Source organism: Anolis sagrei, chromosome 5 (genome assembly GCF_037176765.1).
Source record: "Anolis sagrei isolate rAnoSag1 chromosome 5, rAnoSag1.mat, whole genome shotgun sequence".
Taxonomy (NCBI): Eukaryota; Metazoa; Chordata; class Lepidosauria; order Squamata; family Dactyloidae; genus Anolis; species Anolis sagrei.
In genome coordinates this window covers 171,327,153-171,442,011 of record NC_090025.1, presented here as the reverse complement: position 1 = coordinate 171,442,011, position 114,859 = coordinate 171,327,153, and the positions used below count along the sequence as shown (strand labels likewise).

General features: G+C 40.0%; 1 protein-coding gene across 7 annotated transcripts; it reads right to left on the bottom strand.

The window, feature by feature from the left end:
- Window positions 1-30,250: 30,250 nt before the first annotated feature.
- IGF1 (insulin like growth factor 1) lies at window positions 30,251-104,167 on the bottom strand. Of its 7 annotated transcripts, none has more exons than XM_060776887.2 (5): window positions 104,082-104,167; window positions 96,595-96,754; window positions 47,510-47,697; window positions 41,098-41,153; window positions 30,251-31,853 (listed from the first exon to the last, which is right to left on the bottom strand). In XM_060776887.2, exons 2-5 carry the CDS (start codon window positions 96,746-96,748, stop codon window positions 31,814-31,816), a joined length of 438 nt encoding a protein of 145 aa, XP_060632870.2. In that variant the 5' UTR covers window positions 96,749-96,754; window positions 104,082-104,167; the 3' UTR covers window positions 30,251-31,813. The 7 variants fall into 7 exon arrangements, with proteins under 7 accessions (XP_060632870.2, XP_060632868.2, XP_060632865.2 ...); XM_060776885.2 differs by lacking the exon at window positions 104,082-104,167 and adding an exon at window positions 103,800-104,075 and having other exon boundaries at window positions 30,251-37,175; XM_060776882.2 differs by lacking the exon at window positions 104,082-104,167 and adding an exon at window positions 103,800-104,075.
- Window positions 104,168-114,859: the final 10,692 nt, after the last annotated feature.

Genomic DNA, 114,859 nt, shown 5'->3' with positions numbered 1-114,859 from the left:
TCTATATCAGAAACTAGAGCTTATGTGGCCTATGCAATGCTGTTTTATGAATCAGCACCCCAAATAAGTACACTGAATCTAAAGTTGACCAAAAACTGATTTGTAACCCTTTTGGTACTAATGATGGAGAGTGGTCCCTGGTCAAAGTGGTCCCTGGTCAAAAAAAGATTGGGAACCACTGCTTTACATGATGCTGCATAATAATTCTTATGCTGTTTCCCATATCTAACAGAGGTCATTTGCTATCATTTTATGCTACAAAATTTAATGTGGAAGTGAAATAGAACTATGAAGTGGCTGTGAACAACTTAAAATATTAGTCCGCTCAAACCACCTGGCATGTTTGACTCAAAACCCAGTTACCTGGAAATAATTTCAGTTGACCTGAGGGGTAGGTCATGTTGATTTCATTTGCAGTTGCATAGAAGACATGTGTGGACCATTAATATGATGCCAGATTGCTTTTATACTATGAGTGTGTCACTAATTACATTGCACCCTGATTATTTGTGCTAATGTAGATAGGACCTAACTGCTGTAATCATATATGTGAATGGAAGAGGAAAACAGACAATGGAAAAACAGCCTCATTTCCTTCTGTAAACTTGAATCCTGAAAATTCTTAATATTTGGTAATGATTTATTAAGCGCCTATTTGGAATTGTTTATATATTTGAGGAAAATAACTCCCTGAGAAAAGTTGGACAGCTAATGAAAAATTGAAAATATTGTTATTTTTTGCTTCATAATTCACATACTTTTGTTATATATTGTTCTGTACTACTACAACTACTACTACTACTACTACTACTACTAATTATTATTATTATTATTATTATTAGGTTCTTGTGGGTTTTTTCGGGCTATAGAGCCATGTTCTAGAGGCATTTCTCCTGACGTTTCGCCTGCATCTATGGCAAGCATCCTCAGAGGTAGTGAGGTCTGTTGGAATTAGGACAATATATCTGTGGAATGGCTGGGGTGGGGCAAGGAGCTCTTCCCTGCTGCAGTTAGGTGTGAATGTTTCAGCTGATCACCTTCATTAGCATTTGAAGGCCTGCCTGAGCCTGGGAAAATCTCTTGCTGGGAGGTGTTAATATGTGCCTTTTTGTTTCCTCTCTGTTGTTTTGCTGTTGTAATTTTAGAGTTTTTTAATACTGGTAGCCAGATTTTGTTCATTTTCATAGTCTCTTCCTTTCTGTTGAAATTGTCCACATGCTTGTGGATTTCAATGGCTTATCTGTGTAGTCTGACATGGTGGTTGTTATAATTATTATAATAATTATTTTTATTTTTATTCTGCCACCATGTCCCAAAAGGGACTTGGGGCGGCTTACAAGGCACTACAAGTGTAGTATATAACATAAACAGTACATGAGTATAAAAACAATATCACATAAAAGTTATAAAAACAACTACTATCAACATTTAAAATAAAATAAAAATACAGTTTAAAACTCAAACCATCTGCAGCTAAAACTACTTGGTGATATTTGTTCAAAATAGCTTAAAACACAGTCATCTATCTCCTACCCCTCAACGTATAAACAGGAATGTTGGTCTTTGTTAAAGTTTTTTTTCATTCTAGTAGGAGTGGACCTAAAATTAGATGCATCAGGGATGTTTAGTGACAACCATTAATGAGGGTGCATATCTGTTCAGTCAAACTAGTGGGTCAAAATTAAGCAAAATGCATGCAGGCCCAACAACTGGAGCTCCATCCAAGATGGGAGGGAAAGAGGGTCACTATAGGGTTGTTAACTGCCATCAAATGAACTTAGACCTATGGCAAACCTATGAATGAGAGACCTCCAAGTCACCCTATCCTCAACAGCTTTGCTCGAGACTCACAGACTCAAGACCATGGCTTCTTTGATTCTGTCTATTCACCTATAATGTGATCTTCCTTCTGCCTTACCAAGCATTATTTTCTTCTCAAGTGAGTCATGCCTTTTCATGATATTGCCAGAGCATTACAGTGAGCTTAGTCATCTTGAAAGAAGGGATCAAGAAATATCAAGTTAGTCAACAGTTCCGTTATTGGGGACAGAGCCTATAGGTAAGAGCTCTGCATGTCTTGGCATGCCTAATTGGTAATTTAATTAACTATAGTAGACTGTAGTGATTATTCAAAACCAGCTCTAGGCTGACATTTTATTTGGACCGGGGAGCACTATTTAGACATGTCCAAAACAGCTGAGTTTAAACTATCATTAAGTAGAGGAAAGAAAATTTTGGAGGGTTTTTTGGTCATGTAACATGGAAAAACACACATTAAGAAATTAGTTTTATAACATCACAGTGCAAGGAATTTTTTTTATAAACTAATAGTATTTGCAGATGCAGCATTCTTCATATGTGGTTGTATTGCCAAGCATATTGAAAGGCATGTAGTCGGAAGAGGGGAAAGAATGAAATATCATTTTAATACAGTAAAGTTGGAAGGAGATTTAATTGTATTCAAATTTTGAATCTTCCCCACAGCAGCCAATAATCAAAGTGAGGGGGCGGAAACAGAATTAATAAACTATCTAATGGAAGGAAGAAATATTTGTATTTATTCGTGCATTTCTGTAGCTCTACAATTTTTTGTAAAAAGTGCAGTATCTCAGTTAATTTCAGTTAAATTATTCATAACTCAATACCTGCCGTTAAATCCGAGTGTTCAGGCTTAAACTTTCCATGGAAGTGTTGGCAGTCTGTCATCTAAACTGCAAAAGACATCAATAACTGAAGAGTTGCTGCAGTCTAGAGTGTATCTACACTGTAGAATAAATGCAGTTTGACACCACTTGTAACTGCCACGGCTCAATGATATAAAATCCTGGGATTTGTAGTTTGATGAGGCGCCAGAACTCTTTGGTAGAGAAGGCTAATGACCTTGTAAAGCTATAACTTCCTTAATTCTATAGCACTGAGCCATGGCTATTAAAGTGGTGTCAAGCTGTATTCATTCTACAATGTAGACGTACCCTGTATCTATTCCATGGTGCAATTCCCTGAAGAAGAGGGATTGTATGTATGGTAATGTTAACTTATTTTGAAGATTCAACAGCGGTGGAAGGTCTTAATGGGGCCCCAGATGCAGGGCCATATGTATCATAAGGCAAAGCAAGGATGTGGTGGTACCTGGCTTATCCTCTGCCCACAGAATTAACCCATTTTAATTGGGTGCAACAGGAAATGCTGACTCATTGCCTACCCTGAAATAACATTGAACTGGCAGCCTGGTTAATAGAATTAAAAGAGTTGCTGCTACTTCCTTCTCAGCCACCAAAAATGCCTTGGAATGGATTTGCTCCAAAAACATGAGGAGGGAAGGCTTATCCATTTCAGAGTTCACTGTCACAGAGTAGTTTGGCAGAAAACATTAATTTCTGCTGACCCCTAAGTTAATGTTCCAAAGACTCTATGGGGAAAAGAGAATAGAGTTTACAGTTCCTGCAAGGTGTATAATAGCAGTACCTAGTATCTTCTGGTAAGTGCCAGGTCAAATTAAGCATTCTGTCAACAGGTGACTGTTTTGGAGCACTTGCTAGTTTAATTGGCTAACATCCCCATAAAGCAGCAATGCTGGGAGCACTGGGATTGAATTAAGGCAGAAAGTGACTTAGGTTGTCTGTGATACATCTTTGCAGCACTGTTACCAATGTTTGCAAAGTTGCAATGAATAGTGAATTTGTTTTATTCCAAGAAACGAAAAAAAAAGTGGACTATGTCTTACCTGGAATTCCAGGTTCCAAAATACTTCACATAAATGATTGTTGTGTTCCAGAGCTCTCCCGATACCAAGGACTAAATTTTATCAAACAAATACAAGATGAGCCAAGATCATATTTTTTTTTAATGCAGAGAGTCGGGAGCAAGCCAGGTCGGGAGCAAGAAGAAACAGTAGCCAAGTTTGCAGTCCAAAAGTCAGGTGCCAAGAGTTGACTTATTAGAGTTCCTAAAACAAGTCCAAAGGTACAAACCAAAACTCAAGTCCATAATAAAATTCAAATCCAAAATTAAAGTCTATATGCAGATGACAACCAACTCTATTAGTCCTTTCCACCTAATTGAGCCCCTGGTGGCACAGTGAGTTAAACCCTTGTGCCAGCAGGACTGCTGACCAACAAGTCAGTGGTTCGAATCCGGGAGAGCAAGTTGAGCTCCCTCTGTCAGCTCCAGCTCCCCATGCAAAGACATGAGAGAAGCCTCCCTCAAGGATGGCAAAACATCAAACTTGCTGGTGTCCCCTGGGCAACGTCCTTGCAGACAGCCAATTCTCTTACACCAGAAGCGACTTGCAGTTTCTCCAGACATGCTAGTCTAATTCTAAGGAAGCGGTTCCTGTGCTAAACCGGTGTCTGGCAGCTGTAATCGAATGGATGAGGGCAAATAAATTCAAGCTTAATCCAGACAAGACAGAGGTGCTCCTGGTCAGTTGAAAGACAGATCTGGAAATAGGGATTCAGCCTGTGTTAGATGGGGTTACACCCTGAAAATGTAGGTTTGCATTTTGGGGGTTCTCCTGGATTCAACTCTGAACCTAGAAGCCCGGGTATCAGCAGTACTTATGCACAGCTAAAGCTAATGTGCCAACTATGCCCGTTGCTGGAGAAGTCCGACCTGGCCTTGGTGGTACATGCCTTGGTTATATCCCGGTTGGATAACTGTAATGCACTCTACATGGGGCTGCCTTTGAAAAGTGCTCAGAAACTTCAGTTGGTCCAAGGAGCAGCAGCCAGATTGCTAACTGGGGCCGGCTACAGGGAGTGAACATCTCGGTTGCAGCAGCTCCATTGGCTGCCAGCACATATTTGTTTTGACCTACAAAGGCCTATATAGCTTTGTTGTAGGTTATCTGAAGGACCGTATCTCTTGCTATTAACCTAGTAGACATTTACGATTGACTTTCTCTCTGTTCCACCATGTACTCAAGCACATTTGGTGAGAAATATGGGAAAGGGCCTTTTTGGTAGTCCTTCTGGTCCAAAGCATTTTGGTTAAGAGATACTTAGCTGGTAAACAATAGTGTAACAAGAGCAATAAAATTTCACAAAGTCAATGAATGAAATATTATCTTGTTGAGATATTTTGATTCTTAAGGTCATATTTAATCAAAAACATGTCCATCTTGTTTGTTACTTTCCAGATTTCTGGTGATTTATTCCATCAAAATGGCTTCTGGTAGTGACATGCTTAAAAGATGCCACTTTTTCAAAGTGAAATTAAATCAAACAAGTAGTGTTTTCCTTTATGTGACATATATTAGTGTCAGGATTCCTGTTGCCTTTCAAATACAGTTTTGCACCTTAAAACACTTTAGAGCTGTCTCCAGTTAGTAAAGATAGACGAGAACACAATTTTTTGCTATCAGAAGAACATTACTGTAAAGAAGAAATCATTTTCGATACCTTGCAGGATACTTTTGTCGAGTTGAAAATGTCATGCCTGAGATAAGCTAGTTTTCTACATGACTTCTTACTCATGATTTTCGGGAATGTTTTTCCCCCCTTTGGCCACATAGATTAATGAATAAATGATATAGTTTAATATTGACAGCAATTATTTATAACTTAGGTTGGGCTTGCTTGGTTGCTTGTTGGCTTGCTTCCTCCTTTTCTCCCTCCCTGCTTTATTCCTTCCTTCCAATGTTTTTGCTGAACAGGCATTCAAAAATTACTGATGTTTTAAACTTGTTGAGACAATGTGTAGTCAAAGCACATATATTTTTTCACAGCTCATTTTCTCTCAGTGTGCACATCTCAAAATATATAATCTAAACCAGTGATTCCCAGCCTGTGGTCATAGACCACCAGTGGTCCGCAAGAACTAAAATATGGTTCGCGGCCTCACTGTTGCTACACCATTGAAATGAGAGCTACTAGTCTCGCAAAACCCTCTTATAGTGCCGAGGCTTATTAAATATGGTTTTCTGTGGGTGAGCATATGGTGTCTACTGGATGGCATATGTTCTGTATCAGAAAGTAGAGCTGATGTGATGTATCCAATGCAATTTTCTGAATATGCACCCCAAATAACCAAACTGAATCTAAAGTTGACCAAAAACAGATTTGTTACCCTTTTGATACTAATGTTGGAGAGTGGTCCCTGGTCAAAGTGGTTCCTTGTCAAAAAAAAAAGGTTGGGAACCACTGATCTAAATGATGATAAATTACAATAGTTTCTGGTTGACAGAGACCTGTGTTTAAGTCTTCTTAGTCTGTAAAAACTAATAAAATGACCGCTGGTCTCTGTAACAGTATTATTTTGTGACTTATAATATTATTCTGAGTCAGAAATACAGTAAGATTGTGGCCATATATCAAACCACAGCAGTTTTAACTGCAGCAGTATAGAATGGAATGAGTCTCTGGAGTATGTAAAGAATTAGGTTTGTAGACAACAGGAACTAGTAAATTATAGAATATCATCTTCGTGGGATCCATCCAACTGAATTTGTTCTGATCTTAACATGAATAGATTCTAAAGCTCACAGATAATATTGGTAAATGCTGAACATGGAATCTGTACAATATATTTTTATCAAATGTAGTTAATCACACTTCAGTTTGCATGCATCTTCAAGTCTCCTTCTGACCCATGAATTAAATAGGGGTTTCTTAATCAAAGAATACTCAGAGGTAGTTTTGTCAGTTCCATCCTTATTATTTATTTATTTAAAACTTTTATATCCCGATCTTCTCACCTCCGTAGAGGGACTCATACTGGCTTGAAAATATAACTTGAAGAACCTGCCATTTGATGGTAGTCGTCCATCCAAGCACTAACCAGGGTTGATTTTGTTAATTTCCAAACTAGGTGGGAGCTGGTGTTTAGGCTACCACAAATTTCTGATGTCAGGTAATGAAATGCTTGTGGATATGATTAAGTTCAGTTGTTACACTTTTTTTTACATCTCTTGTTGATTTTAATGGATTTGGTGCCTTTAGGATATTTATGCCCATTACTAATAAGTACTCAACTTACATAAATCATTATTAAACAAAGTATGTCTATAAAGAAATCAATTATTATAAAGCTTTGTGTTCTTGGAAGATACTTGCTCAACCTTTCCAACTCAAAAAAACTGTACTTTGCAATTCTCTCTCCTCTGACTTAATCGTGTATAGTCCTTATCTATTAAAAGGCAGTTAGTGGCTTCTGAGCAATAAAATATTTCCACTATAAGGCTGTTCTAGGAAATTATTCTGTATCTTTCAAAAGCCCCCATCAATGTGCTCACAGGTCAAAAATGTTTGTGTGTGGGGGGTGGGGGGGTGGGTTACTCCTAGTTTAAGAGTGGTGGCAGGGTGTGTGTGCCTTTAAAAATATAGGGATTATTTGAACCTGTGACATATAATGCTTGTTCCAGTTTCTCCTGTTCCAGGATGAAACAAAGCACCAAACAGAAATTATTTACAAGAACTGGATGTTCTGAATATGTAATAAAACATATGAGGACCAAACAACATTACATTAATTATATCACATGTACCTTTAAAATATTTTTAATAGTTGAGTGTGGTTCTCTTGATTTGTGTTAAGATCACAATATGCACAAATATGGAATTTACCTTCAGCTCTAGGGAATTAAAATGGCCTCTAGGCTCTGTTTAAAAACTTCTTAAGTCAACAACAGCACAGCAACAAAACCCAAACTGCAGCATGGTTTCATAACTTTATACAAGAGATGAACACTTTCCATTTGCTTTGAAAATTACTTTCTAAAATTAATGATATACTATGTTACAGAGCCCCTACAAAGTTAACTTGGTAGAACTAGAAATGCAGTTTTGAAGCTTGTCATGCTATTTGTTCCTTTTTTGAAATTAAGAAACACAAGGACTTCCTTTCTAAATGCCCCCATGGCATGTTTGCTCCTGAAAACAATGAAAAAAAATAACAAGTAAACATAAATTGTTATACTAATAATGTCAAACTAAAATGTTATACTACAAAATTCAGTCATGCTGTTTTGCAAACGGTCTGTTATGCCATTGCTATTCTGAAAGAGAAATGTTCAATTTTGAGAGAAACTTCCAGTGAACCTCAGTCTAGAGTGTTTATGGCATAGTTTTCACTTTGACATATAGGCAGGGACATGGAACCAATAGTCGCCAGATGGCTGGAGAAAGATCATTGTATGCCCCTGTCTGTGTATAAACACATGCTAGTGTTTTTACACCTAATGCTACTGTTTTTACACCTAATGAGATTCACCAACGAATGATTTGTATTGTAAAGTTCTTGGATAAAATGTCATCCGTAAATTCCCTCTTACAGCTTTCACTTTCCCAGTGGTTTCATACAGATACAAGTAGCTGGAAGCACATATCATCGTAGGTGATCACTTGTGGCTGACTATTTATTTATTTATTTACGACATTTATATGCCACCCTTCTCACCCTGAAGGGGACTCAGAACAGCTTACAAGATATATATAATACAATATGATTGTCTTCCAGAGGTAGAGTCACGGTGGTGGGTCCATAGAGGGCAGTGAAGACCTATTCTTGATCCACATAGTCCTTCACATTGAGGACATAAATTTCCAGATGGAAAGAGGTCATGACAAGGATTTGCTTGATGTGTTTTCCTCATGGCATGTTTCTTCCTTTTGCCCTTTATTGGTGGCTCTTCAAAATCGATAGCACCACTGGTAACAGCTGACCTCCAAAAACAATGTTCAAGTGCCAGGATTTCCCAGTTCTCTGTGTTTATACTACATTTTTTTAAAGTTAATTTTAAATTCATCTTTTTTTTTGTCCACCAACATTTCATTTTTTGTTCTTAAATTGAGAGCAGAGATGGAGATTGGATATGGAGATTGGACATTCGGTGTGGCTAGTATAGTGCATTTGATGACAGAGAATCATCACTTCAATGCTGGTGGTCTTTTTTCTTCCAGAATGCTGTCTTTTCAAGAGTTTTTCAGAGAAAATGTTGACTTCCAGAAGTTGAGAATGATGTTTTTAGGTGGTTCATGTTTTGTGAGTATAAAATTGAGTTGGAAGGACAATAGCTTTATAAACAAACATCTTGGTATCCCTATGAATGGGACATCCTCAAACACCCTATGCTTCATTTTGTACTTCAGAATCCTGCCTTCTGGTAGACTCTCAGAATCCCACAAAGAGATAATGAAGCTGGTAGCCTTCACCTGTTGCTGATCCCCATTCCAATGATTTGCCTAATAAATATAGAATATATCACTTCTTTTTAATATAATCATGACCTAAGCTCACAGTGCATATTAACAGCATAATCCTATTCATGTTGACTCAGAAGTCAGATCTACTGAATTCCATAAACTGAATTCTCAAGTACAAATGTATAATATTGTAGCCCAGCATTGTTCCATTTAGAAGCTACAAATCTACATTCTTGAATTGTGTTTAAAAATATGTTTATCTGAATGAAGATAGTAATTTGGTAGACAAACATATTATATTTTTTACAATACTCATTCATTTATGCAGTTCAGTTGGTAGACCACAAACTAAACTTGAGTCAATAGTATGATGTAGCAACTCAAAAAGCGAATCCTCACAGGAGGATACTGTCCTGATTGAAGAGTGTGTTAATGCACTTTATTCCACTTTGGTCAGATCTCATTTGGAAAATTGCTTCCTGTTCTGGGCACCACAGTTCAAGGTTATTGGTAAACTGGAACATATCCAGAGAAGGATAATAATAATAATAATAATAATAATAATAATAATAATAATAATAATAATAATTCTTACCCGCCTCGAGGCACAGAATAATGTTACAGAATAATTTAAACACATAAACATTGATAAACACCACAAACACATATTAAAATCTATTTCTATAAAAGATACATATTAAATGTATTTCTATAAAATACATATTAAGATACACAAAACAGAGATTAAACAAAGGACTTGAGTTTAAAACTCATGCTTAAAGAATGGCTGGGTAGGCCTGCTGGAAGAGATAGGTCTTTAGATGGTTTTTAAATGGCAATAGCTGATCTAGCTGTCAGAGCTCTTCTGGCAGGTCATTTCACAGTCTTGGGGCAGCCGATGAAAACGTCTTCAAGGTGGTGGTTGCCACTCAAGTTCTGGCAGAATGGAACAGATGCCCCACAGAGGACCTAAGTGTTCAAGGCGGATGATCAAAAGTCTGAAAACCAAGCTCCATGAGAAGGATCCTAGGGAACAGAGTATGTCTATCATGGAGAAAAGAAGACTGAGAGATGGCATGATAACTATCATGAGATATCTGACAGGATGCCAAGTAGAAGATGGAACAAGCTTATTTTCGGTTGCTTCAGAGATTACAATGAGAACCATTTGGTTGAAATAATAACAGATTTCACCTAAATGTTAAAAAGAACTTTTTTTTTACTGTAAGAGCTGTTTAATATTGGAATAGAATGCCTCAAAGGGTGGTGGACTCTTCTTTGGAGGTCCCCAACCAGATGTTGGATGAGCATCTTCCAGAAATGCTTTATTTGTGTATTTCTGCATGACAGGATTTGAACTATATAGCCCTTGTGAGCCCTTCGAACTTTCAGATTCTATTATTACCCAATCTGATTTATGGTAACTGGACAAGTCTGTGTTATATTGCTGTAGAGTTGTCCTGTCCTGTAGAATTTAATCTTAAAATGTCTTGTTATGAGGACACAGGGGCAGATCCCCTAATCGGTCTGGGGCAGATAGAACCAGTTTGCAGTTGAGGGGAATTGGACTGGTTTAAGGAGCTGAATCAAACATGAAAAATATTCTAACTTATCAGTAGGAAATTATTTATCAGTTTATTGGAGCAAAGGAGTTTCTCCTCCCAGTTCTTTCCCTGTCTCTTGGCAGCGGTTTTAGAAAGTACAAAATAGAGGCATATTCTTGTGAATAGATTCTTAGATATACCATGCAAAAATGTTTTATACAGTTTATCCAAAGCACATGAAAACTTCATTGTATGGTTCAGTATCTTAATATGATTTCAGTACCTTAAGATGATTTCAGAGACTTTGAAAGTGAAATGTTCAATGATTTCAGAGACTTTTTAGAATTAAAAGAGGAAGGCACACTTTAAAAGATTTTAGGAAAATATTCTCTCTGTGTAAGCAGTAATTTAGTATTATTTTTATGTCAAAAAAGAAGTAGTCGGGTAATGTTAATCTGGCTGCTAGTCAATGCTTGTCTATCAGCCAGAAAAAGACTTGGCAGGAATATTTCATTTCTGTACCAAAAACTAAAAGACTAGAGTTGATTTTTTGCAGATGAGTTGAAACTATGTTGTCCATTAAAAACAGCAAAGGGCAGCTGGGAATAGGTGAACAGACCAGCTTTCAAACACAACTTATCTGAAAAACGAACACTGGAATAATATAAAGAGAGAGCAATGTGGACTGAAGGTATGCCTATGTCTTTAATAGTGATTCTTAAGAAAAAAAATATAGGGAAGTGGCTAAATTTCTGTTAGGTAATTCATTCACAAACATAGAGTCTATTGCTAATTTACTACTGGAGATAATTTCCGCTCATAGCTTAACAATTTTCCACTCACCATATATTCTATCACAAGAAAGCCAATGTGGTGTAGTCATGTGACCATTAGACTATTATAGGCCTCATCACTTGGGGCTTTTGCCCCATTGTAGGACGCTTTCAACACGGAGGCAGTACAGAGTTTGTCAGAGCCCATCACATGACATAGGACCACTTCTGGCAGGGTTCTGTGCTGGCTCCACGTTGAAAGCATGCTGAGAGGAAGAATTCAAAACATGGGTGACAGCCCGTGTTCTCATTGAATAAGCCAGGACAGTTCAAGGGGAAACTGGGCAGCGACGGCTTTCCCCATGTGATGGGGAAGGTGATGTGGGGCATGGAGCAACTGTTTACTCTGCTGCCTTACAGATTTGAAACATTGCCCCACGGATTCCCCCGCTGTCACCCAGCTTCAGGACCTCAATGTGATGAAGACCCATGACTCTGCAGACCAGAGCTTGAATGCCTGCTCAACCATGAAAACCAATTGAGTGACTTTGGATAAGTCACATTTGATCTCCATTCCTTTTTCCTGTTTGTGTGGGCGCATCTGCTGATACCAGTATGGGGCACCTGTGATGATCTCACATAGTTTTGCTGCCATTTGGGAGTGGTGGTGCAGATGAATTGGGCCAGATCCATTCCGTTTTCCTGCACTCATCAATGAAGTACAAAAGGGAATTGCAGTGGTACACCATGTGGACAGCAGACTGAAACAAATCAGACAGAATTCTCCTGCCCACAATGTACTGAAGCTGCAGATTGATGAAGACTTTCAGGCAAACTACAGAGCATGGCAATTAAAGTAGTTTTAAACTGCATTAATTCTGCAGTATTCATGCACCCCCAGATACTAGAGGTAAAGTTCTTTGTTTCCAGGGAGTGATAGATGTGGCAGAACTAAAGATTCGCTTTAATTTTGCTCAGCATGGTAACTATTGAACAGAAAGCCCCCTCCCATCTGTGGGACTTCTTTTCTGTTTGCAGAGCAGAAACAAAATTGGACGGAACCCAGTATTAGCACACAAGTTGTTGTTAAATGCACGGTTTTGGGGCCAATTAAAAGATAGCACTAGCAACACTTGTTGACATCAACAATCAACAATTTAACAGAACACCTCTAAACTAGGACCCTGTCTATATTGGCAGGGCCAATATGGCAAAATGACTCCATTGCTTTTCCTGTTCGGTGAATACAAAAGATAGCACTGCCAAAGTTCTCAGTCAGCAGTTTTCTAGCAGCAGTGAATTCACACGAGAAGTAATAATGTCAATTTAAAAATGTCTCACCATATAAACCTCATAAAGGGACCTGGATTTTCTAATATTAAATTGCCTGAGTGAATCTTATCAGTAACCTATAAGATGGAGAATGAATGCAAACTGTTAATAACTTTCTGAAGACCTTGGGAAATTTTGTATTCCTATGCAGCATCATCATAAGCTATCCAAAACTAAAAGTTTCCAGAAGTTTCATAAACATCCTCAGGCAGGCATCCAAATGAACAGAAGCCAAAAGCTTGTTTCCTGCCTGAGGCTAGTGTTGTGGTGAAGACAGCTAATGTAATAATCAGAGAAAGGTGGTATTACAGTATATTTTATTAGTAATTTCTACTCAAATTGCAAACCCTTTTGTGAGATATCATTATTTTTATCGTAGAAGTCTTATATTTATTGGTATTTATATAATACAATGATAAAATATATAGATGTGCAAAATCCATTGACAAAGTTTGGATACTGATGTAAGATTGACTTCTTAAATCTGTCTTTTCTATTCTGTGCACAAATCTCTTTTTGCTTCTCCTTTTTGGAGGTAAATATGCTGCAGCATTACATTTGTAATTGTATTCTTGTAATCCTGGGTAGCTAAAACAATAGGTTGCCAGTTCAATTCTAACCAGTGCTTACTTAGCCGATTCCTCGTTGTCTGAGTATGATGGCCTTCCAAGTGCATTGTCTTGGCAGTGGATACATAGGTGACTGTGAAGCCCTATTCTTGACCCACATGTTCTTCCACAGTGAGGACATCGGTTTCCAGGTGGAAGGCGGTCCCCATCAGGGTTGGTTTGATGTGCCTTTCTCTTGGCACATTCCTCCCCTTTGCCCTCCATTTGAGCCTCTTCAAATTCCACAGCACTCTGGTCACAGCTGACCTCCAGTTACAGTGCTCAAGGGCCTGGACTTCCCAGTTCTCAGTGTCTATGCCAGAGCTTTAAGGTTGGCTTTAAGCCCATCTTTAAATGTCTTTTCCTGTCCACCAATATTCTTTGTTCTGTTCTTGAGCTGGGAGTATAGTAACTGCTTTGGGAAATGGTGATTGGGCATTCAGACAACGTGGTCAGTCCAGTGGAGTTGATGGCATAGGAGCATCGCTTCAGTGCTGGTGGTCTTTGCTTCATCCAGAACACTAATGTTTGTCTGCCTGTCTTCCCAAGAGATTTGCAGGATTTTTCAGAGGCAACGCTGATGGAATCGTTCCAGGAGTTGAGTGTGATGTCTGTAGATAGTCCATATTTCGCAGGTGTATAACAGAGTTGAGAAGACAATAGCTTTATAAACAAGCACCTTGGTATCCTTATGGATGTCCTGGTCCTCAAACACTCTCTGATTCGTTTGGAAAAAACCAGTGCAGGCGGGACAGAACACTATGCCCTCCCTGCATTTGTCTAAAAATCTGTCCAGGTTGTTCTACTGAATCAATAGGAAAAAAAATCCATCAAGTGTAACAATTTCTTAATAAAATAATTTACCATTTTAAAAGCCCCATGTTCAGATTGGATAGTTATTTATTCTCGGTCACTGCAATCTAGTCCATCCACCTTGGAGGATATTGTATACCATACAATAAGCACCTTTCATGGAACATAAATGACTTGCAAAATAATTGAGTGGGAGTACTACAACAAAACATAAGAATACTTTAGGTGGAAAAGTTCTCTAATACAAGCACATCAAGGCTCAAGAGTGATTCTCTCAGACACCATGAGGGACTCTTCGTAAGTTAAATTTTGGAAATAAAACCTAATTGTCACTACAGTATGGGCCCAAAATTGAAAAATCAACATTTTTGTATCAGACAAAATGGAAGAGGGAGTTGTCTCTCCCCTCCTTCTCCTTCTCCTTCTCCTTCTCCTTCTCCTTCTCCTTCTCCTTCTCCTTCTCCTTCTCCTTCTCCTTCTCCTTCTCCTTCTCCTTCTCCTTCTCCTTCTCCTCCTCCTCCTCCTCCTTCTTCTCCTTCTCCTTCTTCTCCTTCTTCTTCTCCTTCTTCTCCTTCTTCTTCTCCCTCCTCCTCCTCCTCTTCTTCTCCTTCTCCTTCTTCTATCTCCTCCTCCTCCTCCACACCACGCCTGCTTTAACAAGACAATAGTAAGTCTATTTGATGTTTCTCACAGTGATTTGGAACCTATCCAGAATCTAGAGATCAGTGGGTTATTATCAGGTAACGTGGCAGCAAACAATTATGGAGATGAAGCCAACAGTGATTATAGTGATGCAAAGAGCACATCAGTAAATTGTGGTTTTATGGAATAACTTGAACGGGAAAAAGTAGAAGATGGGAGAAGTGTGCACTGAAAAAAAAAGATTAAGAAAGTGAGGTTTCTGTTTAGAACAAGAAAAAAGGAGAGAACAAGAGAGGAAGGAAATTTTTACAAACTTGTGTGCATACCTTGGGGATTGCTGTCTGGTTCTTTTCTCTTTCAAAAAAATGAATATAAACAAATTGGAACATAACATTACTATTGAGATTTCCCCTATTCTCATTATCTCCTTTTAAAAGAAGTAGTGAGTGGACTTGGATGGGACCTAAAGGCAGGAAATAATAAAGAAGAAAATCTTTGTATCCGAAGGAATGTAAGTGAAGTCAGAGGTCAAGTCCTGCAAACAGCAGCACACATGGGACAAGGGGGAAATTGTTTGCTGACCTTTTCAGCAACATATGCCAAACCAAGATGTGGAAGAGTTTTGTGCCTGCTAAACACACATTTACCTAAAGTGGGAGTGGGGGGTTATTGTTTACACAAAAAGAAGGAAACTTGGAATGTTGGATTTGAGCAATCATTTAATAATAACAACATTAGAAACGGGAAAATTAGCTCAATTCAATTAAATTGTAAGCACTAGTGAGTTAAATTATATGAATAATTAATTTATCATTAACTAAGCATTTAAAACTCATTGGTGGGGACCACAGGATTTACAGAAAACGGCGTAGAGACTGTCACTGTTGACCTTGGTTTTGAACTCTCATTGACTTCCTCCAATGTACAATACCCCCATATTGATTACAAAACGTATAATAGCATTGTTGATGGGGATGTTGGGAATCCGGCACAGTTAGAGAACCCTGATCAAGATCAAGGTCAGCAATACATGAGTGACCACAGTGAGTAATCAATTAATTGAGAGTGGAGAATTCTTAATTTGAACATTTTTGAGATTATCTAAGTAGATGCACAACATATTTCTGAACAACTGAATCACTATATTCTTTCTGTCTTTCTACATCCAAGGAAAGTGTAATCTATGAACTTTTGATGCAGGAATTCAAAATCCCAAAAATATTTGCAATTTTAATGAGCAGATATATAAGAAATATACAGTATCCCTTATTCCTGGGTTTGGTATTCAGGTTCAACTTATTAAGCACCAAAAAAAAAAAAAAAACCCTTGGAAGTGTTTGTGGGTTCCCTAATCCTCCAGAGAGGAACCAGTGCTTCTTCTCAGTTCTCCCAGGAAGGACTCAGGACCTCATCACATTAAAGTGGGGGAAGCAGGGGGAAGCCAAGAGAACTGTCTTCTTTTGTGCCCTACTGTCAAGGTCCCTGGCTTTCTGTCTTCAGGGATGGGAGCCATCCCCCATCCTTTTCCCTCTTCTATCTTCTCTCCATTTGTCATTGAGAGTCGGGTAGCTCCCAACTCTTGAAAATACAGTCTTCCCTTCATTTCTCTGTACTACAACAGCAGAGTCCCATGGGCAACCACTGGAAGGGATCTCAGTGCAGGAAGAATTCACTCACCTTCTCAGCCATGTGGGAACTAGGGACAAAGGGTAATAAAAGATAGGTAACACAATTTCCACTTCAGTAGCAATAGAATAGTATCTTGAGATCCAGACTGCTTCTGCACCATATGAACCTGACTGCTACTTTCTTAGGCAGAGAACACCGACTATCTGAAGAAGACCCTGTCCCTGGTAAAAACAAAAGTGCTGTATAGTTAAGACTTGCTGATTATACTCTAGGTAAAGTTTATCTTGGTTGGAAGCTATTTTCCTATATTTTGTCACATGGCCAACCCTAGATACAGATCTGCAGAGAAATTTTGTTGTTTATTTGTTCAGTCGCTTCTGACTCTTCGTGACCGCATAGATCAGCCCATGCCAGAGCTCCCTGTTGGCCATCACCATCACCCGGCTCCTTCAAAGTCAAGCCAGTTAATTCAACGATATTATCCATCCATCTTGTCCTTGGTCACCCCCTCTTTCTTTTTCCGTCCATTTCCCCCAGCATCATTGTCTTCTTCAGGCTTTTCTGTCATCTTATTATGTGGCCAAAGTACTCCATCTTTGCCTCTAATATCCTTCCCTCCAATAAGCAGTCAGGCTTTATTTCCTGGAATATGGACTGGTTAGATCTTCTTGCAGTCCAAGGCACTCTCAGAATTTTCCTCCAACACCACAGTTCAAAAGCATTTATCTTCCTTTGCTCAGGCTTCCTTATGGTCCAGCTCTCACATCTATAGGTTACTACGAGGAATACCATTGCTTTAACTATGTAGATCTTCGTTGCCAGTGTGATATCTCTACTCTTCACTATTTTATCGATATTGGTGATTGCTTCTGATTTCCTGGCTGCAGTCTGCATCTGCAGTAATCTTTGCACCTAGAAATACAAAGTCTGTCACTGCCTTCATGTCCCCCCCCCTCTATTTGCCAGTTATCAATCAGTCTGGTTGCCATCATCTTGGGGTTTTTTTAAATGTTTAACTGCAACCCAGCTTTTGCACTTTCTTCTTTCACTTTGATTAGAAAGCTCCTCAGCTCCTCCTCGCTTTCAGCCATCAAAGTGGTGTCATCTGCATATCTTAGGTTGTTAATGTTTCTTCCAGCAATTTTAACTCCAACCTTGGAGAATCGCATGATGTGTTCTACATGCAAGTTGAATAGGTTGGGTGAAAGTCTACAACCCTGTAATATGCCTTTCCCAATCTTGAACCAGTCTGTTGTTCCATGACATATGAGTATGCCAACAAGTTAGCCAAGATTCAGAATATTTCTGAATTCACACCATTGTATTGTCTAGGAGTGCAGTGTAGAAAACAACCCTGCAAATCAGAATTTGGTATGGTATGATATACATTCATCTGCTAAGTGTGCTAGAATCAATCCAATTTCAATTTAATCATGATTCACTAATTATGTGTGGAAGCTCATCCCAGCTACTTAAGAGCTTCAATGCTTGTGACCATGATTATGCTGACAATAATGCTGTCAACTGCACAATTTAACCTGGAACTAACCCAGGTTGGATACAGTCACCGAAAGTAATATATAGTCCTCTGATGTATGAGAATGGTTTCTCAGAGCTTACAGCCAGGTCACTTTGACTTGGGCCACAGACCAGATTGTTAAAAGCATTCTTATTATAGGAACAGCCTATTCTAAACTTTATTCAAGTGAAAGAACTGGAGTGGAAAAAAACAGATTTTACAACAACGTTGCTGTTTATTTTTAAAAAGCCCCACTTACACGTGGAATAATTATTGTTACTAGGTCTATCAGTGCGAGCACAGTCTGATCAGAATAAACTAGGAACACATACTTCATGATTGGACAAAAAAGACCACATTTTGGCAGAGTATGAGGCACAAATCTAGAGGCTGGATAACCCGTGTCATCATACCCTCAAACATTTTACTGATGAAAACTGTGATATGTGTGGCCGAGCAGTATCAACATGTCAATATGACAAATGTTGATAAAGAAAAAAAATGCAAGTTAGGAAAGCCCTTGCTGCCACCTCCCTGCGAAGAACTTGCCTCAGATCTACCTTGTGCAAAGAGTTTGGTTTCTTCCGTGATAGCTTCCTTTCTTCTCCCCTTGCTGGATTTTAAAAAAAAATGCAATTATGAAATACCTTTAAAAATAAAAAGACAATTCAGCATAATGCAGTATTACATATGGCAATGATTTGATGCCATTAGACAACAGAAAGTTAAATACATTGAAGTTAAAATTTACAATTAGAGTTAAAATGCACATTAAAACATATACACCTTATAATCACTATTAAAATCACTCCATCCACAGTTGTAATCTAGGGCCGATCCAAGCATCACTGCACATATTTCATAGTTATTATTGTACTCTAGTTAATCTCCAAAGGCTTGACCCCAGAGCCAGGTTTTCACTTTCCTTCGGAAGGCCAGGAGGGAGGGAGCTGCTCTAATATCACCGGGGAGGGAGATCCCCAGCCAAGGGGCCACCATTGAGAGGGCGCCTGCAAAGGTGGTGGGATTGAGAGCTGGGCCTCCCCCAATGATCTTAATCTCCTAGGTGGTTCATAGGAGGAGATGCGTTTGGGCAGGTAAGCTGGGCCAGGATCTTTTAGGGCTTCATAGGCCAAAGCCAGCACTTTGCATTGTGCTCGGTAGCAAACTGGCAGCCAGTGGAGCTGGTGCAACAGGGGGTTGTATGCTCCCTGTATACTGCTCTGGTGATCAACCTGGCTGCTGTCCATTGGACTATTTGAAGCTTCCAAACAGTCTTCAAAGGCAACCCCACATAGAGTGCATTGCAGTAGTCTATTCAGGATGTAACCAGAGCATGTACCATGATTTCCCAAGATATGGACGGAACTGGTGCACAAGTTTTAATTGTTCGAATACTCCCCTGGCCACATGATATCTGAGGTTCCAGGCTCAGCGATGAGTCCAGGAGAACTCCCAAGCTGCAAACCTGAGTCTTCAGGGGGAACATAACCCATTCCAACTCAGGCTGTAACCCTATACCATGTTCAGCCTTGCAATTTACGAGGAGTACTTCTTTCTTGTCTGGATTCAATTTCAATTTGTTTGCTCCCATCCAGAAGAACACAGTAAATAGCCTCTATCCCACATCATAGGGAAGTTGTGGAATAGCAGCTTACACTCAGTAATATCCTAACACAGCTAGGAAGGGCAAAATTTAGTGCAAACTACTTTTGCACTTTGAATTCAATTTGTAGCAATTGAACTAAAATGACAAGTGAGAAAGTGGAAGAAAGGTAGAGAAACCGTCAAAGGCATTTTTAAAGCAGTTGAAAAAGTGGTGAGTGGTAACCATGGTTTTATTGGTAAGGGATCCATGTGGGAACACTGTGGGAACTCTACCAGGTTCAGTGCCGAGTCCAGGAGGACTCATTATTTGTGGTTTTTCACTGTCAAGGGAGTCCTGTGCTCATCACCTTAGCAAATGTGGAGGGAAACTGTATATTGTAACCAACAAAAACTTAAATAAAGGGATCTGAAAATGGCTCTGTAAGGATTTAATAGGTGAAAATGTTGACAAACAGGTGGGGAAGAACGCAATGAACAAACTCATAATTGAACAGGATAATAATAATAATAATAATAATAATAATAATAATCCTTTATTTATACCCATCTAACTTCTCCTGAAGGACTCAGTGCGGCTTACAAGATGCCAAGACCCAATACATCAGTAAAACAACAGCATAACAAATACAACAATAAATAAACTCATAAAACAAAGCAATAAACATTAAAAACAATAGCAATAAACATTAGACAATAACACCACGATGCATTAAAAAACTAAGGCCGGGCCAAATGTAATGATTAAAAATTTTAAAAATGCTGGACATGATCAGGTGAAATGGATAGGTTTTTGGAGATAGGTGCGGTATGCAGACAATCTTAAATCTCTAGTAAAGTGCATTTGGGACATGATGCTTGGAGTTTCCTATTCTGGGAAGGCACACTGGAACAACCACATCTTCAAGCTCTTCCTAAAGACTGCCAACGTTGGGGCTTGTCTGATGTCCTTGGGGAGAGTTTTCCAGAGTCGGGGGGCCACCACAGAGAAGGCCCTGTCCCTCGTCCCCACCAATCGTGCTTGCGACGCAGGTGGAATCGTGAGCAGGGCCTCTCCGGATGATCGAAGAGATTGTGTGGGTTCATTTATACAAGTGTGTTTGAGGTTGGCTAGCTACAAGAGAAAGGGGAATCGAGTTTATTGTCCTGAAAAGGTGCAAAGCTGGCCAGCATTCTGCATCACACTATTGTAGGCATTAGCAATGTATTTTATATTTCTGATGTTTCTGATTTATGTAGTGTAAAGGCATCATGCATAAATGGATGCATGTTTGCGGAAATACTAGGGAAATGAAAAAAAAAGTTTATGATAAAGATTTGAAATTGGTAGTGGACCACTTTAAATCAGATCAATGAATGCGTATCCATAACTCTACTGCACAAAGTTTTGGGTGATTGTTAAATGGTATATGCAAGAAATTGAAAACCTAAGGAAAGAATGGATTGGTTGGAATCTCAGCAGCAGCATTCCACGTGGCAATGTTTTGTTGCAGATCTCACTAATTTCTTCTACCAACATGCTGAAGCATTATGTCATCGTGCTGAGAGTATATTTGGTATCACTCTGTTGGTATAATTAGCTTGAGAAGAATTGGTGCCTTGTTAAGATATTAGCATTATTAACTGTCATGCTGGAACAGAGCAGGAAGACGGAGCACTTGGGCCTCCTACCAAATCATTGGGATCCTTAGCCTGAAAAGCTTTTGGCTTCCACATAGGCAGCAAAAGCTATAATTACAATCAGTACCAATTGTTTCTGATTTCTTTTGCATCTGTGGAATGACAGCTGGTTGTTTGTTTTCCTCCCTCTCCAAATCAGCATCAAAGTCACTTTGAGGACAACTCAGCTAAAAATTTTGACCAATGGAGTTCAGTTTGTCTGCAAAATGAAAATGTCAGACTAGAATGTCTAGAACCAGGTTCAAGTTAGACAGTGAGTCACTTTTAAGAAGTAAGCTTGTGAAAGAGGTCTAAATGGCACACCATTTCATACCTGGAACCTAGGGCTATATTTCTTTTGTTGTGAAAAAAAGGCAATGTGATACTTTCCCCCCAGTATTGTTTACCTGGTGTATTATTAAAGTACATAAACATCAACAATCAACATGAAATTTCTGTAGTCCCTGTGTCAGGATCTTGTAATCTTTGCGTGCTCACGTAACAGTAATGGCACAAAGGGGGGTATTGTCAATTTTACCAAAACATGCATTTTAGTAAACATGTAATAAAAATTTAATATGAGTATTTACCTCAGTTACATATTTTCTGCTAATCTGACTTCTTAAGCAATAGATTTTCCCATCTGTGTTCAAATGTATTTGATATAAGCTCTTATAGAAGTATACATATATCTGGAAATAAGAGTCTGATGCTTTTTGTTGTTATTAATCCTGGAAATCAAGTCTTACAGGCAATGACTGAGGGAGATAGATATATTTTGGCTGGTGTAGAGAAATCTAAGGGGTCAGAAGACAGCTACCTTTAAATATCTAAAGAGACATTGTTGAATGATTTCAGCTGACTGCTAAAGGTGGGTTTGAGATCTGGTGTGCTTTGCCACTCCAAAGGTCAGATGAAGACACAAACCAGGTTTAAAGGCAACGAACAGAAGTTTATTCTTTTTAACCAGAAGGGATGTCAGTACAGAGTCTGCACTCAAAAATAACCTACATAAAGCATACAGAGTACAGAGCGTTTTATTTTGACAGCCATTCAAAGTATCTGCTCCTTCCCCTGACTGGTGGAAAAGCTGATCCAGTTTGGATCTTGGTTTATGTTGGCTGGGGATTCCTCCTGATATCACTCACTGGAGGAGGCTACCCCCGTGGTGGGAAAAAAGAACAACCATGGTTGCTGAATTCAAATTTTACATATGTTTAGAGGTCCATCCCCATGAGGGGTGTGAGTTTTAAACATATGTTCAGGAATGTGTTGACATCAAATGAAAATAGTTCTAAGATTACCTCAATGTCCACTCTAGGTAAACACAAAGGGATAGTCCCGAAAACACAAAATGGCGATTGAGCTTACTTGATGAAACAATGGGCCGGTCTTGCCCACCACAAATTTTTTACTGCATATCAACTTATAGCTCCAATTGCATCAATGGGAACCAGAAGATTTCCCAACACACATAAGTGGGTGGATCAAAGGGGCATATCAATGGAAGGGAGTTGTGGTTTATAAGATATCTCATCAATGAGATTTGGGCACCTCCAGGCTTGAATACATTAGCCATTTTAACCCATTTTTTGCCCGAGCAAGAAATTAAGCTAGGCAATTTCATAGATTTGCAGTTCCAGTTGCCCTTTAAGGGTTTGATTTCACTTGATATAATTTATAAAATTTCATAAATGTGGATTCCATATACAAGAGGAGATATAGCTGGCCAGCTTTTTCTGGAGTTGAGGATTTTGACATTGTGAAATTGGTAAAAAGGAAAAATAAAATAAATTCATGTTTAATTCATCTCTGTCTGTTTGTGTTTAATTATGAGGGGGGGCAATTTCTGCTGTTACACAGACTAGAATGAGAAATAGTGGAATCCAGTTATAAGATTCTAAGGAAGATGGGTGAAGTAGGGTGGCCACAATTGTAATATATATAAATAGAACACCTACCAATCAGTTACATGCACATACAATTCCTCTCCAACAGACAATGTGTCAGAAAACTGAGGTACATGGCTCGATAGTTTCCAGAACACTGAATGCACAAGCAGTTAACAAACTGTGGTGTCCAGGAAGCACCAGACAAGTCTTGCCAGATAAGTCAGTTCATGGGTTAAGCCAAAACGGTCTGCCAGAGGTAAGGCAACCTCAATCTGCCCAAATTGCAGGTGTCCTCCTTCCAGCAACTGTGAAGTAGTCCTCCCAAATTAACTTGATGCCTCCTTTATTCTCATATACCCACCAGTTGTAACAGTGTGAGAAATCAGTATGATAGCAACAAAGCACTTCATATGAAGACCTCACATGAAATGGGGGGGGGGGGGGGGGAACGACTGCAGAGAAGGCAAACAAATAAACAAAAGCAAAACCCCATGCCACAATAACAATTCTGCTCACACTCAACAACTGTCTCCAATGTTACACTAAGTGATTTTCCAGGGAGGAGACCTGACTGGGGTTGGCTGAAGATTTTTTTTTGCCTGAGCAGAGAACAAGATGTTTCACACTTCCATTCCTTGTGTAAAAGTGATCTGCACAAAGCAATTTTATTTTGGAGGATGTTTTCTTCCTTCCAAATTATTTCCTGGGAGCTCCCAGCATTAGCAAAGACTTTCATTCTCATTCCTCAGGTCGGTTTAAATTAGTCTAGTATTTTATGAAAGTATATGTATCTGTACTTGCTTGCGTGTTCCTACAATCTCAGCAAACATTACTGCTGCCAATAAACATATTGTTTCTAGGACACATATTTACAGACATTAAGCATTGGAAAACAGAACTATCCAAATGCCTATCTAGTGAAATATTGATAAAGCACTATTGACTATAACTGCTTCTGAATAATAATAACATTGGAAATTGGTGAAAATTACATGATCAATAAGAGGAGGAAGAGAAGGGGAAGAAACCTGCAGTATTTCAATAGTCAGAATTCCAATCCATGATCATGCAGCTAGAAAAATAACACTGTCTAAGACACATTTTGATAGCTCAAATGTTAATTCTGTTTCTAGGCATATTTGACCTGCTTATTCCAAAAATGACACCAGCTTTTACCTATTGGCTCTAGTTTATGAGATACAGAACATATGCCATCTATCAGTTGCCATCTGCTCACTCATAGAAAATCAGAAAACCATATCTAAGAAACTAGAGCTGATGCAGTCTATTCAATGAAATTTGGGCTGTGTAATTGAAAGGTCTCAATACTTTCTGAGTATTGGTTGTTTCTAACCAACATTAAAGAACGGAGGCTATCATATGCCAATCGTCCAAATTTCTCCTGCCAAATTTGGTCAGCAAGTTCAACAGCTCAGTGGTTTAACCCACTGTGCCACCATGATTACATTAAAAATGTACAAAAGATATAGTGAGCGGTGAGATGCAGGAGTTGGTAACTGAATCATTTCTGCAGATGAAAAAAAATATGTAAATTATGCCTTTAGATTGCAAATACAGCAATGGCTACCTTCATGTCAACAGTTACCTTCATGAGGTTAGTTAGAGTGAATGATAAAAATGTGGCCTAAAGGAGCAGTGGAATAAAACCCTTTCTGAACACCAATATTTTGATACTTGTTTCTGCAGCTATTATTGCATTTATATCTGAATTTGTCGTTGATTTGGCAAAAAAAAATAAGTCTGCTAGTGCTAGGTCAAAATTTCATTTGATTTATTATTTGATAATAAATTACAAATTTCTTCAAAAATTCAGCAGATAAAACTTGAAAAAATACAATATGGGAAAAAAGGGAAAAAGTTAAACTAGCAGAGCCATAGAGTAGAGTTGTGCGCAGAATTCATTTCTCCCATTTCCTTCATTTCTTCGGGAGCATGGAACAGGAAAGCCCCTCCTGTTACGGAAATCAGCTCAACACAAAAGCAAGCAGGAGGAAGTCCTGGCTCCTGGTCTGCTTTTTGGCATCACAGAGTAAGAGCATGAGGTGCTTGCCTCCTTGGAAAGAGAGTGTGTGTGTGGCATGCAGGTGCACCCATGCCTGCCAGGGCCTGCAGCCGAGAGCCTCTTGCTCTACAGTAAGAGGAAATCAGCTGCAGGCATTGACAAGGATGGCTGCTGTGGGCCTGCATGTCACACACACACACACACACACACACACACTCTTTTCAAGGAAAGTGCATGGGAGGTGTGCAGGTATGCCTGCACCTGCCAAGGCCTGCTTTGCATCTGAGCGTCTCTTACTCTAGAGTAAGAGGCTCTTGGCTGCAGGCCCTGGCAGGCATGAGTGCTCTGGCCCTCCATACCACACACGGACACACACAGACTTTCCAAAGAGAGTGCATGTGTGGCATACAGGAGTGCCCGCGCTTGCCAGGGCCTGCAGCTGAGCACCTCCTCTACAGTAGAAACAGCAGGTAAGAAAAAGCCTCCTTAAAGCACAAGCTAGGAAGGGGAGCCTGGGTGGGAAGCCCCCCCCCCCCCAATATGGCGGATAGAAAAATGGATCTTTCAGCACCAGGGAGTGAAAACAGTTATCTGCCCTCTTGATTTCAAGTGTCTCCCCCCCAAAAAAGATCTGGGCCCCCCACTAAAAGTTGAGACACAAAATGGGTCAGGTTTTACCCCAAATGCACAACTCTACCATACAGCCAAAAACTTTTGAAGAAGGCTTGGTATATAAATGTTTGGCCTTAAATTCCTTGTATTTTTATGGTGTTAAATTAGGTTACCATCTCTTTTTTCCTTTTAATATTCCCCTTAGTAGACAGGTAGTTCACAGGTTTCTTTATATCTGATAGCAATTGTTTAATATGACCAGTACAGGTTGTTGAGACATTGATTCAGTTTGTTTTCAAGTGGAATCCACCAAAATCTACATAAAATTGTATCTTACTGATGTCCACGGCTGCTGCTAACTTCTCCTACAAATCTGCTCAAGAAATACAAAAAAAAAAAAAGTTAAGCAGCCTGAATGTGTTTGTTTAATGTATTGGAACTTAGTGTGAACTCTGCAGTCTGGGTTGGGGTGACTGTGTTTTCTCTCTTTATGGGGTATGCAACAGAAATATTTTTTGTGCAGATGGAGCATTTCTCTTTGATGGATCCAGAGCTGTTACTCTTTTTGGTAAAACTGACTAAAAACAGATTGCAATAGTTGTTTTTCTGGATCTGATGATACAGGGGCCTCAGAGGGGGACTAAAAGTGATACAAAGCAAATTGAGAAAGCTTTATTTGGATGATCTTCAGCATTAACTGTTTTCTTTCTCCTGGACAGAGATGAAGCATTGGTGGAGTGGGCCTATACTGACCTTGCAAAATTCTACCCAAATCCCAAACTAACATTTCCCTTTAATGAGGGAAGCAATTCAGTATGCCATCTTTTTTCCTTCTTTATATGCACATGCATCCATAGAGTTGAAAGTGAAACAGGAACATTTAATGGGGAAGTGCCATGTGGTTATCAGGACTTTATGTCAGCAAGGGAATAACGGATAGGAAAGGGTTAGGGTTTGGGTTAGGAAAGGTAAGGGATGGGATATTTTATTTATCGTGTCATCCGCAACCAGAGCATTGTATCTGCAAGTCATCTCTGGTTGCTTCTGGATCGAGGGAATCAGCCGTCTACGAAGACATTGCCCAGGGGATGCCCGGATGTCTTGCAATCCTGCGAGGAGGCTTCTCTCATGTCCTGATCTGTCCTAAGAAGCTTATGGATCCGGGTGGATTCTTAATGGTTTTTGAGGAGGTTCTTGTTGCTCTGTCAGATGATCCTCCTGGAGACCTGGCTGACCTTTGGAGTAGGGAAATAGTCAGGGTTGTGGAAACTGACAATTTTAAGCATCTCTCGTGGATTGGAGCTTAGCCACTTGGTTTACAAAACTGGTGGCAATAAAAGGTATTCTGGGTTGTTGTAGGTTTTCCCAGGCTATATGGCCATGTTCTAGAGGCATTTCCTATTTTATTCTATTTTATATGGAACTCAGACTGGAGCATTGACTTAAAAAATTCAGCATTATCAGACGGGCCAATTTGCCCATCGTATAGTGCTTCACTTCCCTTTTTGCGATGTGCCTTTCACATGGCACAAAGGGACTTCCGGCCAAGCTCCATGCCAAAAAGGGAGGTGAAGTAGCATTTGCCGCTGGTGCGGCAACCTGGAAGCCTTCCCGTGTTGCCTTTCCTTCAATGAAGGGAAGTTGGGCAGTGTCGCTTCCCCCCATGGGATGAGGAGGAAAGTAAGCTGGGTGATGTGGGGTGTGGAATGGCAGCTTCTCTACGCCCTCCACTGGGAACCCATGGATTCACCCTGATGTGGGGCAAATCCATGGGCCTTTCTGATAAAGTGGTTTATTTATTTATCGTGTTCAGTATCAACCAGAAAATTGTATTGCGTTTTTAACAAATTTTTAACAAACAGACAAAACAGAGTTTTCATAAATCAGAGTTGACACGAAGGTTTAGTTGGAAGCCTGAGTAATCATAATGTGACATAAAGAACCTCTGAACAGAAATAGATAGCTAGAAATGATAAAGAACCCTTTATCCTTCAGTCTAAGGATGGTTCTAGACAGCACTTTATCAGGGGTTTCAGTGAGGGGCAAAAAATTCCGGGACTTCAGGAGAGGTCCACAAACAGACCTGTTGGTCCTGGGATTTCTGCCTCCATTGTCCAGACGTCATACTTTGATCTGAGATTTTGAGGCTCCCAAAATGGTCGCTGGAGACAGAGCTTCTGCTGGAAAGTGGCAGTTGTTGTTTTTTAATTGCGGGATGCGGATATGTGGACTTTTGGATATACGACAAACCATAAAAGTTCCGTTCTTTATCCTGGCTGGAAAAACTGTCTCCTTCAGACATTTCATGAAGTATCTCCCACACTTACAAACCTCGTAGTATAGAACTACTACTGCCCAAGTCAGGAGTACACAAACAGGAACACACATTTTTGAGTCAGGAACAGAACTTTGCCATTATCTACTATTTTTAAGAGCCCGGCTGCCTGGCCATCTGTCTAGACAGATCTGGTTGTGTACTTTGTGGCATCCAACAACAGGGTCCTCTTTCTGGGTTTTATTTGGCTTTCCATGTTAGTGAATATCCGCATATCTCCATCTCTACAAAAGTTCCAATTTATGTGTAGACCAAAAATACTGTGTCCTCCGCATGTTTCATAAAGTTTCTTGCACACAAATAAAGTTTTTGAAGTAGGACTACTTCTATCCAAGTCAGCACTACACAATGAAACATACTTTCAAGCTAGGAACAGAACTCTGTCATTATTGTCACTTCTTACAGGCTGCCTGGCCATCTGTCCAGACAGATTTGGTTGTGTACTTGTGGCATCCAATAATATGAAGCTGTTCCTGGGTTACACATGGCTTTTCCTATTAGCCACTTGCATGACCTTGTCTCTCAATATTTACATTCCTCTCTAGCACATCCATATCCCAACAGTCAGTAGTAAGTTTTTTTTTCCATAAAATTTACACATGTTATCAGCATACATCCAAGGAAGAACCAACAAGTATAAACTAGCAACAGCATCCTGGCATAAGTACACCATGAGACCTGTCTGCACAGATGACCACACAACAAAGTCTTAGTAATTACACTAATGATGACATTCTGTTCCTGTTTTGAAAGTGTCTGTTCCTGTTTCATTGTGTACTAATTACTGTGAAAGTACTTGTTGCATCCTAGGAACTTCATTTTTTTGCCACAAACTTCATTAAACAGGTGAAGGATGAAGTTCCTCTTCCCAGGACAAAGTTTTTGCCTTCTACTCAAGTGTCACCTTCTTTTTAGGAACTGACTAATCAGGAACAAGCATCAAAAACCCAGGAACAAACCAAGATCAAAAAATCCCATGATATCCGATTGCACGAACATTCAGACATGTGAATATCCGGATATTTGGCTAAAATCTGCAATATTCTTGCACCTGGAAATCTCATGTTTTTTGCCTTTTGTAGCAATTACTTCTGGGTTTACAGAGAACGGTATCTGGTCACTCTCCTGTTTGCTGTGGAAGCTCCTGGGATAAAGGTACTGTCTGGATGGGCCCTCAAAGAGATCAGGAGAGGGAATCATACTTATTTCACATTGGTCTTGTTTTTGTTCTCTTTCTGCAAGCAGGTAAGTTGTTTAGGCAGCCCTTTGGTTCTCAATTCATGTGGCAGCAGAGACTTTTAATGGAATGTGCTGTACTTTTATACCGAATGTTTTAGATTATTTTTTTCTCATATGTTTTAAAATGATTTTAACTTTTAAATAGAATTATTTGAGTTCTAGCCCAACACTTCTGGAGTGCATGCAGTTGCCTATAACTTCATTTACTATTTTGACTGGACATGATGGAATATGGAGTCCAATAATATCCGGATTGTTGGGGGCTTTCCATCACAACCATTTATTTATTTATTTATTTATTTATTTATTTATTTATTTATTTATTTATAACATCTCTTTTCTGCCCTTCTGTCCCCGAAGGGGACTTAGGGAGGAGTTCAACATATATATGGCAAACATTAAATGCTGAAACATAAAATAAACTATAAATATACATAAATACTAAAACCAGTCATCTCCAATTTAAAATGAATTGTTTAATCCATCTCAAATCAGCAGAGTAAAATTCCCCCAGTTACCTTATTGCACTGTCCCAAAGGCTTGGTCCCACAAGTTTTACTGTCTTTCTAAAGGATGGGGGAGGGGGCTGATCTAATCTTGCCAGGGAGGGAGTTCCATGGCTGAGGGGCAATCACCGAGAAGGTCCTCTCTCTTGTCCCCGCCAATCGCACCTGTGAAGGGCCTCTTCACGGTGGTTCATAGAGAGAGGGAGATGCGTTTGGACAGGTAAACTGGCCTGGAGCCGTTTAGAGATTTATAGGCCAAGGCCAGCACTTTGAATTGTGCTCGGTAGCAAACTGGCAACCAGTGGAGCTGACGCAACATGAGAGTTGTGTGCTTTACTAAAGAAATCACATTGATTTGGGAGAACAGAAGATGCTGACATTTATTAACCATTGTTCTTTATTAGACCTCACAGAGGTGTAAACTTTACATACAAATACATTAGAAAGATACCCTCTTACAGTAATATTTCACATTTTGGACTGGATCCAAGGAGGGCTGCAAACATTTCAGTACATTCTACAAACCAAAGGTTGCTGTAGCCTTTATTTAATACAGTGTGACCAAGCCCCCCTTTTCCTTTTTACTGTAATCAGTGGAGATTTAGAAAAACAAACATATAAGCAATGGAAATCAAACAGCTAGCTCTTGAAATCATTTGGACGTATCATGATAAATGTATAAAATGAGCCACTTAAAACAAAGCTTTACACGATCTGTTTCTGGAACAATGTTTAACCAGTTTTACAATTTGCATGAAGTGTGGATGGCACATGGACTGAATGGTTCTTAGTGACTTCTGATCCAGTTGTACTTAAAATTAAAATCATTGCTTGAACCTCCTGTGTGTACATTGAAACATGGAGAGAATAATGGGGTGTTACCATTAAATCTGTAGTAGGCATGGGATGGGGAGTACTGCAACACACCAATGTTACATACATAGTATGAAATATTATTTACTTGTCATCAAGTCATGACAGTTTACATTTTGAATGAACAGAGGGGAAAATGAAAACTGCACATATCCAAACATTTACAGCCCAATCTACAAAGCGTTGTGCTGGTGTATTGCCCATTCACTTCAGCAGGACTTGGGCCACCAAAATGCTTTGAGGATGATGGCAAAACAAAGCTGATGTGGTTGACTGTAAGTAAGCAAATAATACTCCTCTTCATTATGGATTTTAAAAATGTATATATTATGGAACCAATAGCCTTCTGTAATGTAATTTTTAGAAATTCAAGCATATCACCTATATACACATTTATACTTTTGAATCCATGACATTAATCATACCCTTAATGCAACTGGGTGGATTATGAAACCTAGCTCAGTGAGTATGAAAGAATGACCTTCTGGAAAACAAATGAATATCAATCTTAACATAGTAGCAGTTTGACAGCTAGTAAAGTAATGAAGAACCTTTATATATTGTACTTACAAAATTACATATTTGTATAGGGTCACCCATCTATATATCCGCCAGCTCTTAGCCCTGTTAGTTTCCAGGTCGGATGGATATAAAAAGACCTTGGGCAAAGCCAGCTGATAGTAGAAATTTGTATAATTCCACCATCGGTATGAATTTACAATTTTTCAAATATGGTAACTTACTCATTTGCAGAATGCCTCAGAATTATGTAAAACACACTGTCACATTCTGATATTTTAATGCCTTTTTATCAGTAAGGATTTCTGATCTGGGCTGGTCAAATCTATTTGGAGAAGTATGTTGGAATGTACCGCGTGGTTGTTTCGGGTGCTTCGTTATTCTCCTTGGGTCAGAACTTATTTGTCATCACCGGAGTTGGTTACAAATGCATCAGAGTCACTCTGTCATGCCTCAAAGTAAAAGATGTTCTCATTTACTGTATAGTATAAGGAAACTTGCCTGTGCGTAAGTTTGGTGCAGGCAAGTTTCATGCTTAAGCCTCCTGTCCTCAATGGGTTTTTTGCCGGCGGAGTGCTTTGGGGATTGGGCTGCAAGTGGAAATAAACCTAAATTACAATACAATTTTGGTAGATGGCTTATAACAGGCATTTAAGCTTGATTACAAGAAAGTAGCAACAATAATTAAGGCGCACAAAATCACCTACATGCACAGAGCTCTCCCATCCCATCTGCCCCACCCTCAGTGCTAGCACAGTTTAAAGTGGCATATTGGCTGTGTGATGTCCCTTATGACATCCCTTAAATCTTATCTTTTAATAGCAAAGTGCCGTTCATAAACTAAGGTAATGGAGCACTTCATTTTCTCTTTTGCAAAGTAAAAAATAAAACAAAATTAACCTATCAGCAGCCAAGATCTGTAGACTGCTGTCCACAGACAAATTAGATTGCCTATTATAGCAAATGGAGTTCTGCTTCATCAAATGAAGTTTTACAGAGACACTGCTAACAGTGGGCAGATTCCCACTTGTATGTGTTCTGAGTGACATCTCAGGGTGCATTTACACTGTAGAATTAATGCAGTTTGACACCATTGTAACTGCCATGGCTCAATGCTAAGGAATACCGGGAGCTGTAGTTTAACAAGGTCTTTAGTCTTCTCTGCCAATGAGTGTTGGTATTTCACCAAACTCACATAGATCCACAGCATTGTGCCATATCAATTAAAGTGGTGTCAAACTGCATTAATTCAGAGCCAGACTATTAACAGTGGAATGTGTGACTATACTCAGAACTGGGACATTCATTTCTATTTACCGCCATAATATTCTATCTTGTGTTTTGAACTGCTGAGCAATAAAATAATTTGCCATTGCTTCTAAGTTATTTTTTTAAGGAGAGTGTGTCTTGGAGGTCTCTCATTCATAGGATCGCTGTAAGTTGAAAGTCACTTGATGGCAATTAACAACAATCAGTCCATTTGATTTTATCAAGTTTACTCCTGCTATTGTAGTTAGGTAACTGAATGTTTTGGTTTTGTTTAAAAACGTTTTCATTATCTATTTGTTTTCCAAGGTAAACATGTAAATAAGAATGTGTTTGCACACACAGGTTCTACATGTTCAAGTTCTAGGGTTCATTATAGCTCCAGGTCATGGAAATGCTTTTTGAGAAACCTGAATTTGCAGACATGTAACATGGGAGAAAGCTACCTCATATTAACAGTAGCTTTCTTTTCTGAATGAAATTGCAGTATTTCCTGGATTCATGCCAAGCACACCTAGTTCAACATGCAAATGGAATATAATGTTGATTATTTTTTAGCAGCAAATGTATTTCATGTAGTGTCTATAATAAAATAAGCAGGGTTTAGTAAAGAAAAACATTATTTAGGAACAGCAAAGAGAAAGAAATATAATTTTCAATTAGGATTGCACCAACCAACAGTTTACATGTAAATTCAGTTTTTTCTTTAGTGTCCCCCCCCCCCTCTCATTAGCAATGGTTCTGCTTATGTTTCCCAGAGCGAGTAAAACATTAGGTAATCTAAGCATGCAGACTTAGTGGACAACCAGCCACCATTGAATTATGGGACTCTGCTATCTGCAGGATCCATATATATAGATGGAACTGAAACCCAAAAGTGGGATGCCAACCTTCACCTCCAATGTTAGGTGCAGCTATAGCAGCAAATAAACCACAGCAGTAACTGCTGCAAAGTATCTGGGCTTGGGTTATTATATGATGTCATAATTTTACTCAGGCAGTCATGGAAATATTAGAGGATACCGGGTTATACTATCAGGAAGAGATGACAAATGGATACAATGAGTGAATCAATATTAAGATATACATTAGTTCCTGATAAATCATCTGGACTTGAAAAAATAGCCATAACTAATTTTTCATATGGATTTCAATTGGTTCCAGATGTGACTAATTTCTTTACTTGGCAAAAGGCTGCTGAGGCCATGCAAATCACAAGAGTGAGCCTCCCAGATGCAGTAATATGGGGCACAGAAGTACAAATTGTATCTTAATGTTTGAGGTGTGATTATTATTAGTACGGGACAGGATCAAACAAGTAGAAAAGGCATGTTGTCTCCATTGAGTCCAAAAGAAGCCACTGCAGTTGTGGGACCTCTCCAGAATATATAAAAATAAAATAAAATAAATTAGATCCCGTTTGCATCATGAGTGAAGAGGTTGAAGCCTTTGAAATGTTTGAATAATACCTCTGGCAGCAATAGCTAAAATGGTCAGTGGTCAGAGATCATGGTAGTGAAGGTTCACAGGTCCTCATTCCTGCTCTACATTATGAAAGCATCTGGGAAGATAACCTTAAATAAGTATGTATACTTGAATACCAGATCACAGGATTGTATAACTAGTTTGGGGAGAGGTAATATTCAAGAAAACCTAAGAAAAGATATTTTTTCATTGTACAGATGGGTAGAGAAGAACTTAGCATATTTGTAGTGATGTCAAATAGATCTGGTATGATATGGTAGAATCACCAAAAAAGCCAACACATACTTTTTGGGTGGCCATGTTAGTTGTGTCTCATTTGTTGATGCATCCTAATATAATTAGTTATTAATTTGTTTTTTAAAACAAATAAAACAGACCTTAAATGTGAGAAATAGAGATTTTGGGGCTATGTTATAGGTTAAATGCTATAGGTTACTGAAGAGACAGAGCAAAGTTAAAACATTCATATTTAATGCAATATGAGGCTGAGGACAGATGGCTTTTCCCTAGTGCCTCACGATAATGTGATAGAGATATTACTGCTCAAGTGCTCGTATTTTAATTTTTTTCCTGTCCCAGTAGTATCTCTGTCCAAAGTGCCTTTGCTTATTATAAACATGATGAAATAGTGAATATCTGTCTATACAAGGAAAAAACATAATTTAGTGGTAGAGCATGGTCTGCATGCTCTACCACATTGATCCCAGGTTCAATGCTTTCCATTTCCAATGGAAAAGATTATGCATCAGATGATTGGAAGGGCTATATCTCCCTGAGACTCCTAATAGTTTATTCTGGTAGATTGATTCTCCTTCACTTTGGGAGGAATGTGGATGGAGCCTGCCATGTGTCATGTGATGACGCATGGCAGGCCCCGTCCTTGCTGCAATTAAAAGTGGCAAAACAGGGCAAAAATGCCCTGTGTGAAGGGGTCTATAGACTATTACATAGGATTAGAGGCACAGGGGCCACATGAAAGTGAATAACAGTGAAAAAAGAAATTGCTATATTTCCACTGGAATCTGACCACAAAATAACAAAAGTGGATTTAGAAAAGTGTTGACTCTAGAAATTTCTAGGTCATCCAGTATAATTGGAGGGACTTCATCACACAATTATATTGGAGGATTTAGAGCTTCCTAGAAAGAGCATTTGGATTAAATCTGTAAAAGCCAAAATCACAAAGAAGGAGGGGCAAATGCACTTTATGCTTGGACAATAGAATAGTTGTGATTTGTGCCTAAATGGTTGTTTTCCTCTAAATGGTTTCACTGGTATTGGCAAGCCTTCCAGGAGTTATCCGTCTAGCTACAAATATGCCCCTTCAACATTCCTTGAACCCAGCTAAAGAGAGCAGGCCTTCAAGTCGAAATCTTGGACTTCAGATGTGTATCTTGCAGTCCTGTGCATATTTACCTGGGACCAAATCCAGCTGATGCCAGTTTGCCAGCTGGGCTTACTTCTGAGTTGACATGTTTAGGATTATATTTTAAGTGTAGGTGAATTGTTATCTGCTTCCCTTGCATTGCTTTTTAGTGGGAAGTCACCATAAGTAATCTTTTAAAGTGCAATTATAATTAAGCTTCTGTATTTTTGTGCTTGTTTCATAGGAAACAAAATTGTTTTAAGCCTTTTCACACATGAACCTGTAATTGTCTGCCTCATCCCATCTCCAGTGTATATAAAATCAACACTGGCTGAGATGTGCCTTCAGCTTTAAAAACAACCACCTTTCTGTGGTTTATCGATATTCACACATTTGTACAGGTGTTGTGAATTAGGATCAAAGGCACATATATTTTCATGTGTGAAATGCATTGCCATACGTTAAGTGATACAAAGCATTGAAGGGATATTGTTGCACTGCAAATCCCTGCAGCACAAGCAAGGGTAGCCAATAGTAAGAAGTTGCAGTCCAATGACATCTGGAGCACCTTGAACCATGGGAGCCTTGTGCCAAAATCCAACACCATATCTTGTTTTAAATGCAATATTTTAATATGCATTTAATAGAATTAGGATATATATTAGTCATGGGTCCGAAAGTTGTCCCATTCGTTTCATTTGTGTTTTTTCTGTTTCGTTTTGACCATTCGGATGGCACAAAATGGAAAGGTCCCTCCTGAAACAAAAATGCAATCAATATGAAAGGAAGGCGGGCCTGCCTTTCGGATGGATTGTGTAGCGCCTGGCAGGGCCTGAGTAAGGAGCGCTCCTCACTTGGTGCTCAGCTGCAGGCACCCTGGCGCTTTGGGCCTATGCTCCCAGGCTTGGCAGGGCCTCCAGCCGATCACTGAGTAAGGAGTGCTCCTTACTCAGTGCTTGGCTGCAGGCCCAGCCATGCCAGGGTACGTAGGTCCAAAGCACCTGGGTGAAGCCCCCTCCCCCAAACAATGTACACGAAACAAAATAAAAAAACCAAATATCCAACTTCCCGATTTTGGGAGGTTCAGACAAAAACGGATTGGGCGCCCCACCGAAAGCTGGGACACGAAATGAAACAAAGTAGATCCTGAATGCACATGACTAGTATATATAGAGCCTTCGGTTGTATGCTTTAAGATGCAGATCTCACTTTTCAGGTCCTAATATTAATTGCATGCATTTTGACACTGTCATGTTCTCGATCTTATTTGGACATGAATAATTTCTGCAATATATTTTGACGACAAAAAGTTGAAAGGTTATGTCTAGACATGACATACTTGTTTTAATAAACAAAAACTATACATCCATCACTTTATCTTTAAAATATTCATATATTTTCTTCTATATTTTTAAAAAGTCAAGTACTTTCTTAAACAAAACAATAGCACCACTTTGGCACTGCTGACCAAATCAGTAAAAGGTAAAGCAAAGATTCACTCTATAATAATTATTTTCGAATTCTTCATTTGTAAAACACTTGCTTTTAAAAATGGAGAAGTCTTGAATACAGCAGAAGACTTCATGTATATATACATTCATAGGTTCCAGCCATCATCCAAAGACATGTATAAATTATTATTAATAAGTACAAACAAAGTTCATATCCATGCAGTGGAAAGCCCAAAGCCATTCTGAGTCCATTCTTCATTAAAGCCCAGCTCTCGACATGCAGCATAATCCCATGCATGTTTTTCTTGAAAGTAAGTCCCACTGGATCTCATTGGGCTCAATTCCTTGAAATATGGATAGGGTTACAGCATTACAATGTGTTTTCATGCTTATCTGTTCAGATGTCAGTCCCTTTGAGTTTGGTGAGACTTATTCCCAAGAAAGTGGGTATAGTATTGTAGCCTTGAACTCACTTGTATACCGTGTATATCATATACAGCATGCATTGATACCAGATGAAGGCAGTGAGACTTTGGCAGAAACATCGGCAGAAAAAATGAAATGCAAAGATACAGAACGGGGGGCACCTGGCTCGATAGCAGTACGGGTGAAAAAGATATTAGAGTCCTCATGGGCAACAAGTTAAACATGGGCCAACAATGTCATGCTGCAGTTTTCAAAGCCAATGGGATTTTGGCCTGCATATGTAGGAGTATAGTGTCCAGATCCAGGGAAGTCATGCTACCCCTCTATTCTGCCTTGGTTAGACCACACCTGGAATCACACTGTGTCCAGTTCTTGGTTCTGCAATTGAAGGGAGATATAGACTAGCTAGAATGTGTCCAGAGGAGGGCGAAGAAAATGATCAAGGGTCTGGAGAACAAGCCCTATGAAGAGTGGCTTAAAGAGCTGGGCATGTTTAACCTGTTTAAGAAGAGAAGGCTGAGAGGAGACATGATGGCCATATATCTGACCTTTAAAATTCTTTACGGCCAGGGTCCATCGTACTTAGGGACCGCCTCTCCTTCTCCCATCATCGGAGGTTGCAATGACCAGCCCAACGCGACTTACTCTATATACCGGGTCCTAGAGAAGTGCACTTGGAAAGGACCAGACGCAGGGCTTTTTCTATTTCTGCCCTTGCCTTGTGGAATTCCTTGCCACCCTACATGAGAGCCATACATGACTTAGGGCCTTTTACTCTAGCACTTAAGACCTGGCTTTTTACTAGAGCATTTGATCTCTGTTAATTTTTAATTTTTGTATGTATGTATTTTATCTTTTACAATTTAGCTGTAAATTGTCTAGAGCATTCTCAGATGGAGGGCGATTAATAAGTAATTAAATGATGATGATGATGATATATAAATACATGATGGGAAGTCATAGGGAGGAGGGAGCAGGCTTGTTTTCTGCTGCCCTGGAGACTAAGACCTGGAACAATGGCTTTAAAAGTACAGGAAAGGAGATTTTAACTGAACATAAGAACTTCCTGACTGTGAGAGCTGTTCAGCAGTGGAACTCTCTGCCCTGGAGTGTGGTAGAAGCTCCTTCTTTGTAGGCTTTTAAACAGAGGCTGGATGGCCATCTGCCAGGGTGTTTTGAATGCGATTTTCCTGCATCTTGGCAGGGGGTTGGACTGAATGGCCCATGAGGTCTCTTCCAACTCTATGATTCTATGGCTTTATGAGCATGCAAATATTTTTAGATTACCTAAAACTGTATGACATACATTTTACATTGCTCTGTTTCTTGGCCAGGAGCTTGTTTTCTTACTCTGAACACATCTAATAATTGAGAGAAACTTCCTAACAGAGCAGCTCTTTTGCAGTGAAACATACTGCCTTGTGAGATGGCAGATTATTTTCTATAGTAAGTATTTAAACAGAGACTGGATAGCTATGCTGTCAGATATGCTATAGTTTGCCTAATATTGCATTGAGCAGAGGGCAAGACTAAGTTAACTCTATAGCCCTTTCCAGTGTTATAATTATGAAACATAATTACTTGAAATTACTTATAGATTGCAGCGACAATTGCTTGCCTCTAATCTGGGCTCCACATTCAGCAAAACAATCTGGTACAGTTCATGCTGAGGAGCATATTTCTGGAATGCTGGTAAGGTTCTCATGTGTGAAAGGTCTTTGTGGTATGACATATCCTTCCAGTATATCTGGAAGAAGATTAAGATAGACACTCTCGCCCCCATCCTGGTGCAGGTACTTTTCTTAGCATGGAAGCATTTTAGATGTATAATCTTCTGCCAATCCCAAATAGTACAAAAGAACAAGAATTGTACCAGCTAGAAAATTTCAGTTGGTAAATGTGGCTGAATGGAGATGTTCTCATCTACTCTACCTGCAAGTGACTATTCTGATCTATATTCAGGATCAGTGAATGCTACCTTACTTAGCAAATTGTGTGGTTTCCTAAATTCCACTGGATTTGTGCAATTTGTGGACTCAGTCTTTTAAAAATACATGGCAGTGTATCTATCACCTCTACTAATTCCATTGACTTTTGGAAAACCTCATGGACTAGAAGCAGCATCAGGATTCAGTTATCCTTGTTGTGGTACAAATCTTGAATTTATATATTTTCTATGAATCGAGTATGAAACCACCATAAGCTAGAAACAAGGTGCTGTCAATGTTATTGCAGTGATGTTAGTTCCCTTTTCAATTTGCACTTTGCTATTAGGTAGACATTTTTGCTTCTTTTGAATATTAATGGAGGTACTTAATATTTAGAGATTTCATCCATTAGCAAACTTTAAAAAAAATCTTGTTTTTCGCAAAACTTCATTTTCTTCTATCTTTGGCTTTGTTCCCACCACACTCCCAAGTGCATTCATTTTGATTTTACCTCTTACAGTTTTGGCCAGACCCCTTTCACAAAGCAAGCTACAAAATAGCACCATTGGACTATGAAATAGTTGTACATACTGTTGATTATATGTGTATTACTGATATGTAAAGTTTCTATATGTTGCACTATATGGTGGAGAAGACAGTCTATTTATATTGTTGCAAAGGTATTTACTACTAGAAAGTGATGATTTAAAGGAATCTGTGTGGGTTGATTCAGCCCAGGCCTGTAGCAGGATTTCGATTCGGGGGGGGGGGGGGGGCTGAGTTTGTTTCGGGGGGGGGGGGTGGCTGAGTCTGGGTGAAAGAGGGTCTACCCTAGCAAACCTTTTGTATCGTTACCCCAATACCCCCATGCATATGGGATATATTGAGTATGGTGATCAGATCATGATATGAATAAACATAACAGTTTAAATAATGCACCAGTAAGGCCTTTTCGCGAACCACTATGAGAATTTCGGGGGCGGGGGCTGAAGCCCCCTAAGCCCCCCCCCCTCCGGCTACATGCCTGATTCAGACAATTCCAACCAGAAAATGTGTGTTATATCTCTGTGTTGTGTGTTTTGAGAGTAGGGAGGAGGAAAATATAGTCTTTACATTGGTTATCCTGATCCACAGGTTTATTGTAGACTTAGGAGCCCCCATACATAGGGCTCTAATGTATATGGGCTGCTCTCTTAATTTCACTGGCTGATAGAAGCCACATATTTTTTTAAAAGAATGTAAAATAGTTATAGTAGATTCCTTCATATAAGTCAATGGTGCAATATCTCTTTCTGTGTATATTGGACCACAATAAGATCTCTGCTTGGAATAAAATATGTGTAAGTCATGAGCTATCAAAATGCAGTAGGTGAAATTAATGTGTTACTGCTGTTACTAGGAATGTGAAACTAGGCAAATATGGAAGGGGCAAACAAACTGTTATCAGAAACTGCAAGACAAACTGTCTGTTGCTTGTATGGAAGTGCAAATATTAAAAGAAAAAAACCCCACAACCCACTTAGATAAGGCTGGTGAATGACTCCAACAGCAAGGTTCATAAGTTAATTTAGTGCAATTGGATCCATCAAAGGCCTATACATCTGCAGGCTTTTGAGGGGCAGAGAAAAGAGGAATGTATTTGTGTATACTTCTGTGTGTGTGTGTATGCAGGACATTTTCTAGTTGGTGAAAAATTAGAACAACAATCTACCGCTCTCAGAAACATTTTAGCACTGAGATGGCTTCTATTGGAATGTTTACTTGCATTGTTTATTGGAAGAATGCCCATTAATAGAGATTTCATCAAGCTTATTGAACTCTAGTGTTTTGTCCAATCTGCCAATTTATTAACAGCAAAATATCCTGCAGATGGCATGTTCATTCTTCACTCTTATGGATGGTATTTTCTTACATTCTGAAGTTCCTGTTTCCCGTGTTTCCTCTACTTGCATTCTTCGCTTGTATTTCCTGAAAATGAAAGAATTAAAAAAATGTTCAAAAAGCCGTTTGGAATTGGCACCTTACTAAGCATCACAGTAAGACTCTTCTATTCCAGTTTTATAAATGGTAACTGACTGTTGAAACACAAGGCTGTTGTAGGTTTTTTGGGCTGTATGGATATGCTCTAGAAGCATTCTCTCCTGACGTTTCGCCTGCATCTATGGCAAGCATCCTCAGAGGCTGTGGGGTCTGTTGGAAACTAGGAAAATGGGGTTTATATATCTGTGGAATGTCCAGGGTGGGAGAAAGAACTCTAGTCTGTTGGAGCTGATTGTTTCTTGTCTGGAGTTCCCCTGTGTTTGAGTGTTGTCCTTAATTTACTGTTATAATTTTAGAGTTTTTAAAATACTGGTAGCCAGATTTTGTTCATTTTCATGGTTTCTTCCTTTCTGTTGAAATTGTCCACATGCTTGTGGATTTCAATGGCTTCTCTGTGTAGCCTGACGTGTGAGTTGTCAGAGTGGTCCAGCATTTCTGTGTTCTCAAATAATATGCTGTGTCCCGGTTGGTTCGTCAGATGCTCTGCTATGGCAAAGTTCTCTGGTTGAAGTAGTCTGCAGTGCCTTTCATATTCAAACCATGAAACTGTCAGGCCATTAAATGCTAATCAAGATGGCCAATTGAAAAATTCACACCTACCTCCAACAGACAAGAGTTCTTTCTCCAACCCTGGACATCCTATGGATATATAAACCCAATTTTCCTAGTTTCCAACAGACCTCACAACCTCTGAAGAAAGATGCAGATGAAACATCAGAAGAGAATGCTTCTAGAACATGGCCATATAGCCTGAAAATCTACAACAACCCAGTGATTCCAGCCATGAAAGCCTTCGACAATATGTTGAAATACAGTTTGACACTACTTTAATTGTCATGGCCCAATGCTATGGAATCATAGAAGTTGTAGTTAATGTTATACAAGGTCTTTAGCCCTCCTTGCCAAGGAGTGTGGTTGCCTCACCAAACTACACCTGCGCACAATACTGTGAGCATGATTGTGCCTTCCGAGAGTTATGCACGCGACTTCTTTGGAGGCAGTGAGTCATCATGCTTCCATTGTATCGAGTCTCTTTAGTCTCAGGATCATTGTAATGGATCCAGCTTTCATCATGTGTGATCAGTCTGTTGAAAAGGTCTCTTGGTTTCCATGGCACATCATCAATAGCATTTGACTCGTTCCTGCTTCTGGAAAGGTGTGTCAGCCGGGGGATCCAGCAAGCGGATACCTTATGCATGTGAAGATGGTCTTGGATGATTTTTTTTTCCATGGACCCCACACTAATATTGACATTTTGGGCTAAGTGGCAAATGATTATGTGGTGATTTTCCAAAATGGCGACCACCACTTGCTGGATGGTGTGTTCATCAATAGCAGAATGGGGTCACCCTGGAATTGGAGCTGTTTGCACCGAAGTCCGACCACATTGGAATTGATGATATCAGTTTTTGAGTACATCATATGATGGGGAATCATTGGCATTAACCTTTTTCATCTCATCAAACATCTCCTTTGGTGTGCGGCCTATCAAGTAAAGGAACTTGATGACTGCTTGTATTCCATTGGGTCCATTATCAAACCTCACACCACTTCAGTACCTGTAAAATCAAAACTGTTATCAGTTTTGAGTTGTAAACTGCCACGTAGTCTATAGAGACTTATCTGATTACACATGTGCAGCTTCAGCACCCTGTGATAAATAGAAGTGGGTCAAGGGAAATCTTTAATGAATGCCCCTTGTATGCATAAGTAATATCAGAGTGTGGTCAAGATAACAAAGTATATTAACAAGGAGGAACACAGATGCCAGGACAGGCAACAGAAGTTTGCATTTGTATTCAAAGGAAAAGTCAAGATTCTGCTACCTTCCCACCTCTTCCCACCCCTGAGTTGACTATTTCAGCACTTTCAACTTGGTTTTCAGCAATTCAAGGAAGTTGAGGACAAAGCAAAAAGAACTTAGAAGAGGAGAGATGAAGTGGAACAGCTGAACAGAGGATTCAGCAGGATTGTTACTGTGCAATCAAGACAATTGTGGATTTACTATACCTCCCCACCCCCCACCTCACCCCAAAAAGAAGGGAGATGGCTAATTGGCTGGCCAGAGACTCTTGTGGGATAGCAAAGATTCATCTGTTGCTGCTGAAATGGAGGAGGTAGAAGAGGGAGATCTTTGAGGAAATAGGGAAGGAGAATGAATGATATGATGACGGTCATATCATCAGAAAGGGCAGCAGAAGTTCTAGCAATGCAGGAGATGGACTACGATGGTGATTGTAGTATGGCTGGACAAGGATAGCACATGGAACAGTCAGCACTATGTGGTTCCAAGGCGCCACCTCACTCAATCCAGTTCAGCTACACAGCTAGTGGGAGATTCAGATCAGATCAATTTCTATTTGAATTTATAAAGATTAAAAATCTGGATCATCCCCATCTAGTATAGCTTTTAATTTCAGAGGGGTGTCCTTTATACAAAATTATAATGCCTTCATTACCACTGTTGGAAAGAGGAAGGATTTGACCGCTGTGATATTTAGGAATAGAAATGTGATTGTGGTCTTAGTCATTTATTTCTGACTAGCATGAATGACTGAGGCAATTTGAAATCAATGGAGGCATCTGGTTTGTGTTTGGATAACATTTGGCCTTAATGAGACTTTTCCGTGCAGCCAATGATATCAGTGGAGCAAAATCACTCGAAAAAACTTGGTTTCATTCCCATGGGTTGATTGGATCATGCTTACTTTTCTTGACAGGCTGTAGAGTCTTTTGCAACAGTAGCCAAACGAGGTTATGGACCACATGTCATTCTTGAGCAGCCCAAGAATAACTGTTAAGGGAAGCCAATTTATTTATCTTGCCAATTTGGAATTCTAGGCCACCCTGTCCCTAAGGCTTGGGGATGATTTGACTATAAAAAGACCACACTCAACTATTCAGATAAAAAAAAATCTAAAATGCAACTGATACTCCATTAATGCATGCTTTGTGGAATATCCCACCGATCTGAGTAGTGTTTATTCCTAGATAAAAATGCACTGGTTTGCACCTTTAGAAAAAGAAAGTGAAGTTGAAACAATTTCCAAAATAAATTAAGAATATTAAGAATAAATCAAGTGGGATGGCAAGGACCGTCATTGCCAATTCAGGACAGTTGGAGGATGCTGGAAGTGACTGGTAATGAAGGGAAGGCATGACCAGGGTAGGTAAGGTGGCTACAAAATTGAGGGAAAATATGTTGGGTTTTTTTTCATATAGCGGTTTTGTTCATTATATCTATATCATGCAATTCAAGGCCACAAACTCTTGTTTTATTGGGTTGTTGTGTGTTTTCTGGGCTGTACAGCCATGTTCCAGAAGCATTCTCTCCTGATATTCCACCTGCATCTATGACAGGCATCCTCAGAGTTTGTGAGGTCTGTTGGAAACTAGGAAAATTGGGTTTATATATCTGTGGAATGCCAAGAGTGGGAGGAAGTACTTCTGTCTGAGGTAAGTGTGAATGTAGCAATGTTATTCATTGCAGTGCTGTGAAGCAGGTTTTGTTGATTGCATAACTTTGTGTTTCAGTGATGTGAACGTTTTACCTATCTCTTTATCAGCTGAATTTTTGTAAACTGTTTGAGATCCTGGAATGTAAGTTAAAATTAATAAATCAATTAATTGATGGCAATGTGAAATCATTTCCAAACCATTAGCTCATTATATGGCTTCCGTGGAGTTTGTATTGCCACATCAGAAGATGCTGGGTAATCCCTGTTCAAAAGATTTGCGTGCTTTTTCATTAGAAGTACTTACTCAATAAATTATTTGTGCAATCTGCCACATTAAAAAAATTAAATAGCTAAACAAAACATTCTGCAAAAATAAAAAAATATCCTGAATTTAAGATTTTTAAAAATTATGTGAAGCATGATGATAGAATCATAATATTTTAATCTTTTTATCACACAAACATTACTTTTTTTTTTTGCTTTTTCAGTAAAAATATAGAAAGCAGCAAAAGTTAGATCTTCTTTGTCCCACCCGCATCCTGCTTGTGATACATCACGCCAGTTCAGCTATTCCATGTCAATTACAATTTGGAGAACAATTTCTTGGCTATGTATGATAATCAAAAGCAGACATCTTACAGGGCAGTACTCTAAGGTAATTAAGAAACATTGTGAAACAACAGTAATGACGATTAAAGATATAATAAGAAATGATCTGCCAAAATATTCTTTGTGATATATATATAAAATCTGTAACAAGAATGTTATAAAGAATTAGCACTTAATTTAATTATGTCAGGGAGGATAAATATTACAAAACTGGATAAAGGGTGGAGTGTCTTTCCAGGGTATCTACCATGGTGGCCACCTATTTGCTATTCTGCTGCTGTGATGGAGCTTTCACTAAATCCCTGAGGTAATACCTTATTAGGGGATAATGCCCTTATTTGTTTCAGCCGGAGGTTATTAGAAAAGGAAGCTAAAAGTTCTTCAAAATGTTTGCTGGCAATAGAAATCAATGGCTTCTTATCGTTGCGTGTGGTCAAGTCATTTCCAAGGGCAACTTATCATGGGTTTACAGATTTGTTCAGAGAGGTATTGCTGCTGCCTCCCTCTATGAGAGAGTGCAACTTGCCCAACGTCACCAACTGGGTTTTCATGGCCAAGTGGGGATTTGAATTCTGATATAATTTGGAGGAAACAATGGAGGCTTACAAATAGTATATATTGTGATTTGCCCCGTCCTACATTTGAACTCAGGTGATTATCCAATGAAATCCTCATCATGGCTTGGAGGATTTTCAGTGATACTGAGATACTGAAAAGGGAGGAGTTGCATGTTTAATTTTTTTTCATGCATCATTGCCTCTGGCCTAACAACAAGACACTCTTATTCTGGCCATTAGACCAGGAGAAGAAAATGTAATGTCAAGATGTATGTGGCTTGCAGGAGCCATTTTTGTAGCTCTCAGATCCTTCCAACTTAAAAATGGAAAATTGTGTTTCCACAGATCTCTAGATCACTGCTTCTTAAACTTTGGGTCCCAACTCCAAATGGGTTCCCCTTAGCTCAATGTTGAGGGTCACAAAAATTTGTCAATAGTAAAAGGTTTTTGAACTCCACTTATTTACATAGATCTGTTAGCAATTTGTGTAACTAGACTTTGCAGAAAATGATTTAGCTGTACCCCCCAAAAAGAAAAATCCACTTATTTAGCAAACCTTGCAAATGCTGATTTGTTATCATTAAATAACAAGTACCTTTTTGGTATAGATATTTGTGTTTTTTGGATATATTTCATTATCATTAAAGTCTGATTGGTATACCTATTTTATGTGTATAGACCTGGAGTCACATAAAAATGGGTGAAAAGAGGCCATGAATGGAAAAAGTTTAAGAAGCCCTGCTTTAGAAGCTGCAATTCTGCATGCATTCACCATTCTTGGATACTTTATACTTGAAAAGGCCCAAAAGAACAAAAAAGAGAACCAGAAGTGATCACACTTCTCATTCTGTTTCATGAAACCGATGGGGTGGTCTGGAAATGGCAGAAGATGGTTTCCGGGCCCTCAGACTACCCTCTGCACCTTACAGCAGGGGTGGGCAAAATGGTGCACATAGTTCCCAAGGCTGTTTGTGACTCTTGATCTCCCCATATTCACTTGACTGCTCTGGAGATCTATAGGAGTGGGAGTTCACCTGTGGTGTATTCCCACCCTGACAAGGTTGGTCATGGAAACCCACTGGGTGACTCTGGGTGACTTTGAACCTCAGAGTGAGGACATGGCAAATCCTTTCTGATCAAATCTTGCCAAGAAACCCTGTAATCGGTTTGCCTTTGGGTTACTGTAAGTTGGAAATGATTTGCACATAACTCAACCACAATTCACCTTTGAAATAGGTGGCATCTCCTACTGGAACCAGGAGGTTGTTGAGGCTGCCTTAACATGTCTCAAAGTTGCATGTAATGCATTTCAAGTGGTATTTGTTACCACTAAAAATCTGCAAATCACAGAACTTTAAACAAATTTGCATTCAACCCCTAATGCTGCACTCACTATAGACATTTTACTGACCTATTTCCTGACAGCTGTTCCCTTGATAGATGTCTTCTTCTAGTTTATTAAGTTTCTCTTTCTGTCTTTTCTGCTAACCCTCCTGCCTTTTCCCATAGATTTTGATACAAACTGCCCACGGGTTTTGTGGTGTGCAAATTTCTAGAAGAGTGAATGTGTTAGGAGTTAATTATGCTTGAGCAACCTTCAGGGTTATTTTTGAGGCAATCCTCATAATGTAACATAATAGTAGATACAAATAGTTCTTACTCTGGTTATCTTTTGTGCTTTGAGTATGTCAGTGTGGCGCTGTGCACGTACGGATCGTGCGGTTTTATCTCGTTTAGCAGGAGCGCAGTACATCTCCAGTCGCGTCAGGTCACAGCTTTGAAAGCAACATTCATCCACTATTCCTCTAGTAACTGAACGTCGATTGCCTCCATATCCAGCGGGTTTGCCTAAAGATGAAAAAAAAAAAACCCCAGTCATTATTCAAAGCAGATAAGAAAACATCAAGATTCTAGTCATGCCACAGTATTATTGGTTAGGTCACTTGACAGAATAGACAACTAGGTGTAGTGGTTTGAATGTTGGGTTAGGACATTGCAAACTAAGGTACATATCTCCCTCACCCATGTAAACCCACTTGGGACAGGAGAGAGAAAAGGGGAAATTGTGTTTATTAAAGAGATGTTTCAAATTGCAGTACTCATCCTTATGCAACTTATTTATTGGAATAAGTAAGTTCAATCTTGCAGATTCAATGTGTACATTTAAACAAAAACCCCTCTCAATGCAAAGTAAAAATCCATATTCAGGATTTGATTATTTAGTCCTATCTGTGTGTTTTAAAAAGTGTGTGATGCTATGATCATGCTCCCAAGAAGCTTTATTTAGTAGGGCTGTGCAATCGATGAAAAAAATGTTTCAAAACTCATTACAAAATCATGGGGCACTGATGTTTTGTTTCTAAAGTGTCATTAGTGAAAATTTTGTCGCTTTAATGATAGTAATGAAATGTCGTTACTTTTTCGTTATAGTAATTGTGCAAATGGGAAAACTTCAGGGGCACCTTTCTCCCTCATTTTTACAGCTATTGGGGTGAAACTTGCTATAATGGTAGAACACATTTACCCCTGTTAGCCCATCAAGTTTAAGCATGTTTTCCTTGATTTTGGGAAAATTTCAAAGTTTTTCTAAACAACATTAAAAAAACTACAAGAGCTATCTCCCTGAATTTTCTATACAATGACACAAGATTACAGGGGATCATTCCCCTTAACTTTCAGAAATATTCATAGATCTACTAATTTTAGGGATTTAAAAAAGTTTTGACAAAAATATTTGTTTTTTTAAGCCACAACAGCGATCTCATTGAAGGTCTCTCTTATTAAGCAATAGAACTTCAATTTGGGGGCTTCCTCCCAGCCCAGCACGGAAATTAAGAGCCCTTCCACAAAGCCAGATAACCCAGAATATCTACTTTGAACTGGATTATCTGAGTCCACACTGCCATATAATCTAGTTCAATGTTGATTTTATACAGCTCTGTGGAAGGATCCTTACTTATTAGAAGTATCAGTCAGTCCTCCTCTTTGTAAATTCAACAATTTATTTGAATTCTGGCTTGCTGCTGCTACACAGATGGACAAATATCTCCCCTATCCTGAATTGGACTTTCTAATGCTGAGAAGAATTCTGGGAAATGTAGTTTAGGGCAGGGCTTTTTGAATTCTCTGACACAGTGCTCCTCGCCTTCCCAAACTACATTTCCCAGAATGTATGTGCTTTCTCTGTCTCTTTCCCAGCGAACTCTGCTTTCTCCCTGCTGCTTCCCTTTCCTAATGTCCATTAATTTAAAGACAAAAGGCAGCCTTTTTGGCTTTGCATTGCTTCCTTGCACTGAATATAAAACTGACTTTGGGAGGCTTCTGAGATTTACAAAGTTTAAATGAAAAGTATTGGGTAAGTTTCGATTCATAAGTTTTTGGGCTCAGGCCATGCCCACACATTGAATATCACATCTTAAGTACACATTTAACTAATGTTATATGACTTATGATGACTAACAAAAATTGCACTTCACTATTATTTAGACTGTTGAATAAGACAAGTCTTATTTCCTTAAAAATCTAAATACATAAACATATCTGTCTACAGCTGAGAAACAAAAATTAAGTCACCTAACCTACCCCAGCTGCACTCTCCCAAATTGCCTTGCATTTTTCAATGTCCACTGTTTTCTTTACGTCTACACACATAAAAATCTATATAGATATGCTATTTATTTATTTAGAACTTCTAAACATATTAAATCAAAACAGCTATTGAAAAGAAACGGATTAACAGGCTAGTGTAATTTGTCTGTTGGCACAACCTCCTAGTGGTAATATTATGTGTCTGCTTAAAACAAATCACAGGAAACTACATTACATCGCGGCTAGCTCCCTCAAGTTTTTAAGACCTATGAACTCACCGGAGTACCAAAGCTGCAGGGGCTCTCTGTGGATACTGGCAGGGAGTGAGCTGGCTTCCTGACCGGCGCTGCCGTCCCCTACCATTCCCCCAGGTCATCGGGAGAAGGCAGACCGCGATTTGCAACATCGCCGTGGCCGCCATTGCTGCCGGAGGGCTGACGAGCCGGCTGAGTTGCTGCCACGAAGACGCCGCTCCGCCGCTGGGGTTGGGGCTTGGCGGGCCCCTGTGGTGACTCCCGGCTCTCTTTGGCCCCCCTCCCCCGTGGCTCCCGTGGCTCCCTGGCCCCCATGGTTCCATCTGGGGCGAAGAGCTGGGCAAGCAAACAAGGCCTATCGGACGCCTCCCTCCTTCTGCCCTTCCCCGCCGGTAGGCCCGGCCACGCAGCATCGGGGTGGGGGCTGAAGCGCCCAGCAAGCCTTATAGGCCTCACAAAGGGCCTATCTGAGTTGTGGGGGCCGAGGCGCCCAGTGGACCCGCGATCTAGAGACCATCGGGCCTACTTGTGGGCCCAGCTGCTTGGCGCTGTTCCATCTGGCTTCTGTTTGCACCGAGTGTGGGAGGGACGAAGCGTTCAGCAGGCCTTCTTTCCATCGGGCCTCTTTTTCCATCATCGGGACTCCTTTCCATCAGTGGGCCCGGCTGATCGGCCACACCAACTGGAAGGCCCAATTATTACAGGGCCCAGCGTTTGCCTGTGTCATCCAACTCATAGGAAAATAAGACCTGAGTTTTCCAACACTGCCCTCTCTGGCCGGAGGTGTAAATAACATCATTCCACATTGCTGCTGAAAACGGGTGCTATATTTTCTCAGTCACTGCCTCACTTTATAAGGACCATCTCCCACTAAATTGCACCAACTCCTCGCCTGGACGATCGAGAAGAATTAGGAACCGGACCAAGGGTGCCGGCTTGCTGTCCACGGGCCCTTGCGGCTGGGACCTACGTTCTGTATTGACTGTCCTAGCTGAGTGACTTTGGGAAATTGTGAAGGACTGTCTCTGAGTTGTAGAAACTGTTAAGCACTTTAGTCCAGCACTTTAGCTCATATGGTCCTATCAGCACTGGAGCCATAGATACTATCTAGCACTTTAGCCCTGCACTTTAGATTGCCTGGTTCTGTCAGAAACTAGCGACTGGTCCCAACCACCACTATTGCTGCTGGTAGCACTACTGCACTTTGACAAACACTGTGACTTCATCTAACCCCCTGGCTCACACTGTGAATTGCTGTTGTTTCATTTGTTTTCATATGTTACTCTTGCTATTACTGATATTCATCAGCTTCCCTCCCCCTCCAGTAATGCACAAACGCACTTTATGATACATAGCACACTGGAGGGTTTAGGAAGGATTGAAGGGGGGGACCCTCAGGGTCCAGATATTTACAACCACAACAATGTTTGTTATGATACATTGACAACTGAGATAGTAATTGAAGATCATGGAGGGATCTCCTCCGGGGCGGGTGGGTCCGCGGGTGGAGGGGCTGCGATAGAGGTGGTGACAGGTAGAGGGAGATACGGGAAAGGGAGAACAAATTACTTTTTTCGGCCCAAAATTTATAATAATAATTCGGCAAGCTCAAAACGTGACAAAAATGTGAGACAAAAGCAAATCTGGCCCAAAATTTACAATAGAACATTGGCAATTCCAAAAATCCATACCACAACTCAACAAACAATTCGGCCTGAAAATAACAAGAATATATTGGGAACTCCAAAAAACCCTCCCGACAAGATACAGCTGAGATGCCAGGATGGTGGCCCCTCTGGGTTAAGGGTGGTGCTGTTCAATGCCAGGTCGGTAAATGGAAAGACCTCCATCATTCGAGACCTAATCCAGGAAGAACAAGCTGACCTGGCATGTATAACGGAGACCTGGTTGGACGAAGGGGGAGGGGTGAATCTCTCCCAACTCTGCCCGCCAGGTTACTCTGTGCAGCACCAACCAAGACCCGGAGGGCGGGGAGGAGGAGTTGCAGTAGTCTATAAGGAGTTTATCCCCCTGATCAGGTGCCCCATCCCACAATCATCATCATTTGAATGTGCCGGCTTCAGGTTAGGTGACCGGGACAGGATAGGGATTCTGTTAGTGTACCGACCACCCCGCGGCACGACAGTTTCTCTACCTGAGTTAGCAGGTGTGGTCTCGGATATGGCGCTGGGCTCCCAGCGGCTTTTAGTCCTGGGGGATTTCAACGTCCATGCCGAGGCCTCACTTTCAGGTGCAGCTCAGGACTTTATGGCCGCCATGGCAACCATGGGCCTGTCCCAATTAGTATCTGGTCCCACCCATACGGCCGGACACACATTGGATTTGGTCTTTACCCAGGGATGGGGTGACAGGGTCGGGGCGGAGGAGCTGACCATCGCTCCGTTGCCATGGACCGATCACTTCCTGATTAGGTTTAGACTTACTGTACCTCCCAACCTCCGCAGGGGTGGTGGACCCATTAAAATGGTCCGCCCCAGGAGACTTATGGATCCAAACGGATTCCTGACGGCTCTTGGGGAGCTTCCCACTTCCCTGGCTGGCGATTCTGTCGATGCCTTGGTCTCTCGCTGGAACTCTGAGATGACTAGGGCAATCGATACAATCGCTCCGGAACGTCCCCTCTCGAGTAACCGGGCTAGTCATGCCCCTTGGTTCACTGAGGAGCTGGCAGCTATGAAGCGAAAGAAGAGGTGGCTAGAGCGCGTGTGGCGCCGGAATCCGACTAAATCAGCCCAAACACACCTGAATGCCTTCTTAAGGTCCTATGGTGTGGCAATAGAGGCAGCACAAAAAACATCTTTTGCGGCCAATATTGCATCGGCGAAGAACCGTCCAGCTGAGCTCTTTCGGGTTGTCAGGAGTCTGTTAAATCCGCCGGAAAGCGAGATCCCTGACAGCTCAGGAGCTCGCTGTGAAGCATTTGCTCGGTTCTTCGCTGATAAAATTGCGCTGATTCGGTCTGGATTCGACGTCACTTTAAATGCAGTCTCTGAGGATGTAACGAGAGCATCTGCTTGTCCGGTTTCGTTGGATTCATTTCAATTGGTTCAGCTTGAGGATGTGGACAGGATCCTTGGAGAGGTGCGACCCACCACATGCATCCTAGACCCCTGCCCATCCTGGCTGATAAAGGAAGCCAGAGGGGGTTTGGCAGAGTGGGTGAAGGTGGTGGTTAATGCCTCCTTGCAGGAGGGCAAAATTCCAGCGAGCTTGAAACAAGCTATTATCAAACCGCTGTTGAAAAAACCATCACTGGACCCCACTCAATTAGACAACTATCGGCCAGTTTCCAATCTCCCCTACTTGGGCAAAGTCATGGAACGTGTGGTGGCGACACAGCTCCAGGGATTTCTGGTAGACACTGATTATCTAGATCCGGCACAGTCTGGCTTTAGACCGGGACATGGAACGGAAACAGCCTTGGTCGCCTTGGTAGATGATCTGCGCAGGGAGCTGGACAGGGGGAGTGTGTCCCTGTTAGTTCTGCTGGACCTCTCAGCGGCCTTCGATACCGTTGACCACGGTATCCTTCTGGGACGCCTCAGAGATATGGGACTTGGGGGTACTGCTTTGCAGTGGCTCCGGTCCTTTCTTGAGGGACGGTCCCAGAAGGTGTTACTGGGTGACACCTGTTCGGCCCCACAGCCGTTGTCATGTGGAGTCCCACAGGGTTCAATTCTGTCCCCAATGTTGTTTAACATCTACATGAAGCCGCTGGGGGAGATCATTCGGAGTTTCGGACTGCGATGTTATCTCTATGCAGATGATGTCCAGATCTGTCACTCCTTCTCACCTGTCACCAAGGAGGCTGTCCAGACCTTGAATCGGTGTTTGGCTGCTGTATCGGACTGGATGAGGGCTAACAAATTGAAATTGAATCCAGACAAGACAGAGGTCCTATTGGTCAGTCGTAAGGCCGAACAGGGAATAGGGTTACAGCCTGTGTTAGACGGGGTTACACTCCCCCTGAAGACGCAGGTTCGCAGCTTGGGAGTGATCCTGGACTCATCGCTGAGCCTGGAACCCCAGGTCTCAGCGGTGGCCGGGAGAGCTTTTGCACAATTAAAACTTGTGCACCAGTTGCGCCCGTTCCTTGGGAAGTCTGATCTGGCCACAGTGGTCCACGCTCTTGTTACATCCCGAATAGACTACTGCAACGCGCTCTACGTGGGGTTGCCCTTGAAGACGGTTCGGAAACTTCAACTGGTCCAGCGAGCGGCAGCTAGGCTGCTCACTGGGGCGACATACAGAGAGCACACCACCCCTCTGCTGTGTCAGCTCCACTGGCTGCCGGTTCAGTTCCGAGCCCAATTCAAGGTGCTGGTCTTGACCTATAAAACCCTGTACGGTTCCGGTCCAGCGTATCTGTCCGAACGTATCTCCCTCTACGTCCCACCACGGAATTTAAGATCATCTGAGGGGGCCCTGCTCTCAACTCCACTGCTTTCTCAAGCAAGGCTGGTGGGGACGAGGAGCAGGGCCTTCTCAGTGGTGGCCCCCCACCTGTGGAACTCACTCCCAGTGGATATCAGGGCATCGACATCACTCCTGTCCTTTAGGAGAAAGACAAAGACGTGGTTGTGGGACCAGGCCTTCGGGCAGTCTGCTAACTAGATAGGACAACCAGGCAATTAGGACCGGCAGGACTGATATATTTGGACTGATAAATGTGGAAGAAAACTCTGAACCATGAGATAGCGAACACTGACTGGCAAGAAGGAAGAAGTGGTTGTATCGGTTTGTATGAAATTTTACTGGTTTTATTGGTTTTAACGGGTTTAGATGCAATGTATTGTTGTTGTTGTTGTTGCTAATTTGTTATTTTGTTTTATTGCTTATTATTGTGTATTATGTATGCTATGGGCATCGAATTGTGCCTTGGATGTGTAAGCCGCCCTGAGTCCCCTTCGGGGTGAGAAGGGCGGGGTAAAAGTAAACCAAATAAATAAATAAATAAATTATGAACAATAGTGGGATCACATAAAAAGAAATAAAAGAACTGGATGCTAATGCGATAATATATAATTCCATGCCAACAATGATTATAGCAACCAAGGCAACTTTTTCATTTCACGGCCAACATCTTTGGAAATTTGAAACACATCTGCAAAGTAAGCTGTTATTGTGAAGATGGCAATTTTAATTGTAATTTGTAGTGGAAATTGAAAACTCACTGAAGCAAGGAGGCGTCAGACCACAGTATTGGTTTTAATCAATTTATTTGGCCGAGGTGTTAGCTTAGCTAAGTTGGAAAAGGAAACCGCCACACCCACCGTCAGCTGAGCACACCTTTTATAGTGTATTAACAGTGCATGTGTGGTTTGTAATTTTTGTTTTCCCCAAATTACCTGATTTACAAGAAATCACATTAGCTAATTTTATGCAGAAGCACACTTACATTCTTCTTGGTGTCGCTCTTTGGTAATCAGCTCAGACACTTACACACTATTAAGCAAAGCCATATAAGGAGGATTTTTTTTTATTTTACTTCCCTCTTATTAGATTTAATATAATTTGACAATAGGTCACAAATAATGTTATACAAGTACTAACCTGCATGTTCTATCAAACAATTCCCAAGCAACCCATCCTGGGGTAACTGTATAATAGGGAGTGTAGTAAATAAGAAGTTAGGTCTTCCACCTTTTACAGAGCCACAAATATATAATCATTGGGTATAGGACCTACCAAAAACAGCAGTTGACTATTCCTAAAGTAAAACTGATCTTTATTGTCCTCCAAGTTATATGTTTTGCTCCCTTGATATGTGGTTTCCAGTTGCCATTATAGGAAAAAATAGATTCAGAATTTAAAAGTGTGCCATTGCTCAATGAAATGTGCATCAATGTTCCATTTATGAAGGTGCTTCCTCTGGGAGAAGACAATTACTTTTATTTTAAGTAGTCTTACTCTGCTTAGTTTTTAAGTCTCTTCAATTGTTCTTGAAAGGTAGATAAAGAGACCATATCATCTGCATTCAACAGCATTTTTTCCTGTTTCCAACAAAAGTTGGGAAAAATCTAGTAAACATAGATAACAGACTAGATTGTTCACATAGGAATTAAAGAGAAATTAAAGTTGGACTTAATAGCCTATATGGCCTCTTTCAAACCTATGATTCCATTTTCTCAATAGCATTGTTGGTATTCTCATGAGGATGTACAGTGTAGGGAATTCAGAGCTTGAAAAAGTTACTTTTTGAATGACAACTCCCAGGAGCCCTCAGCCAGCATAGAATGAACATATTGGGCTCCTGTATTGGAAGATGTACTCCAAAAGAATAATTTATCCAGATTCAGACAGAACACATAAATGCCAATAAACAATTCTGCCTGACACCACTTCTGGCATTGGACTTTGATAGAGAAAGTGTCTTTCAGACTTTGTGTTTTGGGTATTAAGCTGACAGACTGAATCAATTCATTTTACAGTATAAAATTTTAACTATGGTCACTAATAAAGCTAAATAAAAAAGCAGTCAATAACAATCTGTCACAAATTGCAGAAGAGCAACATGTTCTCTGTACATCTTTGATGATTGTGGGATCATTTTCTTTTGGCTCTATACACTTTTTCTTATCCTGTTATCAGGCTCCTGCTCTTAGACTCTTCCTGCTGAGACTTTGAATTAGAAGTAGTTTTGCTTTATGAGATTAGCTGGTTGCAATTAGTTGGTGGCACATAAAGATCTTCAGATTAGAGGGTAGGAATAATTCCAAGTAGATAACATAAAAAGTGTTATCTACTTTCTTGGGCTCAAAAAAATCTCTGCCATAGATAGTGGACTTTCAAGATGCTAAACCCGAACAAAATATGCCTTCTGTTCATAGGTTTTGAACAAGGGCATTAAAATTTGAGAACGTTTTGAAATATTAAGAAGATAATCAGTTCTTTTAAATCAGTTGTAACTAAACAGCCTTTCTTTGCATTTCATTTCTTCTTAAGAAAATATAAAAACACCCAGCTCAGAGCTTTCTAACATTTCATCAAGCCTACTATAACAGTTTCCTCCATGTAGTAGCAATGCCAGATGACTAACAGTGCAGGGAGTCATCAAAAATAAGTTTAGAAGTTTAAAACAAATCTTCAGAGTGTTTGAATTCACTGAGAAGAGCCAGACCACAACCTTGTTAACACTCAGTAAAGAAATAACCTAATCGAAACAGTTGAGATACTTTGGAAATACAAAAGGTAAAACAAATAGTAGAGGTTATAGAACTCTGTCATGCACCATGCCATCTTGACTCCTTTGCCAGCTTCAGTAACGTTAAGATAAACTAAGCATATTCTCGAGAATTTCACAGCAAAAAACCCAGGACATATGTGGCAAAGCAATATCAGTGTGTACTCAATATGACAAAAGTTATTAATGGGGAAGAACAAGCAAGCTAGGACAGCATTTGTTTCTGCCTGAATCTACAGGGAAAAGAAAGATTCTGCCCTATATTTTCCTTTCACCCATGCTGCACTGAGTGTATTTGGACTCAATTTTGAACAGCATTTTCATCCATTCCTATCAGAGATTGCATCCCATGTGGTCTTACATGCAGAGCTTTCCCCTACACAGTTCCCTGATTTCTTTCCCCGCCCCATTCATTCCCCCCCCCCCCCCCACACACACACTATTTGGTCTGCTGCTGAGGAGCAAACGAAACACATATGCAAACACTTCTGTGCTGAGCCCGCAGATTTCCTGGCACCCATGGGAATAGAGAAAAGAGGGGTCTCTAGGCTTACAGCCAGTTCACACAATCCAGACTTTCTCTTCCTTCAGCATCACTTAGTGAGATATAGGTTTCCTCCTAGAGACCTGGGAAAAATATATCATCACTTTGAGATTTTAGCTATGACTATGAGACTTTGAAATATTAGTAATGGTAGAAAGAGCAAACAAAGAATGTTTCCCATTTATGTTGAATGTTATGAACAGTGAATATATCATTATGATCTATCTATCAAGAAAGTTAGCATGGTGTAGTGATTTGAGTGTTGGGCAACAATTCTAGAAATCAGGGTTCAAATCACTGCTCAGCATGGTAAGCCATTTGGTGGTTATGGACAGGTCATGCCTTCTCAAACTCTGAGGAAAGCAAACAGAAAACCCTCTGAATAAATCTTGCCAAGAAAAACCTGCAATAGGTCTGTCCGTCTATCTGTCTGTCTGTCTGTCTGTCTGTCTATCTATCATCTACCCTCTCATTTGTTTATCTGAAAGTCCTCATGGCATTTTTGCACAAATACAGAAGATCAGGATGTAAGATCAGCAGGTTGAGTTAATTATAAATGTGTTTGGTAGATATTATATCCTATGATGGAATGTTCCTTTGAAGACTGTTTTCAGTGGCAGATTTTTACAAATTGCTTAGTCTATAAAATAACCCCATTCTCCCTCCTTCCTTCTTATTGTAAACTCTGTACTTTGGAAAGTGTTTACTTTCACACATAGTTGCACTGAACTATGCCCTCTTTCTAAGGCTTCTGTTGGGAAGCTGCTAAATCCACAAAGTATGTAATAAGGGCTGCATTCTTTACACAGTGGTTTCCGAAGCCAGCTGGGGTGGTGAGAAGAGCAGGGCCTATAGGCAGTATTGATCTGAGGTGGAAATTTTATAGATCTTTGGAGGTGAGGGCCAACAAGAGAATGGGAACACAAATGATGCATTGCTTTAGTCCAATACAATACCCCAGAGTACAAGAGCGTTGCCAGTATGCCAGAGTTTATGAGCCTAGGTCAGATTCCATGGCTGGAAAGCTATAGATTCTGCCAGAAAAGAAGAAGAAGAAAACCCTGAATATATTTTGGCAAGAAAAATGCTGTGTTGGACACAAAGTCAGTTTGAAGTGAATTGCCAAAACCTTAATCAAGGACTGTGATAAAATAATTGCAAATTGCTAGATAAAATAATCGCATACTGGTTAGGTGGGGGAATCAAGAACAATGGCTGTCAATCCATCTAGTTGTAAACATTAATTGCATTAAACAGAGTCTAAGGTCTTCTTCTACCCCACAACTCTATTGATTTCACATTCTGTTACACAAAAAATAAGGTTACAAGGCACATAGCTCTCGTGGGGAATTTTTGCAGGGGAAGTTGGTATCACTGCTGCATAGTAGGAAGAAAATGGAAGCCAAAGAACAGTGCTAGTCCAGAGTAGCTCATCGACTGGCATTGTGGTAAAAGTTAGAGAGGAGCGTCCTCATTCTGTTTCCCTCCAAGTGCAAAGTTCGCACTGTAATATGCCGCTGCGATTCATCACAAAATTGTTTCAGTTTATGGAGAGGACTTATTGTCAAGACAGTATGTGACAAAACAGGTATGGAATATATTGTGAGACCATGAAGAAACTTTCCAGAGCCTTCCAAAACAAGCGGTGTGGGATGCTGATGGTGGGAGTCTTGTCTCCTTCATGACAATGCGCATCCGCACACTGCTCATGCAATGCAAGAATTTTTTTTGTCATGTCAGGAGCAACAGCTCCTGTTGTGAGGGAGCCCCTGGTGGCGCAGTGGGTTAAAGCACTGTGCCGGCAGGACTGAAGACTGACAGGTCGCAGGTTTGAATCCAGGGAGAGGCGGATGAGCTCCCTCTATTAGCTCCAGCTCCTCATCCGTTCACTAAATTGAAGGAACACCTTGGAAGAAAAGACTTTTCTGATGATGATGATGATGATGATGTGAAAATCAAAGTGATGAACTGGCTGAAAAAGGTGACGGGAGACTTCTATGACACAGGCATCAAAAAACTCCTCTCACGGATGACAAAATGTATTGAACTGAATGGTGATTATGTGGAAAAATAATGTAATACCTATGCTACAATCCATGCAAGTTTTATTAAAATATATTCATTATTTGCATTTTTTTTTAAAAATCTTGTAACCTTACTTTCTGGATAACCCTCATATATACACACCGTCCCTTGGAGTATTTTTTTCAAGAAACACTCAATGTAATTGTAAGCCGCATTGGGATCTGATAAATGCACCAAAGTCAAGAATAGTGTCTGCACATCAAATCATGCTTGAAATATTATACACACTTTACCTAGGAGTACACAATTATACCCATCACACAATTATAACACCAATGTACCACTCATAACTGCCATGGCTGCATTCTATTCAATCCAGCTATTTTTGAAAGGGAAAAACTTAAACGATAACTCCCATGATTGCATAGCATTGAGGCATGGCAGTTAAAGCAGTATCAAGTTGTAGTAAATCTACAGTGTAGATGCATCCTATGGGGAAAATCCGCTCTTTTGTTGGCTACCTGTAGTACTATAAAAAGAAAGGCAGTGTGGTGTAGTGATTTGAGCACTAGACTATGACTTTCGAGTAGTCATGGGCAAATTTTGACCCTCCAGGTGTTTGGACTTTAACTCCCAGAAATCACAGCCAGCTTACTGGCTGTACGGAATTGTGGGGATTGAAGTCCAAAACATCTGAAGGGCTGAAGTTTGCCCATGCCTGTTATAGAGACCAGGATCACAACCCTGCTTGGCCATGGATACTCACTGATCAATCTTGGGCAAGTCATACTCTCTTAGGCTCAAAGGAAGACAAAGACAACCCCTCTCTGAACAAATCTTGCCAAGAAACAAGGGGTAGGTTTGCAAAAAATCAGAAGTGACTTCAAGTATATTCCCATGCTATAAAGGCATGCAACAACAATAAAGTACTTTAAAAGCAACAATAAACCCAGCCCGCCCCTCATCAATCCTAGTTAGATGTTTACCAAACACCTCAGTTAAATTTTGTATGAACTCAATAGGTGCAATCGAGGGAGACGAAAGTATATAATCTATACAAGTCTATGGTTTGTGCAGTATTTGCTATGATAACATTAGGACAAACAAGTTTTTCTTAACTTCTGCTTCTGACCTCATAAGGGATCTTTGTTTTTCTAGTGTTAGTAAGAAAGCCAAATAACTGCTGCATTTGATCTGTTCAACTGAGCAAAATCCATACTTCCCTGTCCCCATAGCCTTTACTGTGGCTTGAGAGCTTTTGGCACCAAGCACAGCCAAAGTCATCCTACTCTCTCTTCTCCAACTCTGTGCTAACAAATTGCAGACATGGGTTTTCCATCTCGTTCAACATTATCCCTATGATTTTCCTTAGTATTCAGCCTGATAATGTTCTTGTTGATCATTATCAACAGAATATGAGTGGATTTCTGAAACAGGTTGATAAACCAATTAGTTTATTGGCTATTTGGGCAGGAGCTGATGAAATTGTAGTCCAAGAGCACCTCTTTTTGGCTAGCTTAATATAAGAAATAGATGAAGAATTTCTTAGTACAAGCTACCTTCCCACTAAAATAAAACAGAGGTTAGAATCTTGCATCCCCAAAGATATTTCTGGATTCCATCAGCATTAGTCAGCACAGCCAATGATCCTATTGGTGTCCTCCAACAACAACAACAACAACAACAACAACAAATTTGTTACTCGCTTCTCCCTGTGGCTTGAGGTGGGATACAACATTATTAAAATGAAATAAAACACTATTAAAACACATACAAGAAGACATCTAGTCCCATTATAATTATTTGAAATAAAATGTTCACAAGTCACATGCCTCATTATTTATAATGGGAGTTAAGCACAACATAACTATGTTTCTCAAGGTTTAAACTTGCATGTTGCATACACCATTAGGGAAGTAGCTTGTGTCTTTGTGCTACGTGTATTCAAAAACAAACACTTGCCATTTCATAACATAATGCAGTCTAATACTTATATAGCATTTAATGTGCTCCACATACGTTGTCACAGTAATCCTTACAATAACAACAACAACGTCATCATTCCTTAATTACAAATTGGGGGCTGAGGTTGATTGATATTGGTTTACCTAAGATGACCCAGTGAGCACATGGCTGATGGGAGATTTAAACTATGAACGTGCTGATTCACACTCATAACCACTGTGTGATAACCGCTCTTAAGCCTTTGTAACTGCCCTAGAAGGATGTACCATTATTCTAGAGGCACCTAAACCTGTAGATGTATGAATAAGGAAGTATATTTCACAATTGATAGAAGTAAAAGAAAAGGTTTGACCAGAAATCAAAACTTGGTGTTTAGAGATATGATCCACAATGATGTTAACAATCAATGCAAGAGGTGAAAAAAGAGTATTTTGCTGAGTGAACAAAATATCCTTCTCCAACAATGGAAGGAAGACTTCATTCACTGGAAGGAATATATAGCGATATTTACATAATGCAGGAATACAAAGGTTTGTTTTTAAGTCCTACATTATAGGGTTTCTGATTTCTTCTTCTTTGATCAAAAGCAGATTTTTTCAAATCTGCTTTTGAAAGTTTCTTCTGTTTCTTCTAAATTCCATTGGATGCATGAAACAAATAATATAGTCCTTTGGCTCCTGTCCATTGCATAGTCCAGTGAGAGTATTCAGCCATTGGATGGATGATGAAAAAGACTTGTCAACTGACATGTCACTGGTTGAGTGCCTCTGTACAAATGTGCACACTCCACACTCATTGGCATTAAGGGGAAGAGAGCTCCTCTTTAGGAAGTTCTAGGTCTTCCAGAGTGACTCCTATGGTCAATGTTGTCCAGAATTGACCATGCTGAAAAACCTACAAATGCCTAGAGAAGTGGTTCTCTCTAAGAATCACTACATCCTCCAATGCGACTCTATGGTCAGCCCCTGGTAGAAGTTGACTATAGAGTCTCACTGGAGTACTTAGACATTCATATGACTTCATGACACGGGTCTTTTTTAGTCTCCTAGGACACTTCAATGCCAGTCCAGTGACGGATGGGTATGGTGCCATCACATGACATTGCTGGAGGCCCTACTCATAACTGGGGCCTCCATCCACAACCAAAACTTCCCTCCAAATACAGGAGGCTGCCCATGTTGTGCTGGTTCTGTTGGAGGCAGCATAGATCTGCACTGCTTTGTCAATGCTTCCCCTGCGTGATGGAAGATGCATCACCATGATAAAGCTGTGCGCAGGGCAATAGTCGCCCCTCATCCCTGCTGTTTTGCCACCAGGGGGCGGGGCAGGAGGAGGGGGATTTCTGAATGTGTTGAAGACCCTAGAGAGAACATGTATTAAATCCACAAATAAGCAAATCCATTCGTAAAAGTAGCAGACTGAATGTAGTTTTGTTGCAGACTTCGACCCCAGACCTATCTCCAAAACAGAACGAGCATCTTTAGTAGCTTCTTTAAAACCTGGGATAAATTCCAAAACAAATTAAATTAGGGCTTCTATTTGTATTTTCTATTATTCTTATTATTGTTAATGACAACTGGATAATGAGGGCCTACTATGTTCACTGAGTAACTCCTCAGACTTTTTCACTTTTCCCCCCACCAAAGACAATGTTTAATTTCACTTTCCCTGTAATGGTTAAGGTTTCTAAAGTGATCATAGTAATCCTCCCCCACCCTTTTTTTGCACTGTTTTCAGTCCAAGTTTGCTGGGATTTTGACATGAATCCTAAAAACATTTAAAGATGTTTCTCAGCAATAGCTTGTTATTATTTTTTAAACTTGGCAGATGTTCTTTCCTTTTGTTTCATTGGATTCAAAGCCTGGCTAAAGCAAACATCATAAATTATAGAAAAGCTGGATCATGCTGAAGTTTGATCTAGAAAAGAATTGAGCTTGTTTCTCTTAAAATTTGTCTAGTCCTAGCATACCTCCATCAGTCAATATCCCTATATGAAGTTAAACATCTGTTGTACAATTTGCCTGCACAATGAATATACATCACACTGTTTTTCCAGGCAGGAAAAAAAGTAAACTGTGATAACCATTTAATAAAATGATGTTTTAATCCTAAAAATGCACATAGCAGTGACATAGTACTGATGTGGATACAATGGCAAATGGAATAAAACATCCACTTGCCTCCTCCTCCTCCTCCTCCTCCTCCTCCTCCTCCTCCTCCTCCTTCTTCATTGCCATCAAGCTGACTTAGATTTATGGTTATTTTATGAATGAGCCTTCCAGGTCACCCTTTCTGTCATCAACAGCCTTGCTCAGATCTTGCAAACTGAGAGCTGAAGCTTCCTTGATTTAGTCTATCCTCTTGCAGTGTGGTCTTCTACATCTTTTCCTACTTTGACCAAGAGTAGTTATCATTTGCCATATTAAAGGTAAAAAAAGGTAAAGGTTGTCCCCTGACATTAAGTCAACTTGTTTCCAACTCTGAGGTTGGTGCTGATCTCCATTTCTAAGCCAAAGAGTCGGCATTGTCCGTAGACACCTCCAAGGGCATGTGGCCAGCAAGACTGCATGGAGTGCCGTTACCTTCCTGCTGGAGCGATACCTATTGATCTACTCACATTTGCATGTTTTCGAACTGCTAGGTTGGCAGAAGCTGGGACTGACAGTGGAAGCTCACACTGCTCCCCAGATTCAAACCTGCGACCTTTTGGTCAACAAGCTCAGCAGCTCAGCAGTTTAACCCACTGCACCACCGGGGGCCATATTACTGCATTATTATTCCATTTCACTAAGTTATAACTATATTGCACAACAAACATAGTTGATTAACTGTTGCTTAACAACTGATTTGAGCAGTGTTTCCATCTTTATTTTATCGATAAACATCTCACTCAGTATCAGTGTTGCTGGCCAGCTCTGACAGATCACTACAGCAATGTCTTGAATATGCTAGCATATCTTCATAAATTATGTTGGTGCAGTGACTGTTATTTGGCATTGTAATCACTACTTTTATTTGTACAAATCTGTGGTGGATCAAAACACTGAAACATATTACAGCTTCCAACACTGAAAGAAATGAAGGCTGCCATCTAGCATAGCATAGTTTATATCAGGGGTCTTCAAACTTTTTAAACAGAGGGCCAGGTCACAGTCCCTCAAACTGTTGGATTATAATTTGGAAAAAAAAATGAATGAATTCCTATCCACACTGCACATATCTTATTTGCAGTGCAAAAACACTTAAAACAATACAATAATTAAAATGAAGAACAATTTTAACAAATATAAACTTATTAGTATTTCAATGGGAAGTGTGGGCTTGCTTTTGGCTGATGAGATAGCATTGTTGTTGTTGTGGTGGTGGTGTGCTTTCAAGTCATTTCAAACTTAGGACGACTCTGAGCGAGGGCCAGGTAAATGACCTTGGATGGCCATTTCCAGCCCCCGATTTGAGGACTCCTGGTCTATATAATCAACCGTGGGCTAGCCCTTTGGATCAACCAGAAGCCCCTCAAAGCCCCCTCCATTAGAAAAGTCAGATAGATTTGGGGGTGAGTTTTGGCCCCCATATCTCCCATAACCACCTAAAAAAGCCAAAATGGCAACCAGAAGTGATGTTATATTATTGATGTTATATTACTGAAATACACTGCTATGGCCCACCACATGGATTAGGAAGACAAACCAACCCCTGCTGTGTTTGCAGTCCTCCTCCCATATCTATATCCATGGACAACCGCTTGCAACATTTCACAAATCATCTTTTCCAGCCTTCATTGGAGCTGCCAGGGGCTGAATTAGAGTATGTAGCCCTAGTGAGGAAGGATATGCCATTATTTAAACCAGGAGCAAGGGATGTTTGGCTTTCCATACTTTCTTGGACTGCAGCTCTCATCAGTCCTAGCCAAAACAGCCAGTAGTAGAAGGATGATGGAAGATACATTTCCACATCTGGAGGGCCATGCATTCCCCACTCCTTATAAGAGTACAGTATAAATGTTGCTAGCACTCAATGTTGGGCACAGGGTACTCTGAATTAAATATACATGTTTTTTACATAATCATAAGAATAGGGAAGAGAGTTCTTTGTGGTGTGGTTCTGAGACATAGCAGCCACACACAATATTTTTTAGGATTAGCATCAGGGGCACTTCTAGAGGGGGAAATGATTGATATGATATTTATAACGCTATTATGGTTTTGACAGGAAGATAACTAAGCAGTCATAGGAGAAGAGGAGAGGTCCACATGTGAATAAATTAAACATTGGGAAGTAGAGAAGAATAATACATAGGCAATTAAGGCCTATAAAATTGAAGGCCATATTTTTTTTAAAAAAATGTATGCTAATTTTATAGGAATTTGGCAAAATAACCTCAGATTTGCCCCATCATGTACCTTTCCCCCCACAATCTGTTTTGATCTTTTTTTTTTTGCAGTACCATATGACTGAATGAAATTAAACAGTCACAACATTGAATTTTTTATCACATTATTGAATTATTGAATTATGGGGAATTATGGGAATGCAAGCACTACCCTCCAAAACTGATTTAGTTTTGAATAAGAAGTTGTAAAGTGGTACACTAGTAGTGAAGTCTGAACTTGTAGTTGATGACCAGGAACAGAAACATTTGTTGATGTGCAGCAATCAGAAAAAAACATTTGGATGCAAATTTTCACTTTTCCATAAAGGAATTTCCATCAACAAGCTAGGCAAGTCAACTTAACTTTATTTATACCCGTCCCATCTCCCTGTGGGGACTCGGGGCAGCTTACAACATACATGGCAACCATTCGATGCCATACATTTATTTACAGTCTCTTGCTTCACTGTTCCCCAAACTTTGGTACTCTAGATGTTTTAGACTTCAACTCTCAGAACCTTCCACAAGCTTGTCCAATGGGATCTGAAATCCAAAACACATTGAGAACCAAAGTTTAGGAACTACTGCCCAACTTTAATCTATTTCTGAGGTTCTAGAGCAGAAGTTGGTAACCAAATTAATCTCTTGTAACAAAACTAGATTGGCTAGTTTTATTTGACATAAAATCAACTATACAAGGTTGTTGGGAGCATACAAATGAGGGGAGAATCATGTACTCCCCCAGGACTCAGAAAATGCTAGGGAGGAAAGGCAAAAGGATCTGGAACAGAACAGATAAATGAACTTTAATCAGGCTATCTGAATCTCATGATATATAATATATGGGATGTGAACAAGGAGAGCTCCTGTTCTTCTTCTAGGCCTAAATGCTAAATAAATGGAAATTCATTGCTGCACAACATTGCAAAATAAAGAAAGGGAATAAAGTTCAAATATGTATAAAGATAGAATACTTATGCAATCCATTCTGGCATCTCTCCGGCTCTGCCCATATTAATCTAATTCGACTTTTTCCTGCACTGTTTAGAGAGGAGGTCACTACCCGTGTTGTTCTTGACTGCTTGGAGCCACGCTTTCCCCATTACCTGTGCCATCCTGAAAGTTGAAGGACTTCACACAGAGAGATGTAGATCATCTGCTATGAGTGTGAAGGACAGTTTATTTTGAACAATATCTATGAAGGGATATTGAAGGGATGAGGATAAATCTTCATGTAGACCAGCATAATTAATGTCAATGTCATTATCACTTTTTATGTTATGGTTTGGAATATTCCTGCAGATTGTGGAACAAACTATACATTAACACTTAACAGTCAGTTGGCATCTTTGGGTGGAAATAGTAGCTGTTGGTGGGAGAGGGGGCTGTATGTATGTCTTGATAGGAAAACAATACTGGGAGCAGGGATTAAAGATCTCCACTCCTATGATCCTGATCCAGGTTTTCCCTCCTCCTCCTCTCTTCTTGGTTGCTTCCTGTAGAACTTAATAATGCTGAACTATAAATGTTAAATTTACATTGTTGGGGCATGGATGACCTTAATCATAGAATCTCAGAAAAATAGAGTTGGAAGGGACAACATGAGCCATCTAGTCCAACCCTCTGCCATGCAGGAAAGTGCCATTGAAGTACCCCTGACAGATGGCCATCCAGCCTCTGTTTAAAAGCTTCCATGGAAGAAGCTTCTACCACACTCTGAGGCAGAGAGTTCCACTGCTGAATAGCTCCTATAGTTGAGAAGGTCTTCCTAATGTTCAGGTGGAATCTCCTTTGCTGTAATTTGAACCTATTGCTATAAGTCCTAGTTTCCAGGGCAGCAGAAAACAAGACTGCTTCCTCTTCATAATGGCATCCTTTCACATATGTATACATGGTTATTATATCTTCTCTCAATCTTCTCTTCTTTGGGCTAAAAATTTCCCTATCCATTGTTAGCATTTCACCTCCAGGTCTATGTCTATTAAGATAAGTGTTTAATGTTCTTATATTTTTTTGTCTATGAATTTGATGTGTTGTGCCTCACCCCAAACCTTGAGGAGAGAGAAGGATGATGATGATGATGATGTCAGCTTTTCCTGAAGCATTTGGGAAAAAGAAAGATTTTATTTATTTATTTATTTACATCACTTATATCCCGCCCATATCAGCTCGCAGGCGACTCAGGGTGGTCTACATATCGGCACAATTTGATGCCATCAATACAATTTTATAGCAGGTGTGGAACTTCTCTTTTCAACACTAGGACCTTAAAAAGCAGGAGACTGTCATTTCAAGGGGTTTTCTCCTTCATGTTAAGTGGCAGCAGTGGCTACTGTGATAATGGAAGAATAAATATGCCTTGAATTTTAGTTCAAACATAAAATGAGTTGGACCTACTATCTCATCACATGGCTGCTGAAAAATGTGGGCATCGCTTCGCCACAGGGCGTGGGAAAGCCATCACCAAATGTCCCACATTGCCCGGCTCCTCCGGCTGTTGATCCTATGGGGGGAAATGTGGTGCATGTGTGGAGTGTGTGGCTTTCCCCATTAAAGTCAGTGGGAACATGGGAAGCTTCCCATGTTGTCGTGGGGGTAACAGTGGGCCTGCCCCACTTCACCCATAGAGCTGGCACAACATCATATGATGGGAGCCAGCCGGTTCCATGGATGACCAGAGCTAGATTGGCACATGCCACCAAATTTAGCTCTGTGTGATGAGGTCACTAATGCTGAAAGGAGACGTCAAAATACCTTTCCTCGGCTTCTTGTTCCTGATATTTCCTGTTCTATTACTTAGTAAAGTTGGTTTTGGGGAGGGGGAAAGGGAGGAAACACAAGGGGTCACTAAGGGGCAGGGTCTCGGGAGGGCCTATGAGGAATGTACTTTAGAAACGAGATGCCACCTTGCCAGTCTCTCCCCTAATCCCAAATCTAGCATCAGGTCTGTCTAAAATGAATCAGAGCATTGCTCCATTTGGTTCAGTATAATCTTTTATGTGGTAACAACGTTCACAAAGTCTATTCCATGTCCACTTGGAGCTGCTATGAACAGAGATCTTTTCCAGATGTATTTTTCATGACAGGTAATTTAACTCCCAAGCTTTGATATTTTAAAATCTGTCCCATTTTACAAATTGTAATAAAACCTGTTATTTATTTAATCAGTAACAAGCAAAAAAATAAAATAAAACTAGAAATATAATAAAAAATGAACAGTTTTAATCTTTAAAACCGTGGCTAAACGGCAAGAGATTACTGCAAAGGCCTAACTATATTATTTTTCAAAATGAGGAGATCATGGAAGTTGTATTCTAACATATCTGAAGACCACATGGTTGGAGAAGGCTACAATAAGAAATGGTACTACAAAAATAAAATAAATTTTTATGTGGTTTATCGAGCATAATCTTCACCTGGCTTTCCAAATATTGTCAACAAAAGAAAAAAAGAGTACTGTATTGCATTAGACTTAGGGCACATTTCCAGTTCTGAATGCCAACAGATAAGGATATAAATCCTGAAAACAAAATATCATCCATTTTCCAGATGTAATGTTAGGAGAACAACATTTTAAACCTAGGCTATTGTCACTGCTCCCTTCATATATTACTGTTCTGACCCTTGTTTGTGGCTAGCTTTTAAAGGTCTGCCATCTCCCTCTGTAATGATAGCATAGTGGTTTGATCAGTGGACAATGTTATTGAACCAGAGTTTAAATCAGCAGTGGGCGGTGGAAACTTATTTACCACCTCTTCACATGGGGCATTGGAGCCCCCGGTAGCGCAGTGGGTTAAACCCCTGTGCCGGCAGGATTGAAGACTGACAGGTCGCAGGGTTGAATCCAGGGAGAGCGCGGATGAGCTCCCTCTGTCAGCTCCAGCTCCTCATGCGGGGACATGAGAGAAGCCTCCCACAAGGATGATAAAAGATCAAACCATCTGGACGTCCCCTGGACAATGTCCTTGCAGACGGCCAATTCTCTCACACCAGAAGAGACTTGCAGTTTCGCAACTCACTCCTGACATGACAAAAACAAAAAGAAAAACCCAAAAAAACCCCATGGGGCATTTTTGCCCCTTTCGCTGTCTGGTTGCGTGGCAAGGATGGGGACTCCAAAGTGGGGTGAAAACTACTACGGGGAGGAAAGTATAGTTTGGGTAGCTCCGAAGGGGCTATCCACACTTTCCTCCCCTTTCCCCCATATGATGGGGGAAAGGATGGTGGGGCAATGAGCATTGCCGTGCATTGCTGCCCTTGCTCCCATCTGATAGGGACAGGGTACAAATGCACCCTGCCCTGTCCCCACCATGTGATAAGGAGCAAGGATGCGCAGGGCGCCACAAACTGCCCTACGTGCCTTCCCTTTCGCTGGCAATTGGTGGCACAATGGCACAGCCCGAAAGGACCATGTGAACAGATCCTAGGTTAGCTTGGGCAACTCATACTCTCTCAAAGTAAGGCAAAGGCAAACTCCCTCTAAGCAAATATTGCCAGGAAAACCCATCAACAACACTATCTTAAAGTTGCCATAGGTCAGAAGTGTCTTGAGGGCCAAACAACATGAAAGCACAGGAAAAATATTCAGTTATTTTGTGATGTTGAACTATGGTTGTCACCTTCTCTGACAAGCTTCTCATTTTTAATAGCTAAATGGTTGGCTGCCAACATGTGTGATATGATCTCCATTCAAAATGGCCTTTACCTATTGGATTTAATGGGCGCAGAAGGTGACCTTTTACTGAGAAAGAAAAGTGATGACAATTAAGAAAAATAAGTAATACGATATGCTGCTCAATATGGTTTTAGCATTTTCTTTTGGGTATTTGCCTCTTTTTGTTGTTAGCTCTATCAACTTTATGCTGTAGAAAGTAGCAAGGCAGACAGCTGGTCCAGGAGGAAATCGCTATTGAAGGCTTGTTAAATATTGTAAAAAATAGTTGGAAACAGTTGCTATACAGTAGAAAGATACTAAAAATCCCAGGTGGCACTGCTTATACAATCTGTAACTCTTTTCATCTGTGCACAAAATTCCAAGTCAATCCTAATTAAACATGTGTATGAGCCGAGAGGTGTATTCATCAGAATTACTTGTAATTCCTCAAATAATGCAGCAATGAGAGGGAGATTATCCTTGCCTCCTTTCCAAGTTGACGTCACTACATTAGGTCTTTTGTGCTGATAATCGGGACTTAGGAAACGTTTTATGTTCTTAGTGCCAGCATTTGAAAAATCTAATACTGATGTTAATGTAATAAGAATTAGCAGAGCTTTAGAAATTAATATTTATCTTGAAAGATCAGTAGACAACTCCTTTCTCTCTCGACTCAGGAGGGGGGAAAGAGTGAGAGGGGTGATCTAAGGATAAAGAAGCATTGGGCTGTAGTATTCCTCAATTGCTCAGTCACATCTGGCAGGGAGTGAGAATATTAGCCAAACTGATATGCTGGAAAAATGCAGCGTTTAGGAGTACAAACATATTGCTAACATTTTAGTGCTGAAGCTGGAGTAATTATAAAGTCATTTAGCAGAACAGACATTCTTAATTTATGAGTTCAGACTGTAAGCTTTCATGTCAAAAGATTTAGTAGCAGTGATATGGCACTCATGAACTTTCGTTGTAACACAGCAATAGTGGGTGATCTCCCCCAATCATGTTGAAACATGTTTGGAGTACATCTCGTACTTTCTTGAAGAAAGTGCTCTGTAGTTTTCCATTGTTTCTCCCTTAGTTACCACTATTAGCAGACACCTTTTGTAAGACTTCTCACTCATCCAGCTTACCTCATGCTTAGTCATTTAAGCCCTATTCTTGGACCAAATTCTCATGGCCACCTGTTTGGCATGCTGCATCACTGAGATTTGGCTGAAGAAAACAGCTTCACATTTCTTCAGAAAAATCCCTTGTTCTGCAGCCAGAATTGTAATTTTCTTTGCACGAGAGGTGAAAAATGGCCTCCATCCCAACAAGTTCAATTTCATTTCACAGTGACTACTCTCCCTGTAAATTTGTATCCTATTTGTTTTAAAAGTCTGGCTACAAAATATGAGATGGCATATTGATTTGAGTATTGGATTAGCACTCTGGGAGATGCTGGTTCAAATCCAATCGTAACCATGGAAGCCTATTGGGTGACATTGGCCAAGTTACATTCTTTCAAGCTCCGAGGAAAGGAAGGGCAAACAACATCTGGATAAAGCTTTTTAAAAAACAATGATAGTGTCACCATAAAGTCACCACAAGTTAGAAACAAGTTGAACACACAGGACAATCACAACAAAGTAATGATCATTGAGGCTATCAAGAACTAGAGAGAGAAACTAGCTTGCAGGAATTTTCAATGCTTCAAATCAGTATTTTAAGTCAGGAGGAAAGCATCTGTGCATACAGCAATGGATTATACAGTAGATCAGAAGTAAGTGGTGTTTTTCCACTATCGGAGATATTGGGTAATCTGTCATGAATCTAGCAAAAGGGGGCAAGATGAAGGGAATACAAAACACAGCCAGATCTGTGGAATTTTACAATATATAACTGAATCAACTGCAGTTACTTTTACCAATGATGCAATTAAGAACAGTTGTGCTAAAACCAGAAACTTGGAGTTCTACTAGCTAATCTAGATGATCTTGTGCTGAGTGGCTTGTTTGTCTTTCCTAACTAACATCTGGCCTCACATATTGAGAAAATGGATACTTTTCCTGTTACTTCAGTGAACCTGTCTGGTATGAAAGAAGTCTATCACTACCATGGAGTGATAGTATGAACAGTGATGACACAAGTAGAGTCCTGCTCAAGGAATTGTCCGTTCAAGGAAGAATTGTAGCTTTTATTGATTCCCTTGCCAATCCTCTCTCATATCTTCTTCTGGGGTTAAAGGGCTCTCTAGAACAGCAGTGAAGTAGGGAAAAGAGGTACAAGGAAAAAGGAAAGCCTGCAAAGAGTCATTTCTCTTTTTACAAACCACTACTGAATCCATTCCAAAAGGTCTACTTTGGATCCCAGCAAACCTATATTGTTCTTGACTGGCTTCCTTATATGAAGTTTATCCGGAAAGTAAGGTTACAAGGCACATAGCTCCCATGGGGAATTTTCATGGGGGAAGTTGATATCACTGCCGTGTAGCAGGAAACTAACAGAAACAAACGAGCAGTGCCAGTCATGAGTAGCTCATCGCCTGGTATTGTGGTGAAGGTTAGACATGAGCATCCTCATTCCATTTCCCTCCAAATGCGAAGTTCGCATTGTAATACCCTACCTAAATAAGGGCACGAACGCCACTGTGATTCATTGTGAAATCGTTTCCGTTTATGGAGAGGACATAAGATCAAGACAGTGTGTAACAAAATGGATATGGAATCTATTGTGAGACCTTGAAAAAACTTTGCAGAGCCATCCAAAACAAACGTTGTGGGATGTCTCCTTCATGACAATGCACGTCCACACACCGCTCATGCAACTCAAGCGTTGTTGACTTCATTTGGTTGGGAGGTTTTAAGCCACCCCTCTCACAGTCCCGATCTTGCACCCAGAGACTATAAGCTGTTCACTAAATTGAAGGAACATCTTGGTGGAAAACACTTTTCTGATGAAGACAATGTGAAAATCAAGGTGACGAACTGGCTGAAAAAGGCGGTGGGAGACTTCTATGACACAGTTATCAAAAAACTTGTTGCACGGATGACAAAATGTATTGAACTGAATGGTGATTAATGTGGAAAAATAATGTAATACCTATGCTACATTCCATGTAAGTTTTATTAAAATATATTCATTCTTTGTATTTTTAAAAAATCTTGTAACCTTACTTTCTGAATAATCCTCATATTATTCATTTTATCTGAATTCAGAGGACTTCCCAGACCATGATGCTAATATTCTGGCATCACATTCTCCAAATGGCATTCATTAAGGGAAAAGAACCATGCATTTGTGATTCAGAAAACAACCTTGAACTATATATAACATGCTGATGAGACTTTCATATTGCAGTACGTGTTTGCAAAACTGACATTGGTATGAGTTACACAATGATCTGATGTCAGCCCCTTTACTGGTGTCATACTATTGAGCAACTCAACTTGGATGAGAGAGTTCACACACAAGAGCCTTCCAACAGTTCTAGGAATTTTATATCTTTAAAAGCATTCAATATATTTCTTTGTGGTGCTCAGGCATAGACTTTCCAAAGCTGTGTTGTTATTTTCCAGAAATTTCACTTAACCCGAGGTCACCAAATAACTTTCTCACTGGCTGCATGAAAACTGTACTGTATGCTCTACCCTCAGTAGACTCTAGTAAAGAATTCTAAGGCAAGTTTCTATAGTACGTTTCACAGAAAATATTCTTTACACATAGGGTTGGCTTAAGGACCTCATCAGATGGATTTGTTTTCAGCAGCTTATTATTTCAGCAGTTTATCTGCAGTTTTCTGATGGAGTCCACTGGCTCTCATCTCAAAATGTAGAATTGCTTCTGGCAGGGCTCCATTGCAAAACTGCAGAGGAACTAGCATATGCTGTGGAAGTGGCAACACAGGAGGTTTCCTGTGTTGCATTGGGATTAATGGAGGGAAGCGGGTAGCAGACGCTTCCCCCTGTGGGACAAGATAGGGGGGAAGTTGGGTGATGTAGTTCCCCATGTCCATGCTGAGCACCGCCAGATTTGCCATGATCCGTGGCAATTCAAGCAGCACATATGATGAGGCTGTTAATCACTGTATGGGAAACTTTCACTCTCAGAAGTTCAGGAAGCATGGCCAGTGATCAAGGATTATGGAAGTTATAGTCCAACAACATCAAGAGCCCCTAATTAGGGACCAATGGACAATGGACAGATTTATATATGCTTGTTACCTACCTACCCATACACATATATTTAATGACCACTCTGTTTCATACATAGCAGCCTTCCCCTACTCTGGCCTTGAGATGTATTGCACTACAATTTTTAGCATTCTCAGTAATCTTATGAATGTTGTATACACATGGTGCTTCCATAAGCCTCAGGTTTAATACTTAATATTTTGTGAAGTTAAAATATGACCACAGTGGGAGTGGTATTAGCTATTCTCATGGTTCAGTGTTATATGACTTCAACATTCTGCCCACACAAGTTTCCTCTGAATTGCTTCTTGTATATAGGAATTGTCTCTCAACTTGCAAACCATTGGCAATGGCTTAGAGCGCAGGCTTAGATCCCTGACCCAGTCACGAAGATCCCTCAGGATAAATTTAAAGGTTAGATTTTATAGTTAGATTGGTTTCCAAAAGTGATTCTTATGCCTGAATATCCTTTAAGAAAAATAAAATGCATACCCAGTTTCTCTATAAACGGCTTCTGTTGTCATTTTTGTTATTGCTGAATTACACTACAGAGCCTCCAAATCTCAAGACTGAGAAATGACTGCTGCTTTCCTTGCGGCCTTCCAAGAGACATTAGGTTGATGGCCACTTTGAAAAACACATTGCTGGGCTGTATTAACTTTTGCTCTAATCCACAAACCTATGGTGCAACTACTCTTGGAATACAGTGCACAGTTGAAATACTATGTTCTGCTCATCACATATTAGGCTGAATCCACACCAGCAAAATAACTTAGCTGCAGTTCACAAAACTTCGCTCCTGTTTTACTCTGTTAACAGTACATTGGTTCACAGGACCGCAGCCAGAAAAAAATGGAGGGGGAGGGGGTTTGAAACCTTTTTTTAAAGCAAATCATGAAAAGCAGTTCCTTAACAAAAATAATTTAAATTATATGGTTCATTCTATATTTTTATATAGATTTCATTGAATTAAATTTTATTTTAGTTACAAAGTTTCAAGTCTTAAAATAACTAAAAATGACTGTTAATTGGTAACTTATAGTTACAAAAGAATATCACAATGTTGGAAACACTTGAAAATTGTGCCAATATACTTTGACAGAAATCAGGCTCCTAAATAAATTGTGGTGGACACTCAAGAATGCAAGGCAGAGTGTGAACACTGGATGAGCACATTTCAGGTTTCCAGTTAATTCCATTAGTAGGCATGATAAGAGGTTTGAACCACAAATGCATGAGACTAAATTTACCTGACAACTTTAGAATTCCAATGAGACTGAACGTAGTTATTCAACATCACTTTTCAAGTTGCAATGGCACCTTATTCAGATAGTGACAACTATGGATAAATACACAGGGAAGATAGTATGCTGGGCCTAGCCCTCGGGATGCTCTGGTAGATATGAGGGTCCTTCTCATTCTATATCTCCCTGGTTCCTGAAATTTCCCCACAGAGCTCTCCATGTAAGAAATAATTCTGCTTGTCCACACCACAACTTCAAAAACAATTGGATCTTTCTTTCATCTGTTTCATGGCTCACCCTTTCTTAGCTCAACAACAGCTTTGTTTCTTGTTCCCTCTTCTTTGCTTTATCTTTGAAGCCTCATATCCCACCAACTTACCCTGCTCCTCCCCTTTAGGGCTCTCTGCAGCAAGTTTGTATAACTGCATGGCTTCCAGAACAGACCAGATCTGATGCTTTCTAGTTTGTTAGACCATGAGCCTGACCAGATACAGGAGAAGACAATGTGGCCCCCTCCAAATTGTCCCCAACCTGAGGCAACACCAGCACAAAGGCATGAAGCTCGACATGTGGTCTGAACAAAATGGAGACACACTCCAAATGAAGGCTTCCTAATATACTGGCAAAGGATATAAAGCTGAACATGAGGCCTAGAACAAGATGGATGTCTCCCAATTTAATGGAAAGATTTAAAGCCTAGCATGAGGCCTGAAACTAAGGAGAGCTCCCCCTCCCAATATAATTGCAAGAGCTAAACCTAACATGAGGCCAAAGCTTAACTCTTAGCATGAGGCATGCAATAAAATGTATGATAATGAAAGACTGGCACTATGGCTGCCTCTTTATCATAAAACTATCCAACATAAATTATGTGATTCTTTTTAGACTGTTTTCCTGTAAAGGACATAGATCAGGTTCTAGTACTGGAATAATGAAAAGAAGTGCTTGGGTAGGATAGAGATTTACTAGAATAATTTCTGGCAAGGTTGCTTGTAAAGACAAGTGGGACATAAAATATTTGTTTGGAGTTACAAGACAAGGAAGCTGATATAGATTGCAAAAGAACATCAATAAACAAACCAAAACAATAATAATAATAATAATAATAATAATAATAATAATAAACAACTTTTATTTGTACCCTGCTACCATCTCCCGAAGGACTCGGTGCGGCTTACAAGAGGGCGAGCCCAAATACAACAATAAAAACAGCAGCAACAACAACAACAAAATAACTCAAAAACAAAGCAATAACATTAACAACACCCAATGACGCAATTAAAAACAATGGCCGGGCCAAATGTAATAATTAAAATCAAAAGTGCTGGGCATGACAAGGTGGGGTGTTTGGAGGGGGCTGGGCACAAAACCCACAAAGCACATGAAATGGTTATTTATCAACTCACTGTAGACATAAATCTCTTTATTGTATCTCTCTGTCACTCTCAAAGACCATCACTATTTTATTTTGGCAAAATTTGACTAAGAACAGTTTCTGGCCCATAGTACTGCCTTGGAAATCACAACTGCAGCAATTAGCATTTCCAGTTTCCAGTTCAGTGGCAGTCAGGCAATGGGGTTATACTTGGAGCAGTTGTATATTACCTTAAAGAAAAAAGATGGAAAGGAGGCAAAGAGACTTTGCACCCTTGACTTGTGCAAAAACCAGCAAAAAAATCCTCAGCTTTTTCATTTAGTTTCATTAGTTTGCTAGAAACGGGTTTCTTAAGCCTGATGCTTTAACCCACATCTAGCTAAGTTTGTTTGTGAGTGTGTCTTTGATAAATTTGTCAGGATTTAGAAATTACCTGACATTTTCTAATTGATAGCAGAGTTAATACCTCTGGCTTAACCACATGTAAAAGTGTTGAGCCACTGTAATTATGGTGTAGTGGTTAATGCAAGGGGAATAGTATATAGGTTGAAGTTATATTGAGTAAGTTGGATGAGGATTGATGAGTGATGGATGGTGGTTTGGAGAATTACTCTGAGTAGTGAGGAAGAAGAAACTGTAAACTTTGTATATTTTGCATATACTTTGTCTACTGCTGCAACAAAAGACAAAGGAAAGCCTTCCTGCTTATTTGAGAATGAACAAGTCTCTGTGTGCTTTCTTGTTCAAGTAGAAGACCACTACAACTGTGTTTTTGGACACCTGGTTCCTTAACCAGAAGTAATAGAGTCACTTCTGCAAGAACAGGAGTTTTGTGACTGCAAAGAACTCCTGACAATATTTACAGTCAGTTTAGATATACTTTCCTACTCCCGCCCCCAAATTTAGGCGGTTGTTTATTGGAGCCCACTATTTTCCTAATCAGATTTTAACTGCTTTTACCTCCTCAAGGAATCATGGGGGGAAAACATTTCATGAAAAGTGCTGGTTATTTTTTGTTTAGAGAGAGGTTCCCTACCAAAGAACTACAGCGACACCTTTCCACAATTCCTTGAAGTTTTAGGAAAGAGGTGTGCAATTCGGTTAAACCCTGTGCCGTTTTTGGTGTCCAGATTTCAGTGACACCCCCCCCCCCAATCCGTTTTTTCAAAGCCTCCAAATTGGGCTGAGAAAAAAAAAATCTGTTTTTCAATTTGGCAGCCAAAAGATCCCAGAAGATTCAGTCTATTGGCTGCAATGGGGAACTTATGAGGTTCCCCTTTCCATCATTTTAGGGCACCGGGCTTAAGAAACCCTGGCTAATACCATCCTTCCCAGGCCCGTAGCCAGGATTTCGATTCGGGGGGGGGGGGGCTGAGTTTTTTCAGGGGGGGTTGGGGGGGCTGTTTCGGGGGGGGGGGGGGATGAGTCTGAGTGAAGAGGGTCTACCCTAGCAAACCTTTTGTATCATTACCCCAATGCATATGGGATATATTGAGTATGGTGATCAGATCATGATATGAATAAACATAACAGTTTAAATAATGCACCAGTAAGGCCTTTTCGCGAACTACCATGAGAATTTGGGGGGGGGGGGCTGAAGCCCCTCAAGCCCCCATCCCCCTGGCTACATGCCTGATCCTTCCCTTTAACCTCCTTCAGCTAGATGTGGGTTAAAGCATCAGGCTTAAGAAATCCCTGTTTCTAGCATCTTTTCCTTTAATCACCTTCAGATAGACCTGGTTTAAAGCATCAGGCTTAAGAAACCCCTGCATCCTTTCCTTTAAACTCCTTCAGATAGCCCTGGGTTAAAGCACCAGGTTTAAGAAACTCCTGCTTCTAACATCCTTTCTTTTAATCTTTAAGGCACTGAGATAGATAGAACATGGCGTATTGGGAGACTTTCTTCTTCTGATTGACTCAGGCAGGGAGCAGGGCTCACAGCCTCACAGGTAAACCTGCCTCCCTCTCAGTACTCTATGTGTAGTCAAAAGAAACCCAAGGCAGCTGTTTTCAGCAGCCACATGGTCTGTTGTAGATGGAAAAAATGGTGGCAGTGCCTGTGCCGTTATTGTCCCGAACCAGCCAGAACCCATTTTTCAAAATGGATACATGCAAAGCCCTACTATCAGTCGGCCACAAATACAAGAGATTTCTTTTCTTTAGCTTTAAATAGATAGATAGATGACTGCTGTATTAAGGTAATAATCATAGCCTTCTTTAAGGACTTCCTCACTTTGAGGTTAGTATGTCGGGCGATAGTTGCGGGGGGTGGGGGGTGGGGTGGGGGGGAGGATTTGCCATGGTTCGTGGCAAATCCAGTGTGGGGTGTGGGGAACCCATTGCCTTACACCTCGCAATGCCCACACTGCCCCTTACCTCATCCCATGGGGGGAAGCTTTGCCACCTGGTTTCCCCCATCTCCAGCACTGCTGGTGAGGACAAGAGAGGGGGCCTTCTCTGTGATCGCTGTTTGCCTCTGGAACTCCCTCCCCAAATAACTAAAAACAGCCCCCTCTTTTCTCACCTTCAAAAAGTTGCTAAAACCCACCTATGCACTCCGGCATATGAAGAGGAGGAAGACAAACACGTCTTGACGTACACCCTCACCTAGATATTTTAAATCTTGTATAGATACTGGAATTGATCTCAGCCTGTTGGTTGTTGCAAAACACCTCATCTCTCTATAAGGTTCTCATTATTAATTTTTAAATATTTTATCTAGTGATAAATGTATACTATGCATTTATGTTTGTATGGGTCATTTAAGTTTTATCTTTAGTTATTTTTGTCTGTTATTAAGTTTAAAGTTAGGCCACTTATATATTACTTGATGTGTTTTGTTCTGATGTAATTTGTTTTATGATTTACTTTTTGGCATTGAATGTTTGTCATATATACTGGAAACTACCCTGAACCCCTTTGGAGAGATAGGGCAATCTATAAATTAAGTTGTTGTTGTTGTTATTATTATTATTATTATTATTATTATTATTATTATTATTATTCCCCTGTTCTTCTCTATGCGACATGGAAAGCCTCCTGTGTTGTCAGCACTGCCTCTTACAACAACTCAACTCTACTTCAGGCACAGAGCCCTGTCAGAAGTAGATCCACATTGTGTGATGGGATCCGGCAGGCTCCGTGCCTGAAGTGAAATTGAACTGTCGTAGAACAGGCAATTTTGCCCATGTGATGAAGTTCTAAGAAGGACCACTTTCCAAGTCCTTTGGTGGCTTTAGGGACCTTGTCAGATGTGCTGCCAAAGATGGTGCAGTTTGCTGCATTCTGACAGCAGTCACACAGGGGATGGTGGGGCCTTTCACCCCAAGCTCCATTCCATTGCAGCTTCCTCCCTGCCCCATTGCATGGAGGAAAGCCTTTATTCAGCAGCTCAACCCATCTTTCCTTATGGAGAGAGGGGGAGCCTGCCGTTGTCTGCCGTTTCCATTTTTTCAGTGGTGGTGGCACTTCATTCATGGAGGCGCCTCAGAAGTAGTTATCTGGGGTGTGATGGGAACCATTGTGGTCTGTGGCCAAACTCCAAAAATCCAGTTACTGATGCTGAAAAAAGGTATGTGTGAAGAGGTAATAATCTAAGACTGTATTTCTGTCCCCAACCCCAGAAACAAATGTATATTTATTGTTCAAGTATCCTAAAAATAATAGTATGTAAACAAGATGAACAGTGATTAGGGAGATAGGTGACTTCTTGAATTGATGCAGTTATTGTAACTATGTAGCCAAAAGGTATATACAATTCCCAGAAGAGAGATCACCAGAGCATGTTGCAACGGACCCTTCTGGGAACTGGATGGTCTGTTTCTCAGAGCAAAAAATCAGAGAAAACTTGACATACTCCCTTCTATGTTACAGGCTCTGCAGAATACTTCCTTAGGGTCAAACAGCATGTAACATTGCTCAATAATCTCCAGCTTTTGCTTCTCCACTTCCTCCAGCATCTTCATCATCATTACCACCACCATCACCATAAGAGAAATACAAATTTCAGAAGCTGCAAATTTGATTGCATCAGCTTTGAAGTGCTGAGGAAGAGGGTGTGTTTCCTTCCGTGGGTGAAAAAAAGCAGCTTACGTGGGAGGACTATTCCATCTGTCACTTCCTTTGCTATCCTTCTAGTCCTGAGCAAAGATCCTTTTATTTTTGGGCCTTTGGGCTTAATCTTAGCCCCACTAATAGTTTTTGTCTGATGTTTAAGATCTGGTGCTTTGAGTGCTCAAATTTTATTATTTGAACTATATTTTAGTATTATCTGTTAAAAGACCTCCTTCTTTGCAAACTATCCTGTGAAATTGGATTGAAAACAGGCACAGATAAAAATAAATAGATGGGTGCGGTAGGGTTAAACCTTCACCATCTCACCCCAGTGCTACTGCTTCAATATGTTATTTGTGAAAGGTTGCCTGCCAATAAATCATTGTCATAGATAGAAAACTCCTGCTGTCTTACTTATTTTAATATAACTTTTGAGATCAATGGTGCAATATATGGGGTCCACCAAATATCATGATTCCAAGCATTGTATATACCTTAGGATGATGGTCACTTTTAGGAGCACAGGAACTGGCAAGAATGACTATGACCACTACTGCTTGCTTGCTGCCATCCTTCGTCATTCCCATAGTGTTGGATATTGGCAACTTAGCATTATGGTGATGGATGGAAACACCTTGGTTGAATGAAGTCTCACTTTTAGGTAGACAATGTAACTCTACCCTCCCACTTTGTCACTCCCCCAGCTCCCACAATTATTTACTATAGTAAATAAAATGTCACCTGTCAGTTCTATAATCTTGTTTGTCTAAATACAGCCATGCTGGATGCCATGTGGAATAAACAACTCACAAGCCTGTGTACACATTTCAGGAACCATAAGTTTGCAATACTGACCAAGAAAGTTAAACAACCAGTAGCCAAAAATTTTAACTCACAATATCAGTGGCTCTGGTTTGTCTCTCTTTGAAACTGAGTTGCCATCTCACTCAAGCATATGCCCAAGACTTATACAACTACTACTACTACTACTACATTTCTTACCCGCCTCTGCTCATGGCTCAAGGTGGCTTAAAACATCACTAAAAATGCCTAATATAAAACAATGGTTTCCAACCTGTGGTCCATGGACCACCGGTAGTCCCCAAGAACGAGGATATGGTCCGCAGCCTCACTGTTACTATAGCATTGCCTCGAAACTACGCGACAACAAGAGTGACTGGGTCTTGTGAAGCCTCTTATGGGGTCAAGGCAATGGGGATATTGGGAGGAGAGAGGCTGACTTCCCATGAAAAATTACTACTACCACATCAGCTCTAGATTATGAAATGTGGTTTTCTATGGGTGAGCAGATGGTGACTACTGGATGGCATATGTTCTTTATCAGAAACTAGAGCTGATGTGGTCTATGTAATGCAGTTTTATGAATCAGCAGCCCAAATAACCAAACTGAATCTAAAGTTGACCAAAAACTGATTTGCAACTCTTTTGGTACTAATGTTGGAGAGTGGTCAAAAAAGGCTGGGAACCACTGATCTAAAACATTATTTAAAATACACATATTAAAACATATTTCTGCAAAATATATATTAAAATATACAGAACAAAGATTAAACACTCAAACTGCCACCTTAGCTACAAAATCACTGTTAGTTTAAGCAACAGAGAAGACATAAGTTGAAACATCTGGCTTAAATTCTGTTCATTAATCACTCATTTATATGTTGCGGGGGGGGGGGGGAGGGGGGAGGGGGGGGAGAAGAGATATCCCAATTTGACATAAGGCAATTTACTCTGTTCTTAAACATTTATTATGGATAGTACAGTTATAATGTGTTCTGAACTATCCAGAACATCTTTCTCAATGCACTGATCTAAAGTAAATCAGAAATAAGGTTAAGGAATATTGGAATAATAATCAAAAATAAAATTTATGAGATGTAAGTCTACCTGAACTCTGAATTGAAATATGAACCACTACTTTGAACCCTCCGCTATTGTATGAGAATAGATAATATAGCATTGCATTTAAAAGTATTTAAAGAGAAAATCTTTGTACTCAGTAAAGCCGTTGTCCCATACCAGATGTGACTTGAAAGCAAACCAGGTTGAGGTTTGAACAAAACTGTACCCATCTTATCACACTGTCCTTCTGGAATGAGCAAAATTCTGGGAAATGTAGTTTAGAGCAGGATCTTTTGAATACTCTGCTACAGAGGTTCTCGCCTTCCCAAACAACATTTCACAGAATTTTGTTCGCACCAGAAAAATGAGGCTGTCTGCATTACAGCCTCAGTTTGATAAGGCTAGTCATTCTTGCTTTAAAAACCTTTAAAGACTGTGTATTAAATCTGATTTAGAGAAAAGGAAACACTGTCCTAGATTTTTTAAAGGTTACATTGGACAGTTTTAAAGTCCACTTGCTGCTTTGTGATGCTACCTACTTATCCATTGCCTGCTCCTAAATTACACAAAGAGAAATTAGATACATTTTCAGTAGCTCATTCTCAAACCTTTTCCATGAGTCACTGTTATTCCTTTTGCCAAACTAAATATGTCTGAGAAAGGCTGGAAACTTTAATGAAAAGAAACATAAAATTTGAAATGTGTGTGCTCGTGGATGTGCACATGCGCGGCAGAAGAAGGATCTCTTCCATGGATCTTATTGAATCATAATTCAGCAATTTAAGGGATTCAGGAGTGAAACACTGTAACTCAATTTAAAGGGCTTTTGTGACTGTGAACATGCTAAATTGGAAATGAAATGGATGTAACAATTACCATTCCATTAAACTTCAGGAACTGTAGCAATGCAAACAGCTGCCTTATTGCCAAGCTTTTTGCAAAAAAAAAAAAAAAAAGATTCTTTTTTTAAAAAAATCAAGGAAGTTTTACACTAAAAGAATAAATTTCATGATGATGAGTAACACAACAAATCTTTTTGGCATAATACATAAGCATGGGAATCTTTTACACTTTGCATGTGTGTGTGGATTTTCTAGATGATAAATCTCAGAATCCCCAACAAACTGGAACACAAATGCCCTCAAATAAATGCTTGAAAACCAATTCAAGAAATATATGATGAAAGAACTGGAGGACGAGACGAACATTGATGACAACTTGTTTAGGAAGAGGGAAAACTCAAATCTAGAAAGACATGGGAGCTACTAAGAGCATTATGAATATGGGCTTCTTGTCATTTTGCTGAGAACCAGTATCAGAAGGAGAAAAAGGTTTATGAAGTGTATAAAGCATAAGACAAGCTTTGATAGATCAAGAGGTGGCATGACAGCCATGTTTATGAACCCACGTGCTCGAGACCGCATTTTCATTTATGAACCTACGCGCTCACTTCGTTCATCCGGAGAGGCCCTGCTCGTGATTCCGCCTGCGTCGCAGGCGCATTTGGTGGAGACGCGAGACAGGGCCTTTTTCTGTGGTGGCCCCCTGACTCTGGAACACCCTCCCCAAAGATCTTAGACAGGCCCCTACATTGGCAGTCTTTAGAAAGAACTTGAAGACCTGGCTGTTCCGATGTGCCTTTCCAGAATAGGAAAACTCCAACAACAAGTCCCAGAAGCACTTTTTTAGAAATTAAGATTGCTGGCACACTGCACTTACCCTATAATCCTTACATATCACCTGTCACATCAGCACTTTTAATCTGTACCCATTACTCTGGCCCGGCCCAGTTTTATTGTGTCTTGGTGTATTGTTTACTGCTTGTTGTTTAATATTGCTTTAACTGTTTTTAATTTGCTTTAGGTTGTGTATTGTTATGTTGTGTTTTGCGGCCTTGGCCTTTGTAAGCCGCATCGAGTCCTTCGGGGGATGCTAGCGGGGTACAAATAAAGATAATAATAATAATAATAATAATAATAATAATAATAATAATGTTTAAATCTTTGAAAAACTGTCATATTGAACATGATGCAAGCTTGTTTTCTGCTGCTTCAGGAACTACAACATGGAGCAACAGATTCAAACTACAGGAAAAGAAATTCCACCTAAACATTAGGAAGAACTTCCTGATGGTGAACTTCCACATACAATGGGTTAAACCCTTGTGCCGGCAGGACTGAAAACCCACAGGTCGCAGGTTCGAATCCGAGGAGAGCACTGATGAGCTCCCTCTGTCAGCTGCAGCTCCCCATCCAGGAGCATGAGAGAAACCTCCCACAAGGATGGTAAAAACATCAAAACATCTGGGCGTCCCCTGGGTAACGTCCTTGCAGACGGCCAATTCTCTCACACCTGAAGCAGCTTGCAGTTTCTCAAATCGCTCCTGACACGGAAAAAAAGTAGACTCTGGATTGAAGTTATTATATATAGGTTGGTTTATAAGCTCAACACTTTGAGCAAAAGATTTTAAATACAGGACTTGTGTGGTCTTGAATGACTATATGATTTGTCCAAATGACTCCTGTTACCACTGTTCAAATATTGCAAAGCCATTAATAATATCAAGACAAATAGAGGTGATCACATGAAAAAGTTTTGGCCAGCTACATCATGAAATATGCCAAAACTAAAACAAATCAAGGATTTCTTGGTATTTCAGGTTCTGTGAAAAGAAATGTGGGGTAGTAATGCCAAGAACTGACACTGAGTTGCCAAATGTTTCCTTAAGAAACCTTCACCATCACAACACTAAGCAATGCACAGACATTACACATACAACTAAGCTGCAGTTAAAGATTCCAGCATTAAATTCCATCCCCCCTTTTTCATTTCCATTTGACTTAACACACTGATAAAATTCAATAGGAGATGTGTCTGTGCCTTGTCTAGAATAAAGGGCAAATGGATTCCTGTCCTTAATCTTTTAATTTTCATTGAGCAAGAAAGGCAGGGCATGAAGATTTATGTGCCTAAACCGTTGCCTTTGGCTGTCTCTCCAGTTCAAACCTTTTAACTCATCATCTCCATTGCAGCAGAAGTAATTTTACCAAATAAAAACATAATTCTTGAAAGAATGCATGGATTTATTTAGGATCTCTTTTCTCCTTTGAGTGCTGTCTTTTGCTTTTGCCATCTGGTGGAAATTGAATAGAACCAAATTGCTAGAAGGTGTCATCTGGTGATGAGCCATTTTAGGAGCGACTTGAGAAACTGCAAATCACTTCTGGTGTGAGAGAATTGGCCGTCTAAAAGGATGTTGCCCAGAAGATGCCTGGATGTTTTGATGTTTCACCATCCTTGTGGGAGGCTTCTCTCATGTCCCCGCATGTGGAGCTGCAGCTGACAGAGGGAGCTCATCCGTGCTCTCCCTGGATTCAAACCTCTGACCTGTCGGTCTTCAGTCCTGCCGGCACAGGGGTTTAGCCCACTATGCCACCGGGGGCTCCAATGCCCCATGTGAAGAGGTGATAAATAGGTTTCCAGAGCCCACTGCTGATTTAAACTCTGGTTCAGTAACATTGTCCACTGCTCAAACCACTATGCTATCATTACAGAGGAAGATGGCAGACCTTTAAAAGTTAGCCACAAACAGTCCTGCTGGCACAAGGGTTTAACCCAGTGTGCCGCCGGGGTTTTATTTTGGGATAAAACAGCCAAACCATGAAATAACATATGTAACCATATATGTTAATTGCCTTGAGTCCCCTACGGGGTTGGGAGAGGCAGGGTATAAATAAAAAATAAGGTAAAGAAAATTATTGGCTTATTGAATAGTTTCAAACAACTTTCTTTCCTTAGATTTTCAAATTTGGTGACTTGAAATATCAGTGCTTATGGAGAAAAATGATTGTGTTAATCTAGGTTTACACTGTACACTGCTTCAGCCCCCCCACCCCTGAAATTCTCATGATGGTCCGCGAGAAGGCCTGACTGGTACATTATTTAAACTGTTATGTTTATTCATATCATGATCTGAACACCATGCTCAATATATCCCATATGCAAGGGGGTATTGGGGTAACAATACAAAAGGTTTGCTAGGGTAGACCCTCTTTCACTCAGACTCAGCCCCTCCCCCTCCGAACCAAACTCAGCCCACCCCCCCCCCCCCCCGAAACAAAATCCTGGCTATGGGCCTGTGCAGTGATAACCCTGTTTCTCCAAAAATAAGGTATTCCCTGAAAATAAGACCTAGCTACAGTTCATCTTCAGGATTTTGAGGATAAGCCCACCTTCAAAAATAAGTCCTTGTTACAGTTCATTAAAAAGTCAATTTGGAATGTATGTATCTATGTTTGTTTGTATGTGTTTTCCAAGATGGCTCTCACTTTCAGAGAGCCCTGTTACTCTCACCAGTGATGGATCTCAACTAAACCTGGCATATATACCCAACATGACCACCTTTAAGTACTGGAAAGGTTTGGAAGGAATTGACCTTGCAATTTAGGAGTTATTGTTCACCCATATTCAAAGAGCACTCTGAATCCAGCCGATGCTGGATCTGGACCACATATACCCATCATGACCAACTTTGAATACTGGCATGGTTTGGGAGGGAATTGACTTACAATCTTGGGAGTTGTAGTTCACCCACATCCTTATGCATTTTTGAATGGACCATTCATAACAACAAAAACAAAAATGACTATTTCTTATAAATAACATTATGAAACCCAGACATTACCAGACATCTAAGTGTGTGTGTGTGGGTGTATAACATACACGCATGCGCACACACACAAGAAGCATGAGTTCTGACATGTACAAAGGCATTTATATGTTTTAATGTTTCCATGTAAACCTGGCCCCATAAGCAGAGGTGGCCCTAGGTAATTTTCAACGGTAAGCAAACAGTATTTTGGCGCCCCTCCAACCAATCACTGATATATATATATATTTTCTGTGCGTCATGGGAGTTCTGTGTGCCATATTTGGTTCAATTCCATCATTGGTAGAGTTCAGAATGCTCTTTGATTGTAGATGAACTATACATCCCAGTAACTACAACTCACATATGTCAAGGTCTATTTTCCCCCAAGAGCACCTCAAGAGTGCCCCTGGGCAAAATCAACTATACTGCAAATGCTTACTTTGCGTAATGGGTTGAGCTGCCCCTGCCCATAAGACAAATAATGTGTCTGTTGATCAAACACTGAAGACCTGGATGCTGGAAGAGGGAATCAAGCACTCTAAATGTCTAAGTAGGAGATCAATACTGCAGAATTATAGCAGTTTGACACCACTTTAACACCAGAGCTCTTTGACAGAGAAAGACATAGAAACTTAAAACTACAAAACCCAAAATTCCAAAGCACTGGGCCATGATAGTTAATGTAGTGTCGAACTGCTATAATTCTGCAGCATAGATACAGCCAAGAATAATAAGTAAGCTACTAAATCATAGGATTTAGTCATAGAAATAAGTGACATATTCACCATTGCATAGGTTTGAGCAGATATATCAAAATACACAAGCTTTTATATGATTGGGCAAGCTCCCTCAGCATCATTCGGGGCATATTTTCATTTGTGTGTGTTTTTTTGTCTTGGTGGCAAGAAAACCAGCACTCAAATGACATAATGGATGACTTCAGCCTGTGCCAAGTGCCAAATATCTCAAAAACCAAAATCTCCCCGGTTCTTTTATGAAATTCTTTCTTCTGCTCAAGGAAACATGTGTTAGATCATTCATACCTACTGCCAACTCTTTAACTTCAGCTTGTGGTTTTAATTTTTTTTCAGTGCAAGTGATGCTTCAAAAGTTTTGCTTTTAGCCCACAGATGACTTTCGTAACTGGAAAAATGCATTTCGTTTGGTGAAAGTGAAAACCTCTATTGCAGTTTTTAGGTTTATGGTATTCTGTTGAATGAATGAATGAATGAATGAATCAAGTTCTACATTCATTCGGTCCTTGCCCACAGTCTGAGGACCATCATATTTCTTTTGAGCAATTATGGATTACACTGATGACTTTCCACCAGTTTCCCAATGGTGTTCAATATGAGTCTAAAAAGATGGAGTGGAATCATAGATCTGATAATATGAACAATTACCTCCTTTTTTGATGTAAGAAGCCTTTAGCCTATTCCTCTGGAAATGACAGGGGAAACTATTATCAGAGTTTGAAAAGCAAGCCTGAAACCTTGGAAAGATACTGCCAGAACAGACAATTTTGGGCTAGATGCCAAATAATGTGTCTTGTTGGAAGACCACTTGTTGCACTCTTATCGTAGACTAGATGCTGGTGCAAAAAGAAATGTAGCTTGCACAGGAGTGACCGTTCAACCAGGTATAGTCTGCTCCAGAATCCAGCCTCTTAGAGTAAATCTACACTGTAGAATTAATGCAGCTTGATACTACTTTGACTGCCATGACTCAATACTATGGAATTCTGGGAGTTGTAATTTGGTGAGGTGCCAATACACTTTGGCAGAGTAAGGCAAAGCCTTGTAAAGTTATACTTCTTTGGAAGCTTTTAAGCAGAGGCTGGATGGCCATTTGTCAGGGGTGATTTGAATGCAATATTCCTGCTTCTTGGCAGGGGGTTGGACTGGATGGCCCATGAGGTCTCTTCCAACTCTTTGATTCTATGATTCTATGATTCTACTTCCAAGGATTTCATAGCATTAAGCCATAGCAATTATCATTGTGTTAAACTGCATGAATTCTACAATACAGACACACACTCAGTGCTAGCATAACTATCAATTTATACAAAACTAGTACAGAGTGGAAGAGAAAGGACCATACAACGTAGGTGAAAGAATTATCCACTGATATAGCAGGCAAGCAAAAAGCAAAGAGGGATGAAAGTGCTACTAGGTGATAAAGAGCAAGTCATATTTCAGTGAGCAAAGTAATTTTTAAATGGTTGCCAAATAGCCACGGATGTTTCCAAGTTGTCTCATTCTGTACAGCATTCCATTATTTGCTGCAAAATCAAGCTGCTTGATAGCCCAGATTCCATGGCATGGTGAAATCCTGGCTTTCCAGTCTCACAATGAGATGCTTGGCAACCATCATAAATCTTTGTATCTCAGTCTGATAGCCCTTGGGATCCAAACAGCTGGAAAACCACCTGGAATCTTATGTCTTTTCCAGAAAGAAGCAAAGGCCATCAAGACAATATTTTAACATATGATTTTCTTTTTTCCTTCCCATATACACTGCTAGCTAGCATCCAAACACCCTACTGTTGTTTAAAATAAATCCAAAAGTTGGTATAAAGCCAAAGGAGCTTAAGGTTTAAATCAGGAGAAGAAAGTAGTGCTCAGTAGACTTTGAGTACATGCACCCCTGCTAGGAAAAGGAGAAGAAAGTGCTTTGTCAAGAAGTAGTTTTCAAAGAAGCAGATGTGTTAGTCTCTGTGTAACACAGAAAGGTGGACAGGAGACGGAGGAGACAAAAAAGAAAGGTACAGCACCTTTAGGATGTTGCCCAGGGGACGCCCGGGTGTTTTTATTTAAACATGATGCATTTTGCCCCATGTATATATTTTAATGGTCTTCTATGTGTATGTGCATAGCCTGAAATGCACTGGACTTTTTCCAAAGTTAATAAATAAAGATAGTCATTCACTGAGTATTTGTAGATACAGTAGAGTCTCACTTATTCAACATAAACAGGCCGGCAGAACATAGGATAAACGAAAATGTCGGATAACACGGAGTCCCCTACTGTTACCCATCCAACGTCGTGCTAGACACCTAGAATACTAACAACAGGGACTCAAAGGGTCAAGGCAAGGCAATGCCTCAGGGCTAGAGCGGCCCAGCAGCAAGTGCCTGGATGCGGAAGAGGAGCATGGAAATGACAGAGGGAAGGAGTGAAGACACTTCTGCTTCTGATTATGCCTCTTTTCCCCCTTTCCTCCCTCCTCATCTTGTCTTTTTTCTTATTGGGAATGGAGAGAGTGTTGGGGAGCTCTCCTTTAATTGAAGGGGAAATGCTGGAGGAAAAGGGGGCATAGGATAAGAGTGTTGGATAAGACGGAATGTCGGATAAGCAAAGGGCAGACAAGCAAGACTCTACTGTATATAGATCCCCTTTTCATTTCGATCCCAGTATGTGAAATAGCAGTTGCAAACTCAACATTATGTCTGCCCGGCCTCAAAACCAAACTGTCTATTATTCCTCTTATTATTATTTTGCAACAGTTCCCTGGATGGCAGGCATGTAGCCAGGGGGGGGGGGGGGGGGGCTCGGGGGGCTTCAGCCCCCCCCCGAAATTCTCATGGTGGTTCGTGAAAAGGCCTTACTGGTGCATTATTTAAACTGTTATGTTTATTAATATCATGATTTGATCACCATACTCAATACATCCCATATGTATGGGGGTATTGGGGGTAATGATACAAAAAGTTTGCTAGGCTAGACCCTCTTTCACTCAGACTCAGCCCCCCCCCCCCGAAACTCAGCCCCCCCCGAAACCCCCCCTGAAAATTTTTTAGCCCCCCCCCCCCGAAACGAAATCCTGGCTACGGGCCTGCTGGATGGGATTGTGTCTAGAGATCTAGTGTTATTTTGCAGTCCTTTTCTACCACTGGATATTGCTGCAAGTCCCCATTTACTGCTCTCAAAATCTTGATCAGAAAATAAGCAACGGGAAATTATATGTGGTATCATATACATTATACAATTAATGCAGTTTGACACCATTGTCCTGGCTCAATGCTATGTAATTCTGGGATTTGTACTTTGGTGAGGCCCTAGGAAGACTAAAGATCTTGCAACACTACCACTCCCCATGATCCCATAGTATTGAGTCACAGCAATTAAAGTCACATCAAACTGTATTATTTCTACAGTGGAAATTAACCCTTAATCACAAATAACAAGACCCAATTTCTAGGACTCATTATCAGGTAGGATATGAATTCTGATAAATAATAATTCTGTAAAGATAGACTAGATAGTCCCCCCAAATAGTTCTGGCTCCCAATTTGACCCTAATCAGATCTCACACATTACCATTGCCCCTGTTAGAAACATAGTGCTCTCCTTATACTACCCCCAGGTCCTAATCCTGCCCTTTCCTTTCGTACTTTATCCATCAACACTATCCTTTGGCAAATGATTTGCACCAGTCGCTGCACTATTCAGACAACTGAAGGATGCTAGTCGCTATGTATTGTATTCTGTAGTTATTTTATATTGTTTGAAATGTTTTTATGAATTTTGTTGTTATATTTTAAATATGTTGAATCTCTGCCTTGTCCTCATGTAAGCCACCCCTTCGGGGAGATGGAGGCAGGCTACAAAAATAAAATAATAATTATAATTATAATTATAATTATTATTAAAATAAGTTGATTTTCTTAGAAATGTTCAGGGTTATCAGCCTGTGCTTATGTGTGCAACAAGTACATCAATTTAGACAAAGCTGCCTCAGTTCTTAAAAAAAACAAAACAAAAAAAACAACGCCATTGTCAGAAAGCATTTATGCCCTAATGGCAATTGATGTCATCTACAGTCACTTAAGACATTTAAAATGCACAAAAATATAAATGAGGGGGATTTTTGGAATGCAGTGTTTCACAAAATCTTTGGTTCTCCAGATGTTTCAGACTCCAGCTCCCAGAGTTCCTGATTATTTGCAAGTTGCTGGGACTTCTGGAAGTTGAAGTCCAAAAGCACTGTTTGGGAAGTTCTGCTCCAGGCACTCATGGTGTTCAATATGAGTGTTCAATATGGCTGTAGGCTCCCCCCCCCCCCCCCGCTTTTTCAACTTAGAAATCTGCATTTGTTTTACAAGCCACATAAAGAGTACTCATTTCAAAACAGAGCCATTAATGTGCATTATTCTGTGAATTAGTTTGTCACAATGCAGTTAGACCATAAGCCTTTAACATACTCAAAAAGGAAACACAAGTGTGGACATATGCAACTCTTGCCTGTCATGTTTCTGATCTTCCTGCATTGATGGAAAAAGTTTGAAGTGTGAATGTATTCAATTTTGCTTGAACATAACGGGAAGGCTTTGTGTGTTTGGGAATCCTCATCAAACCTGAATCTTAATCACTTGATGGATTTTATGTAAGTTCACAAAAGTGGTATTGTTTTGGATTTCCTGTCTCAACCCAAGAAGTTTTAGAATACAGTGATCACAAATGGGAACACTTTTTCTTGTGTCAGGAGCAACTTGAGAAACCACAAGTTGCTTCTGGTTTGAGGGAATTGGCCGTCTGCAAGGATGTTGCCCAGGGGACACCCAGATGTTTTACCATCCTGTGGGAGGCTTCTCTCCTATCCCCACATGGGAAGTTGGAGCTGACAGATAGGAGTGTAATCTGCTCCCTGGATTCAAACCACCGACCTTTCGGTCAGCAGTCCTGCTGACACAAGGGTTTAACCCATTGCACCACCTGAGACTCCTATGGAGACACTATGGCTGGACTTTGTACACACCCACCCACTTACACCCACACACATCCTTTAGCCCTTTCATTAGCAGGCAATATATCTGCATAGCACTACACATTGTTTGCAATTTCCTTTCAAGAAAAAAACAACAAGCACACCAGAAGAATAATAGATATGAAGACATCAAAAAGCAGAGGTCTTCTTTTCTTTAGAATGGCAGTTTTTGAATTAAAGGAATGACCATTATTAAAAAAAATCAGTATAATATTTCATGAAATCTGAGTGTAATTTATTTTTACTTGCTTTTCTAGCCTATGCTATCATCATAATCAGGAGATTATGGTCTAGATGTTACAGATGTTACAAATAAGCAGTCAATAGTACCTGCGAAGGACAATCTGTACTAAATACAATCACATCCTCAAGGGCATAACTTTTGCCACCGTTACCCATTTCATGCAGCCACTGGTAATATATCACCCATTTATATTATCCATATTAGAAAAAAAAACATATTGGAATAGCTCTTGCTATTGGAATATACTTGGACAACAGAAAACCTATTTGGTTCCTTTTGACATCTGAACCAGATGCAATCATTGTCAGAATATCTACTGTAGCAAAACTATTTTGTGTTTTGTTTTTATGATGCCAAATATCTATATCAAAATATAAATATTTCATATGATTGTATGAAATATCTATATCTAGATATAGATATTTGGAAACATAAATATAGATATAACACAAACAAGTTATCACTATGAATGTGTTATAGGTGACACAAAGAGAAAGAGAGAGAATAAAGTAATAGAAGAAAAAATATCACATTCCCTTTCTTGTGATGGAAATTGGGAGGAAACAATAGTTTGAGTTAAATGAAATAAAACAGAGAAAAGAAAAAGAAATTTGAACCTCACGGAAGAAGAGAGAGCATAAAATAGAAGAAGAGAAAGATTACCAAGTTCATGAGAATATGTGTATTAGAGTCAGCCTCATGGTCACCCTCCCAGCAAGATTCATCCCTCTCACCCTGAGTCCCCCTTCCTCACCCCCTCTTTCTCTCTCTTTTACTCCCCCCCCCCACTCACCACTTCCTACTCTCCTATACACTTGATTGTTCCCCAGCTTTTACTGTATGAAAAAAATCCAAATAAAAATATTTTAAAAAATGGAAATGGGGAGGAAACAAAAGACAAAATGCATCTTTTCTTAGGCAAGCACTTGAAAGTATTTGCAGTATCTATCTAGAATATCTCTTTGCCAGCCAAATGATGGCCTCTCTTCAACCCTGAGCATGGACTGACTCAGATGGTAAAGTAAGGTCAACCGAATAAGCATTTCCTGAGTGTCTTGTTTTCATTGGAAATCTCCTACTGAAGCAGACCTAATCTTTCACAGAACATTAATTTTATAGCTGATGATACACCCTTAACTGCAGGATTCAGTCTTGTAGCCAAGGGATTTGTGTCCCCTTAAGAAAAAAAAACCCTGCTAATTTAATGAGTGCACTTGTTGGCATCATTGGCAGAAGCTTGCAAGGACAGAATTGGCATATGGAATGAACTGCCTTTTCACCCCCTCAAGAAGATCTCTCTGGGTCATGGTTGAAACCCTTTGGGAGAGTGGTGTGAAGAAGCTTTCATTGCCACCGCTCATGCCGGACTTCCTCTGTAAATAAACAGAGGCTCTTATAAGCTTTCAATCCCAAAATTGTATTGGCTTAAAGTGATCATATGCCACCGAAAAATCCTGAATAAGATGAAGGGCAGTACAGAAATGTTTTAAAGGAATTAATCAATTAAAATAAGTGGGAGACAAATAACAAATGAAACATTTCAGTTGTTCAGTTTTCAATTTGTTCTGAAACAAATTCAAAGAGGAACAAATGGATTATCTATTTGAAACATGCTAGAGACTAAGGAAGGTATGGTGATTTGAGTGTTGGACCATGACTCTGAAGGTATGGTGATTTGAGTGTTGGACCATGACTCTGAAGACCAGAGTTCAGTTTCTCGTTCTGTGATGGTAATTCACCAGGTAATCTTGCATGAGCCATATTCTCTTAGTTCCAAAACACCCCATGTTGGGTTGCTAATTGGAAATAGCTTGAAGGCACACAAGAAGAGCTGGGAGGTCAACTTATTCTGATAGCAGCCATGGTGAGATTAGTAGCTGCTCTTGACACTGTCATTTTCCTCCCAAATGTCCTGGACATTCCTAGGAAGTAAAGATAGCAGCCTCTACTTTGGGGTTACTTTCCTAATTTCCACCGCCAGGATAAATTATGCAATAGACAGGGGATTCTAGGAAGAATAAAGATGGCCAGGAGTGGCTACCAAATTCAGCACTGTTGGCGACACCAGTGGTAGAATTTTTTTAAAGGAGGAAGAAGGAAAGAAAGAATAAAAATGACAAGTATCAAAATGAACATGACCTCAAGTAATGGAGAAAGCAAATTAGTGAACTAAAAATGAAACAAGTTAATCATGTTAGTGAATGGAATTTCAAAAGGGTGTTAAGAGGGGAGACGTCTTGTACAGCTCTAGGTGATAACAGCCGTTGCCATTATTTCCCCTTCATTTAATATGTACAGAACATCAAAACGAGCACAAAAAGTTATTATTGTTCCTGATACACATAAACGACACTACTGTAGCTTCTCCAATGCATACATTTTGTCCAACAAACTTTCATCACTCTTCAAAATAGCAAACAAAAGTATTAATGTTTTGTCCTTCACACCAAAGTTAGGGTTTCCAAGCCTTGGTCTGTGTTACTTAATTTTGAACTAGTAATTCAAGACCATAGCTTTGACTTTGATTTCCTTAGCATAGCACTAACATTCAAGTGATTTAATAATACACCACAAATACAGCAACTAGGAAAATTATGTGTTTTATCCTAAGCTTTGGATTACAAACATTAAACCATTCTGTTTGTTATGTTTTGTTGTATGGTTTTAATTATACGTGCTGAGAGCTGCATTTACCTCCTCTCTTCAAGTCTGTGAGATAACAACGCCAGGATTTATAAATGAGAAAGAGAGAAAAAGGGATGTTCAAACTTACTAAAATAGAAGCCTCTTTCTCCGCAGACAAACTGAAGAGCATCTACCAATTCAGCACCACAAAGTGTCTCTGAGCTAGCAGCAGCAGGCGAACTGGTCAAAGTGAGAAAGCACAGGCCAAAGTAGAAGAGATGAACATAGGACACAGTGAGCATCTTTACCTGTCGGGGAAGCAAAAAAGACCACATCAACATCTTTCAGTTGAATCCTAAAGCAGAACTTGCTAGTTTAGCCATTTATATATCTAGCATCCCCAGTAATAGTTAGAATCGGGTACCTTCAAGTGAACTTCAAGTTATGGTGAACCCACCTTAGGGCTTTCTTGGTGGGATTTACTCAAACAAGGTTTGCCACCACCTGCTTCTAAAATTGGGAGAGCATGAATTTCCCATGATCACACAGTGGGTTTCCACAACAAAGTAGGGATTTGAACCCTGGTTTCTTGGAATTCCAGTCCAAAACTCAAAGTAGGACACCAGCCATGCTAACTACCACCCCCAACAGGATATGCATAACCAATTTAGATTCATTATATCTCCTCCACTGGTCATGCTGGCCAGGGGATTCTGGGAGCTTTAGGCCAAAGCAAGTAATGCCCTTTGAGAAAGTAAAAGAGGTCACAGGATTGTATAAATCCTGGTTTAAACATTTGAATGAAAATGTAGGAAGAAATGCTATAGTTTGAATAGAATTATAATATAACTCCTGAAGTGTCCAGTTCACAATCTCATTGCTGGTGAACACCTTCCATCCTCTGCTCTTCTTTATGATAGTTCTTCATCTTTAAAGTTAGGGTTGGACTGGACATCCTTCAAACTGAGCACTGCCTCTTGACAGCACTTTTAGCAGAAGACTATAAATACAACACTCTAGGGACTTTTCACATGAAAACATCACCCCATAGCAGCCATGCAATCCCTGATAGCGGCAGCATATTGGGAAAAGCACATTCCCTATTGCACTTATGCTAATTTGCCAATCCATGATTCCTGCATAACCTTGTAACTCCATCCTCCCACACTTCTGCTGCCCCATAATTTCTTAAAATTATTTTTAAAACATGACTTCACAATTCCAGCTAATTAAAAATATATACATAAAATATAAAATCAATAATTACTGCCCCAGGAATACCATGTTTATTTATTTATATCCTACTTTTCTCTCTTGGTCAAGGCCCAAAATAAGATGTGGATAGTATTAAGCATGTTTCTTTTTAATTCCAAGGGATATTTGGGGGAAGGGGGTCTCTCTCTCTCTCTTTCTTATTCTTTTGTGTGTGTGTTTTAAATTGCATCAGTGTGTATAATGAATAAATAAAATGATACCTTGGGTTACTGCACTAGGGACCTCATCACATGGAATTTGCCACCACCCATGATGAATCAGCAGGGCAGCAGGGCAATTCTGGTGCCCCACGCCTCACTGTGCCCAAAGCTAATGCTTCCCCATACCATGTGGGGAAGTGTTGTCATGCAGCATGGTCCCATGGTTTCCCATGGAACACAAGAAGCCTTCTGTGTTCTAAGGGAAGCCTTCTACAATGCAATCAGGATGCTTCATCCATGGGTTTTACAGGAAGTTGCAATACATTGTGTGATGGTGTCTGGTGTACGGTGAGGAGGAAGTGTCCTGAAAGCATCCCAGGACACTTAATTAACCTCATGTGATGAGGCTGTAAAACTCCTTTTAAAATGTATATATAAAGAAAAAAAAGGAGAAAAGTTACCCTTTAAATGGCCATCAAATAATGCCTCCAGTCTAAACATCTTTTAGAAAAGTACTAGTGCTGATCTAAGAAATCACTACAAACCAATACATAAAAGAATGAATGAGCGGATATAGATGCAACAGGAGCTGAAAGTCCTGGTAACACTAGTCAAGTTATATTATGCCAATGTATGCTTCGTTAAGCCAATTTGGAAGAGTCCATTGTTTTCATTTACTGTATTTAATTTTGCTTTCAGTTTCATTTCTGGAGAAAAAATGTGTAGCAGTCTAGAAATGGGTTCAGTACTCACTGCTCCAAGAATCCTGCCCACGTTTTCAAGTTGAACAAATGAGAAAGCATCAATTGCCACTGGACAGTCACAAGCCAAAGCTACACCCACAAGATCTGTATTAATAGCATCAAAATCACAGCAGATTTCAGCGATTTTATCTACAAAGGGCAAGTCAGCTTGGATTTTCCTTTTAGTGTGGGCTATGGTGTAAAAGACCCCTGATCACTCAACATATCTCCACTAGCCAGCTCTTTGCAGGTGTCATGCATCTGTTAGCATGAGGAACCAGGAAGTCATCCATATTCACAAGCCTCTTGGGGCAATCATATTTAATCAGGCCTCCATACCTGCGGTGGCTCAGAATCTCGCGAAGTCAGTGGTTCTCAACCTGTGGGTCCCCAGATGTTTTGGCCTTCAATTCCCAGAAATCTTTACAGCTGATAAACTGGCTGGGTTTTCTGGGAGTTGTAGGCCAAAATACCTGGGGACCCACAGGTTGGGAACCACTGCACTAAGTCTAAATCCCACCAAGTAGTGACCTGTCATTGACAATGGAACTACAGACCGTTCTTCCATTTCCAGATCACCAGCTCCCTATCCAGCACAGAAAATGATATTAAGAGTGTGCCATCAGCCTGAATTGAGTCAGATCTTGCTTGGAAGAGACCCAAGTGGTAAAAATGCATTTTTGTGTGCAAAAAGACCCCTCATGTGTTTTTCTGTGTAGAAAAATCTTGCAGTTTGTAGCATTATTGGAAGGAAACCATACCAAGTGCCTTTGACCGTAGCACCATTACTGTCGCCACTATACTGTAAATATTTGCACCTGACACTTTCCCCTATTTCCAAGACCTCTTTCGTTTCATTAGTAAAAACATCAAAACTCTGACCTGCGTTGGTGGGACTTGTGGTCCTATACATCTTGAGGATATCTGTTTGGGAAAGGCTGGTATGTGTCTATCATTCCTGGCATGTCACAGATAAATCCAAACAAAACTGTAGTTGTCAGTTTTCAGAGGGTTTAAATTAATAATAAGCTTCATCTGTGAAGGGGAAGACCACATGGATTGGGTGTGGTCCAGATACCAAAGCAGCTCTAAACCCTGTATAAATGCTGTTTAAATTAGGATTAGCAGCTGCTTTGTGTTAGTGGAGAAGCGGCTGCAGCGTCCTGATCTCTCCTGGACATCAGCGATAATTTAATGACATTCCTCGCAGAATGTTGAAAGGGCCAAACGGAAATTGCAAACACAAGCACGATCAAGCCACTAGAAGTTCAAAAGCACTTCCTTTGCCTTCAAGAACAACTGGGAACATCTCAACACCTGTTAGGTGAGCCACCGTACACATGTCAGCTTTGCCACAAAACACTGCAGCATTGAGAGGTTTATTAACTCCTCTATATTGTCTTCCCTACTATTTAGTCTCCCAACAAGTGTCTATTCCTTTTGCACACACAAACTGACACTGCTGAAAACTTTTTTGGTACTTTTGCAAATCTTAGACTTCCAATAAACTATGGCTATATATTGCTTTTGTTTCTTATTAGACCTGCTTCAGTATACATTTATGGCAACTTAGCAGCTGAGCAATTATTATACTATATATGAAGCAGTTGTCTACTTACAGATTAGATAGATACAACATCTCTCAGTTTTAAGGCCCACTCATCAACACTCTGTCATCTTCCAATTAAGAGTAGAATGTAGTACAAGTCTGGGGTATGGCTATATAGATAAGGGAAGGCTAGTTTCTTAATGAAATCCATTCATTCTATGCTCTCCTCAAGTACATCTTCTCCATGGCTGCCATTTGCATATCTGATTAGCAGTAGCTCATGTTCATTATTGCTGCAAGTGCAAAATCTACCAAGACAATTACAGGCAATCTCTCATAGGCAAGGATCCTATTGACAGGACATTATATGAACACACAAAACAAAGATAGATTGGGGACATGGGGACATATTTCCTTTCCTTCTAAAAACAGTATGTAAGCCCTTCTATTGCAAATGTCTATGTGTGTGACAGATGGCTTAATTGCTAGCCAGTATGAAAACAGAAGATGGCAACATAGAGGCTGAAATCAACACCGTTATTCATCATGATGACATCATCTATATGAAAATATTGAACACAAAAGCCAAAAGAGATACATCAAGGAGTGACTGAAGAGGAAACATTTTCATCTGCAACATGACTCATTCTCCAACCATGCCGTTAAAAAAATCCAAGGGAAAAAATTCTCATAGTGTATGAACATGACTTCAGTAGCTGATAGAAAAACCCTATGTTTAATTTTTCATGCTCTGAAGCATCCAGACTTAATAATATCACATTTCCACTTCTTTATAATACCCCAAGCGATTGAGTGGGGGAAAATCACCTGCTGATTTCATGTTCTTGCTTCCAAGGATGCAGTTCACGGAGTTCTTCTATCACAGTCTCAATGGAATGACACTGTATAACTATTGAAGAACACTATGTATTTCACAGGGTGTTCTTGGATCACATTTGCCTTTGCATCAAGCAAAAAGCTCATTTAACAATGTTATAATTATTTTTTTCGTTATGGAGCAAAAATATATTGTAAGAGAAATATCAGTTCTGGGACAAAAGACAAGGTCTCCACGTTTTTTTGCAACGTGGTGAGTGCTAAATGCATGACACAATGGAATTGCCAGGAGTTTCAACCCCTCCCTTCATGATAAAACAAACAAGTACTTCCAAAATTTGGAGCAAAAAATGGATTCATTATTCCTCAGCCACATGGACCTATTAACTCAATCTGAAAAAACCTACATTGCCCTTGTAGAAATGGGCTCTTCTTCCATACCCGTATAGTCCTCCGTCAATGGGATATTTGGATTCATAAAAAATACTTACGTTGATTAACACTTTGGCTGTGGGGCTTTTCAACTGGTCTAGGTGTGTCCAGTTTATTTTGTGTCCACAATGATCAGAACACAGAGGCCTTTAAAAGCGTGCCCAAGCAGGTGGGTGGAGTTTTATCAAAGCAGCTGATTAAATTTGGACTCTGAGTCTGGACAGTGCAAGGCTGACTAAACACCCCAATAATGAATGGCCAACTATATTTCACAGCTGGGATTTCCACCAGTCTCTACTGCAAGGAAAGATCTGGTGTCTACTGCGCTTGGACAGCAGCAGTCCAAAACAGTGGCTCTTAAGGAAGCCAACAGATGGCTTGCTCCATGGCTTTTACGCCTTCCTTGTCCTCCCCCAACTCCTCCCCTTCAACAAGCTTTAAATCAAGCAGCGCATCTGAACGCTCAAGCGGAATTCGGGTAAAAAACGCCTCTCTGTGGCCATCTAAAACGGATGATGCTTATAATAATCTTCTGGAACAGCTTCACAGAGTCACAGTGATGACAATAGATATGCTATATATTAAAAACAATATGTTTCTTGTTATATTACTTGGTTGCCTATGGAACTCTAGGATCCAAGCATGAACCTATGCTAAGGAAATAGATAAGTTGGTTGTCATTCCTACTAGTAATTAATATATAAATATGTTCAGCAGATTGAGTCAAAGGCAAATGAAAGAAGATTTCAACAACAAGCTCTAGGCACAAATGACATTCACAAGCCTCACTAAGTTGTTAATTGCTTCAAGTTCATATAGAAAAGGGATAAACAGAATCAATGCAGGAGGCATGAGTCAAAAGGATGCTGTGGAAAGCTCTCATACTATTTCTGATAACTTTTTAAAAGTTGCCTTTCCATTTCCATTATTCATACAGGGCTAAAGCTACAGATAAGTATACCCATTGGGAGTTAAAACTGTAATCCTATGCATTTGGGAATAAATCCCATCAAATTCAGAAGGACTTCTGAAGAAAAACACACAACATTTCACTGTCAGCCCTTCTGAACTTAAGAAGACAGTTTTCAGTTAACATGCTTGAGCCATGTTCATTATTCACAGGGAACCTGTCAAAAGTTATAAAAGGATATCTCAGATAACTCCAGTAAACCACTAATTGACATCAGTTGCAACTCTATGTTGATGAACTTAAATTAAAAATACTTGTTAGTTCACTTACATTTTCCTTTTTCCAATGAACTGACCACAAGATAATGTCCATAGTTTTGCAGTTGCTACTGTAATCATTCAGAAGCAATAGACTTCACAAGGATTTATATGACACTGTTTTCCTCTATAATAATGCATAATCCAAAAATCATCCCCTGCCACAAAATAAAATGAATGAATCCTACTTGTGTTTAAAAAGAAGCACAGTTAAACTAAACTGGCATCTACTGTATTGGAGTCGATATCAGCTGCACACGTCTCTGCCTACACATGGAAAAACAAAACAAAACTTTGCTCTTGAAGGATATAATTTTGCTGAGAATGGAAACTTGAGTGAAAGCCAGCTGTCAGAATAAGGGTCAGTGCATTTGCTGAAGCCAAATCTACCTTCAAAAGAGTTTTTATGTTCCTAAAGAACAAGAGACAGCAGTATAAGAAACAAATTTATCTCAGACTTTGCTTGTCAAAAATCTCTTTGTAAAGGGCTAAACGAACAAGATAGATTCATTTCCCTTAATGCAGAGTTGCTTAAACTTAGGAAACTGCACGACCAGCAAGAGCTGTTTTAGAAGAGGAAAAACAAAACTTCATTTTGGCTTTTAGCAAGACGACAGTACCAAGAAAGAAAGTAAGTGCAATAGTGCCAGCAAACAGCTGCCACAAGAACTACATGTTGTAGTCCTCAACCTTCCTTCTGTGCATATAATACCCTTAGAGAAATGAAGCAGCTACCTGGTGTCTAATGGCTATCACAATGTTAACATTAGCACCTGCAGAAAAATGCTAGACTTCTTGTTCCATGCTCAGCAGTCTTGGCTACAGAAAATGATGTCAGTGGAAATTTCAAATATCTGACAGAGCCAGAATTTTGCAAAAAGTTTCTCCAACCCAAGCTGCACTCTTAAATACCTGCAATACATTTACCTTGATAGTCACTGAGCTGTGCACAACACCACAAGCAGTCAAATCTCCTCAGCTCTATTAAAACTGTCTGTTCAGCAGTTTAGAAATAATTTCCCAACACATAAATAATGCTACTGAAAAAAAGACCAATTGTTTCCATGCCAGAATCAAATCACACACAATAAAATTATTATTCTCATTATTTTTCTAAAAAAAGAGAAATCAAATAGGAAGAAAGATTTACCTTCAAGAAATCACAAAAGCAGCACTTAAATAATTGTGTTGAAAGGCTGTTGATTTTTCCCATTGCTTCTTAAGTGCAAACTCTGGAAATGAATTGGTTAGCAGAAAGAATGAAGGGGGAAAAAAGAAAAAAAAAGAAATCCAAAGAGAGGTGAGATGTTGAGAGCAATTTACATTTCAATATTGAGGACATTTATTCCATTGCGCAGGCTCGATCTGCTCTGATTTTAGCAGTGACAGTGAGATTTAGCAAACAGAAGAGGGATTTAGAGAAAATCCTCACATTTATCTACATTACAGACACTGTAGACAGGAAACAGCTGGGAGAACATTTGCCTTCTCTCCCTCTCTTTCTCTCTCTCTCCCTCTTCTGGCAAAGTTACTGAGTAAGGACTTTTTTGGGCATGGTGAGAAATAACATCATACCTTTGCATTTTGAAACTGGAGCACTGAATTTTTTTGAAAAAAAATCCCCTCCCTTCTGAAAAAAACGTACATTAATGACGAGAAGAAAAAAAGGGGCAGAGTTTTAGAAGCTGAAACTGGAATAGGAAATGAAACATATGAATGGTCACGTTTCAGCTTTTTGCTATGCACAGTAAGATCTATGAAGCTGCTGAATATGTTGAACCATCATCAAAATCAGATTCTGCTAATGTTAGCCCTAAAAGTCAGAATATGAAGTTTGATCCATATAGGAAGCTCAATCTGGAACTTTTCTCACTTCACAAACTTCTCATTACCCAGAGCTTGGGAAAATAACTTTTCCAAAGTCTGTCACAACCAGGTGGGATGGAACAATTTCCTTAACATATCCTATCATCTCCCCTGTTTGCCAAAGTATTTGCATTGTCTTTCATTAGTGTCTTATTCAATGTCAGTTAAAGATTTTTTTTTAAAAAAAGAGGAATGACTTAAACTCATTGGCAAGAGTGAAAGGTTCTAGGTGCTTCATTGCCTGAATAACCAGGTAAAAAGGAACAGTTGAAAGGAAACACCCATGTGTTCAAGACTCTGGATAGCTCCTGCCTGTCAGAAGAGACACATTCTGGACTGAATGGTGAACTAGTTTAACCCAATGTAAAACAGCTTTTCTATAATCCCTAAAGGGTTTTAACAACAGCAAAAATTGGCAAGTGGTTTGAAAAATTAAAAAAATCAGCAACCAATGCCTGGAATTCTCATGGTACATCTACACTATAAAATCATGCAGTTTGAGACCACTTTAACTACTATGGTTCATTGCTATGAAATAATAGGAATAGTAGTTTTGCAAGGTCTTTAGCCTTCTCTGCTAAAGATTCCTGGTGCCTCACCAAACTACAGCTCCCAGGCTCCCATTGCATTGAGCCTTGGCAGTTAAAGTGGCATCAAACTGCATTTCACAGTGCAGATGTACCCACAGTGTAGCTCTAAGGCATAGGAGCTAATTAAAAAGTTTGCATACCTAGTGGGCAGATTCTTATAATTTCTAATGTTTCATCTGACATAAGAGAAGATTGATTAACTATATAGATTTATATAACACTGAACATAGAACAAGGTACATTTTAAGGAGGTGTCTTTGGCCCCTTCCACAAAACTCTATAAACTCCACATTGAACCGGATTATATGGCAGCATGAACTTGGATAACCTGTCCTGTTTTGTCCCAGAAAAAAACCTTACAACATTGGTTAAAGCAACTAAAAAAGCTTTACTTCAGCAACATGATACATAAACAGCAGCAAACGAACAAAAGGAAAATCTCAAAAGTCTTACGTCAGATATGCAACCAGAGTCTTTAACAAATAGTCGTTGCGAGGCACTTGCTGCAGCTGCAAACAAGGAAACCGAAGCACTGAGTAGAATAGTTACTGCCAGCATTGACTCCTTCCTTTATAGCCCTCAGCTACCGGCACAGGTGTTCCTAGGGCGGGGTCTGATAGCTCATCATCCTTGAAGCAATTCTAGCTGACTTCCTCCTTTCTTCTTTTCCCCTTTGGCATTCCTGAAAGGTAGGAACAGGCAGTATGCTTTCCTCGCCTCTTCTTCCTCTTCAATCCCTAACTCCTACATTTTCTGGAGTACACAACATAACCCAGTTCAAAACAGATATTGTGGATTATCTGCTTTGATATTCTGGGTTATATGACTATGTGAAAGGGCACTAATTCAAAATGTCAGGTCCCCACCTGTTCATTAATAGGGAGAGAAGGCCACACAGGATAAGCTCAGTGTTTTGTCTTCTGGGAGCCATACGTTTCTGTTGCCTCTGGCCATGTGGTACCACAATCTGGTGCCACAAAGATTTATTCTGAGGTCTGTAGTGACCAGCCAAGTGTAAAAAGGACCAGACAGTCTTTGAGATAACTATATTCCAAGTTGTTTAGGGCTTATCCATAAAAATCTTAAACTTGGCATACTGAAATCCAGTAGAGTTTTTTTAGGAGATATATTATGTGCTGCTGAGAAAAATATTTCAATCACAAGTAACTGATAATTCCACATGGATACCAATGGAAGCATCACAATAGAATAGATTGCAACAATCCTGTCCTTGGGTTACCAGTGGCTGGACTGCTATAGAAGATATGCCAGTCCAGCAATGGCAACAACTGATATACCAGCTCAAAGGTCCTCCTAGATACTGAAGATGGAGCTAGGAGCACCCCAGACTAGACATCTGCTCTTTCAGAGAGGAGGAGATAATGGGTAACATATACTACATATGGGAACCACTCATTCATGCAGGTGTCACTCCATGGGACAGTTGCAAGAGGAGCGAGAAGCACTCTTCCTGCAGACAGGAACAGAATCACTACTATAGGGTGTTCCTCATATCCATCCCATGTTCAATGGTCTCAAAATCCATGAATCACAGAGTTGGGCGGGACCCCAAGGGTCTTGAGGAAATCAAGAAGAAGCAAGCCTCACTATCCCCATATAGCTCTAATCTAAACTTAAATAGGTTGAGCTCAAAAATGGGCATACTCCATGGCTCAAAGGATCAATTGATTACCCCTATGGACTGCACTGCCCACCACATATGATTTCCTTTCTAACTGCAAACAAGTATTAAATTTTTTTTCTCTGTACAAAAAAATAGTATCGTTCCTTTGTGACTGTGGCTTGTCAGAGAACCCAAAATTTTGTTCATTGCCACCTGCCTTCTTCTTCAGCCCCGTTCTGGAGTATCTCTCTTGCTACAGTGCCATAATGCCATGGTGTACTAACACCTTCATCTCCCCCCACCTCACACACAAAAATACACATTGCAGATGTTGCTATTATCTGAAGCTTATTTAAATTTCCAATAGCATTATAACACACATAGAGCAGTGGTTCTCAACCTTCCTAATGCCGCGACCCCTTAATACAGTTTTTAATGTTGTGAGGACCCCCAAACATAACTTTTTCTCGTTGCTATGTCATAACTGTAATTTTGCTACTGTTATGAATTGTAATGTAAATATCTGATATGCAGGATGTGTTTTCATTCATTGGACCAAATTTGGTACAAATACCTGATACACCCAAATTTGAATACTGGTGAGGTTGGGAGATTTTGTCATTGGGAAGTTGTAGTTGATGATATTTATAGTTAACCTACAATCAAAGAGCATTCTGAACTCCACCAACAATGGAATTGAGCCAGACTTTGCACACAGAACTCTCGTGACCAAAAGAAAATACTGGAAAGGTTTAGTGAGCATTGACCTTGAATTTTGGAGTTGTAATTCACTTACATCCGGAGAGCACTATGGACTCAAAAAATGATGGATCTGGACAAAACTTGGCAGGGATACCCATTATGCCCAAATGTGAACACTGGGAAAATAGACCTTGACATTTGGGAGTTGTAGTTGCTGGGATTTATAGTTCACCTACAATCAAGGGGCATTCTGAACCCCATCAGTGATAGAATTGGGCCAAACTTCCCACACAGAACCCTCATGACCAAAAGAAAATACTGTGTTTTCTGATGGTCTTTGGTGACCCCTCTGACACCCCCTATGACCCCCCAGGGGTCCTGACCCCCAGGCTGAGAAACACTGACATAGATTATTTCAATCTCAACTGTATTTACAAATTCCCTCTATTCTGATAAAGGATTGGACTGGATGGATCTCTTTCTAATTCACCTTACTTTGCATGTATTTCATGTGTTTTATTCTTCCCTGTCTCTGACCTAACACACTACATTGTTAGAGCACTACTATTCCAATTGAACTGCCAAGGCAACACATGTCACAACATTTGGAAATACATGACACAACTGTCAGAGAGTTGAGAAGCCTCGCTGATAGCACCATGACCTGGCCAGTTTGTATCATGATCTGGCCAGTTTGTATCAAAATTAGCAAATGGCATATTTGCCACTCATCCTGTGTCCTGACACAACCCTTCTCTGCATGTTACCTTCTTGCTTCAAAGCCTTGGAAATGACATCACTTTAACAGGATTGCTTTGTACAAATAGCAATCAAAGCCTTCACTCATGCTGCGTCAATCTAAACTCTGTTTTCATGTTCTGCTTCCGGATTCTCACCCTGATCATTCCCAGCTAAAATAATCAGATTCAAAGGCAAGCAAAGATCCTTCATCTTTCATAGTCCGTTTCAGAGAGGGATAAGGAAAAGTGTGTGTGATGGAATTATCTCTATCTGTTGGAGTTTTCCTCCTCCTGATTTTCCTCTTTCCTCCACTGAACAATGAATTAGTTTCATGGCTCATTGGAGATGTGAACGTGGATCTTTCTAGTCCAGTGATTCCCAAACTTTGGTCCTTCTAGTATTTGGGACCTCATCTAGGAGAATTCCTGACAGTTGGCCAAGCTGGCTGGAGCTTCTGGTAATTGAAATCCAAAACCCCAGAAAGACCAACATTTGGGAACCACTGCTCTAGTTCTAGTCCAATGTTCTCATTGCTAGGCAATATTTGACTTCAACAGATAACACAGAATCTATTTTCCCATATATTGCTGTGTCCAAACCCTGTTTAGTTTCCTGTCTCTTTAAGAGCTGCATATCCTGTTTCCCTGAAAATAAGACAGGATCTTACATTCATCTTTGCTCCAAAAGATGCGTTAGGACTTATTTTCAGAGAATGTTTTATTTTTAAAAAATTACTTTTTTTGTGAACTGTAATGACGGTTAATTTTTGAAGTAGAGGTACAGAGCACAATTCAAAGTGCTGGCTTTAGCCTATAAAGCCCTAAACAGTTCCAGCCCAGGCTACCTGTCTGAACGTTTCATCCCTTATGAACCAGCATGTAGATTAAGATCTTCTGGGAGGGGCCTGCTTTCAGTTCCACAAGCGCGGCTGGTGGGGCGGTGGAGATGAGATACAGGGCCTTCTCAGTGGTGGCCCCTCGGTTATGGAACTCCCTCTCTAGCAACATCATAGCAGCTCCCTCCCTATTATCCTTTAGGAAAAGAGTCAAAACCTGGCTCTGTGAGCAGGCTTTTGGAAACGAAGGCAATGCAGTATTTTTTAATTGAAACCTTGTGCAATTGATCCTGGAATGGATTCAGACCATGAACTTGGATGGTGTGTTTCCTAAGTTTTTAACTTTTTAAATCTGTTTTAACTCTGTTTAATATGAAGCAATTTTTGAAATGTTTAGGTGCTTGTGTTGAGGCACAACGTTGTGTCATTGTAAGCCTCCCTGGGTGCCTCTGTCGGTGTAAATGAGGGTGAGGTACAAGTATAGCAAATAAATAAATAAATAAATATTGGGAGCATCCTCAAAAATCCTGAAAAATCATGCTAGGCCTTATTTTTTGGGATAGGCCTTATTTTCAGGGAAACAGGGTAGAAGGAAAACAGCTAACTGTAGCATTTTTCGACACAGTGAATAACCCAGCTCCCATTGGTGATATTTTTCTTCTCCTGTGTAAACTCTTAAAGATGCAGAGCTCTTTGTATGTCATCCTCCTCTTACAAGAACAATAATGGCTGTGTAACTCCCTCCCGAGTGAGATCAGGTCAGCCCACTCCTTTTTGATAGCTAAAGACCTGGCTGTGGAACCAAGCGTTCAGCCCATCATAGGAATATTTAAAGTTAAAGTAAACGTTGAAAGTGCAATGACCCAGGACAGTTTAAGGACAATGGCTATGTCTTTGTGTAATATGTGATATTATTTTATATGATGTGTTTAATCATGTTTAATGTTTTATCAGGGGAGGATCAATTTTGATGTTTTATACTGTTTTTTATCGATGGAGGGTGGCCAGACACCATTCTCTGTAATCACTACAAAAGGCAAAAACCGCGAGATTTCCAGATGTGGGAATATCACGGTTTTTAGCCGAATATCTGGATATTCGCCTGTCTGTAGGTTCCTGCAATTGGATATCATGGAATTTTTTGATCTTGGTTTGTTCCTGGGGTTTTGATGCCAGTTCCTGATTGATCAGTACCTAAAAAGAAGGTGGCACTTGAGTCGAAGTGAAGAGGAACTTCATCCTTCACCTGTTTAATGAAGTTTGTGTTAGGAAAATGAAGTTCCTGGGGTGCAACAAGTACTTTCACGGTAATTAGTACACATTGAAACAGGAACAGACACATTCAAATCAGGAACAGAATGTCATCATTACTATAATCGCTCAGACCTTGTTGGGTAGCCATCTGTGCAGGTCTCAAGGTGTACTTGTGCCAGGGAACAACAGGATGATGTTGCCAGGTTATATGTGTTGGTTCCTCGTTGAGTGTATGCTGATAACATGTGTACAGTTTATGGCAAAAACGTACTACTGGCTGTTGGAACATGGATGTGCTGGAGAAGAATATAACTACTGAGAGCCAAGGTCCTGCAGGTGGCTAATAGGAAAAACCATGTGTAACCCAGGAATAGCTCCGGGTTGTTTGATGCAACAAGTACATAACCAAATCTGTCTGGACAGATGACCAGACAGCCTGAAAAAATTGACAATAATGACAAAGTTCTGTCCCTGGCTTAAAATGTGTGTTCCTGTTTGTGTACTGCTGACTTGGACAGTAGTGGTTCTTTCCCTTGAGGTTTATAAGTGTGGGAGGTACTTCATGAAATGTTTGGAAGGAACAGCCAGGACAAAGAATGGAACTTTTGCGGTACGTCATATATCCGAACGTATGCATATCTGCATATCAGCATCTCTCTATGTTTAAAAAACTGCTGGTTTCCATGGGAAGTCCTGCCTCCAGCAGCCATCTTGGGAACCTCTAAATTTTGGAACAAAGCATGACTGGACAACAAAGGCAGAAATCCCGGGACCAACAAGTGTGTATGTGGACCTCTCCTGACGTCCTGGAATTTTTTAGCCCTCACTAAAGCCCATGTTAAAGTGCTGTCTGGAACCGCCCCCAGCCATGCAGAAATTAAGTAGTCAATGTTTTCCTCATCATATCTGCTATGATGAAAAATTGTCAATTAAGATTGTTATCTTTGTACCAGAAAATGGACAATTAAGATTGTCATCTTTCTACCAGCTTTTCCTTCCTTTTCAGTATGGATACCTAGATGGTTTCATTTTCTCCTAGTGATGAAGCAGTTCGAAACATAAAACATCTATTTGGTGGGGATGGTCATGCTGATGTTCATACGGCCATTGTTCCATGAAAATCCTGTCTAAAAAGGGCAACTTGAACATCAAACTTGCACTGCATCACATATTTATTGCTAGAGTTACCAAGTTTTCAAATGGGCGCCATCCCTTAGCTGTCAGCAAAGGAGGGGGAATAGTGAAGATACTGTTTATTTCTGACTAGTTAAAGTATTTGTATGCAGAATAAAAGGCACATACCAAAAACATAACTGTTCACATTCCCCCAACTCAAATGTCCAAGAAAAGATTGTGGGATCTAAATCAGGAAAATGCACAGAAAAAGGATTCATTCCATCCTGGACCCAGTCCCAATCCTCCCTCGAAGCCACATTTTATCAAAGAAAGACACTGGGAAGTGTGATGACCAATCTGCCACATGCATGCCTCTGTCTTTGATGGCGGTTGGATCCAAATACCAAATGTCCTTCTTGTTCTTTCACATTGCTCCTTGGCAGGGGAAGATGTACTGCAGAATGTTCCCTTCTAGTCTTCAATGTATAAGAATCTTATCTTAGGATCTGGCCTCAGACTGGAGAAGAAGATCTGCATTTCGAATGGACTCTGTGCTTTGACTTGTGCTGTGGCCAGTTCACATATTTCCACAGGCCAGTCCCAGGACTTGGCAAGATTGTCCACTTTTTATCTTATCATGCTGTAAAGGGATCTTGTGTGAAATCTGATAAGAAATGTATTTACTTATGTTTGAAGGTCTACACATTTCCTAGAAACCATTGTCAGGGAGAAAAGATGATTCAGCAGAGAAGATGAGAGGCTAGATGATCTCTTGTTCAGTTTGTAATTTTAAAAAGGAGGATAACAGACTAGAAAAAAAATTGAAATACAATGTTACACATTTATATTTGATAAGATATATAGGTAAAACTATAGAAAGAAGCTTTATATGACATCAGGCCACTGGTCCATCCAATTACACACACCCCTTAAAACAAGTAAAGCTTTTGGGTTTTGAGATATAACTATATATATATTAATAATTAGCCATCTGATTTTGATTCTAAGCTTCTAAAGTAGCCAATGCGGTATTATATAAGTTGGCTATACATTTAATATTGTATTATATAAGCTACAAAAAAAAACCCCAAAACATTTACCTTTGTGATTTACGTACTATGACTTGTAGTGGATTTGTGTTCGTTGTGTAGAAATGATGTGCCAGGAGTGGGAGGGGGGGAGGAGAGGAGAATCACTCCTGCCCCCCATCTCTTGGCGCATCATTTCTATGTGCCAAGAGGCCTGTCGGAGGAGCATCATGGCAGCCCAGTAAGTTTTTACTTCTTTTAAAGGCTTGGGAAGTGGAGGTGAGGAAGGGGGGGGGGTGCCCTCTCACATCTCCAAGCTCAACCCTGGATGATTTGATGTTTTTATCATCCTTGTGGGAGGCTTCTCTCATGTCCCCGCATGAGGAGCTGCAGCTGATAGAGGGAGCTCATCCGCCTCTCCCTGGATTCAAACCTGTGACCTGTCGGTCTTCAGTCCTGCCGGCACAGGGGTTTAACCCACTGCGCCACTGGGGGCTCCATGGAAACCAATGAACTGAAAGGGCTGTGGGGACTGGCCACCGGGAATATCTGGGAGTCAGTTCCTACTGGCCCAGTACCCCATTAAATCTGGGCCTTTCAGAAAAGCCCAGGTTTAATGGGATATCTAAGCAATTTGGGACAAAGCAGGGTTTACCTACTTTGTCACTAATTAATTTTGGGCACCTCTGATAAAGGCCTGACAGACCCCCATTTTGGGGCTTGTCTGGAAGGCCTCAGAAAGGACTGTAATGTTCAGTGGAGTGGGAGACAGTAGGAAAAAGGAAGTTCTCATTACAGGTGAATTGATTCAACTAAGGAAGCTACAGTGCTGGATTTGTAAGACTTGAGCAAGTCAGTTGATGACTAGAGGCATTGAAAGTTTCTATAAGTCAGAAACCTTCAATAGCTGTGGTCATCAGCTGACTTCCTCACCACACACTGAATTTGACTTGATGGCAAATAACAACAAAAACTTGGAAAAGTTACAATTCAGAGGTCATAAAAGTTTGTTTTGGACTAACTTGGCCACAGATTCTGGGAACCATAGTTCAAAAGGTAACATTCCCAAGCTCTGTTCTATTCTCCTTCCACATAACTTCTTGTCTTTTTTGTAGTAAGCAATATTCTCTGAGCACTGAGCACAACTCAGGTCTTATTTTTTAGGGTTTCCTGCAATTAGTCTCCTTTAGTCACTACATTGAGAAAAAGGTGGAATATAAAAATAAAATCAATAAACAATGCACATTTCATATGGATATTCAGTACGTCTGCCCACCAGTATCTTAGTATTTTATTCTCTTGTGCCTGGGTTGCACCATTTTGGCTACTTAAGTAATCACACTCACACCTGAAGATTCGAAATGAATGAGAATGATTATGTATATCAAAATGTACTGGGTGAATATAGTAAGTAGCTATGTAACCCATATTAATGTTTTTATAGTTCTTGTTGCAAATACATAAAATATTGTTTAATATGTAACTGTTTAGCAATAATGACATATAGTCCAGATGTTGTGGCTAGACCATCTTGCATGAATAAAAGGAAGCCTCCCCTTAGTTGTCTCTTCCTCCTATTTTTATCTTCAACTTTTCATTCTTATTACAATTTACCCCGGAAAACATTCCTAATGCCCAATCAATAAAATCCCATCATTAAATCACAAATCCATGTAATGTGATTACAAATTCAAAAAATTGTATTAATGGTTTAAGCAAAAACACATGCAGGATGACTGAACATAGGGTGATAAAAAGGCTATAGGTATCACCCATGGGTTGTAGGTATCCAACAGCCCCCTTTTTTGGTCACTGAAATACTAATAGCTCTATTCTTTTCAAATAATTTACAAAATTCCAGGTGATTTTTCACAAAAAAATGCTGGAAACTGCTTCAAAAGATAGTGGTTTTCCTATCAACATCCTGACTGCCAAACTGATGGAAATTCAAAACAAACATAAAGTGGGTCCTCAGTATCCACTGGAGTTTAGTTCCAGTACTCCTGTTTATATACCAAATTCTGTGGATGCTCAATTATATACAATAGTGTAGTAAAATGGTGACCCTAAATAATATTAATACTATTTTTTTTATTTCTTACCTCCCTCTCTCCAAGGCTTGAGAAAGGTTAAAACATAAAAATGCAATATATAAAGACACAAACCCCTTAAACATATTGGAAAATTATAGTTTAAAATTGACTGCCAGAAGAGATAACCGAGAGAGAACCGAGAGAGAGAGACAAGAGGAGAGAAAGTGGCAGAGGAAGGAATTTCCTCCTGTGTCATAAGCATACTGAGAGCACCCTGCCACATTCCTCTGTATGATTTCTCCCAGCAGCTTCATGTAAATTTTAAAAAGCATTAGGGATAGAATAGTACCTTGTGGAATGTCATATAACAGCTCCATTTTTTGAGAAGCAGCTTTCCTCAAGTACCACCATGTGTAATCTG

What these genes read in the sequence shown, in the direction of transcription:
- IGF1 (XM_060776882.2), bottom strand. Translation starts at nt 103,862, where the DNA reads ATGGGAAAAATCAACAGCCTTTCAACACAATTATTTAAGTGCTGCTTT. An exon ending in AAGCACAAAAGATAACCAGA is followed by an intron (nt 41,154 to 47,509) that starts GTAAGAACTATT and finishes TTTCATTTTCAG; the next exon opens with GAAATACAAGCGAAGAATGC. An exon ending in GGAAACAGGAACTTCAGAAT is followed by an intron (nt 31,854 to 41,097) that starts GTAAGAAAATAC and finishes TTCCACTTGCAG; the next exon opens with CCCAATCCCCAAAGCACTCC.